The following is a 144,179-nucleotide window of genomic DNA, read 5'->3' as shown; positions in this document are numbered from 1 at the left end:
GAAATAGAAGGTTCAGAAGAGGATGAATAATTAGCCCACGAAGCACAGTATCTGGGGTCAGGATTGGAATCTGATGCTTTAGAATCACTCTGCCGTCAGGGAAGTCCTCTCAAAGCCTCAAAGCTGCTTGGGTTCTCTCATTGTCGTCATTGTGGAGACACCTACCACCCATGGCCTAAATTTCGAGAAGCACAAGCCCTCACCAAAAGACTATAATGGATAAAACCGTCTCCAGGCAGCTGTAAGCAGCTGCCTACTTGACATAAAGTAAGACATGTGGCAGCTGGGAAGACTGACTAGCCAAAATAATGCATTTGACTTTCATTGCAAGAGGTACCTCTCCATCAAGAGGGATTATGCAATAGGAGCCCGTATTGTGCCCAGAGCCAAGGCAAAGCCTAATATGGAAGTCCGTTTGGTCTATAAACTATTGCATAGGTTTCCCAGGTTCTTCTCAGAACACCCAGGGTGTCATGTAAATGAGATTCTGCAGTAATCTGTATTGACTGTCCTTGAAATCCCAGCTCGAAGCGTTACACACATTCTGGCAGAGGATGCAAAGGGAAGCAGGTGTGTTCTCAGTTCAAAAGCAGGCCACTGGCCTGGATGGTTATTACCCAGGATTAAAGTTAACTACATTACCTCTTTTTATTCAGACACACTTAAATATTTACTATCCTGTATTGATTCAACCAGGCTGTATTCCTATCTCCAACCCATATTTCTAAATGTCCAAGAAAATAACAAAGACACTCTCTGAAATTGCTTTAATACTCAGTACAGCTTAAATCCACTTCTAGAAATCGAATCATTAATTCCACATGACATTATCCTAGATCTTCATAGGGGCAGATTTCTGAGGTAATGAAATTGTGTCACTTAATTTTACACAGATATGAAACAGAAGACCAAGACCGATGCATGATTACAATAATTTGACTTCAATTTAATCCAAGTGATACTAATATTTGTCAATGTGATTTGTATCTTCTTTTATTCCCTAAGGAAATGACAAGGGAAAAAAATCAGGTATTTAACTGTTCCTTACAGAAAAATCATATTGGAAAAAAATTAAAGCTATTTTGTATGACTTTCCATTGAGGCTAGACATCCCCCCCAAATTTCTCTAATGTCTTTTAGGGGAAAGGAATGAGAATTTCTCAGTAACAAGGCATTTCGGGGAGAAGGAATACATAAAATTCCAGATAATTTTTATGAACACATTTCTTCTTATTTAATATAAGAAAAGATTTATAATATATACAATGAAACCTCCCCTCGAAATTGGATTTGCTAAAATATTTGAAGTCACTAATAACAGCATAAAAGTAGAAACAGTTGGAACAAAAACCACTGCTCACCAGCAACATTGACTGTGACTTTCACTGACATCTGACATTTCCAAATGGTGTTTTTCATGGTGTTGCCTCTGGTCAGCCCCTTTATCCCACGTCACAACAAAGCCTTTTTTCCTTCTGGTTAAGAAATAAGATGAGGTTAGTTACCTAGGCACCGAAAACACAATTTTGAGAATGTAGTTTGAAATCCAGAATTTGCATTCAACTTTAAAAATACTTGAAATACTGAGTGAGTGCTTTCCGGAAAGTCACACAGTTGCATTTGGGGGCCGATTTTACAAATCTATTTCAGAATGAAAAGTTCCGATTTGTACACTTGCCATATTCACGCAGATACATTATAATGGCATTTGGGAGCTCTGGGGTACCTGCTGCCAAAGCATAATGACACAGTCAAAGAAGGTAAATGTAAAAAACTTACACTTTCAGAATCATTCAAAGGTAAACGTAGAAGGCAACTTTTGAAAACGCTTAGGTAGGAAGAAAAGGAGAATATATGAAGACGGGATTTCTCAAGACTCAAAATGTACAAACCATAAAGAAAAAGATGGATGAGTTTGGGTAAGAAAATCTAACAATATTTTTTCATCAAAAGACACCACAAATAGAGTGGGAAAAGGAAAAATTTTAAAAAAGCAAATAACAAACTGGTCAAAGGTTTGCAACACATACAACAAAGCAGAAGAGAGAAGGATAGATCCTGAAAATATATTTTTTAAAAATAACTCACACAAGTGAGTAATCAACAGATAACTTATTTAAAAAATGAGCATAAGTCATAAACAAGCATTTGACAGGTGAGACAATCTAGATGTCTAATAAATACATAAAATATACTAAAATACATATTAAAAGGTAGTAAAAGATATTACTTTACTAGAAGTAAAGCCAAAATAGGGCACTATTTTACACCCACAGATCTAGCAAAACTTTAAAAGACTGAGTATATGTAGAGCAAGGAGGATGCGATTTCACTTCCGGTGGGAGAGAAGCAGGTGCAATCGCTTTGGAGAACAATTTGGCATCATCTCATAAAGCTGAATTTTACATACCCACCCAAAGTCACACAGTCAAAATCCCCGCTGAGTGATATGATGTAGTGTCTGGACCAGGCTTTTCAAATATCTCTTGAGAAGATGTTTTATCTGTTTTAGGTCATTCACCGCAACAACATCTGTTTGTGTTTGCAGCTTATCAGTACACGTATGTGAATGGATCTGGCCATCAGAGGAGCCTGAGTGTGCGTGTGGCCTCAGTCTCTTTCCACAGCTCTGCAGCTCCTCTCAGGGGCCTTCTGGCCACAGTTAAGGAACTCTGACTGTCCCAGCCTTTGTGAAAGCTGATGTCAAATAATGTCATTGTTTCCCTGCTCTCTCTGAAAGGAAGAGACGGAAGAAGAGTAAGAGATCATTCACTCACTAGAATAACTTAATTTACCTGATCAATTCACACACTATATGCAATTAAGTCAAATGAGAACGATGTCAAAAAAAAAAAAAAAAGTGTTTCTTTTCATGTTCCCTCTCTAGTTGATCTTGTAACTATGCACTTGATTTTCCAAATTGTACGAAGCTTTCAATAAGCTATACCTTCCTCTGAGCTCCATAAATGTCCTGGTCAGGACGATCACATCTACTTAATATTTATTTGTTCTACTCTGTGCCAGTTTCACTATGTGTAAGTAACACATAGTAAACATATATTGTGAACATATATTAGAGGTATTTTCTAAATTTTTTAGGAAAGTTAAAATTTACAATTTTAAATTTAGAAAAGTTGCAATTAACGTTCTTGCTCTAAAGCTTTCAGTGGGAAGTTAGATGAGTAGATAACTCCATGTATACCTAATATAAAGTGTAATGGGTTTCATAAAACAAGCTGTAGGTGCAGTGATGAAGGTACATTATGCTCAAGAACGGCCGTGTCCACATGGGTGAGGCAGTCTCTGAGGACAAGCCCTTTAAGCTGAGATCTAAAGAACAGTGAGGAGCCTGCTGGTTCAGGGGGGTGTCCAGAAAACCTGCAGTTCTGCTCCAGTTCTTGGTCTCCTAAATAAACTTAGCACGTTGTCACTCATGGTGCTTGCTGTGCAATTCAAACTTGGTGCTTCTCTCTGTAAGGGAAGCATTAGGTTTTTTAAAGCATAGTAAAATATAGAATTTTCCTTAAAAAATTAAAGACCAATTATTTTATTAACCAAAACTGAAATCCCTTTTCCCCACAGAATGCACCTCCCTTCCTAACCACCCTCAACTCCTTCGGAATGCTTCCTGCATTGGCACAGATGCCAAAGCTCATGGAACTCTCTTCCCAGATCTCTGACATCCACCCTCCCCATCATTCCTGCCACCAAGCCAGCTCTCTCCCTGACTCCTGACGTTGTCTTCTCACTGGCCTCCTGTCCCCTGTCTCTTGCCTCTCCATGAATCCATGTGGTTTCCACAGCTCTTATCCTGCCATTTCTCCAATGACCTTTACTGAATCTCTACGACATGCCAAAGAAAAGCAAACTCGGTACCGTTGTGTTCAAGGAGGTCGTTGGTGACCTGGCCCCAGCCTCTCACAGAGGCTGAGGTCACTTTGGCATAGTCTTCTTTCCCCAGATGGGTCCACGTTTACCTCCTCCATGATTGCTGGTTGGTTCTCTACTTATAACTTCCTCCACACTCACCATCTCTGCCTACTTGCTCTTCAAGACTAGGCTCAGATGCTTCATCTGTTCAGACGCTGAAACCAGAAGAAGTTCTCCTTGGTTGGAACCTCTAGGGCACTCAGTTTGTGCCTTTATTGTACCATTGATCACATTCTGCCTTGCAATTCACTTATCTATGTTGGGGTCCCGTTATCAAAGGAATGAGACTGAGACAAAGTGAAAGTTATGCAAAGCTTTATTTTATGCCAAGCATTAGAAGTTAGACTGACCTGCCAGGGCCGCTTCCAAAGAGAGCGACCCCTCCCAGCCTCACAGACTAACTTTTATAGAGCAAAGGCCATGTGGCCACACACATGTTCCATGAGATAGTAACATACACAGAAAGTTGCATAGTCATGTTAGGCCACATGCAGGTGGCCAATTGAATTATAATTTACCCTATAGTAGCTGTTTGAACTAGCCTGTTACTCAGGTCAGAACTGGTGCTCAAGTTTGGCGCCCAAAAGGCAGAGTTTACATCTTTTGGTGGTTAGGGAGATAGTATGTGTACTTTACTGATTGGATGTCTCCACCTGGCCTGACTCATCCTTGTATTCTGGGCTCTGTTGTCTCCACCTGACCTGACCTGTCCTTGTATTTGGGCTCTGTCTCCCAGACTTTCTTCTAAGTAAGTTCCTCGGGGTGGAGGCGGGGTGGTGGCAGGGTCAGTTTAAGTTTTACTGCACAAACAACGAAATGGCTTTTTAACCGAGATGGAGTCGCTCTGGCTAAGTAGGCCCTTACATCTATACATACAGCTCTGGTGCATGGTGATATCCAAGGGAGGAGCAATGATGCCTCCTCACCTCACCACCACAGCGCCATTTCTGTGACTTTCTTGTTGCTGGCATATAAATACCGGTTGACTGAATCAAGGTTATAGGTTTAAATTATCTAATTGTCTTTCTCAGTGTCAAGATTCCAATGAACTTTAAAAGGGACCAATTTCAAATATAAAATCTGTCTCAAGATTTTTATAATCAAATGTATCATTTGAATGTTAAAAAAGACTACCTTTTCTCTGAGAATTTTCCTCTGCGACTTTGAAGCTAAAACTCAGTAGCTACCCTTATCTATGAGAAATGTGCATATATCCTTCTGCATGGTAAATATTCAATAAATGTTGCTAACTTCTGGTGTCTATGCATTAAATATTGATGCTGTGTTCTTTTTCAATGCCATAAAAATGCAAGTCAGACAAAAGGTCAAACAAAAAATACAGGACAGAGAATGACTTAAGGGTGGGGTGATGGATTTCACTTTCACTTCTTACACATTCTTTTAAAAATGTGGTCAGTTATTTGTGGAGCATAACAAATAACATGGAGGACATGGGGAGATGGAGAGGAGAAGGGAGTTGAGGGAAATTGGAAGGGGAGATGAACCATGAGAGACTATGGACTCTGAAAAACAACCTGAGGGTTTTGAAAGGGCGGGGGGTGGGAGGTTTGGGGGAACCAGGTGGTGGGTATTACGGAGGCACGGAATGCATGGAGCACTGGGTGTGGTGCAAAAGCAATGAATTCTGTTACGCTGAAAAGAAATTAAAAAAAAAAAAAGTGTGGTCAGTACAGTGTCTTGATACATCTCCAGCATTCCCTACACTTATGACACACAAGCACCCTGGAAATAGTAGGTTACCATTCAATTACTCACGAATTTCAGTTTGTTAACAGACTGCCCCAAAAGTATATGAGTGAGATATTTGAAGGAGAACTAAGAAACAAAAGTGAGCAAAAACATATAGTGATAAAAATACAGACATTTGTGAGAAGGTGAGAACAGAAGTGAAAAGAGAATAAAATCTGAAGGGAAATAAGGGGTCTGTCAGCCTCTCATCCCCTCAGTAATCCTCTTTCATATCTTAGATTCAGGGGATAAGCTATTTTCATTTCCCTTCTCCCTTTCCTTCTATCACCACTGTGCCCAGAGCTCAGGATCATTGTCAGGTTTCTTTATTCTTTTCTAAACTGGTTTCAGACATTATCGGCAATGAGCAACCTCACCTTCCCCAAGAAGTTCCTTTCCGCAGGGTGTTTGCTCTGGGCTCCTGTTCATGCCAAAGGAGTTGCTGCTCAGCCTCTCCCCATCCCATCAGTCCTTCTCCACTGCAGTGTGCAATCAAGCTAACTCCCCTTTTCTGCCGCCCAATGCCTCCTCCTTGCAATGGAGCATGTTTTCACTGTTGATATTTCTGAAATGCTCAGAATGTATATGCCACGTTCCTATATATGAAAAGCATCTACTATGCATGGAGTCCTGCACTATATGTGTATCTCTCAAAAATTAGGTCTCTTTGGAGTAAGGATAGGTCTTCCGGGGTGAGAGATGTTACAGTATCAGTGACGTAGACAAGGTTACCATCAAAATACACTAACCCATGCTGGTCAGTGGCTACAATCCCTGAGATTATTTGACTGGTGTCTCTATTCATCACTAGATGACAAACAAAATGAGAACAGAGATAAAGTCCATTTTTCTCATCATGATGTGTTTCTAGCATCTAATATATTGATTGTCATGTAAAAACTACTTGATAAAAAATGTGTCAGATGGATGAATAAATGAAAGAATGACAGAAAGCTTGAAATGCACATTGTCCTGAGACATAGAAAGCATTGATTTACAGACCTGGATGATGGCTAACAGAGAACCTTATCACAGCTGACTTTGGTAGAGAGGGCAAGGAGATTGCAAAAAGCCTTTTGAAGGTTGATTAAAAGAAAGAAATAACACAGAAAGCTGACTCCAAGGAAACTGAAGTCAAACTCAATAGGGTTTTAACATGTAACTGGGAGTCAACTATGCACTATGAATACCCGTGTAATAAATATTATTTTGTGAGTAGACTATAAAGAAGGTGGTTTATGAAAGAAAAATAAGTCCTCCTCACTGAGAACCGCCTTGGCCTTGGTGTTAGAATATTTAACTGGGCTTATAACTTCCCCACATAGACTCTATATTGATTTTCCAAAAAGGTTATTAAAACTTTCTGCCTTTCCAAGACTTAGTTTAATTTTTCAGGTAACTGACTTCCTGCATTTCTCTCAAACTTTATTTGAGACTAAGTCAATATAGCTTAGTTATTTCACAGTTTCTTAAAGAATTCTATTAGATGTTTTTTCCCCATTCAGGAAAATATTACTAACAGTATTACTTCTATTTGTGGCAAGCTAATTTGCTGAGCCATTAATTTCTATTTTGCTACCTCTAGGCTTTTTCCCATTTCCAAGGAGGTGGTGAGATCTTTTGAGACCATTAGGGAGAGATGGTAGAACAGGCTATCCAGGGAGTAGCTAGAACAATTCAACTACTATATGGGTTCTCTCTGCAGCATAACAAATCGCCATCAACACAGTGGCTTAAAACAACACACACTTACCAACTCCAAGTTGCTGTCAGCAGGATTCCTGAGCACACTCATCTGGAGGTTCAACTTAGAAAGAAACCACCTTGAAGGTGATTCAGATTATTGGAGAATTCATTTCCTTGCGCTCTGGTGGAAGGCCTCAGCTTCTAATTAGTTTTTGACAAGAGGTGTCCCTCAGATCCTAAAGACCTGTCCCAGTTCCTGTCATGTGACCCTTTCACATCCCCTCACACAACAAGGCACCTTACTGCTGCAGGGCCAGCAGGAGAACATCTCTCTCTCCAGTCCACTGAGTTGGTGTTATACAACTAAACATACTCAGGGGAGTGACATACATGAATAACCTTTGCCTCTGGTTAGAAGTAAATAGCAAGTTCCCTTTGCATTCAGGGTGGTGATGGGGGATTATACAAGGGTATCACTCACTGGAGGCCAACTTACGGCATGTCTGCTACAACCACCTAGTTTCAACTGATGCCCAATTTTTAAGCTGAGCATACAGACTTCTCCGGGGCAAAATATTCCTGCAGTCATTGATGATCATTATGGTGAATTTAAACTCCAATCCTAAAATTCCCAAGTTATTATTAGAATTTTTGGCAAATTCCAGCATTTCTTTACATCTTCAGAATTAAGAAAATATCTAGGAAAAGGATGACAGCATAAAGACAATTTGGTAAATTGACTAGGAGCAGCAATGGTGACAGATGGGGATAATCAATGACAACCTTTTACAAAGTAGCGAAGATTATAGTCTGCTGCATTCTGTAAGTAGTTTATCATTAATAACAGTTTTTCATTTTCAGATTATTCATAACCTCTGTTTTAAATTTTTTTTTGTATGGATCCCTTCCATGAGGCTTCTTCTATAACTATTTTCTCTGAAGTTGAACAACAGGGAAAACCAATTACTATCTTCTCTTCCCATGGAATTTATCCAAATGAAAAATGTCCTTTGGCGTCCATGAAACAAAAAATGAAGCAGTGGCCTCAAACCCAAGAAACAGGCAAGCACTTCAAAATCCCACCCCATTATCTGACCACTACCACCAGCTTCTCTAATTTGTTCTTTCTCTTTTTAATGCCAAAAAAGCTTTTACAAATGTCTCACTAGTCTTATCCCATTGTTTGGATACCATTTTGCCCGTTCTTTCCTTTAAAATGTGAGCAACAGACAGGGAGGGTGAGAGAGGGCATACTGGGTAAAATCAAAAGTAGAAAAGGGATTACTAGTTCATCAAACATCTTGGACTTGCTTCCAGCTTTTTTAAAGTTGTTGAAATCTAGAATGCATTTTTTCAAATGTCCTTCTCTTAATTAGAATCAAGATCTGTCTTCTTAAAAATGAATTCCATATGTTTCCATTCACTTATACTTAGTTTCATAAAGACACTGTAAAGATTATTTGAGGTCAAGTCTTATTGGAGTCTTTTTTAAATTTGTTAAACTTTTAGGCCATGGGTTAAAAGGAGCACTAGAAAAGAAAACCTCTTTCCTCTTGAATACTGTTATCCATCTATTCTGCACAGAACTATTGGATTCTTCCAAAAACTAAACACATTGGTTTGCTGAATAATCATCAAGGCAGAAAGTATTTCAATAAAACTCATTGTCTTAATTTAATATTATAATTTTGAAACAGTACAGAAATAGACTTGGGAAACTGTTTTGTATAAGGCTTCTCCACAAATCCAGAGCAAAAAGCACATTGTTTCAATATGATGCTTTCCTGAAAGAGTTCCAGGTTTTGTCAGAATCTTCCAGAAACACACATTGCCTCCTCTTACTCCTCCTCTACACCAAGGTTCAGAGAAATGTGGCAATTGCTTGATAATTTTGATCACATATGCTTGAGACTTCAACTCCCCAAGAAGTACAGTGGTATCAGATCACCCTGCAGTGGGGAAACGTCAGTCTGTATGTCTGTGACACTCCTTTGCCTCCATTCAAAATGAGTGCTCTGGAAAGGAGGCCAACAGTGGGAGAGACATGATAGCAAGCCAGCTTCAGTTCTTAACCCACATCTTCTTGGAGAACCCCCTTCTTAGGTTCCTGAAGCCTTCACCATCACTGTAGACTTCCATGTGAAGCAGATGTATGCAAATCTCAGGGACATAAATCTCTCAGTAGTAAATAAGGTAAGTAAATAAGTAGTAAATAAGCAAAGGGAAGGTGATTCTTATAGGTACTAATCCACCATAAATTAATCCAGTTCTTATTCTGGTAATTAGAACTTTATAGCTTTACAATTTCTCAGATAGAAATATGCTCCAATGTGGGAAGAGATCCTATGAAACATTTTAACTCCCAGCTCTTTTCTGGTATTTACTATGGGTGTCACAAAGACAATTGTGGAAAACAAAGATCTGTTCTAGTTTTACCTCTGATCTCAGAAAGTGAAAACTATCACTCATTATTGCTTTTTTACTTAAGTCCTACTTGTGCTTGAAGGGGATTTGAGAGGTAAGTTTACAAAAGTGCAGGTTAAAATATTTAAATCAAGTCAGTCAATTTGACTCTTCATCTTCCTAGAAATCCAGTAAATAAGAAAAGCATGATTAATTATAAGATGGATAATATCTTTAAGTAAAAGCAAACTACCATGACTCTCAACAGAAGTATAGATCTTCAAGACCTTGGTAACACTTGGTTCTTAGATGTGGCTTCTAACAACCACAAAATGTAAAGGAGAAAGTTCAGCAAATTTGATTCTACATTTCTGCCAAATGTTCCAGATTTTTAAGGCTTGATTTGAGTTATTTATTCCTTCAGCAAATATTTTTATGACCACTTTTGCCAGGCACTGTGCTGGCCACTGGCAAATCAATGGTGGATGACATAGCTGCATTCTCTGTCCTCACGTAGAACATACCCATCTCTTACCCAGCCTGTAGGTGATCGGGAAGACAAAAAATTAAGTAAATGTTAATAGAAAATTAATACATCTTACGGTAAGCCCATGACACAAAGTACTGAGCCCTAAATTTAAAAGAGGCACTAACCTGTTGGTTAAGTCAAGGAAAGCTTTCCTGAAAAAGCGATGTTCGTGCTGAAACACAAAAGATGAACAAACAGTAACTAGTTTATGAAGGGATATGAGGAAAAGAGGGACAATGCAGGCAGGGGGAAGAGCACACATGAAGGCTTTGGGGGTCTTTAAAACTATTTTAAGGACATACACACACACACACACACTAAATTGTCATTATATTGTATTAGAATACGATATTATATGGGAACATTCCAGAGAGAAAAGGGACTATTGTTGTCAATGGTTGTTTTAGCCTTGCCCAACATTGTCTTTCCGGAACAGGACCTTACTTTTCCTTTGAGGTACCTCCCCTTCTTCAGACCATGTAGTCTGGGTGGGGTGGACTACACCACGATCTCCTACCCTGTCCAGACATAGCCCATCCTAGAGTTTCCTCCCTCTAGCAGCATTCAGGGATGGGCTTGTGACTCAAACAGGTGAATCCAAGTCACCTTAGGAATTTCCATCAGAGTCACCAAGAGGCTCTCTGGGTTAGCCTGGAGTTTCTGGGGTCCATCTTACCACCTTCTGAACAGAGCCTACCTAAGGGGAAAAAAACAATATGAAGACAAGAGTCTCAGATGGAGAGAGACTAAGTCATCTTAGTCCCTAAATCTACATACACCAAACTTTAGTTTAGTGAATAGATTATTTTCACTCCCTACTTTTTTTTTCTTAAGCCTCTTTGAGTTATCACTTGCAACTAAAATAATTTTATATTAAAACTGTACAAACTGTACGAACATTTATTTTTCTCTTAATGGACTCCACATGTAACTATAAAAGAACCATTGGCTTACCACGGCTCTGTTTTTTTCCTAGTTTGGTATTATTTATTCTAAGATATCCATATTCGGTATATGTTTTCTCATCTCCACCAGGTCCCAGAATAATAAAAACATGCGTGGCTCTGCCAATTTACAATTAATCCTTGCTTTAAATAGGCACCTCTGCCTCACCTTCTCCAGGAAATTCTTGATTCTATACTCACCCATGTCTTTTCTCCACTCTGCTGTGCATTCTTTGTCCTCTTTGCTCTTCCATACCACCGACCTGACTCTCTGCTCATCTCCTACCAGACTAGTAGCAACTTGGTGCTAATACTTCATTTCATCTTACCTTTTTACTCTTCAGGTACCATATACCCTGTGCCTGAAGGCTACATATGAATGTATATTAATTAACTCAAAATCTTTAAAAGGTCTATTTTTGCTTATTGTTTGTTCATTCTTTTTTGCTTGTTTGTTTTTGTTTTGCTTCCTAGATTCCCCATATAAGTGAAATCATATGGTATTTGTCTTTCTCTGACTTATTTCATTTAGCCTAATACCCTCTGGTCCCATTCCTATTGTTACAAATGGCAAGATTTCATTCCTTTTTAATGGCTGAGTAATATTCCATTGTGTATATGTACCACATCTTCAAATTGTTGCATTATGGGATAAAGAAAATAAAAGGAATTTTAAAATACCAGTGTTTTTTGTTTGCTTATTAAAGAGTTTGTGGGAGGAGGTAACATTTCAAGTAATTTTTCAAAATTTACCATTTGAATCAACAATCAAATCATTCAACTTTTCCTGCTTGTTATTTCAAATTTTATCCACTATTTTTAACCAACATCATAGGTATCATATAAATTATCTCAAGTAAGCATCTCCACTGAGGCCAAGCTTAGGTTTTATAGCTTGTGCTAAGAAAAGTCCTAAAAACAGCATTTCCTGCTTCCAGCAACAGTTTCTTACCTTAGCAAAAGCACTTAAAATGAATTCAACAAATCTCAGGGTAAGGCAGACTTCTGGGTTTGAACTCCAGCCCTGCCATTTACCACCATAAGTAAGTTACTTATCCCCTCTGGGCCACAGCTTCTGTCCCGTCAAATGGAGAAAAGAATGGCACCTATCTCAAGGGGGTTTATGGGTGCTCAGTGAATCCTCAACAAGGTGCCAAGCCCTATGCTCTCTGCCTTATGAAGGTATCCAGTACATGTTGGGTTTCTATGCCTGTCCTCGGGAACTTTACCCTCTAGCCAGCCCAGCATCAAACTCTCATAGAGTTGAGGAGAAGTAGAATGAGACTTTCCCACTACAAAATCCCAGAGCTTTGGAGAGCATCTAAAGATGTACCTGGGGTTTCTGACTAAATTCCCACTTCACGATAAAGCCTCAGGGGTTGGCCATAGAAATTAGAAGAACCCGGGAGGTCCTGTGATGCATGCCCTTGGCCCTGAAACAGGACACTGCCATAAGTTAGCAAGGAACTTCTACAACCAACCTAGAGCCCTGGAGAGGGTCCTTACATAAGAGTGCCCCTGAAGTGTTCTCAATACTTTGGAACTCACTCTTCTCCAGTCACTTCCCCTGTACCACAGACCCACCTCTGCCTGGCCTATGGATCTCAGTCTTGAGCAAGCAAACTGGGATCAAGCCCTTCTCTCTACGGAATACTTTATCTACCATTTGTTCCATCTGACCACCTTCCAAATATGAGGGAATTTGGAACTTACCTGGTTATTACTCAGTGCAAACCCTTTCCGCACACATCTCATTTGCTGATCCATGACTTAGTCATTTAAGCAAGTCACAAATCTCTCAGGAGATATCTTGTTAGTGCATGCTACCAAACACTCACAGCATTTCCTAGCTTTATAGACATAAATAAGTAAAAGAGGAAGATACATTTAGAGAGAATGGTGGAAAAAAATTCTAACTTACTAGATATTCCCCACAGCACTTTTTCTTCAACCACACCACTTAGTAATGACTATATCCCTGATAGATTCATTGTGGAAAATTTTTTATGAGTATGGATTGTTGAAGGTGGAGCTTATACAGAAAATATTATTTGTGAAATTAGATATATTCATATATATTTGTTCATATATATTCATATATATTTGTGGTGTGTGTATATATATATATGTATATATAAATATATATAAATTTTACCTCAATATACTACCTATAAGGATGATAAAAGTATTAACTAAAGATGTTAAATACAATTTAAAGATTAAAATAGTGCCCAGAAAAAAAAAATAGTGCCCAGAAAGAAAATCATCTATAGAGCTAAATTAAAAACTATCTGTAACACAAGAGACCTGGTTTTCTTAGGAAGATAGATGGTAGTCTCCCCAGTCACATGGGTTAGCAGAGCAGTGAGGGGATAGGAGACAACCTCTTAAAGAAGATTTTGGCTTTTTGTCCCTGAATGAGATTGAGGAAAACCCTATATGTTAAGAAGGAAAATACTAAGGGCTTTAACTCTGATTTGGAAATTCCACCCCAAGGAATCATTTAAGGGTGTTTCTTGTAAAGAAGTGTAAGACACAGCTTCCCAGAAAGTGAGAAATTGTGCCAGGTGCATAAGAAGAAACTATCAAATCTATAATCTAGGATGATAGTAAGAATGAATACATACGTAGCAGGGTATGTCTAGCAGGGTAGCTAAACTTTGGATTTCTTTCCTTAAAAAGAGAGCTATCCAGAGACAAAGATTACTTCAGAGAGTTTGAGCAAAACAGCTTTCCACTAAACTGCAAGTTTAAATTCTATCCAAGCAGCCAAATGAGAAATGGATCTGTTCATTTGAAAAATGAATTAATAGAACACGTCCAGATTCTCTAGCTGGGAACATACAGTAGCTTTTCTTTTGTTTTATTTTTTAGGCAAGAAATCATGGATTAACCAGTCTATAGTCAAGCAAAGCGCCACTGTAGAGACATAAGAGACACAACTTGTAACCCAGCTGGCCTGGGCAGAGAGAAGAAAGGTGCATGGACCATATAAACCTGGCAGTAGTGACAGAGCTGTAACTCTGTGTGATTCCACAGTGATTCCACAATCCTCTTCAGGACAGCAAGCCTCATCATTCCTATCATAAAGACATACTTGGACTGTTGAGTTTGCCCAACTGTCTTGTAAATTCCATTTTCAAAACCCAAGGCATGACATGGCATGGTGCCTTCACCACTACTCCAACCTGGGAAGTTACTGCCCATCTCTATAGATTACAAAATGAATCTAAAGCATGCTGGGAAGTGCTGTCTTCATTAACTTGTTCCCTTCTCATCTTCTCAAGCTTCTCTCTCCACTGGTAGCAGCCATGGCCTCGGGGCAGGATGCTTTCACAAGCATAGAAGTTTGTTGTAGAGATCCCAACTGAGCAACTGATCCCAGCTGATCCCCAAACATCGAATTATAGAGCAAAATGTGACAGGAATTGTTAATCACTATCCTTTCCTCCTTGCCATCTGCTCCAGCTCAGCCCTGACCACTTACCAGACTGAGCATATGCAATAACCATTGCATCTTTAACACCTCCGTCTTAATTCCAAGCACTGCTTATTCAAAAACCTTCTCTCTGCCAGCAAAAAAAAAAAAAAAAAAGTGGGGGAAGAAGAAAGAAGAAGAAGACTGCTCTCAACTTCTCTCAGCCAAGATCACACACTGCTGTACTGAGCTTTCAGGGTCTACATCCCATCTGCTACCTGGCAGAAAAAGACCCTTCAAAATGTGTGACATCATTTGGGGTGAATTCTCACTATTAGCCGGGACAAATTCAATGGTATTTGTAGATGATAGGTTTAACACCCAGTCTTCCCCGTTCTGTTGATGTTCTGGCACATTTGCCTTCACCTCCACTTTATTTTTGCTATATAAACTTATCTTGTACCTTATAATTAACATAACTGATGTAGAGCCAAAAATTTAAATACCGGCATTCCAAGGGCCAATCTCATCCTAGCCCTAGAACTTCCTGTTCTCTCATAGGCTTGCTTTCAGCCCGGCTGAAATCTTCAATTCTATGATGCCCCGTTGCCTCTCCATTTACCTTTCTCTTCCAGTCTTCATTTTCTTTGATATTTCAACTTTATTGACCCTTGTCTTTCTGCCACACTACCAGTAGTATTTCAACCATAGATCACCCCAAACATCTACTTTGTCTTCCAAACCCTAAGCTGATGAGTGAAAAATCTCTCTACCTCACACACACAGAGTATTGTTCAATTATAAATTCGCAATTTCTTAGCAAACACTTTAGCAATATTGAGTAACGCTGAAGAAGATATACAAACCATAAGCCCTAGAAATTTTACCAATACCCTTGAAGAACTCTTGAACATGTAGACAAAAAGACATGCACAAGAGAGTTCACTAGGGCTCTGTTTGCAAAGGCAGAAAGGTAGCAACAACCCAATGGTCATTCAGGGGTGTGGGTCAGTACTTCCTGGTATATTTAAACACTGTAATACTATATAACAGCTAAAATGAATAGTCTAGATGCATCAGCATGATATGCCTAAAAATTAAAAATCATGCTTAAAAGTTGTAAAATGATACATAGAGTATAACATTTATGAGAAATTCAAACACAATAGCCACATCCTATTTAGGCATACCTCATTTTATTGCACTTAATTGCTTTATTGTGGTCCCCAGATATTGCATTTGTTTGCAAAATGAAGGCTTGTGGCAACATTGAATTGAGCAAGTCTGTTGGTGCCATTTTTTCCAAAAGCATCTGCTCACTTTGGGTCTCGGTGGCCCATTTTCATAATTCCCACAACCTTTCAAACATTCTCATCATTATTACATATGTTATAGTTGTCTGCGATCAGCGATTATGACTCACTGAAAGCTCAGATGATGGCTAGTATTTTTTAGCAATAAAGCACTTTTAAGTTAAGGTATTTATACTGTTCTTTTAGACATAATATTATTGCACATTTAATAGACTATAGAACAGTGTAAACACAACTTTTGTATGTACTAGGAGACCAAAATATTCATTTGACTCACTTTATTGTGATGTTTGCTTTATTGTGATGGTTTGGAACCAAACCCAGAATATCTCTCAGGTATGCTGGTGGTTTTTATGAGTAAATACATTATGATAAAAATTCAAAATCTATATGGCAATGATGTACACTATCTTCAGGAACAAGAAGAGGGAAGAAAAGGAGAAAGATCATGGAAGGAGAATGTTAAATGGTGAGTATTTCAGTAAAATTTTATCTCATAAATCTTATACAAATATAGAAAGAATATTAGCAACTTATATTTAAATGATGTATATTTGGGCGTTTAGAGGATGTGTGTTACGGTAATTTACATTATTTCTATATCTCTGAAATAGGATTACAAATAGAAACCAGTTTAAATGAATTCATAGTCTCAACCTTAAATATCCTGTAAGCTGTCAGGTGTAGTCAGTTCTTTCGGATTCCAGCATCCTCTGTCACTCTTGTTTCCTTCTTCCTAGAGAAAATAAAATAAGAATTCCTCCAACTTCCTGACCCTGTTCACAAACCTACAAACTATGTGCACACTCTCCCTTCCTCATCTGCATCTTTCCTGGCTCAGTAGAAGGGTCTCCTCCATCTCTGCATTTTTCCCTCCCAAACTCCTATGTGATCTCCTTGCAGCCATATCCTGCCCTCAACCTTATCCTCAACAGCTTCATTTAAGTCTTTCAACAGATAAATTCTGAACCCCAAGCATGTTCCAGCATTCTGTTTCATGATGAGGATTCAGCTAATCACAATATCACAATACAGGTGTGACCCCTGCTTTCACAGAGTTTAGGCACTATCTCTTTGTTCTCTGATGGGACGTCTCTTTCAACCTACAAAATTGCTCAAGTCTTTTCTTTCTCTCTCTGTCTCCTCACAACAAAGCTTCTCAAAATACGTCCCTAGTCACTGTTTTTACTTGCTCTAATCGTTAACCTACCTGACTTCTAAAATCTCTTGAACTTCTGATTCTAAAATTCCTCTTGCCAAAGTCATGAATGGAATTCCCATATAATACAGTGGAACACTTTTAAGATTTCTTCACTTACCTTGACTTTTCTTGACACTCCAAATTTTCTTGAGATTCCTCCCTTACGTCAGTGACATTATTATTTCCTGGATTTCCTCCAACATCCATGGCTACTCCCTGTTGCCCTAATGATCCCAAAAATGTCATATTGGGCAAGATTATCACCTCAGAGTTTCTTGCACATTCCACATTCTTCTTGGGAGATTCATTCACTCTCATAATCTCTAGGAACTCCTGTCTTATGTTGACTCTTAGTCCATGGTCTCAATATAAATTTTAAATTTTAGTCCTAAATTCCTTCCTTATGCACCATACTGCCTACTAGACATCTCCATTCAGGCGGGTGCCTCAACTCAACATATCCAAGATAGGGCAATAGCTCTCCCATTGGTAATAATTATAACAACTAAGAAAATACCTTATAAAGTTACAACAGGGGCACCTGGGTGGCTCAGTCAGTTAAGCATCTGCCTTCAGCACAGGTCGTAATCCCAGGGTACTGGGATGGAGCCCCAAGTCTGGCTCCCTGCTCAGCAGGGAGTCTACTTCCCCCTAATTTCCTGCCCCTCTCCTTGCTGTGCTCTCTCACTCACTTTCTCTATCTCAAATGAATAAATGAAATCTCAAAAAACAATAAATTATTTTTAAAAGGTTACTATAAAATAACTAAGAGCAATGAAGGCAACCAGCATTTGAGATGATAAGATTATGAGGAAAAGGGAAGCACATTGAGGAAAGGTCTATGTTCACAACAGTTTTCTGCCTCAGGACATTTGTCAAATCACAAGGAAAGTTTAATAGGCCAAACAGAAACAGCAGTGTACAGTTGACATTCAATGTTACAAAAACAGCTAGGATTTGAGGGATCAAGATCCCAGAGAAACAGAGCTAAAGAAAAGCGTAACAAATAGTCTACATGAAATGTGAAAGTGCATGTCAAGGCAAATCTCTGAGAAACTAAGCAGAAAGCATCTAACAAGAGGTTAAAAGCTAGACAGAGATTTGAGACACTCTTACGGTGTTACAAAAGGTGGAGTACAGACCCTACTAAAGAAGAGGGTTCTGATCTTTTTTGAGATCCCTGGAAGGGCTATCCCATAGAAATAAAGGCAAACTGGAAATAGTTCAGCCTCATGAGTTTTAGTGACCTTCTCCTACTGTATGTATAACCCTGCCAGAAGAAATCTAAATTTTTTATGAAGGAAAATAACATCATTTTTTAAAAAAATTTATTTAAATTCCATTTAGTTAACATGCAGTGTAATATTAGTTTTAGGTGTAGAATTTAGTGATTCAATATTTAGGTACAACACCCAAGTTGTACCTAACAACAGGTGCACTCTTTAATCTCCATCACCTATTTAACCCATTCCCCCATTCACTTCCCTTCTGGTAACCATCACTTTGTCTTCTATAGTCATATAGATATACAATGGAACATTACTCAGCCATAAAAAAGAATGAAATCTTGCCATTTGCAGCAACATGGACGGAGCTAGAGTGTACTATTCTAAGCAAAATAAGTCAGTCAGAGAAGGACAAATACCATATAATTTCACTCATATGTGGAATTTAAAAAACAAAACAAATGATCATAAAAGAAAAAAGAGATAGGAAACCAAGTCCACATCATTTAACAAAACATTCCAAGTATGAAATAAAACACAGCCCAATGACTGAAAACTAAGAAAGCAAGTAATAAAAATACATTGAGAGGCAATACAAATATTGGAGTTGTGTAAAACAGACATCAAAATAATTGTGATTAGCAATTTTATTAAAAACTATGAGATAAACTATATAATTGGCAAATTGAAATCTATAAGCAAAGAATCAAATGGAACTTACAGAACTGAAAAATACAATGTATAAGTTAAAAATTGAATAGGTGGTTTCTACAAATAGAGATAACAAAAAAAGAGAAATAGCATATTGATTAATAAAAATTAAAAATCAGGATTGATACTCATAGAGAAAAAAAGAATAAAAGAATAGAGAAAAGGGCATCTATGACATCAACAGCACGCATGTAATTGGAGTCCCAAAGATGGAGAAAGAAGGAAGTAAAGGCAATATTTGTAGAGATAACTGAATATTAATTTACCCACAGATACAAGAAACTCCATGAAACTATGAAGAATAAATACAAATAGAACCAGAACTAGGCAACTAAAGACAGAAAAATCTTAGAAGTGTCCAAAGAGAAAAGACACATTTCCAGAGAAGCCACTATAAGACTGACAGCTAAGTTTTTAACAGAATCAGTGGAAGCCAATGATGGAAAAAAAAAAGACTGCCAAGCTAGAATTCTATGATCTATAAAAATAATCTTGTAAAATGAAGATAAAACTGATTCCAGACAAACAAAACCTGAAATAATTCATAGTCAGCAAGTCTGAACTAAAAGAAATAAGTCATTTCTTCAGGAAGAACAAAAATGATCTCAGATGAAAGTATGATAATACAAGAAGGAATGGGAAGCCTGGAAAAGCCTGGAGAGGGGCAATCATGTGGCTAATTCTAAATGAATTTCAATTGTTTACAACAGTAATACTGATGTATAGTGAGGCTTATAACAATGCAGAGGTAAAATATATAATAGTATCACAAAGGACAGGAATGTGGTAAATGAAAAATCAGAGCCTAATTAGACAGTAATTGAAGGTAGGCTCTAAGAAGACTTGGTGGAGGCTAGAGTATAGGATGCATGCTGTAGGCTAGAGCAATCCTTAATCTCAAACACGGAGGAAATGGCATAATAAAATTAATTAATAATTAAATATATGACCAAAAAAGGGAAGGAGAACAGAGGAGACAAAAATGTATATTAAAAAGGATTTAAACCAAAATATGCTAGTAATTATATTAAATACAAATAGAATAAATAACCCATGTTAAAAGGCAATGATTGTGGGCATCTGGGTGACTCAGTGGGTTAAGCCTCTGCCTTCAGCTCTGGTGATGGTCTCAGGGTCCTGGATCAAGCTCCACGTAGGGCTCCCTGCTCAGCGGAGAGCCTGCTTTTTCCCTATCTCTGCCTGCCTCTCTGCCTACTTGTGATCTCTCTCTCTCTCTCTGTCAAATAAATAAATAAAATATTTTATTTAAAAAGGCAATGATTATATGTCTACTGTATGTATATAACATTTTATATGAACAATGTGAGGGTTAGGGGAACTGACTCCCTGCACAGTCAAAAATCTGTGTATAATTTTTGATTCTCCAAAACTTAACTACTAATAGCCTACTGTTGACCAGACCCTTACTGATGACATAATCAGTTGACTAACACATATTTTATGTTATATGTATTATATACTGTATACTTACAATAAAGTAAGCTAGAGAAAAGAAAATGTTATTAAGAAAATCATAAGGAGGGACATCTGAGTGGCTCAGTCAGTTGAACCTCTGCCTTCAGCTCAGGTCATGATCCCAGGGTCCTGGGATAAAGTCCCATGTTGGGTTCTTTGTTCTTTGCTCAGCATGACGCGTGCTTCTCCCTCTGCCCCTCCCCCCACTCATGTTCATGCTCTCTCTCTCTAACAAATAATAAATAAATAAAATCTTTTAAAAAATCATAAGGAAGGGAAGATATATTTTACAGTCCTGTACTGATCCCCCACCAAAAAAACACCTTATATAGTAAACCTGCACAGTACAGTTCAAACCCATGTTGTTCAATGGTCAATTGTATTATACTTACAAGAGTTGTACTCCTTATACAATGACACAAAAAATTTCAAAGTATGTGGATTTAAAAAAGGTATACTATAAGTATCAATCAAGACAAAGTTAGTATAGCTATAATAACATCAGACAAAGTAAACTTTAGAGCAAAAAGTATTATTAGAGATTAAGAAAGATACTTTGTAATAACAGAAATATCAATTTAACAAGAAGATATAACAATCCAAAATTTATATATGCCTAATAACAAAACATGAAAAGCAAAAACTAACATTAAAAGGGAAAAAAATAAATAAACCCATGATTATCATGAGAGACTTTCATGCTTTTCAGTGATTTATAGAAAAAAGAGAAAAAAAAAATCACTGAAGCTGCAGAAGATTTGAACATGATTAACCAAATAGTCCTCTTTGACTACTAAGGTGCACAAGGTCTATTTATCAGAATATGCCATACACTAGGCTACAAAGTCCAACAAATTTCAAAGTATTGAAACACACAGAGTATGCTATCAGACTAGATTACACCATGCTAGAGAGCAATAACACATGTTTAGAATTTAAGTAATGTTCTAAATAACAACAGTTTTAAAAAAAAACAATAAAAATTGGAAAACACCTTAACCTAAGTATAATAAAAATTACAAGAAATGAAAAAAAAAACCATAAAAGTTATGTCTATATCAGGAGTTCTTAATCAAGGACTAAAATTCAAGAGATCCATGAAATTGGAAGAAAAAAAATGTATGACTTCATTCCTACTAATCTCAAATAGAAGAAGAACAGCTATTTCCATTATGAATAGGCAACAGACTATTTTAGTAATGGTAGGTTTGGGAAAATTTGCAAGATAATTATAAAATTTATAAGGAAATTCTAATACAGAAATAATGAACAAGAGGAAGAAAACTTAGGGTACTTGGGTGGCACAGTCGGTTAAGCGTCTGATTCTTGGTCAAGATCTCAGGGTCCTGGGGTTAAGCCCCACATTGAGCTCCACACTTAGCATGGAGTCTGCTTGAGATTCTCTCTCCTTCTCCCTCTGTCTCTCCTGCTTGTGCTCTCTCTCTTTCTCTCAAATAAATAAATAAATATTTTTTTAAAAAAGAAGAAGAAAATTTAGAGGAGACACACAACTAGTTATTAAGACATTATAAAACTACAATAATAAAATAGTGTGATATTGGAACAAAGATCCACAAATAGACTAGTGGAACAAATGTTTGAGAAGCAAACCTAACATATATGGTTATCTGATTTATGATAGAGGTGAACAACAGTGTGATAGTGAAAGGACAGCAGATCCATTGGAAAATCATACATGAGAGAAGAGAAGAGAAGGGAAGAGAGAAGAGACCAAGGAAAAGAAATTTGATCCCTACCTTACAATACAGAGAAAAATCAGTTCTAGATTATCAAAAATGACATTGATAGAAGGAAAGAAAGACAAAAGTCCTCTTACTTAACATAGACAAATGTTTAAAAACAGAACACAAAAAGTATTTACCACAAAGCAGAAGATTAATAAATCAGACTTCATTAAAATGTAGAACTTCTGTGACCCAAAAGACATTAGGAGCATGAAAGAGATGCCACAGATCAGGAAGAGATATTCCCAACATAGGTCCAGTAAAGTATTTGCCAACAAAGGACTTTTATCTAGAATATAAAATCATTTCCTAAAAATCAATAAGCAAAAGACAGACAACACAATTTTTTAAAACTGGGCAAGAGATTGAATAGGAACATTACAAGAAAGGATATCCAAATGGCCAGCCAGCATATGAAAAGGTGGTCAGCGTTATTAGTCATGAACAAAATGCAAAATAAAACTGTAAGATATCTTACAGTTTTATTTTGCACAGGTATGTACACCAAAAAACATGCACAAGAATATTCACGCACTATTAATTACATTAACACAAAAATAAAAACAACCCAACAGGCAATGAATAATAAATAGGCTAAATAAATTATGATATATACATAAGGGAATACAATTATGGCAATGAATAAAGAACAGTGTATTGCTACATGTGATAACATAAATGTCAAATAAAATTCAGACCAAAATAAAAGAGTACTGTATGATTTTATATAAAATTCAAAAACTGAAACTAACCTACGGTACAAAAATCAGAATGCTTTTTACCTTTGGGCTAGATCTAACTCATCATTCAGTCATCTCCTAAGTAAGTTTTAAATCCAGCCTCTCTTCTCCATTCCCATTTCCATTGCTTTAATACAAGTTCTAATTATAGCTCATCAAGGTTATTATGATCCTTTTCAACCATCTTTTAACTCTTATTGTCCCACTGCATCGAAAATAAAAATATAAATCTAACTACGTTTTCTTCCTCACTTAAATCCTTAACTGGTTCCCTAACACCTTCAAGATAAAACAGTATATGAGGTAGTTTATTTTATAGGCTCTGGCTATTTCTCTAGCTTCACTTCCTATGCTCCACATCTTATGCTGTGACCATGAAGTTTCAAAATCGCACCCTGTCGCACGTCCCTGTACCTTTGATTGTGATGTTCCTCCAGCCACAAGACCCTCCCTCCTACCCCTTCTCTGCCTGGAAAACTTTTACACATCCTTCAAAATGTCTGCAGCTCAAGGATCCCCTCCTCCAGGAAGCCTTTCCTCCAGCCCTCAAACTAAGGAAGGTAGGTGATCCTTTCTGCAAATTCACATTTGCCTCTGATCTAGTTGTGCCTGTACCCCATCCAGTTATCTGTTTACTCAACTGTTCCCCAACTGCACTACAAGGAATTGAGAGCAGGCAGTGTGCCCGTTTCTTAATTCTGGAATACTGAAAAGAAATAAAATAAATATATCAGAGGTTCACACAAAGCCAGCAACTAATAAATGAAAGAAGTATTCATCTCCACTTGTTCAATTTGCCCCAGTTAGTTACCTGCAGCTTCTTTCTTGAATCTAAAGAGGACATGCAATTTATTTTTTCCATAAATGTAAAGCCTATCTAAAGACAGGAAAAATAGTAAGCAACTGAAATCATTTTTCAGAATTTTACAATTTTTGCTCATAAAAGTGGTTATTGAATAAAACAAACAAAAAATGGAAATTCAAACTCCCAAATAGATTTGGATTCCGTGTCTATGGAAGGGAAAGCACGAGCTCTGGTTTCAGACGGCCTGAGTTCCAAATTCCAGGGCTGTCATTAGCTAGCTATTAGCTATTAGCTATGAAACTATTGTCACATTATTTAACCTCTCTGCGCCTTCACCTCTGCACCTGTAAAATGCGGTGTTTCTGTCTCATACAGTTGTCACAAGTATTAAATGGGATAATACATAAAACGCATCAAGCCAAGTGCCTGGAAAAATTAATTGTTTGATAATATCTACTGGTAGTAACAATAGCAACAGTAGTGTGGTAATTTAGAGAAATGTCTGTTTACAAAATGGAAGTATTCTAGAAATTTTTAGGACAGAAAGTTGTGGCTATGAGGAAGAAAAAAAATTATCCTGTTGACACATTACTCCCTGAGACATCTCCAACCAAACCACCATTGCTTTTAAGGCATAACTTGAGAGATATCTGTATAAAAATTGTTGAATTAGTGTTACAGGAATTATGAAAAACAAACTACAAGACATCTCAAAACTACCTATCTTTAAAAAAAGATGAAGGTAAATTGACACTGTAAGTTTTTGACTTTTGTGTTTGTTTCAAACACTTGAGTCAATTAGCTGCTTTCTCAGTACCAAAGTCTTGGAATATCGAAGTCTTGGCAACTATAAAACCCCTTATTGATTTAAAATCAAGATCAAGCTAACAATATCGCTTCAAGAGTTTGAGTCCTTTTAAGAATAAGAACCATCCTTTTTCTTTAGAAATTAATTCACAGGGAGTTTCATTAAAATGATCTGCAAATAAAACAACTTTCTAAACTCAGAATCATAAATGCCTTTTTCTTCCAGCACTCAATACTAATCTTTGTGTCCTTATATTGAATAAAATTTTCATAGACCATAGTCTTATAATCATTTCCACCAACTGAAGAACTAGACTTCATTTAGGATTAGGAATACATAATGGTAAAAAAATAATAATAATAATCTCGGTGATATAGTATTTTCTTAATGGTGAATGTCCTTCAATGTTTACTTTTGATAAGTCTTTTGAATCTCTGTCGTATTATCTGTTAGATGTATAAAGAACACAGTGACTTATGGTTCTGAAGGAAGCAGAAAGTATAATTTCCAACAAAAATGCGTAGCAAAATAAACCTGAACTTAAATATGATCTGTTTATTATTTCCTTTTAGGACAATACAAAAGTTGAGAGCAAAATATATATTTAACCTTAATCTTCGAAATCTGCATATCTATAAACTTAAAATCAAATATTCTGCCTTAAAATCCAAGTAACAGTTTTGCCACACTCTCATTATCTATATGATATGAAATTCTTCCACCGATTATTTTCCACATTCTGACTGAGACAAAAATAAACTAATAGTAATCTTATTTTGTAGACTAGATTTTGTATAAAAATATGTTTTATTATTTACTTGTTTTATTATTGTTTCAGTGCTATACCAGAAAAAATCCTTAAAAATTGAAATATTCAACTGGCTAGTTGTTTTGGCTGAAATTTTTCTGGCACTTGTTTCAAATGATTTTGTTCCCAAACTTATTGCTTTTTGGTCTGTCTTCTTTCGCCAGTAACAGATATATCTTGGAAGTAAATGATTACCTCACACATATGTAGTTCAAGCTACAGGGCTTGACGAGTATTATCTTTGAAAGTTGGCATTGTTTTTAATTTTAAAAATCCTATTTTAGCATGTGACAAAATTAAACAATATTCCTTCCAGATACTAAATGTATAGCGATGAAATGGAGAAAGCAAGAAACAATAGTAGACTTTATTTAATGACATCCAAATGGACGTTTAGACCCAAAAGATACTTTATAGTACCCACAGCAGACCTATCGTATTACATCCAAAGTCAGGCCAGAGTGATATGCTAAGCAAACCTAACATTCCAAAAGAAGTAAAGTTGATCGAGAAAATCCTATCTCTTTAAGGGACACCAAATACAGGCAATTCCTATAGACTTACACATGACCTTGCCACTTTTGCTTGGCAGTGGGTTCTCAAACCATGAGGGGCATCCAGGCAATGTCACTGAAAGATCTCAATATTAATTTTTTTTTCTAAAGAACGGCAATAGAAAAACAATTGTCTCTAAGTCAAGCAAAGCTCTGATCACCATAAATATCTAGATATGAAACTGTATAGCAAGAAAGAGCACAAAAGCAAGTGAAAAATTCAATTTAAAAGATATATTTTTAGTGGTGCCTGGGTGGCTCAGTGGGTTAAAGCCTCTGCCTTCGGTTCAGGTCCTGATCCCAGGGTGCTGGGATCAAGCCCCGCATCGGGCTCTCTGCTCAGCGGGAAGCCTGCTTCCTCCTCTCTCTCTGCCTGCCTCTCTGCCTACTTATGATCTCTATCTGTCAAATAAATAAATAAATAAATTTTTTTAAAAAGATATATTTGACTTTGTATAACAGCTCATTGGGCTGTTCATAAAAGCCAAGTAACAAGGCGGCCAGATTTCAAGCTATTTAAAAATATACTTAAATCTCCTGTATTTGGGAAATTGCTAGCTAAAAAAATTATAGCACAGGAAAATATAAAGAAAATAATATGTAATTCCATTCAGTATATTTATTTTAATCATTGACTTTAAAAAAATAAGAGCCGAACACATGTACTTTAAAAATTCCAACTATTCAGATGGGAAACAAAATAAGAAGTAAACGTTTCTCTCCTCCCTCACCCCCAGCTACCCCGGACTTTGCCTGAAATTGTTTAAAACGTTCTAATATATCCATCCAGAAATGCACGTTTATATTGTACTCACACTTACGAATACTCACCTACCATTGTACAAGCGTATGTATAACATTCTCGCATTTCATAACACAAATGCAACAACTATTCCACTCTGCGCATTAGAGTATACGGGTGTAGAAAAACATGAACATTTTCTTTATGATTACTTCACTACATTCTGTAGGAAGCATGATTCTGAAATAAATTCTTCAATTGTGGTTTGTTTCAGGGTGTCTCAAGTCCCTGTCACTAATCCTTAATGACTCATAACATGCAGCACATCCAAATCTCCACTAAAAGTGATAGGGAGAATTATCCACATAATTCTACATAGGTTCAAAGGAGAATGGAACAATAACAAAAACTTCAAATACTTTTTTTTTTTTTTTTAAATTAAAACCTTGGGGCGCCTAGGTGGCTCAGTCTCAGTCATTAAGCGACTTCCTAGGCTCCGTCATCACCGTCATCATCCAGGGTCCTGCATCAGACTCCCTGCTCCCAGGGGAGCCTGCTTCTCCCTCTCCCACTCCCTCTGCTTTCTCTATCAAATAAATAAATAAATTTTTTTAATTAAACAATAAATAAATAAAATAAAAATAAAAACCTTTTAAAAGAGAAACAAATCATAAGGAAGACCTATGCTAATTGTATGATTCTAAATTTCTTATTAACCACTACTTAAAGCAATATGAAAAACCTAACTTTACCACTGCTTAGATTGAACATAGAAAGATACAAAAATTAAGAAATGCAAATATTTTAAAAATTGATATTCTAAAATTCACGTTTATCTTATATCATATGTAAAAATAAATAAAAATCTCTTGCCAAAATTCCCATTTAGATTTTTTAAGAAGCAACTCAAATTTTTAAAAGCCTCAATACTTCAGTTTGTTATGAAATCTCATCAGGTTGAAACTTTAACAGTTGCCTACTACATTTAGATATACTCTTAATATTTTTAATTAAAATAATTAATGATCCTGTTCCCTTGTTCCTTACTTTTAAGTTCTTAAAAAAAAACCCCAATTCTGTTCATTTATATGAATAAGAAACAATTCCTTCATTTTAAAACATAATCTGACCCAAAATTGAATTTTTATCAAAACTTCATTTTTAATTAAGGATACAAATCATATAATTCTCATTTAATTCTTTGACAACACAATTTATCTCATGTAAGAAAAATATTCATCAAGTAAATCTGCAATTCTTTTTTATTATTTCAGAATTATTGATCAAGGTGTCTTCTAACCCTAGCAAATCCCGCCAATATTAGTAACATGACTCATGATAGAGTGAAAATCAAACTTCTCAATCAGCACTCAGATTAAGAAACACCTGGGGTGGAAGCTGTAATTCAAGTTGATCATCTAATAGATAAGGCAACTCTGTCAAGGGAAGATACAACTCTTCCAATGAAAGAGAACCTTGAGGTTTATAATCAACAGATAATAAAAATAAAAATACTGCATTGCAAGTATGTTTGGGAAGCAGATTGCGTCCATTTGGTCTGCAGAGTTCAGAAAGAGATTTTGAAATCTCCTTCATAATTAGTAATGGCTTGCCTTCCGTCAAAATGCCCTTACTGTTGGAATACAAGTGCACTTGAAAATCAGAACACTTGCTTTTAGAAGTGCTCACTTTTTCTCCCCGGCCTCGTCTCTTTGGTAGCCAGATCCAGCACGTCCTCCCGTCCCTCCTCCAACTGCCGCCACCAAGGGCCAAAATGAAAAGGAAACTACAATGGGCCAAATTATTTCACCAACTTGACTCCTCTAGACACATTCGTCGTGATGCGTCCTGACAACTTCTTAAGATTAATATTGTCATTTGTAGTAGTCATTTGTCGTCATTTGTAGACAATTGTACAGTTGCCAATTATAATATTGTCATTGTAGTATTGTCATTGTAGTCATTTGTAGATTAATACTGTCATTTGTCATTTGTAATATTGTCATTTGTAGTCATAGGGCAGACAGAATCACCGGGTGTTTACAAAAAGTCCCACACTAACTCTGCTCAGTTATGTGACAAAATGTTTCCAGTTTTCATCCGGTCTCGTACAGATTCCTTGCTGCACCTTGGGTGATCGCATTCCACAGCAAGTTAGAGACTATTTGCTCAGTATTCACAATGAGCCATGTGCTGTGGGTAATTTGTCATCATCGTTTCAAAACATCAATCTCCTTGGCTTCTTTCAAGAAGAATTGTGAATTGAGAGAAAAATCTCTAATGCCGTAAACCAACATTGTTGATAATCTGTAGTCTTTGCTAATCAAAACAATAATAATAAAACCCGGTGACCAAAAATGAACAACTTTCTCACTTGCACAGTGACTTTCCCCTCACCTGCGTTTCCTCTTTGGGGACATAAAAATCTTCTTTTGGGTTTAGAGTTGTCAAAAATTAGCCTTAGCTCCGTTCCTTTGCCTTTTCTCCTTTTTTGTCTTGAGTAAAAAATTCCTCTGGAAAACGACATTTTCTGCCTGAATTGATAGCCCAACCTTTTAATTCTAGCATTTCAATACATGGACTAAAGGAGATTATATATGTGTCTTGTGTTTCATGGACTTAGGGTTGTGATAATTTAGGTCTAGATTGCTGATAATATCGGGGCATTATACAATATATAGTCTGACAGTGGCCATAAAATGGACATTTGTTACTGCACTGTGCTTCGTGCTGCTTAATGGTGTCCACAAATATTTGCAAAACATAAAAAACACTGATATTTTAATGATGCGGTAGGATTACATCAAATAAAAAGCACTTTAGCTATAGCTGTGTGACAACAAAATTTACTGCACAACAATGGCAACAGAATTTAAATGAAAAGATCTCTGAAAAAAAAATAGCCTCCCTTTTGGAGGTTTATACGTGTGTGTGTTTTTATTGGTGTGCTAAATTGATTCTATACAGTAAATGGCATCATTGCCTTTACATAGCATTTTGATAATTTCCAGATGGTCTGTGTTTTCATTTTACATTGGGAATTATGAACATAGAATCATTTTCCAAAGTTTTAAAATGTGACATGGTTGCAAATCTCAAACCTAGGTAAATCCCATGATTGTGAAAACGATTTTTCCTTATAAGTGTAACATCTATAGGCATATTTTCTATGAACTGTACAAAATCCCTGTGTCCCTAAAACAAATAGAACTGTTGGCAATGACCGTACCGATGATAGTCCTTGGTAGGCAGATTATTTGCTATCCCACCCATTCACTCATCAAAGCTAAAACTTAAAAAAAAAAAAAAAATTATTTCATTCTTTATCCTCTTGCCCTTCCCCACAACAAGACTCTTGGCTTGAAAGGAATTTTTCCATTGCCTCTGATTTCCCAGCAGTCCACCTCCGTAGCCTATCATTTGATATTAAATCGCAGTGTTGCTTCTGCCCACCCTGCTCGTGACGATCCCGTTTCAGACCAGTGCACAGTCCATTCTCCACACACGTCCTCCCCCAAGACCTCGCGTTGCAGACAGCTTTGCCACAGGGTAGGCAGCCTGGCTGAGTTCCAGGAGCACGTTGTGGGTGATCCTGCTTTGTGTTTCATGTTAAGTAGGGCTGGTGGATGATGCTGGAGGAAGGAAGAAGCCAGATGTGACATCTAGTGAAGGTTAGGCACTACTGTCATACCAGAGAATTTCCATTTGGTGTGGAGCTGGATGCCATGTTGGTTTCTGGTAGTCTTCTGTTTCGCGAAGCACTTGGCTGCTAGTGTTGTTGATGTGATTATCTTTGTTGAGGAAACTGAATTAATGCAGGAAGTAAAATTCATACTGTGTCTCAAATATGCTAAATAATAGCATTCATTTCATATTTGCACTTTAAGTCAAAAAAATAATAGGCGTCGAACACATTGAAAACTTTTATTCAACTCGTATTTATTGAATCCCTGCTTAATGTTGGGACCTGTACTAGGCATGAGGGATAGAGTAGAGAGCAAGGAACCTACAGAGTTTACCACTCATCATTGGATTATGTCTGTATTTATTTCTTCAATGAATTGGCGCTGAAGAACTGATTCCGGAACAGTATTCCATTTTGCTCTTAATGAAAATGTTGGGGCACCTGGAGGCTCAGTTGGTTAAGCAACTGCCACTCCGGTCATGATCCCAGGGTGATCACTGGACTCCCTGCTCTGCTGGGGGCCTGCTTCTGCCACTCCCCCTGCTTGTACTCTCTCTCCCTCTACAAGTCAAATAAATAAATAAATACCGTCTTTTAAAATAATTTTTTAAAAGATTTTTTAAAAATTCATTTGAGAGAGATAGAGAGACAGAGACAGAGAGAGCACAAGCTGGGAGAGAGGCAGGGGGAGAGGGAGACTCCCCGCTGAGCAGAGACACACACATCCCACTTCCCAGCCCCCCGCTGACATGGGGTTCAATCCCAGGACCTGGAGATCATGACCTGAGCTGAAGGCAGATGCTTAACCATCTGAGCCACCCAGGCGCCCCAAATAAAATATTTTAAAAAAGAAAAAAGAAAATGTTCAAGATTTGGGTATATATACCAGTGTTATATGATAACCTTGAGTTCACTGAAGATATATCTAATTAAACCTTTTCTTTTCTGTTTGGGGGTAGTTGTCATCTACCTAAATACTGTCTTTCAAAATATTCAAACAAAAAGAATCAGATGGTATCAAACATGTTAGTTTTCGTTTCACTGCCTTGCCTGTCACCTGCCCAACACACACACACATCTGTACACACACGCACATGCTCACACACACAGTCTCCTCCCAGAAGTAACTTCTGTCCATGGTTTGATACGCATGCCATGCATTTATATACATGTGTGTGCATATCGCAATTATACTTCGTGTCTTTTTTGTATAAATGTTATTATACAATTTATACAATATTATTGTTCCATGCATTTTTTTTTTTACTTAAAAATATGTCTTAGAGATCTTGCCAAGCCAATATGTGTAAGTCTACCTCTTTCTTTTCAACCACTGAATAGTATTCTTTACTAAGGACGGACTATATTGGATCTAACCCAGTTCCCTATTAATGCTTCGCGGCACCATTTCTCAGCTTGAAGGAATAGCACTTTATTGCCAATTTTGTTTTCTATTTAAAGGAGTTTCTGCAGAAAAGCTACACCATACATATGATCTCCATTTTCAATATGCGATTCCTTTTCATTTGTAGTGTTTGAAATGTATCAAAGCTCCAGAAGAGAATTCTGGGTCTAATTCTCTCAGGAGTCTTCTCTGAAGTACTTCATTGCTTGGAGGCATAAGTTTCAAGTTACATATTTGGTGGCCAGGGTAACCTCCCAATTACTTCACACTTACTATATGTTTTTAGAGTATTAATTAGTTTATGGTATTATAAGCCCAGCACGGAAATTTAAAAACCAAAACTTGGAACAAAAATAAGTAAACAAATAAACAAAGTGATTTTTCCTGTATTTAGATGATTTGGAATAGGACATATCTCAGAAAACTGAGGATAAGAGTACCAGGCATTGTTCGTTTGATTGAATTTTGAAAATCTGGTCCCAATAAGAACAGATGATGAAATGATCTGATGAATCCTGATGAAAATCAGGATTAACTTTGTGTGCTTTCATTATGACACTCACATAGACCAAAACATATAATTTGTCCCTTCAAATTCCTTTTTGGTAAAGATATAAATAAATGTTAATTAAAAAGATACGACAGTGGGTAGTGAGGACGGAGTGGTTTCAAATAATTCCAAACAACAATTTCATCCACGCTGTCTGTTACTGGTTGACCTTTATCCCCCAACACAGATGATAAGCTGCTCAAAAATCACTATTCTTTGGCATTCTCTCTTAGGTTGTGAGCGTTCTGATATCCCATTAGGACACAATATGTCAGCACACCCATCAGCATCACTGATGTTTCAGAGAATCGAGTACAACTAGTTTTGTGAGAATTTTATGAGAATATTTTTAAAGCTTTTATTCATTTATTTGACAGAGATCACAAGTAGGCAGAAAAGCAGGCAGAGAGAGGGGGGGAAGCAGGCTCCCCACCGAGCAGAGAGCCGATGTGGGGCTCGATCCCAGGACCCTGGGATCATGACCTGAGCCAAAGGCAGAGGCTTAACCCACTGAGCCACCCAGGCACCCCTGTGAGAATTTCTAAATTGGATGTCATCATTTTTATTACCTTGTGCTTATCTTTAAAAGATCACCTGACTGAAATTACATCTCCCTCATGTCTCTACACATTTTACCCAAGTTCTGCATAAAGCAACAGGTTTAATTTTCATGGTATAGTGGATTAGCTGCATAAAGATTTTAGACTCAGAAATAAGCCTCTGACCATCTATGAAGCATATTGGAGACTGAGGCTTTGGGGCACGATTATCGCTGTTTCGGGAGTATTGTCTTTTCCTTGACCCCTGTTCAGGCTAGCCAATAGACTGGCATTGTCCTTTCTACTCCCACAGACCTAATCCAAATGTTATCCCAGCACACCAAAGCTGAGCAGAAATTGAAGGGGAGATCATTGTTCGACAATGGTAAATATTCAACTCCATCCCCTTTGTCCCTGGGTTTAGGAGGCGAAAAAGAAAGTCAACCTGGGAAGCGGCATTCTGTATTTAATAATGCAATCTCTATCAGCACAATGAGAAAAGCAATCATTCAGCCTCAGTGCCCTGCTTCAGGAATGTTTGCCAGCTTCTACAGGCTACCTGCAGGCTCCTTGCCTGTCTCAAGCTTTCCTAAGCAGCTCGCAGAGCTAACACAGCCTCTAAGGCCCCATCTCGTGATGTCTGGTGGTCTCTTCATTTCAAACACATCAAAATGGCCATACTTTGTGAAATCAGCTTACATGATAAAGTCTATTTAACGTATTTTCATTCCCTGTGCAAATATGGGTTTTCTTCAGCTTCTTTAATTTCCCCTAATTTTCATTACAAAAAGAGAAATTAAATTTCTAGTATTTCTTCATCCCTTTTACTCTTATTGTTGACAGAATGTTAGAAATTAATTATATAGACTGATTCTTACCCAAAAATGGTATGTAACAATCTTATCAAAATTCAATGACCAACCACAACAACATGCTAGAATAGTTAAAATTTAAAAAAAAAAAAACAGATTATACCAAGTGTTGATAAAGATACAGAGCAGTTAGAACTCCCATCCACTGCTAGTGAGAATGTAAACTGATAAAACCACTTGGGAAAATAGTTTGGCAATTTTCTAAAAAGTTAAGTGTTTACCTTTCATAGGACTCAACAATCTTACTCCTAGCTATTTACCCAAGAGAAACAAGAATGTATGTCCATATATGCAAATGTTTAGATGAGTTTTACTCATAACACCAAAAAATTAAAATTAAAACCAACCCACATGCTCAACAATAAGTAGGTCAATTAATTTAAAAAATTGTGGTATATCCATACAATGGAATCCTACTCCATAATTTAAAAAACCCAAACTACCAATATACACCTGTATAAATCTCAAATATATGACGCTGAACAAAACGAGGCAGACAAAAAATTTTTAGGCCATGTGATTCCATTTATATGAAATTCTAGTAAAACTAGAAAACTGATTTACTGAAAGCAGAGCAGTGGTTCATGGGTGCAGGATGGGAGGTAAACTGACTGCTAACAGGCACAAGGAAATTCTGAGGAGCAACGGAAATATTTTATAGCTCGATTGTGGTGGTGGCTAGATAGATGTCTGCAATCGCCAAGATCCACTGAGTTGTACATGGGTGCATTTTATTAGATATAATTATATTTCAGGGAAGCTTATTCTTAAGAAAATAAATGGTCAATATTTAAAAAGGGAATTTCTCAGGCTGGTGAGAGGACGCTGAAATGAGAAGATGAACACAACTCACACTGTTGGTCGGTGTGTGCATTGGCAAAATTTGGGGGAACCAATTAGGTCCAAAGAAATGTTTGTACCTTTAAGCCAAAAAACATTGTGTAGGGCGCCTGGGTGGCTCAGTTGGTTGGGCGACTGCCTTCGGCTCAGGTCTTGATCCCGGACTTCCAGGATCGAGTCCCGCATCAGGCTCCCAGCTCTTTGGAGAGTCTGACCTTCTCCTCTCTCATGCTCTCTCTTACTCATTCTCTCTCAAATAAATAAATAAAATCTTAAAAAAAAAAAAAACATTATGTAATCATTTTAAAAAATCCATATATAGGAAATTGTTAACTTTGCCTGGAAAAATCCATGTTATTTACAGTAGAAGCAGCAGAAATTTTAAAAAGGAATCATCTAAATTCTTAACAATGGGAAAATGATTATAGAAATTTTAGCACATTAATCCAATAAGATCTTCAACCATTAAAAATAACTGAAGATCTGGGAGCCTGGGTGGCTCAGTGGGTTAAGCCGCTGCCTTCGGCTCAGGTCATGATCTCAGGGTCCTGGGATCGAGTCCCGCATGGGCCTCTCTGCTCAGCAGGGAGCCTGCTTCCCTCTCTCTCTCTCTGCCTGCCTCTCCATCTACTTGTGATTTCTCTCTGTCAAGTAAATAAATAAAATCTTTAAAAAAAAAATAATAACTTGAAGATCATGAAAGAACATGAAAAGCATGTATCATGTAATGTTCAAGAATACAAAATTGTGTCTGTATGCATTACATATCTAAAATATTTTGTTTCATGGGTAGACAACCAATGAAGGGAACTGTGGGGAAATAAACAGTTATATTTGTAGAAGTAATGGTATCAGGGGAGGCTGTTTACTTATTTCTGTTTATGTTCCCCTGTTCATAGACAATGTAACGAGTAAATGCTAAAGGACCAGTAGTGCCTTCTAGGTGTCGTAAAAGCATCATAAGCTATTTTGTGGACCCCATGCTGCACATACAGCTGGGAAAGGGACAAATCAGTGTGTCCAGTGGCAGTTTAGGATACAGTTTGTGTACATGCATCCGTGAATGAGAATGTAAGCCAGCCTTCATGATCTGATGTCAATACTAGCTTATTTGTCACAAGCTTTTTCTTTCCTTCTCCCCTCTATCATTTATGATTTAATGGTAATTATATTAGTTTTCTTTTGCTGCATTACAAATTATCACAAATGTACCAATTTAAAACAAAACACACTTATGACCATCTGTCACGGTTCAACATAACTCCCACGTTTCTCATTAAGTCTTTTTGATTAACTAAGTTTGATGTTGACCACAAGTAACCCTCCTAGCTCCCATATGTTTTCGAAGCCATCTTTCAATTAAATATTTATAGGACACACTAAGTATCTGTGTTCTTTTCTGGAGCTTGGGTTCCTCTTCCAAGCTCATGTGACTATTGTCAGAATTCATTTCCTTGAAATTGTAAGATTGAGCTCCCTACTTCCTTGCTGACTTCATTTGAGGTCTCTTGTGGCTCCTAGACACTGCTTCAGTTCCATGCCACATGGCACTCTCACAACACAGTGGCTTACCTATGTCTTCAAGGCCAGCAAGAGAGTATTTCTTGGGTGCCTGGGTGGCTCAGTCAGTTAAGTGTCTGTCTTTGGCTCAGGACATGATCCCAGGGTCCTGGGATTGAGTCCCAAGTGGGACTCCCTGCTCAGTGAGAGTCTGCTTCTCCTTCTCCCTCTGTTCCTCCTCCCCCCTCATGCTTTCTCTGTCTCTCTCAAATAAATAAATAAAATCTTAAAAAGAAAAAGATAGAGATTATCTCTCTTTAGGAAGGGCCCAATATGTTTTTAAAATAAATTGGGCCCTCTCCCTTTGGATTAACTCAATCAATTGATTTGGGCCTTTAATTGCATCTGCAGAATCCCTTCACCCTTGTGAAAATGTGACATCATCATCAGAATGATATCCCTTCATATCAGGTCCTGCCCATGTTCACGTATACAGGTGCCCCAGTGTTAGGATCTTGAGAATTCTGCCTACTATTGTCTTTGATAAAGAGATGATTTCTACAGAGATTAAACCTAACTCTATAGGTGTCCACTATATTTCCTGTAAATACTGTCCAAACAACAACACCACACACACACACACAAAAGAAAGAAAATCAACAAATAACAAGAAATGTTTCCTTGTAAGCAGAGAGGCCACTCGCCTCCATATATAAACATAACTAGCCTCCAGGGAACTTAGAATTCCCTTCATCCAAGAGATATGTTCTTAGGTTAAGAAGAGGATGCTGAACACTAGCAGGAAATTCAGCAACCCCCAGTCCATGTCTGTGACAGACATTGCTGGTAGCCTCAGCATCTTCTCACACTGTCCAGTGGGTCTTGGATTCCTTCTCAGTGCAGATCTTCAGAAATCCACAATTATCAGTAAGAGATGACACCCCAGATTAAACCCATTTACTATCCCTGGGATAAAGTAATGTTTTCAGAAAGTGCCTAGTAAAATCAAACACATTTGAGTACCATATGTGGGCAAGGTACTTTAAAGAGCTTATGCTGCAGTTGGGGAAAAAATAAGATTATTTCATAATCCATGTGGCTTTTGTCTTTATTCATATTAACGTTTATTGAGTCTCTTGAAGAAAAATACCCATTTCCTACCACTTAGATCACAAACTTAATTTGACAGAAAAAAAAATAGACAGGAAAAGTGACATTATTTTTTAGCTACTAAGTGTTATCAGCAGATATAAGTTTCTTTTAGTGAAAACCACATTTACCGTCCACAAGAAAGGTGTGAGACAAGGACTCCGTCATGAGAAAGTGCTTTAATAGAATTATTCTTGCTATAAGTAATGCCAACTCAAACTGGCTTTAAATAATAACATACCTCACAAGGATGTTATATCAGCTATTTTGTCTATTATGTTCTCAAAGACTCAGGTTCTTTCCATCTGATATTCTGTCCTCAGTAACAGCCGCTCCTTAAATTGGTTTCCCTTTGTGGTCAAAGATGGCTGTGACAATGACAGAGCTATGCTTTCAGATTCACACGAGACAGTAAAGCTGTTCTCCATATGTAGAAAGGACTTTGCTTCCGTCCTATTGGGCTTCTAGGGTCATGTGCTTATTTCTGGACCAATAACAGCCATCAGGACATGCCATGTGCTGAAATGGCTTAGTAATCCATTCTCACTGGAACTTTCTGATGGAGCCATCTTCCCCAAGAGAACATGACTTGGTTGGGGAGAGGAAATTAGAAAAAAATAAGTTTTTGCTTGGGTGGGAGAAAAGGAAAACAGAAGTCAGGTTGGCAACTAAAGCTGTCTGCTGTGGATATCGCTCCTGATTGTGCCCAAACCTAAGCTCCTTCCCCAAGCTTCTAGGACCTCCTCTTTTCCAGGGCCTGGCTGGATGTTGATCCACCAAGCCCAAACATGGTGGATCACGCATTGTGGAATAGCAGCACCAGGCAGATTTGATACAGGGTCTAGACCCTCTGCCTGTTTTGCCTAACTTTTCAGCCCTGGCTCCTCCTGCAGCCTTAGAAACCATCTGCAACCAAGCCCCTTCCACCGGACACATCTTAGTTTCCTACTGTTGCCATGGCAAATTACCACAAACTTGGTGGTTTAAAACAACAGAAATTTATTAACTGATAATTCTGGAGCTCCTAAGTCTAAAATGTCTCGACGGGACTGAGCTTCTTCTAGAAGCTGCTGGGGGGAATCCACACCTTTGCCTTTACTACAGGCGCCCTCTATTCCTGGGCTTGTGCCCCCACCTCCATCTTCAAAGTGCACACCTGCAATTTCTGGTTCAGACTTTACATGGCCTGGTCTTTCGTCCTCCTGCCTGCCTCTTTGGAGGACTCTCATGACTCTATTGGACCTGCCCAGCTAATTCAGGATAATCTTTTCATTTCAAGATCCTTAATTTAATAACTTCAGGCGGAAAAAAAAAAAAAAAAAACCCTTTTGTCATGTAAGGTAACATATTCACAGGTTCCAGGGACTACAATATAGACATGTTTGGGGGACCATTATTAAGCCTGTGTTACTCAATTCCACTCACACCAAGGTGTTGCGAACTGGATTGCAAATGAGTCTCCTTGGGATGGGTGTGGCTCCACGCTGACGGTAAGCCACGTCCCCTCCATTGCGTCTATGGACAAGCCTGGGATTCCAAACGTTCGTGATGCGGACCAGGTTCAGGACAGGTACCAGGTACAGGAGAGGTACCAGAGGTACCCTCACCACCACCACCAGAGTGGAGACTGAGAAGCCAGAGGACGGGATCAGGGCTAGGATGGAAAACAAGAGGTATAACTAGCTCAGTTTACCACCAGCACTGCTGGGGACTTTGCTCTCTGGAAGGACCACAACCAGGGGAAAATAATTCATCAGATACATACTTTACACTCCATGGTTCACGGTGCTTTTTCCACAACTCAGAAGACCACATATCACAGATGTTGTTGTTTTTTTAATAATAGTATGAAACTCACTTTTTAAAACTTAAATACATTTAAAGAAAACTATGCATTTTCAAAGAAAATAGTTGTTTAAAAAAAACTCTATGTGGCATCATAAAAATGAAAAGTCGGTACTATAAACAGAAAGTGTCCATAAAAACAAACACAACCAAAAATGTTTAATGTCAGTAAATTCTAGCTAGATTCTGTAATCCATCAAGGATCTGAGCTGAAGGCCCAATCTCTGTTTTATTAAAAAGGATCATCAGCAAGGTTAGAGTCACTGTAAAGGTATGCTAGCACCAGGTTGAAACTTTCCTTTTACTATTACTTAACTGGAACAGATTGAAAAGGGAAAATTTTTCTCCTAATATGATTCAGGTTTAGGGGCGCCTGAGTGGCTTAGTGGGTTAAGCCTCTGCCTTCACTCGGGTCATGATCTCAGGGTCCTGGGATCAAGCCCTGCATCGGGCTCTCTGCTCGGCAGGGAGCCTGCTTCCTCCTCTCTCTCTCTCTCTCTCTCTCTCTCTCTCTCTGCCTGCCTCTCTACCTTCTTGTGATCTCTCTCTGTCAAATAAATAAATAAATTCTTTTAAAAATATATGATTCAGGTTTATTTAATGCCATTTGGGGACACAAACATTATTTCTGGTGCCACCAGCAGTAAGACACCCACACTTCAGGGGGCACCTGGGTGGCTCAGATGGTTAGGCATCTGCCTTTGGCTCAGGTCATGTTCTCCAGGTCCTGGGATCCAGCCCCACATCAGGCTTCTGGCTGGCTCAGTGGAGAGCCTGCTTCTTCCTCTCCCTCTGCCTGGCCCCTGCTTGTGTGCTCTCTCTGTCTCTCTCTCCCAAATGAACAAATAAAATCTTAAAAAAAAAAAAAAAAAAGTCGCCCACACTTTGGGAGAGGCTGGTTGCAGATAACAGCGGCCAAACCAATCTCTCTAGAGGAGCACGGTGAAGGAAGGGGGTCCTGCTATGCTTGGATCTTACGGACCATATCACATTCATCCCACATAAATAATAGAACCGGACTCATAAAGGAACTCCCCTTGGGTACGTAGCCTAAAAGGCACTTAACCCCAGAGGGGGTCAGACTCCAAAGCCTTGGCTTATTTCCTGTCTGGATCACTGGAGGGGACTCAAATAAGGAAATGACTGCTTTAGGCTTCCGGCTAGAGTAGATGCATTCAGCTAGTTCCCTTTCTATGAGCATGCGCTTGTGCACACAGAGCCTCTAGAACCCAAGGAACGTGAAAGCCCTATTTCATGCTTTTCTTATAACAGGGAGTGTCAACCTTAGCTGCCCATTGGAAACGCCTGGGAAGTTTTAAGAACTCCTGAGGTGTGGCCTGGTGCTTCCAATGATTCTACTGTGTGTATTATTACCTCAGTTGCATATGAGGCATTATTTGCTCTTACAGAGCCATGAGCATGAGAAGCAGAAGGTCAGATCAGACTCCTCTGCAAATGACAGCAACCTGTACTGAAAGCCTATGCGGCTCGGCACAATTAGGAGACTATATTCAAGAACACATATATTAGTAGAAGACGCACATTGCATAATCTGTAACAAGTAGGTATGTAGTACATAATACACCTGAAGAGACGGATACCTTAGGACCCTGCCACTAGACGGCCTCTCACCAACTGACTATGACCCCAGGAGTAGACTTGGGGAAGCAGGAAGGGAGAACAGATAGAAAAGTAAAGGGGAAAGGCCAAGCCCCCGAAAGTCAACACTCCACCTGATGGAGTTGCCATCTCCTTCTAGAAAATGTCCCTGTCCTCACTGAGGTCTGGCTCTTTAATTCAGTGGCAGTTTCTCAGACTTCTGCCTCTCCCCCTCCCCCCCGCAGACTCTCTGGGTCAGCTTCACCAGGGAAGGTCCCAGAACATGTTATTGTTCCTGACGACTTGAACAAGCCAACCTACTGATTTTATGACATGGTATTAAACTTCTTCTAGGTTCGCCAGAAAAATCCAATCTTTTATCATTGAGAAAGAGATAGTCACAATAATAAATATCAAAATCTTTCCTTATTGGGAGGAAATGGGGTTTTTTTCCTGAACAAAATTCTGTTTTCAACTCCTGACCGAGAGAAAAACCTTCAAACCAGGAAAGAAGAAGCGCTTCAGCTGCTCCTCTCTTCCCCTCTTCCCTTCTCTTCATTCAAACATCTGTGAAGCCAGTAATGGACCAAGTACATGATGTCTGTACCATGTAATTGACTGGGCAGTTCTATTTAGGCCACTTTGGGTTTTCATTTTAAACATATCACATTTTATTTATTTTTGTAATTATACTACAGTGCTGCTAAATGCACTGGGTCTAGATGGAGCCTGCAGCATGCCAGGATCTGGGGCGGGGTACTAAGTTCAAGTACCTGGTGAGTGGCTTACAGGGTGAGTGTTACGTTTCTAACGCAACCCACTCTCTGAAATTGTGGTGGGACGAGTGAGTCATCTCCTATTTTGTAAAACCAGGCTTTAAGTGAAAGTCACCCTCAATGCTTTGCTGCCCCTGCAGGGAAATACATAAATAAATATAAATAAACAAATAAGTAGGGACTAGACTGCCTTGTCGCTAAAATGCATGTGACCCATGTGTGTGTTTTTCTTCTGTTCCAGCTGGTTGCATGTATATTTGGAGTGTGTGAATAATGAATCAGGAAGCGATAGTTCTTGTTTCAAAGGGAGAAAAACATCACTCCTCATCGGCACAAGTTTCTAGCAGGCTGATAATCTGTGAATGTTGAATGTTGTTGCCACTTAGTGACCCCACCACGGCAGGCAGAGTATATCCTTCTCCCCCGCCCATACTCACACCTGCACATCAGTGCCATCAGGAGCAAACACAGTCTCTGTTTAAAAGATGATAACTCAGTTATTCCAAGATAGGAAGCTCTCCCCTATCCTCAAGACCTGCGTAAAAGTGCCAGGGGTATCTAAAACAAGTGGCCCGGTATTTCTTTCCAAATACTAACGGTATGACCGCTGCAGCTAGATAAATATCACATGACATGAAGGATAACAAACATTCTACCACAGTATTCGATAGATCTGAGTTTACAGAGATGAAGGCAGACAACATTGAGTAACTCAGGCAAGAAAAGAACTTAAGATGTGGCCTCTTCTTGACAGTGTGAAAAGCAGTGGGAAATTTGGGGGGAGGGGAGAAAAAGCAGATGTCAAAAGCTTTGTAAAAATAACTTGGGAGAAAATAATATAGCTATGAGTGTTTAAACACGTCTGGAAGTGGATTTTGACTCAGACAATGAGAAGTGGATTTTGGAACTGGGCCACTGAGACCAGTCTTTAAAAGAACGTGAAATTGGCCGTAGCAGGTAAGATCTCAGGGCATTGGTAGCTAAAAGGACCTCTCTTATTTGCTGCTAAGTAAAATTCCTCCATCACAGCCTTATTTCTGTGACTTATAACTTGTCTCAAATTAACAGGCCTACATCTCTGAGGAAAGCATTAATTACATTTTGGTGAAAATTATATTGTAATTTCCCCAGGATGATTTTCAATTGGAATACAGAAAGAAAGAAAGAAAGACTAAAGAAAGAAAGAATGAATGAATATAGAAAGAAGAGGAGACTTTGACAGCTATTAGTTAAGCAGAAACATGTCTATTTTAACGTGGGAATCCCCAAAATAATCATCATAGTGTAACCATGGAAACCCATTTTTACCAGAATTTCCATTCTTAATGATATACATCCACAATTTCTGTTACCACCAGGAATGTATAATACTTAATGGAATGCAAATGCATAATGAAATGGGAAAAAAAAAAAAAGTAAGAATACATTTTCTGGAGAGCTAAGCTTGTCAGAGTATGATACCACAAGTTAAGAGGGGAAAATCCAAAGTTGGGAGTCAGAGCCTTGGCTCCAGTTCCAGTTTTGCCTCAAAATGACCATAGGTAAGGTTTTTAATGTCTCTGGGGAAGAACCACCCTCCCTTCTGCTTAAAAAAATAAATAAATACATAAGACCCATATGTCATATCTACTCTACTTCTCTCACAGGATGTCAGAAGAATAAAAATTAATATGGAGTCACAAACCTTGAGAAGTGAAAAATACTATCGATATGCAAAATACTTTTTTAAAAATTTTTCACTTATTGAGAGAGAGAGAGAAAGAGAGAGGACATGAGTCAAGGGGAAATGCAGAGGGAGAGAATTCTCAGCCTGACTCCATGCCACGTGGAGCCCAACATGGGGCTCAACCCGACGACCCTGAGATCACAACCTGAGCTGAAACCAAGAGTCGGACACTTAGCCAAATGAGCCACCCACACGCCCCAACATGCAAAATGACTTTTATTAGAGTCCAAAAACCATAACTTGGAGCACACGCTGTTCTAGAGGCCAGTCTTCAGCTTTCATGTTCCCTGTTGCCAAGGGACAAAGATGACATAGCTGTACTCTTGCAAGAACAAGAGAACGAAGAGAAACCAACATTCTCAGACATTGGGAAATGGTTCTCTTTTTTAATCTGTTCGATTGGGAAATCTAAAGTATTAATTTGACTCAAAACCTTGCAATTTTGACATCAAAGCACGGCTTTCATTCTTCCAGGGAATGTTTTCTGAATGCATACCATGTGCCAGGCTTGAAGCTGGGCACTGGAAATTCAAAGGCGGTATAAGAGGCATTCAATAAGCATTTGTTGCCAATTATTTGAACCAAAATAGGAACAAAACAGGGTTAAGACATATTGTGAATCAGTAAAGGTCTTCACGAAAGACTACTTTAAAAAAAAAAAGCATTTATTATTTCAAATAGGATAGGAAATCAGATTGAGGTAACAAAAGTAACCATTACCTGCTAACAAAATGAAACGAGTATTACAATCAGGATCTCCATTTTTACATGTATACAAATCCTCTTAAAATATTCAAAAACCATTTTTTCTCAACTACTTTCCTCATCCACCATTTTGTTCACACTATTATCTTACATAGTCTTATAATCGACTGAATAAAAAAAAAATTTAACTGTTTCTACGTAAGTTGTCACTGTTTCTATATAGGTAGAGACCAAACCAACTCCACATGTTTTGCTGGGTTTCTGTGGCTCTTCTAGCCCCTGCTCACGTCACATTTAGAACTTTCTTCTTAGTTATGGTTATGATTAACTATGAAGCTCCCTGAACATAAGAGGTGCTCCCATAGGAAGATTTCCTTACGGTCCTAATTATAAACATTGATATTCTCACTTAGAAAATAGAAGCCGACGAGTGAGAAATGCAACTGAAAATAGCTTAGAGCCTCCAGGGCTTTTTAAGCATTTAGTAGTTCTAATCCTGGTATTCACAGAGATCTACAAATTGTGTTTATTAACACCAAAGAAGATCCTGTCCTATAACATCATCATCTTATGGTTAATAAACTTGTGTCTGTTGGAACTATTTACTGTAAAAGTGATAGAGACACCGGATGCTACTTGTGATTTTAGTAGAAATTATTTTTCTGGTGGAAGCTTCTGTCAGGATGTGACCTACACCGTAAGCACAAAGGTATTTTTTGGTTACCAGAAGCAGTGGAACAGATATGGTACTGGGATTCACCTTCTCATAGAGCCCAGAGGAGTAGGAAAGAGTTGTACTGACTCTGAAGTTTGAAAGCAAGTGAAACAAGCTTTTCACTTCGCAAAGCATGCCTCTTGTTTAGAACACGGAGCGATTCAAATTCACTTCCCAGAATATAAAATCAGATCATTGAAGAGGAGGGGGAAAACAACTCAAGGAAAAAAAAAAAAAAAAAGACTGAAGGAAGCCATGTGTCATTAATTCAGTTATAAATTATTAGCCGAAAGCAGCCTCTCAGCATTTGTATTTGATGAACAAAAATTGATTGCTTCAAGGGCATTTCAGTCCTTTTGATGTTCCCATCTTTTAGCCCACCACAAATCTGAATCCTTAACAGAATGATTATAGCATTATAGTAATCCTGAGAGCCAATACGAAAGGATTTGCAAGAGCAACGGAGATCAATAGTTTGAAAAAAGAATGTCTTTTTGAATTGACAGCGCTGTCTCGCCTGATCGTGAACCTGAACAAAATAAGTGGAGCCTGAGTACACAAGCCAGGGCGCGGGCCCAGCCCAGGGGCTGCGAGGAGCCGGCCCCGGCGTGCCTGAATAGGCCTGAGCACTGAATTTTTCTAAAGGATTAAACCCCAACTAATGGCAACCCAAAGATATTTTGCAAACAATCGGCCTCTCCCCAAAATAGTTAAGATAATACACGACCGCTCTCGGTTTGGCATTCAAAAGACCGGGTTCAGCTACAGGTTCAACATTTGCTTTTGCTCAGAGTTGGAGATGATGGGAAATTGGATTAGAGGTAACGTCGTCTTAATGGCTCTCTCCTCTGGGCCACTTTGAAATCGAGAATCCGCCACCCTGTTTCAGGGTGGGACCGGAGGGAACCTAGTCCTCAACACATCCCATGTTAGAAAACCCCATGGGCTCGAATTGTTTCAAGACACCATCGCCTGCGTCTATGGGATTTCCAAGTTGTAACATCATTTGATTCCTCAAAAGACAGAGAAAGGCAGCTGACCGTTCAAGGCTCCTGGAACAATCCGGGGATTAGCATAAAATTACCCAGACAGGAGCGCAAGGAAGGCGGCGGCCCTTGCTCCCCACAGTACGGGCATTGTTAGGGAGCGCAAATGGACTCGGAGCAAGTGTGAAGGCGTCTGGGCGTTGTCGGGACCCTGCATGCTTTCACGTTGATGTATATATTCCCCAGCTCTTTGTTGCCTCCGCAAGAGGCCGGCTGCGCCCGCCGGACAGAGGCGTCCGCAGACTTCAGATGGCACACATCTGGAGAACATCCCATGGAAAATTGTGAATGGCTAAGTAATCTCTTTCGGTACCAAGACAAGGAGTGGTAATTTATGGTTTCACAGACTAAGAAACCTGACATTAGTTCTGAGTAACAAACCTTAAGCCGAATGATGGGGCAGAATAGAATACACAGCGGCGGTTAATAGAAGGAAAGCGATTCTTCCAAGTGACATGGGTTCCACGTTGTCTCGAAGAGGAAGACAGACTCCCTCTCCTCGACAGAGCTCAGGTTTGCGGGCCCTCCGTATGGGACAGCCTCGCCGGCGAGGCCCCGCATGGCGGCGGCACCGGTCCCCGGGTCCCCGGTCCCCGCTCTGCTGCTGGCGTCCGGAAGGGTGGCTCCAATTAAAAGCATGTTAAAGCCACAGTCCCTGAGAGGTGTGCTGGAGCCGATCACACGTTTTATTTGGAGGCTATGCATCATAACATGTGATCCTTAAAGTTAACCTTTTTTTTTCTTTTTCTTTTTCTTTTTTTTTTTTTTTTTTTGAAGCTCTTTAAAATGTTTTGTAGCTGTTCTTGTCCAAACGAATCAAAAGAAGGATAAGCAGGAACTGGCATAAATAATAGCGGCCTTAAAAGGGGCGGCAAAATTGATAGCTCTACAAGTGGCAGCCACCTGTACCAGGAAAACTCAAAGAATGAGAATAAGTATTTGAAGAGAAAGAATAATTGGAGATGTGACAGCAAAGAATAGAAATCACTCCCCAGAAGGTGTTTAAAAAGCTCTTCTCTCTCCTACTTAATCACTGTTCCCTCAAGCCCATAAATTAAAATGCACGGCATATGTTATATGCATTATAAGTAGGAATACTTATGTTATCTAAAGCATCTTAACTTTGCCCAGCTTGTTTTTGTACAACCAGACTCCATTCCACTAATGTTGTATAAGGACCACAGGATCTTACAGGGAGCTGTTCTGCATCATATTCTCTTACAATTTTATTAAATTATCATATTGATGTTCTGCAAAGGCAGAACAGCTATTACACTACCTTTGAAAGAAATTTTCAGGGGGGGGGGGGGAAGTAAAGTCCTTGCTGGCAATCTCTCCCCAAGAATTAAAATGGTGCCCCTTGAGGTAGCCGGTTTAGTTCTATCTTTGTTACATCAAAGCTAATGTTTTAAAGGAGTCTGATGTTGGAAAAAGAAATGCAGTTTCTTCACTGTGAGAAAAACAAACTATTTAGTTCTAGAACTTTAGAAAATTAATAATTCAATTCAATTGGTAGACCAGGCATCCACAGGTCCTGTCATAGAGATCTGAGGATGAAGGAGACACTGCAAGGGTTTTGTAACTGATTAGGGCTCATCTATGTGTCCCCAGATGTGCTTTTAAGAGTACTGTCTCAGAGTACCTGGGTGGCTCAGGTGCCTTCGGCTCAGGTCATGATCCCAGAGTCCTGGGATCCAGCCCCGCATTGCGCTCCCTGCTCGGCAGAGAACCTGCTTCTCTCTCTCCCTCTGCCTGCCACTCTGCTTACTTGTGCTCTCTATCTCTCTGTCAATTAAATAAATAAAATCTTTACCAAAAAAAAAAAAAAAAAGCTTACTGTTTCATTACTGTGAGTGTCACAAAAAGTTGGTACCGATAAAAGTACCTGCGATTCCCAAGGGATTTTGGCAGCGTTCATAAATGAAAGACCCATGTGTAAGGAATAAAAGAGCGGGACAAGCCAAGCAATGCCAGGCAAGGCTAACCCTACCCGAGTACTTCCTGTATGACAATACACCCAGAATATGTCCCAGGGAAGCCTTGTCCTGAAAAACATCCTTTCCAGGAAAAGGATTCCATGGTCAATTTGTTCAGGAATGACTACAACTCTACACCAAATAGAGAATCACAATGTACATCATTGCATAAAGTCTTTAAAATGCTTCAATAAAGAAAAGAGCTGAACCACAGAATATTTGAACATGGATCTTTTTTACTTATTACATTCATGAACATCTGAAAACAAGAGTCCTAAGGAATAGACTTGGGGAAATTCGGCTATAGCAACCCTCCGGTCTGGGTTTCTGAGCTGCTCAAAGTGAGGGTTCCTCTGCTCTGAGATTCAACTTTAGTTGATTTCAGAAATGTTACATAGTTTCTTTCTTAAACATGAATTAGCACTATTACAAATATTCTTTACAGAATTTGAAGCACCTCTCAAACAATGGTTAGAAATAAATAAATGCAATCAATCATCATTTCTTAAACTTCCAGCTCAATTATGAAATTAGACTAATTCCAAATTTCTATAACTAAATCAGATAAATTATCCCAGTGTTCCAAGTGTTAAAAAAACAAACAAATAAACAAAACAACTGTTTGAAACACACATGGAGGTCGAGTAACGCTGCACCAAAAATAAATAAAAGCAATAGAATGACAGAGGTCACAGTTGAGTGGTAGAGGCCCGTGGGTTGATGGCAATGGACTCGTGAACTTGATTTGAAATCATCACCCATCAGAAACAGGAGTCTTTAAGGTATTTGGTTGCTGCTCAGCTACCTTAAATAAAAACAGAAAATTGATTATATAGACAGAGAAAGCTTCATAAAACTGGGGGGCAAGAATATAGCTGGAACTGCCAAGCCACCAGGAATTCTGTAGGTCAGTTCTCTTCAAATCTCTCTGAATCATGTCTTGGCTTCTTTCGTCTGCTCCATTCTTTTCTCTTTCTACAGACAAGCTTCCTCTACTTCTCTGCACCAGTGGCCCAATATGGCAGCCCTGTAGCTCCCAGGTTTACATATGTCAGTACCAGCCACAGGCGGTGGCCAAAAGTCTTCGTTCCAAAGACAAGTTGTTGGGAGAAAGAATGTGATTGGTCCATTTTAGCTCAGGTGCCCTGACAGCATTGGCTAAAGAGATAGGTGAGAGCATGTAAATATGTTTGCTAAGGGCCCATCCTGTGGAGCCTAGAGATAGTTCCTAAAGAGCCACAGGGAGCACATGGGTTAAGGACTTGATATTGTACCTTGAGAAAACAGACCATACAGTCACAGAGTTGAAGGAAGACTGTCAAATGACATTACAAATACTAATAGTGGAAAGGCCTAAGCTTCAAATTAATGGAGCAGAATTGCAGTGGTTTGTAGAATATCATAACCTCACTTCAGCGAAGAAGATGCAACGAAAGACTTCTTCCCCTCTGGTCTGACTACACGAACTAATTTTTTAATAAGAAAAAATGCTCTTAAGATATGGTCCCCCCCCCAACAATAATTGCTAACCTTTTCTGAGACACTGTTCTAGGATTTTTAGGTGTCATAACTCAATTAATAATCTTGACAACCTTACAATTAAGTCCTAGTTTCAACTCCACTTTGCAAACTATGAAGCTGAGGCTTAAAAAGGTTAAGTAAATTTTGAAAGGTCACACAGCTAGCTAGGTTTTCAACCTAAGGAGTCACCATGGAGCTCTGAGAGTAATCAGTCTGTCCAATCCAGAGTCCTGGAGAAAACCGATGCCGCCCTGAGCCACAGTCCCGTAGAGCCCTAAGTGCCTCCTCGACGTCATAATGATATCATCCACCGTTCCCATGAGATAAAGCAAATATCTTCAAACATAAAACTTCCCTCTAAATTAGTGCACTAACAGGGGCTAGGAAACATACAAAATTCATTAATAACACAAGACTTGAGAAATGATTGCTTCCGAAAGCAGTCAGGCACGCGCCCTGTACACCACATGTAGAGAGACACTCAACCCTCGAGTCCTGGGAATTAGATTTTTCCTTACTTGTGAGAGTTAGGGAAGAATTAAAAAAAAAAAGTTTGTGTTGGGGGTAAAAAGCTTCCCCACCAGGTTCGTTTGCTGGAGTTAAAGGACAGTTAATTTTAAAATATGTGCACTTAAGAACAGCGTTTGATCTGCCAACAAGTAAACCAAGAATTTTCAATAAAACGGGAAAAAGTTTGAAAGTCTGGAAGTGATATAAAATTGTCATGAAAAAGAAAATGTTTCAGTTGTGTGATAGCAGCTTGGTGCCAGGTCTGAGAGAGACCGCAGGATTCAGAGATTTTTCCTAAACCGGGGGCATCTGGCAGACAATGGTTTTGAACACCAGTCAGATCTGGTGCAGGACCAGCCTTTTAGCGTGATAGAGAGAAGCTACTCGAGTATCAGTTTCCATCCAGCTTCAGCTGGAAGGGGGACAAGTTCAAGTCGTCCGGCAGTGGTACCCAGAAGGCTCTCCTCCTCCGTGTTCTCATAGTCACGGCCGCAGCCCCTGAACCCGCTGCCAGGTGACTTGGGCACGCTCTCGCATGGATGGCCTCGTGTGGCTTTCGGACGGCACATATGCTGGCAATTAACACCCTGGTTTTCAAAGAGGTGACTCTGCTCTTAACTCCACAGCTCTGTTTATGCAACTGCCCAGGCAACCAAAGGTTCAACAGCTGGGATGGGGGAACAACAGTTGGAAGATGAGGAGATAGGAGGGCTGGGAACAAATTCAAGGAGGGTTCCTAGGACAACGCCGAGGCAGCATCGGGTGAGAGCAGAAGCCTGGGGATGATTATTATTAGCACAGGCCCCGTCGGAGGAGAGCCTGACCCGCGCAAGAGGGACAGGAACGAACCCGCGGCAAGTCCGAGCATTCACTTTTCCTTTCCGGTCCTCAGCGACGGAGCCTCGACATCAACCCCAGAGAACACAACGAAGAACCCCCGAAGGGCTCCCCTTCAAGACGAGAAGAAATACGAGTTGGAGAAACTCAGAGTTCCTCGAGCCTAAACTATCTGCGGTCTGGTTAAAAATCAAAGACTTGCTAAGGCCCTACCCTGGTTATTATAGGCATAGGCGATGTGTGGGTTATCAGTTTCCAAAGATGCGACTGCGAAACATTACACTCGCTGCATTACATGAGATAAACTTTTTTCCCTGAACAGTGTGGGAGGCCCTTGAGAATCTCATTCTGCTTCAGGCACAGCATTTAACACTATTTATCATTCAGCTGAAGATGTGTGAAATTGCTAGTTAACACGATTCCCTCTGAAGGTCTGTCAGATTAAAAAAATAAATAAATAAAACACCAGCTTTCTCTGTTTGCAATATGTGTTCTATATATAAATGAATATCCTATTACTGGAGTCGAACCCACGACTAACATTGACATTGCCATGGTCATGGCGAAGGTCCACGACATGCTCTCAGGAACCCTGTGCTTCAGCCTTGCACAGATAACATTGACGCTAACTGGCTCCACGGCTCCCTCCTTGTCTTGGCCCTGTCACCCTTTCTCTTCCCCCACGAACCTTTCTAGTACTTTCCCCCTGTTACCGCTTTTGAATTTGGCCTGCTTTCCTTATTTTGCCTTCCTTGTGTCCCTGTGGATCATGGCATATATTCTCCAAATATGAATGTAAAATCAGTTCAGAAAGAAACGTTTGATAGAATTTGATAGAACTACTACTGGAAAGACCTGGGTGGGGAGGGGGGTGAGGACGGGAGGGAAGGGCATGATTTAATGATTTGCAGAAAAATCATCCTTCTCTACAAGCAGAAAGTATAATCCATTAGCATTCCAAACAGGCTGTTCAAAGCTTTCAGACAGCAAGGCTGAGCGGGTCTTGTCCTCTCCCCAAGCACACACATCCCAAGGCTGCCTCGGACGTGGAGCCTCCAGACACGGCTGGCACAGCATCTGGGATTTTATCACCACCGCAGAGAGTGAGTCTGGACAGACCCACTGCTGGTTACTCCAAATTTTTTTTGTGACCGAATGGCTTGATATGCATTAACTCGCATGGTATTCTTTGTAGTTGTTTTTTGCAGATATTTGCTCTTTCGACACGTTTGTATTACAAAGAGGAACATATGGCCCCCAAAAAGCTATTTCTATATGTATAGACTCCAGAGTTTTCAGATCTTTTTGTTTCTAATTTAGCCTCACAAAAAAAAAAGAAAGAAAGAATGAAAAAAAAAAGCCACTTTTTTAACACTTTAAAAGTGTTGGTTTTTTTGGTTTTTTGGTTTTTGGTTTTTGTTTTTTTTGTCTGAAAGGACTGCATACAGTCATACTTAAAATTCCTTAAGGTCAGTGGAGTTTGGGTGTATCCATTTTACTTAGAAGATAAATAATGATCTTCAGGAGGCTTAACAGGCAAGTACAAAGAATGGATTCTCATGGAGCAAAAATGTACAGAGCTATACAGAGCCAGCTTGCCCCTCATTGGGCATTTCTCCTGGCCCCCACCCCCCCAAACTCACAGAGACTACCTGCATCATTGATAGGACTTGGCCATTGAGATTCAGAGGCTATTCTCCCTTGACAGCTGGGGTGCAGAGACAGCATGGGAATAAAAAGTAATCCCGCCAAATCAAAAACAGAAAAGTGGGTAGATTCTCTTGTGTAATGTTTCACTCAGTTGAGGCATCCTGGCCCAAGTGGGAGAAAAAAAAAAAAAAACTATAAAGATGATGCATACCTATTTACATTGTTGTAAGTTCTGAAATAGGCACCAATGACCCAAGCACTAAGATTTTCCAGCTATGAAAATTATAGTTGCTTGTAGCTTCTTATCACAATATTTTTTTATGATGACTAGGGCAAAAAATTATTTGAAGCTTACTCCACCTCATGATTTAATTCTATAGTGCACAGATAATGACAATAAATGATATATTTCATAGACAATACCAAAATAAAATGGTTCAGTGTATAAGCTTCAAGATCATTCTACTCAGCTTTTAATCCTGGTTCTATCACTCATTAGCTTATAAACCTTGGTCTAGTAACATCCTCTCTAAGCTTCGGTCCTTGCATTTAATTAACATCCAACAGATGTTAGCTACATTTATTATTTTGAGTCATTTCTATGTTAGTAAAGAAGCATCTATACCAGCTCTTTTAGTCAGGGAAAGCAATGTTAGCTGGTATAACAAACAACTCCGAAATTTCAGTGAGCTGAACACTACAGCAGTGTTTTCCATTTATGTCACAGGGTGGGATATAAGGGTAATTCTGCTCACCAGTGTGGGACCCAGACTGTTCCTATCTAGTAGCTTCTCCATAGTCTATGCCTTGGAGTCCATCACTGGATCCTCTGATCTAGCCTGCAGGTAGAGAGCTCGGGTAAGTGCAGGAGATTGGGGGGGGGGGCATAGGCCCAGAAGTAACCTGTATTCACTTTCATCACTTCTTAGTGACCAGCATTTAATCATACGGCCCCACCTAGATGTATATATTTAATATTCTCCCTTTATTGTACTCAGAGAAAAATAGAATTTCCTTCCCAGTAAGAAGACAAAATCAAAGTCCCAGAGCAATATTGAGTTCTGTATTTTCTAATAATCCTGCCACTTATTTCTCCTAGACTTCATATCAGCATTTCTCAGTTTTGTTGAGTGTATTGAAAATGGAAAAGAGTAATGGTGTAAGGGTCATTTATGTAACCTGATAACACCACTATGTTATCATATAAGAACACAGTCTTCTTCACAATTTATGTATATCATAGCTCTCATTTAAAAATGACCTAGAGGGCACCTGGGTGGCTCAGTGGGTTAAGCCTCTGCCTTCGGCTCAGGTCATGATCCCAGGGTGCTGGGATCGAGCCCCACATCGGGCTCTCTGCTCAGCGGAGAGCCTGCTTCCTCCTCTCTCTCTGCCTGCCTCTCTGCCTACATGTGATCTCTCTCTCTGTCCAATAAATTAAAAAACAATCAAACAAAAAAAAAAACTTTAAAAAAAAGATCTTGATTGCAAGAGTTTATAAAAATGACCTAGAATTTCATGTATTTTGCAGAAGTTCCTGAGAATCAATTGAATTGGGGTATCATTTTATTTATATTTTCAAAGATTTATTTATTTATTTTAGAGGGAGGGAGATTGAGCATGCCGTGGGCAGGGACAGAGGGAGAGAGACTCTTAAGCAGGTTCCACATCCAGCAAGGAGCTAGACGCAGGGCTCAATCTCATGATCCTGAGATCAGGACTTGAACCAAAATTAAGAGTCAGAGCCTCAACCAACTGAGCCACCCAGGCACTCCAGGAGTATGATTGAAAAGAGTAATAAGCTTATACCAACTAACCTTTATAAAACATAAACCCATAAAGAAGAAAATATTATGTGATTTAAATCTAAAGGTGACTTGTGTCTATCAGGCTATTGAAATACACTAGCAAATTATTTCTTCCATGGTGATACCCTATGAGAGTTAACTTAAAAATATGTCAGAAATCGTATTTATTTTATAGAAGCAATGGTTACCAATGGGAGACAATTTTTACACCAAAAAAGAGCATGGGTTGGTTTTTGTAGAAAATTTTACTTCTTGAGTCTAAGAGAACTTGTTTCAATCATTTTCCAGCGTGAAGAATAAGCTACCTATATAACAGTGACAACACGGAATAATGAAATAAAATTAAATGAAGCTTGCTAATATCTTGTGATAAGAAAATACCAGCTAACACATCCTGAGTCTTTACTACGTGCCAGATAGTCTTTGAGATCCTGTGAGGTAAGCTCTATTATTATCTTCTTTATACAGATGGGAAAATGGACCAAGAGAAGTTAAGCAAATTTCCTTAAGTTCCTGGTGCTGGTTTGAAATGAAGCTGGAATTTGAATGGGGAATGTTGGCCCAGGGTCCAAGTTGTTAACTGTTATCGGTCCTTAGCAATAGTCAATGCAATGTGTTAAATATTTCTCATGCCATTTCTGTGTTGAAAAATTACCAGTTGGTATTCCAAACCAATACTTGGTCTCTAGTCCTGAACAAAGGAAAAAGAATGATGTGACTAAGCTACCTGTTAACTAGTTATTTCCTGCCCCCTCTCCTCACCAGAAGCACCTCCCTCTAGAAGTGACTGTATGCTCAGAGCATCAGGCTAACCGAAGGGTGTGGCAAGTTGGCAAGGGCAAAGAGAAACTAATAACCCAATGGGGTCATCTCCCAGATTGGGACTGGGCAGGAAATGACAGTACCAAAGGCTCTTCAGAAGTTCATGTTCACATGCATCTTGAAAACAGCATCTCCTCTCCCAGATCCCTGATCCTAATTCCCATTGTAGGGGTGGTGGGGTTGGGGGGGGGTAATTGGCTTTGACATGGAGTTGCAAAGCAAGCACCCAGGAGCAAGAGCCCCATGTGGCCAGCCTCCTGGAGAGGGCTGTGGCGCAGGGGCTGCTTTACGGAGGATTCTGTCCCTCCTCACCACTCCCGACACCCTCACCCCCAAGAGTAAGCAAAGCTCAAGCTTATAGACTAGCCAGACGGAGGGTGCGCATTCTCCAGTTCTTGCAGTATTGGATAAATGGATAATGGATGGATTGTAGATGAGGATATTCAAACGTTCTTGGTCCTTATTGCTTTTCTCAGTTGGTGCTTGCCATGAAAAGAGTGGAAAGCTCGCTCCTTTTTATTTTTTGCACATTGAAGGGAATTAACCTTTTATGGAGAGGAGATGGATTGGTCTTTTTGAAGTGCTTGCTTTGCTATTCCAGCTCAAAGAAAGAAATCAGTTCCGCATTAAGCCGAGTCTCTAGTTTGGTAGTAGCCTGGGAGCCCAGAGGGACATCATGTTTCCACTTTCTGAATTTAAGACGCACAGCTCTGAGAAAGTCATGGGATATCTCAGGTCTGCTTAGAGCCACTTGCAAATTAGTAGCTATAATTGGATCAGAACTAAGCAGCTGTTGTTTGTTGCCAAACGGGTGCAGCAAGGAAAAGCCCCCTCTTGCCCCCAGTAGGAAAAAATGGCTCAGTCAGACACAGACGAAACACGAGTGAGACAATCTCTCAGGCCATAGAGAGTCTGCAGCTTTTGTTCAACTTTCCGAATTGTTGTACAACGAGAAAACTTAGAAAACTACTTCAGAAATGCACCCAGACTCTCAGAGCGAATGAGGAAAGTCCCCCATCGGTCTTGCCTCCATGGCTGAAAGCTGTGTGCACCCAAGTTCCACAATGAGACGCAAGCTCTTCCTGTTCTCTCTCCCATCCCTGTTTTTCTCCCTTTACAACTCTCGGGTCACCCACCTCACACCCCCCAATCTGATGTTCCCCTCAGGGCAGCTTCACAGCTGACATTTGCGCCTGTGCTCACAGCTGCTCCCAGTGGCCTCGGGAGGGCAGAGGCTCGCCACCCTGATCCATGGCCACAGCTCTATCCATAACCCAACTGAGGTATTTCATCTCTGATACAGAACGGGAAGTGATCTAGAGCAAGTCATTTAATGCTCTCCGGGCCTCAGCTTCCTCATCTGTCAAAGAAGAACAATCGGGTAGAAGGGGAAAGCAAACATGGAAAGCTCTGACCAGTTTCCAGGCTTGCTATAGTTCCTCTCCCTTTTGTCTCTCACTGTGGTGATTTACGTCGTGCTCCAGGCACAGTCAAGTTCTTACGTGCTAGGACAGTTACCCAACCCCAAGTGTCCAGAACCATGAAGGACGGCCCCCTCCCCCAAATCGCTCATATTTAAACAAACTTAAATGTTCACCTGCAGCTACATTTCTTACAGTTTTTGATTTCAGCAGTAGAGGAATAAATAACATGAAGGGGGGAAAGGGGTGGATGACATCATTACCCCAAACTTCACCCCCTCAAAGGGTTTTGTTTGTTGTTGACATCTTGGCCAAAGAGCAAATGCTCCTGAGAGCACTGAAGGGAGAACAGGAGGAGGCAGTGGGAAGTGACCCCCCGCTGTTTCCCCCCCTTTTCCTTCACGATGGCTCCTGGTCCGTCTTTGGTCCCAGGCTACCTCTGGGACCCCAAGCCAAATCGTATCATTAGAGGTAGAAGAAAACAGTCCATTTCTGTTTCCACTCTAGGTATCAGAGCGGCATATTTTATAGTGGGCTGCAGATGCTAAATTATTTGAATCTTCGTTCAGATGTTCCTAATTTACATTGTCTGTGGCAAATAAAAAGATAAGTACAATCCATATTGCAAATGCATCATACGATGATAAATCTGTAGGCTTCCTTCTCGGGGCCTTCTCCACCTCGTGGAATTTATATTACAGTCATAATAATGTCAGACCTACACTATGAATATCTTCCTGCTAATTATGCCTAGTTTTTAAAACAGTGCCCATTTATGAAGACAGTATTATGGCATTCTTGATTATACCCTAAATAATTCTGTAAACATAAAACATGCTGAATAATATTGGAATTCCACTAAAGAACTACAATAAAAATAGAACTATCACATACATTCCAACATTTTTTTTCTTTTTATGAAGAATGCTTTTGATGGGATGCAATGTCCTTTAAAACCCCTGAACTAAAAATATCCATCAATACTAATTTTAACGTCAGTGTAGCCCTAGAAATACAAATTGCAGAATTTAGCTCAAAGAACAGTATCAAAATAATGATTATAATAGTCATAGCACTAATCATAATAAATAATATCGATTGAGTTCTGAGCTAATTATGTCCTAAGTACTGAGTGTTTCCATGCTTTGAATATATTGCTTTTTAATCCTTTTTCAATTCTTCATAGTAAGGACTCTTCCCCATTTTATGGTTGAGAACACTGAGACTTGGAGATCAAGTACTTTGCTGGAGGTCACATTGCTGTGTGACAGAGTATAATTAGCAAGACTTGGCTTTGAGGTCATTAATTAAACTGCTTGCTTCTATGATTCCTCAGATTCCAAAAAACCTGGGAGCGGAGATGGTGGAGTATTTCTCTAGCTAGTCTATTAGCCCATCTCATCAACTTTTTTTTTTTTTTTTTTTTTTGCATGCATGTAAAAGACCGAGGAAGCAAACTTACACTCTTGGGTCTTGTAGGCAGAATCTCAGTGGCTACAGTAATCATGTCATATAAATGTTCAAGAATCGGGCTCCGAGTCAAGATCAGATGTATCGGTACACAGGACACAATTGGATGACCCGTAAGACTCGGCTGTTGTTTTCCTCCTAATGCCCCTGACAACCCAACCCTGTCTTACTTCTCATCCTGTCGCTATGTTCCCAGCTTCTCCACTGTAGGAGTTTCTCAGAACACTGGCAGCAACCACCGGGTCCCTCCCCATCGCCATCCCACCTTTTAAACATGACCTTATAAAACCAAGGTAATTGATGGAGATGTTCTTCTGACATTTTAAAATTTTGTTTCAATTTCCAAAGCTTGATTTTCATCCATCTTGGTCAAGTTTATCCTTCTGAAGAACATGTCCAGACCAGCAACATGAGACAGAGTCTGGGTGTGGGGGTGGGGATCGTTACTCCTGTTTTTGTGATGGTCACCTCTACCTATGACATGCATGTGAGTTTGGAACAGTGCCATTGTTTGATGGTAAAGTGGAGAGCCAAGTTCTCAGTATTTGAAATAAAAGTATTCAGTTCCATTCAAACGAACGGTCCTAAACATAATGAACAAAATTAATGATTAAAATACACATGTGCTAGGAGCACTAAAATGTAATTTACTCACTTAGACATTTAAAAAAAAAAGACAAAAAAAATTTCCCTATGATATAAATCTTAAAATCAAGTGCAGTAAAAAAAAAAAAAAAATCAAAAACACAAAAAAAACTGAAAGGTTAATACATTTATTCCCCTCCCCTCAAATTATCTCAAATCTTAGAACAATTAAGTGACCTGGCCCCTTCTATATAAGGCAATTCAAAGTTGGATAAATAGCCTCTGTGCTACCCCACTCCCCAGGACATCACCACCAATAAAATCTCACACTTAACAAAAAGAAAATGATTCCATGTGCCTTGCGGAAAATTGGAAACATTAGCAGAGATCTGTGCAAATGAATTTTTTCGGATCAATGATAACGTATTAAATAGGACTTGGTCTGAACCGAATATTGTAAAGTTTGGGGTACACTAATTTTTCTCAATACTACAAAGGTTTATATTCTTTGTATCCTTCACAGATTCTTTCTTCCAGGGGATAAATGAAAAAGAAAATCCAGTTCAATTCATTTCCTCCAATATAGCGCACTAGGACTTCCTCATTTAAACCACAGACAATGTCCTCTCCAGTCTCCTCCTCCTCCCCTGAGCCTGAATCGAGGGATACTCTCTCAATGTATGCTCAGCCACCAGCTACCACAAGTCACTTAAGTAAACACAGAGGCACCTTGGTGAAAGCAATTGCATGGTCTGAATACCATCAACTGACACTTCTATTCAGTGACCCTCTCAGGTCTCAGAAATGGTCTTTTCAAATTCCGGGTCTTGAGATATTGATTTCAATCAGCAGCTTTTCCTAAGAGCATCATTTCAAAAATAGCCCTGTCACAATTTCTACGATCTCATCTCAGTTTCATCTGGGCTTTGTATTCCTATTTGAAACCATTCAGTGAAATGACACCAGAGGGCTTTACCGAGGCATTGATTCAACTTCATGCATAGGCAATAGAATTTATCCTTCTGTATATGAGAAAACATTAATATTTAAGTTTGCAAAAGGAGATTTCAGGTTTAAACAGGCCAGCTTCTTTTTTTTCTCTTCTGGTAGAAATCAAAAGCTCAAATTAAACCATTCTCGTTATGAAATTCTCAAGCTTCCTGCTAAACTAGTGACTTAACAAATCAGCATCAATTCTACCCTCTTGGAACATATTAGAGATAAACTGGGGGGCGGGGTGGTGCGGGGTAGTTAAAAAAAAATGTGTGGCAGGTATACACACATGTAAGTAAAATAGAAAATGAAGTGATGAACTATAATTTCAACATAAATGTCTTCCAAATTGCCCTCTGACACCTATCCAATAGTAAGGTCTTCTCAAGTTGTAATTATAAGCTGCCTAACAAATATTTATTTAATGACAGTAATCAAAAGAAGGTTGACATGCAGCATTTCGCTTTGCAGTGAGAATGTGGAGGCTCAGGGTCACCCATAACCATGTCTATTAAAAACTCGTAGATTGTCCTGATAACTCTCCCATGACAGATAAATTCAGATTATTTTTCTATTTCAAAGGGAAGCGAAAAAGAACCAATCTTAATTACTTCCTATGCTCTAAACACTGTAATAAATAAATACTTTATATATGTTCTTTCATTTCATCTTTCCATAGGCCCTCAGAGGAAGTAACGTCACATTTAACAAATGAAGAAACAGGTTGATAATAAGTGACTCGCTTACAACATTAGAAGCAAACAGGATTGGAATTTGAATCCAGTTCTTCAAAACACAGATGGAGGCATAGTTTTAACATCTATTACATACCAAGTGTTCTGTGAGGTGAGGGGTAGTTCCAGCTGAACAGCATTCGGTTCCTGCCCTCAAAGAGCCCATATTCAAATAAAGACAAACACAAGAAATTAATGACAACTGAATACAGGGAAAAATTCTCTAGTTAAACATTAGCACACTGAATATAGAATATAGTAAAAGAATAACTTGATCAGGTTTTGGCCAGGCAGGCAGGATTTTTTGACATTAGGAAAGAATGTTTCAAGTTAGGAAATTAAGAAGGAAATGTATATCATCTTGAATGCCAAAATGGCATTTGATAAAACTGAATATCTGTTACTGAGATTTACAAACTTACTAATATAGAAATCAAAAAATAAATAATCCTGAATAAAGGAAAATAGAGATTCTTGTCTACCCAGAAGATCCAAAGGCATCAACTAAAAATTATCAGAAGTATCAAGGGTTAAATAAAATGTAATTAGTATAAGATATACAAAAATTAGGCAGTTTCCTTATACGCTATCAATACCAAACTAGAAAAAAAAAGTTATATAAAAAGATCCATGTGTTAGTAGATCACAGAATTACTGAGTACCTAAGAACAGAGTCAAGAAATACACAAAGACTATACGAAACTTTATTAAAGGACAAGAATATAGTCTCATATACAAGAGGGGTTAATCCACTTTTACAATGTCTTTGGAGGGCAATGGGTAGTATTTATCAAAATTGAAGATAACCTTTGAGTCAGCAATTTTACCTCTAAGAATCCATTCTACTGAGATTTGGTGACAGATGCAAAAGGATCTATTTGCAGAGATGTTTATTATATATATGTATATAATATAAAATAATAAATAAAAATTGGAAAGAAGTAGATCTCTATCAAAAAATGGAATAAATAAACCATGGCACATCAATACTATAAAATATTATATATCCATTAAGGAGAATAAAAGAGATATAAGGAAACTGAAATGAAGGATGCCCATAATACATTGCTGAATGAAAAAAAAAGTCACAAAGTTGTACGTATTCTCTTTATGACTGTACACACTTCGGTATTGTGTCAATTTTGTAACTGGCCTATTGTTTTCATAATTTAAGAAAGATCCTACAACTCCCAGTATGTTCTATAAATATTGTAACAGAAACATGAACCAGGTGCTGTGTGAGCCCAGAAAGGAAGTATAAAACTCTCCCAAAGGAGAGTCAGACTTCAGGCATCACATGAGAACTCTGTGCCTTGAAGGGCAAAGAGGAATTTTCCCAATAAAGAATGGCTGTAAAGAAGTCCAGAGAAGAGCCTGTGCCAAGGACGAGGGGAGCAAAAGACAGGACACAGTCCACGAAGTTGGGAAACCCGGTGCAGCAGAACCCTGGGGTGCCTGCCGGGTCAGATGGAGAAACCAAGGAGGTAATTGGTGGCTCCATTGTGAAGAACTCCTGTGACAAAGGGTTTAAATTTCATTCAGATGCAATCGGGACACAAAAGAGTCTTTTAAGCAGGTAAATGGCATAAAATCTGTGGAAAGAAGACCCTGGCAACAGTGAGGGAGATAAGTCCTGGAGAACAGGAGGAGGAAATTAGGTGGAGAAGAAAAGGATTTTGGAAAGAGAGTAAGGAAGTCAGATTATGGTGGTATTTCACGCAGGGACAGGGTAAGATCTGAGAAAAGTGTTTTTAAAAAAGGATCTGTGTTGGGGCACCTGGGTGGCTCAGTGGGTTAAGCCTCTGCCTTCACCTCCGGTCATGATCTCAGGGTCCTGGGATCGAGCTCCACATTGGGCTCTCTGCTCAGCAGGGAGCCTGCTTCCCCCTCTCTCTCTGCCTGCTTCTCTGCCTACTTGTGATCTCTGTCTGTCAAATAAATAAATAAAATTTAAAAACAAAAAAAAAGGATCTGTGTCATGTAATATGTAATATGCACCAGAAATACATAAAAGAGACTTAGGGGCAAATTAGGGGAAAAAGTAGATTTGATGGGAGGGGGTTGCAAAGGAAGAGGTGGAACACGGGGGCGCGCATACTCACAGTAAGCCAGGAACTGACAGAAAGTGTCACATAACGTATCCCCTCCTTCATTATACAAGTAATAGGAAAAAATCATGAACATGGAGGAGACTGTTCGGGTCTCAAAATCAGAATGTTGAAAGCGAGTTGCAAACCCCCTCTCTCAAAAAAAAAAAAGAAAGAAGTAAAAGAAAAAACATGAAGCCATGACCATGGTGTTGCTAAGATCCAGAGTATTATTTTGGGTAGCACAGGCCACAGGAAGTGTAATGATGCGGACTGTAGAACAAAATGCAGTGACCTGAACTACCTCACCATCATTTCTGAGGGAGCATTTATTCACTCTTCCGATGCATACTTACCACATTTCTGTGGTGCATTGAGCATCTAGGGGACTGGGGTGCGAGGTAAGGGGGTGTGGGGAGAGGGAGGGAACAGTTCGTGCGTCGAGGATCTTTGCTGCAAAGGAAGGAGCCCAGAGAAGCACACTGGAGAATCCGAGAGGGTCATTGCCAGGCTGGCTCAGGACAGCCACAAGAGGAGTTCAGAGACAAAGTGAGTCCTGAGGCGGGAGGGGGTTGTGGCCGTGGGGGAGGAGTTGGAGGGGGGGTCAGTCAAGGGAGGTCAGGAGCGCAGAGTTCGGAGGAGGGGAGCTGAGGGAAAAGCTGAGGGAAAATGGAGAGGGGGTGGAGGGCTGCTGGAGTTCTCCTTCCCCAACGCCCCAGCCGTGAACCTCTGGAGTCAGGGGCCCCATGTGTTTTATCTGCATTGCTGAACTTCGTACATGGAGGCACTTGGTAAGTGTTAATTGGATGCTGACTGGATGATGAATGAGGGGAAGTGGAAAATGGCAGGAGCCTATTCTCAGAGCCAACATCCGCCCAGCACTTGCTAGACGCCGAGGGCTCCCTGGGCATTGCTTCCTCAGATGCTCACGAAGGTTTTTTAGGGATGCGAAACCGTCCCATAACACCCTCGTTTGAGTCACCGGGTTCATGAGACAGGCAGGCAGGAAAGAAGGGCAAAGATACGGTGGCATTTTGAGATGTTGGAAAGAGAAATCAAGATATTTCAGGAAAGCAAGGATCCCAGAGCCCTCGGTCTTCAAGTCAGGATAGGATTCCGGTTGCTCTCAGGACTTGAAACAGAAGTTGGGAGAACGGAGCCACGATTAACTGAGCGGGAAGGAGGCCTGATACACAGAAGTCCGGGTTCATCTGGGAGCGTGGGTGCGCGCCCATGTGCGGGCGTGTATGTGTTTATAGGCCTAAGAACACTAGTATGTGCAAAAACCCAGGGGAGGAGCTGAGGAGAGCCAGAAAGGAGAGGAAGGAGAGAAGGGCCGGTGGGTGAAGAGAGCTGCCTGCCGGCGGGTGAAAGAACCGTCCGGAGAGGCATCCGGACCGTCAGACGCAAGGACAGAACTTCACGCCTGATCTCCATCGCCCCCTTTTAAACAGTGTCACGTCAGGAGTTATCATTCATTTTTGTAGGTGTGACCGTGACATAATGGCTATAGACGCCTCTGTTTAAAAGTCGTTCTCATTGAGAGATGGTCACTGAAGTAAAATAACATGTCTGCAAGATGAGAGGGACTGGAGAAAAAGGTGAACATTTTGGAGTAATACAGTATGACAGGAAGTCTCCAAAGAAGGAGACCTGGCCGAAAACCCACCAAAGGGAATATGAAAGACTGCTAGAATTTTCTAGTCGTCTTATTTCCTTTTGAGGCCATTAAGTGGAACAATAGCAATGCCCATGAAAGAAAAATGAATTTCAAAAATAAAACAGCCTATGTCTTACATTAAAAGACACTTTCTACAGAGGGACCTGTGTGGCTCAGTTGGTTAACTGTCTGCTTTTGGCTCAAGTCATGATCCTGGGATCCTAGGATCAAGTCCCACATTGGGCTCCCTGCTTGCCCCTCCCCCTGCTTTATTTTTTATTTAAAAAATGAACAAAAATTTTTAAAAAGACATCTTCTATATACTTTTTCAGAAAAAAAACACCAGGGTGGGGCGCCTGGGTGGTTCAGTGGGTTAAAGCCTCTTCCTTTGGCTCAGGTCATGATCCCAGGGTCCTGGGATAGAGCCCCCCCACCTCTGCTCAGCGGGGAGCCTGCTTCCCTTCCTCTCTCTCTGTCTGCCTCTCTGTCTAGTTGTGATCTCTGTCTGTCAAATAAATAAAATCTTTAACAAAAAAACAAACACAAAAACAAAAAAACCAAACACCAGGGTTAAGTATATAGCAGATGTAGGTATTTAAGCAAGGTACACAGGTGACTGAAAGTTTTTAAGGAATGTACTTGCTAGTTTTTCCACTTCTTCTCCTCACCACCCTGAAAAAATTTCTCAGCTATTGGTAACTTTCAGTTATATAACAGAATTGCAAATCTTTATTAAAAATGTGTCTCTTGGGGCGCCTGGCTGGCTCAATGGGTTAAGCAGCTGCCTTCGGCTCAGGTCATGATCCCAGGGTCCTGGGATCGAGCCCCGCATCCGGCTCTCTGCTCCGCAGGGAGCCTGCTTCCTCCTCTCTCTCTGCCTGCCTCTCTGCCTACTTGTGATCTCTCTCTGTCAAATAAATAAATAAAATCTTAAAAAAAAAAAAATGTGTCTCTGACCTTTTAAATGGAAAAAGGTTTAGCATCCCATGGTAGATAAACCTGCCTAGCCTAACTCATGGGGCATATGACTAACACAAGGCCTGAAATTAGGAATTAGAAATATAGAAGTAGGGACACCTGAGTGGCTCAGTTGGTTAAGCCTCTGCCTTGAGCTCAGGTCACAATCCCAGGGTCTTGAGATCAAGCCCCGCATTGGGCTCTCCGTTCTGCAGGGAGCCTGCTTCCTCCTCTCTTTCTCTGCCTGCCTCCCTACCTACTTGTGATCTCTGTCTGTCCAATAAAAAAAATAAATTAAAAAACTCTTAAATAAAAAAAATGAAATATAGAAATCCACTGAATAATGAACCCCAATTACTGCCTGGATGATTTTTTTTTTCCCATTAGATCCCAATTACACTTTCCCAAGTCAACTCCGGAGACTTTACCCATAAAAAGACTCCATGGGTTCAGCTTTTTAAAAAATATATATACTACACAAAGCTATTAGAAAATCCTCACCAGAAACTGAGAATGATTTCCTTATGGCTCAGGAGATACTGCCAAGATTTCCTTTAAGGTTTACTTAGATGGCACTCCAGTAAGATTCCCATATGGAATTACTCCCCACACAGGAGCCTGACCTGGGGGAAGCTGAACAAAGCAAAGATTATTTACAAACTCCCAAAGCAGGGGCTGTTTTACATTTCTCCCACCCTGGATCTAATTCCATCGGTAAATACAGCACATGTTAAGTTATAAAGCATAATTATGAAAAGGCTGAGAAGTGCTACAAAGGATCGGCCTTCCTGATACTGTGAGGCAGAGACCAAGGGCCAGGGATGGCTGAACAGGCTGCCCACGGTGGTGACACCCACGAGTTACCACAATCCCCAGGCCAGCGAGATCCCAGCGGGCTCCTGCTGTTGCTTGAAGACATCTTATAGGAATCATCTATGTTCTGGGGGGCAGATTGCCTGTCAGATAACTTTGGAGCAGTTTCCTTCACGTGAGGAAGACACATAATGTGGTAGAGTTTGCGACAGTCCAGTAAGCTCTACCCTCAAAGTAACCTTGAAACCAGGCCCTTGAATAATACAGGCAGTGCTGACACATCTGTTCTCGGTGGGGTGGGCTTTGATTGGGCTTTCTGCAAAGAGGAAAGGAAGTTTTCCATGAAATAAAGCAGAGTATTTAACGACAACAATGAAAGAGCAATAGCTGTTTTTGGTGCATATCCTGAAAACATTGGGTAAAAATCTATAGCTCTTCTTTTTTTTAAAGTGTAGTTTTCAATTACACTTTAGACCACTTGTATTTTATTGAGAAAGCCTCACTTTTTTTTTTTTTTCAAATAATAGGGATCCTGTTAAGATACTATTACCTGTACTTAATTGCGCCCTAGACGTTCCTTGGTATCATGTTCATAAAAGAAACATTAGAACATTCATTTGGCAGGAAGCAAAATATTATGCAAGGGGGTGGCAGACCTGGCCTCTGTCTCCCTCAGGTGGGTCATCATGTGTCAGTGGAATAATGGAGAAACAGCATCTCTAGCCCTGAGACCATACATGGGGCTGTTGGAGCGGCCCTAGACTAAACGAAGTGATCTGTTTTATGTAACCGCCATGCAGACACTCTTTTATTTTACTTTTTTAATTACATAAAGAAAACAGAATGAAGTAAGGTAAAGTTTTGGAGTAAACCTGCCTGGGTTCAAATTTCTTCTCCGCCATTGCTGGCTGCGTCACTAAGTCATGTACCAACTCTGAGTGTCCCTTTCCTCAGGGAAACGGAGCACATTGGTGTTCCCTTCAGTGATGGTCTATTCAGACTTCAGTGACAATCTAAGCTTGGTTCAGTGCCTGTGACATGCAACTCAATACACGCTTGTTGTTTTTAAGGGTTATCTGAAGAATTTACACTTTCAAACACAAAAGGGAAATCAAGAACCATCTCTATGTACTTTCTTAGAATGTCCTTCAATGAAGAAGATTCTTGGGCGCCTGGGTGGCTCAGTGGATTGGGCCTCTGCCTTCGCCTCGGGTCGTGATCTCGGGGTCCAGGGATCGAGCCCCGCATCGAGCTCTCCGCTCAGCGGGGAGCCTGCTTCCCCCTCTCTCTCTGCCTGCCTCTCTGCCTATTTGTGATCTCTGTCAAATAAATAAATAAAATCTTAAGGAAAAAAAAGATTCTTGGTTTCTATGCCTTTTGAGGCATAGGTATGTATTCCATAAATGCTATAGATCAAACTGAAAGCACAGTTCCTTTGCTGTATGAAGTGGTGAAAACAATTTTACTTTCAGAAACTAAAGCGCTAAAAAAATTATTTACAGAATCGTATTAAAAATATCTGATAAATGTTATAATATTAATGTGATGGTATTTGGGGCAGCTTTATCAAAAAAGCTTTATGAAATACGAACATTTCCATTGAATTAAAAATACATTGTGTAAGTTTGTCAAATCAGCTGATGGTTGACAATTTCCAGAACACATGAAGGTGTATCAAAAAACCCTGGAGAAGGAAAAAGAAGCATGCTTGGTGTTATGATCTACCTGAAAATCTATTTCTGTTTGACCTGAATTACTAATTCTAGATTTAAAAACTACTTTGGATTCCAAAATCTAAATTATTCAAGATGTGGGACACCTGGGTGGCTCAGTGGATTGTGGGTCTGCCTTCAGTTCAGGTTATGATCCTGGGGTCCTAGAATCTAACTTAGGGTCAGACTCCCTCCTCTGCTCCCCCTCTTTGCTCCTGCTCTCTCTCTCTCTCTCTGAAAAGAAATAAAAAATCTTTAAAAAATAAAAAAGTAATAATAATTCAAAATGTGATTTTTAACATGTTTTTGATTGACAGCAAATTTTAAAATATCATTATAGGTTTTCTTTTCCCTTGGGCATTATAAATATAATATGTACTTTTAAAATTCTTGCTTTATTTTAGCAAAGAGGCAATCACACAGGAGTCTTTCCTAAGATGTTCTAAATTGAGAAAACCATTTTCTAGTATCTAGTAACAATCAGACCCATTACTTGATAGCTATTGTGTATATGTGTAAGCTTCTATTGCTAGGTCCTGTAAAGTGTGTGTGTATGTGTGATGTGTTACCTATTCCAATTCCAATTCCAATTTCAATTCCAATTCCTAGATTTAGAATCCAGAACTAAAATTGTTCTTATTTCTTTACAATTCTAGTCTTCTAGTGGACAGTCTGTTTTGTCCTATAGAGACCTTTCATTCAATGAATAATTCAGACTCAAACTGCATATTGGTAACTATATTTTAAACCAAAAAAATTCCTCACATAATAAATACATTTTATGCACATTAACTTCAAATTTACTTCAGAAAGCTATTTACAATATAAATAATTATAAATGGGAACACTTTGCAAGATATCATTGACATAGCTAATATCTTCTACTTTACATTCCAAAGTAAAAGTTCAAATTACAGATTTATACTATGATACCACTAAAAACTATACATTGCAAGATGGTATTTGAAATATTGGCAATCAGTATCTTCTTTCACAAATATAATCCTTTTTATAGCATGTCAGTCAAAAAACAAACATAAAATATTTTTATCTTTTTTGAAGTGCCTACTCATAAGTTTTAGTTTTTGAAATATTTCCCTTTGGAAAAAAAAATGGAAAAAAGTTACAGTACTTCTAAAAATTTTTCCACGCCAATTTCATTTCTTTTGAAATGTAAACACACCAGGGCTGTTGGTGTAAATTCAGCTGTGATTAAATGTGTTCCAGATCAGCAAATTAGGACAAATTCTCCACTATATAGGTATATGAAAGCAAAGTCCCATGCAGCGAAATTTTTGCAATAAATTAAATTGTAAGTGTTTGGTTCTAAAGTTTTAGGATTTCTTGTGTGAACCATCAGTTTTTAAAGAGCACAGCAGAACAGAATCTTGTTACTTGCTTTACAACTGTGTGTGTGTGTGTGTGTGTATATATATATACACACATATATATACACACATATGTATATACACACATGTATATACACATAAATATGTGTGTATAGAGATACACACACACACACACACACACACACACACACACACGTGTAGCCTTTCTGCATACAGTCCTAGAGAAGGAACTCTGAACAAACCCCTATTTAATATGAGCACACTATCACATTTTGAGTTAAGCACTACCCGTACAACTCCTGTGCACAAGAAATGAGCGCCACATGGTCATTTCCCCCAAGAACATTTTCTTCGTAAGATACCCTTTGCATGTGCCCATAGTTGTCCTGTCATTCATTTAAAGTTTAGAATGATCTTTTATCCACAATGCATGTCCCAGTAAAAACTAACCAGTAGGTTCTGCTGTCTTAGAGACAAATCCCTATTCACAAAAACTGACATTTACATGAAAATTGAATCACTTATTTGGAGAGCCATAGGATTTACATTCTTTAAATCATTCAGAAAGTAAAATGTATATCTATGTTCTATGGTTTGAATGAACTGAGGAACCAAATTTGGGCATTCAAACTTGTTTAAAGCAAAGAAAGTGTATTAAGGTGTAAGCTAGTCCACTGGGCAAGGTAAGTTACCCCCAAATAACCAAATCGTCACTTTTCCAAGTATCAGCATTCACTCTGTCACTTCCAAACACTACTACTACTAATAGAATTGCACTGAATATCTTAGTCATGTCCTGCTCTTGAAAGGGAGAGTGAGCTATAAAATAACATAACTGTATTCAAAATGTCTCTTTAGCTGTAGTATCTTCTATCAAACTTGTCTAAACCAAGGTCTAGATCTTAGATGGTAAAAAGCGTTTCATTTTATTTTAAGATAACTATGCATATTTTCCAAATGACCTTTTATTGAATAGATCCTTATCCCTCGTTCAAAAAAGAAAAGAAAATGGAGCATATTATCCTTTTCTGGAAGATCCCATTAAAGCTTATTTTAAGTGGGATTCTCTGCCCAAAGGCAGCATGTGGCAGCAGGGTGTAGAGAGAATTAAGAATAGTACCCGATGGAAATATTCTAGCCCTATAAAATATAATCAAGAGAGAATGAGTGGATTTTCTGTATAAACACTGAAAGTTAATTACTTATTGCATCCTGTCTCATTTTGAATGTCACATCAGCACTCTATCATATTATCCTAGATCAGGCAATTATGGTTTAGAAAAGCTAGCCCATTATATTCAGCATAGTAGGTCAAAAGATTTGTGAAACTGAACAACACCTAAATGTCCATCTGTAGTGTTTATGACATTAATATTATGCATCCAAAAATAATACATCAAATCTGTATATTCTCAATAGTTTTAATAGAATTTTCTCAAGGAATATTGGGGAAGTATTTATTTCTTTGGTCATCCAAATTGTTAAATTCGGTCTGACAGGTAGGTAAAATGGGTGATAAGGATATTCTTACTGTTACTAGAAAGCATGAACTTTGTATCATCTAATGAATTGCTACCTATTACACTAGCAATTGGATATAGCACATTTTTATGAATCCAGGTGTGATAGAAGAATCATACTTCTCTATTTCTATCACGTATCATGATTCTCAACATTTAGCAAAGTTATGGAACTCAAGGATTAAAACTAAGGCCAATTTAACTTTAACTAAGTAAGTTATTGGGAACATATGCATTTTACATCCTGTATTTTAAAAAGACACAGTTGACATCTTCATTATGAGGAAATATGTTCCTGGACAGAACAAGATAATGTAGATTATAATACATTTTAACACATTGTGTATATTAAAAAGATACTTTGTCATAAACTATCTCATCTTATTTTGGGGCCATTTTGTAATAATCATGCCACATTGCAAAAATTGTAAGCTTATAATACTGTGGACCTGGAAGGCATTATATGTAATGTAATAAATCTGCCACTATAAAATTATTGACCTGTAAATTAAATAAATTGTTTGTATTTAAAACTGAGTCACCTAACAAAATTTTTAATTAGGATGTAACATAGATATTTCTGTCTTCACTTAAAAATATTGGTCATACCGTTTTAAAGAGCATTATTTCTTCTGATTATCCCCTATTGGTAGAGTGCATAATCTATTTTTCACCAATTAACTATCTGCCATTTTAGGATTTCACTGAAGTCTCTTCAATGGTGTTTTTTTCTTTCATATCAGTTCCTTTTCCTTGAGTCTGAGGACTCTATTTATTTTTGGTAGCGTGTATGTCCATCAGTAAAACCCATCTGTATAGATTTCCTTTCCAAAATACACCATATTCTTCCGATATCTGTACCTTTGAACCACTTACCTACCTACAGAATTCCCCCAAAACTTTAGCATTCCTAAAACCTTATTTCATGTTTCAAATTGATCAAAAATCTATTTTAAGTATTCCAGAGGTTTTTCATGAATATTCTTCTCAAAATCACTACGTACGCACTTTTTGCTTCCGTAGTTTAATGTGTAGTTTTACTTGTTCTTTGAACTTTTTTGAAAGTATATACGATAACCACTAACTTTCTCACTTAAACTTTTTCCCTTTATGACACAAATGTCGCTATGTCATACCCAAGAAATACTTATGTAATTTCATGTCACTTCTGTTGTCATATACAAATGACCCCCTCTTCATCCCTCAGATTATCATCATTCAGATTGTCGCCTACCTATAAACTGCCAAATAACTGTGTTAAATGAGGAATCTAGAGTACTAATCCCTGAGTGGTCAGTGTCATGTTCTGTCTTCAAAATCATGAGTCCATTTCTTCCAATACATTCCCCTCCTTGCAGATGGCAAGGGTTGCAGGCATGGGACGCCTAGGAAATACTGCCTAAGAAACTTCTCTAATCGCTTGCGTGATTTAACTTTGTTTTGATTACTAGAGACTAGTGCATGAAATAAATCGTCCTTGCTTTCCTATTCCCTCACCAGTTTTTACCATCCACATTCTGGCTGAACCAGAAAGTTGACTATAATTACACATGCCTAAAAGGACCCATGTACCCGCTGAAGTTACAAAGAACCCGGACCTCTGCAGGAGTGCCGACAAGTCAGAATGATGGTCTTGACAACGGACAGTGGAGAGCTAATGGGTCATCAACTCTAATTCTGCCGCACCGGTGATCCACAGAACCAGGGCACGTCAGAAGGGCCCAGGCACAGTGAGCGATACATCAATATTCCCAAACTAACTCACAGCCAGGGCCAGGACTGGAACCCAGAGATCTTGCATTCAAGTCTGCTGGGTTTTCTACCGTCTCGCACGAACTTAACACCAAGTTCATTGTTTCCACCGTTCACAGACAATAGGGAAACGAGCGCTTGGCGTGTTGCTTCATTTGAAGTGACTCTTACCCTTTTGGCCACCTGTCCATCAGCCCAAGCTTTTATCTTGGGCTCTCCCTGAGGCTTTCCACATGTTGTCGCATTTGCACATCTGTGCTCTGAAATGTTCTCGTGCACACTGCCACCATGTAGCCCTCCACTGGCTTTCCTTAGTTCTTTTTTGCACTTATCGGCCTTTTTTTTTTTTTTTTTTGCTTGATGAATTGGTTTGAGTCTTTTATTTGGTTGGTTTTATAGCCTCAAATATATTGATTACGTATTTAGAGGCTTAAATTTTTGTGTTGAGATATCATTTCATTTCTCTCTGTCTCTGTCCTGTCCATCTTCCCTAAACGATTTCCAATTGGACGCACCAGGTTTTTGATGTGTGTCCCAACATCTTAGTCCTTTTACTTAGAAAACCCTTACTGCTATGTCAGTGTGATCCTGTTCCTCGCCTAACTCAAAAGGTGAAAAATCACCACTTCCTGATTGCTTCTAATGGATACCAGGTGGAAACTCATTCTTCTACCATACCCGGAACCATTTCCCTAATTTATGCCTGAACCAAATGGGCTGACTGGTTGAAACCACAACCAAGAAACCAGTTTACAAGATGTAGCTCTCTCTCTTTCTCTCAGTTATTTTAGGAATGGAAATTTCTTTAATAAGCTTAATGTGCTAGGGTTAAGAAAACTTACCCATTTGGGTTGTATTTGAGGTCTACAGTCAACATTTCTGCATGTAAAGTGTACACAGCAGTGTGTGGACGGGGGTCTGCGTGTGTGAGGTTTACTGGCGCATCCCAGTGCAATGCTGTCTTCTACCGGTCCTTTAATGTGGTATATATGCTCATTTAATCTACATCAATATTCCCAAACTAACTCACAGCCAGGGCCAGGACTGGAACCCAGAGATCTTGCATTCAAGTCTGCTGGGTAGAAGTACTTCTCAAATCAAAATTTATCTATTCTGGTTCCCATATAATTAGAGGGGCAATTTATGTATTCATTTAACTCCATTATCTGCATGTAACCCTGAATGCTAGTGCTCTTTGATTTCACAGGAACACATGTCAAATATCCAGTAACTTAAATTATCCTCTCTAACCATCTGTGGCATAGTAAATGCTGGTAATGGGGCATTAAACTATAAATATGTTTCAGAGAGCCTTAAAGAACAAAATATTTTAGAAAAAAACATCAGCTTCCATTGGTTATTATAACAGATGTTCCCTTGTGTCCCTGTGCCGGGTCTGGCTGCATCCTTAGATGGGAAGTTACATCAAAGTGTGAGCCATTACAGCCCAAGGAATAGTTCCTAATGGTTTCACTGTCATATAAGTGCTCCAGGGCATATCCAGTTAATGTGTAAGCATGCTTATCAAAATACTGCCGGTGAGAACCAAAGCAGTTTGGAGAGACGGCAGGATGGTCTCCTGCTGTCTGATGTGGAGACATGTCCGAATGCAGATAGTCTTTAGCTAGGATCAAACTGGATTTTGAAATGCGATCCGAATTGGGACTACTTATTCGAGACAGTGCAGTGGGACTGTTGTCATAGTCATTTTCGTGAGGGCTCAGCATCTTTCCCTCTCTCTGCTGGATGTGGTCACACGGTGAAGTGTTGGCAAGAGCCGAGCTGTGGCAGACGTCCCCCGCTGGCGGGGGCTGTTGGTAGTTTGCAAAACAGAGGGAGTGTTTTTTCCCAGCTCCATTAATGGAAGCCAGTTGGTCTGGGGGGGCCTTCCTTAGCTGCAATCTGTTCTCTTCTTCTTTAATCATTTGCTGGGTGGCTCTTATCAGAGTTTCAATTTTGCTAGGTTCGTGTGGGCTACTTTGATACTGCTCAGTGCGGTATCGGTCACCTGATTCGCTGGCAGACCCAGGGTCTGGAGAACTGACCACACTATCTTCATCCCAATGACCTCGCCCTAGAAATTAGAAAAAGGAAAAAGTAAGTGGTCTCAAAATGGACCCCCAAAACTGTGTGTTTCTTTTTCCTATTAAAAGAAAACGTCATCTTTCATTTTAAATATATGCACCAATATTTGAAACAGACGTGGGCTCACACGACAAAGCGTCAATGTATTGTACTGGCGTTCATAGTTTTCAGTGGCTTTTAAGTGCAGATGAAGTTTATCACAAGTTTTTTAGAAAGTAAACCTTGCCCACGGGTCCTAGAGGCCAATTAACAAAATGATAAGAGTGTTTATACTTCTCCATGTATACATATCGTTGGACCTGTCTGACTGCAAATAATAAAAGAAAAATGCATAACATTTGGTTGATGAGACTTTCTAGAGAAATGTTATGCTTAGAAAATGCTTTCCATTGAGTTTGAGGAAGACAATGACAGAGACTAGACTACCTTCTCAATTCCAAATCATCTAAAATGTTAAAATCGTTAAGTGTATCCTAAGTAGAATTACAATAAAGCTCTAATGTTAGTTTTAAAACCATTCGAGGGTTAGATAAATGCATATATATTCATAAGTACATATATGTATACATGCATGCATGGATATAGATATCTTGTCCCAATCAAAAATATAAATATTGTCTCTTCAAATCTAGAGATAAAAATCAGTTTCACATATACTCATACAGTAACTCTGGTATCTTAGTTTCTGAAGTAAGGTAAAGAACAAATAAATATTTAAAATGTTAATAGCAATCTGTTCTGAACCCCAGAGAGAGATCTAATACAAAGGAACAATGCATCCAAAATATATTCCATAAGCTACATTATTCTTAAAGTAGTGTGAAGTCAATAGAAAAAGGGAAAAGAAAAGCAGGGAGGGACATATGAAAGCTGTAAACTGCTTAATGCAGAAGAGAAGCCCTGGATCACACTGTTCATTGCTTTCCTTTTCCTCTTTCTTCTTATTTTATTTCTAATATTTTCTTCCAGACCATGTAGGTTAAGCCAGGATTTTCGCTTCACTCCATTCTTTGGCAAGCAATTGCCCTTTGCCCTGGGTGTCCATTACCAGTCTACCATACTAGAGAAACTCAAAGCAAAAGCAGAAAAATAAAAAGCAAAAACAGAAACAAATGAAAATCCTTCGTGGAAGGACGTCAGTGCCTGGGTGGTGTCTGACGGAGCCTACGGGTGACTACGACATTGTTCAGCACGTTTCCCTAAGACCCTGAAGACCCAGCAAGAAGGGTAATAGTACCCTGTTAGAGCAACCTTAATGTCACTGACTTTTTTTTTTTTATTTTTTATAAACATATATTTTTATCCCCAGGGGTACAGGTCTGTGAACCACCAGGTTTACACACTTCACAGCACTCACCAAAGCACATACCCTCCCCAATGTCCATAATCCCACCCCCTTCTCCCAAACCCCCTCCCCCCAGCAACCCTCAGTTTGTTTTGTGAGATTAAGAGTCACTTATGGTTTGTCTCCCTCCCAATGCCATCTTGTTTCATTTATTCTTCTCGTACCCACTTAAGCCCCCATGTTGCATCACCACTTCCTCATATCAGGGAGATCATATGATAGTTGTCTTTCTCTGCTTGTAATGTCACTGACTTTTAATGAAACAGGGAGGTGTCAGAGACCTGTCCGGGCTCCAGTCTGGAATGGACTGGGCTCTCCCTCACCAGTTTACTTTGAAATGAACAAAGAAGAACGTCATTGACTCTCAAAGCTTCCACCACAGCGCCCGTTTCTATGTGGTCGTAAAACTGTACAATAACCCCACGGTGACAATCTCCATGGGTTCGGTATATCATTCCATCTTTCCCCCACAGAAGACATTATGGGTTTTCATAATAATGCAGGAGGGGGTGGTTACCAGTATTTAAGGCCCAGCGGAGGGATCAACCACCTGTGACATGAGCGACAGACCGTACAGCAAAGCCTGGACTCCCCAGGAGGTCAGTGGCGGCCTCACTGAGAAGCACTGCTGATGAGCCCCAAAACTACAGAGGTCTACTTTTGAAGCATCAGAATACAGAAGAAAATCATACGCAAGAAATGTAAACGCATACATATTCCATGTTCAACGGACTTACTCAATATTTGACTTCCACTTAATTTCTACAGTTTTTATGATGTTTACACTGGGAATCATTTTTACTCACATGTCAAAAATAAATGCACCTGGCAAGCATGAGCAAGATTAGTACACCTAAAAAGAGTGGCTGCCCTTTGTAAAACCCCACTGATGCCAGTTCCTGATTTATCAATTCAAAGGAGAAAACCACCGGGTCAGTCCCTGCGGCGTCAAACCTAGAATCTCAGAAACCTGCCCAGGGGCCCAATGCGGCCAGCTCAGGACTCATTTCAGCTGCCCTTACCGTGGATCCTGTGGATGGAAGCGATGTGAGGCATGCTGTTTTCATAGGCTTCTCTGCTTTCTGGGGAAGACTTGGTCAGGGGCAAGGCTGCACGAGAGCCCCACCAGGGCTCCCTCCCGGCCTGCGGCGTGCCCAGGAAGTACCTGCCTGCCTCACACCGGCCTCCCTCGCAGGCCTGCGTGTGGAAATGCCTCTCCTCCACCAGCCTGGAATGGTCCAGTGCAAAGCCGTAGCACAGAGAGCTGCGGTCAGAGAACTGTCTGTAGGCGCACGACGCGTCATGCTGAGAGCCGGGTCTCTCTGCGGGGTCCAGGAGCTGAGGCGAGGCTGTGTCGGTCAGGGGACTTCCACCCCACTGGCTGTCGTGGTCAGACTCAGATCTTTCCGTGTGAAATCCTGAGTACTGAAATCAAGAGAATGAAAAAAGTAGATGTCAAAAAAAAAAAAAAGGGGGGAAAGAAAGCCTTTTTACTCAGCCATACACCATGAAGGTCATGTAGACCTTAAAAGCACCAAAATAAACTCTACAAACTCTAGCCCCACACTGGGCACTGGGAATCACTTAATTAGTCACACAGGAGGTAAACGTGGTAATGACAGGGACGGAAGAACTAAACACCAGGCAGAGCAGAAGGGCTTCACGTGAGTGACCTCACCTCGTTCTTCTATCAACCCTTTAACGAAGATATCAGTGACCCATTGTATGACTAGAGAAACTAAGGCCTAAGAGAGAAAATGATTTGCTCAAGGCCACAGGTGAGCAGGTGGCAGAGTCAAAATTCAAACCCAAGTCCTCTATCCCGTCCCACAAGGTATTGCCAGAGAGAGCCCAAGAAAGCTCCATGTTTTATTCCCGTTCGCTGTTCAGATTTTTTTTTCTTAATTTAAAAACAAAAGAAAAAGGAGGCCCAAAGTGCTGTACCTTCACTCTTCACACTGGCCTGTGAACTCCCCAAGGCCCATGCTGGATACATGCTAGGACAGCTAATGAAGGCTTAACTAATTCCATGGCAATATAACTTTTAAAAAGACTGGCGCATATAGGCTGAACCCAATCACTAGGAGGCATTTATTCCTTTCCTAGGTAAAACTCCAAGTATGCTGGGATCCTCAGGATAAAACAGCCGCGCAATACTGTGCCTCGTTGGAGTCATACCGCTCCTCTGCTGTCAGTTAACTGATCTGGCATAGAAAGAAAATGCCAGAGGTTTGGCAGACCTCCCTAGGAGATATGCTCAGTTGGAAGTTCCTCATGAGCCACTCAAATTAATAATATAGTTTCTACCAGTTTTTGGTTACACAAAGCTAAACACAAGTCTGGGTCCCCTACAGAGGTTACCTGTTCTGATCATCATAGGTGCCATTTATTGAGACCTTACAATGCGTCTGGCGGTTGCTAATCATGGTACATACATTCTATCACTGAATCCTCACAACCTCCTGGGCAGTAACAGGGCTCTATTTTACAGATGGGAAAACTGAATCACTGAGTGTTCTAATAAGATGGAATGGCCACCTGCGGTCCACCCGGCTCAAAGCCTGCCCTCCAACCATGTTTTACAGAGAAAACGCTGTCAAGGAAAAGAGGAGGGAGGAAAGGATCCAGTGTTAGAGACATTTCCAGAAAAGAAGCAGGAACCAAAATATAGTCTCTAGAACCAAAATATGAGTCCATTACATGTTTTCTCTTATCCCAGGAGAAAGAGGGATGGATGTGTGGTGCTGTGGGGGGGCCCAGGAGAAATTCAGGCAGCTCTGGCTAGGGACTCTTGGAGCCAGAGAGATGTGGTACAGAGGTTCTGGGGGAACCCTGAAGTCTGCTAATAACACAGCATGATCAGGAAGGAGTTCTATACAAATTCCAAGCTCGAGATCTTTCTGTTACCATACCTCATTATTACTTTAATAATTTTCCAAGGGTACATATGGACTATCAGCATATGCCACCAAGAAAAAAAAAATAGTAAATGTAACTTCTTTAGAACCACAAGGCACCCAAAGTACCATTTCCCTACATCACACTTCCATAGGCCATCAGCCTTTTCTCCCTATGAACACTGGGCTTTCATTTTATGAGACACCACCTTCACTTCCACTGAGGGAATGTTGGTACCCCTTTCCTTATTGAGGGGGGATCAGAGTGCCATACATTTGCCCTTTGGTAACACCATTTGTGCACCTGCCTAGGAAAATTTCAGATCATCAGTGCTTTACCAAGCTAGGAATTGCCCAGACTCTTCTTGTTTTGATAAAAGTATAAACCAGGCCTATTTCTGAAGTACTCCAGTCAAGACTTTTGAGCCTTGTTGAGAGGGGAAAAAGCTTTCCCTGAGTGTGTATGGGAAAGTGCTATTGGCGCAGCACAGAAGAACATTCTGTCCTTCACTCACAAAGAAAATTCAACACAAGGCAACCCTGGCATACATGAGGTACATGTTTCAAGAGCACCCAAAGAAGAATTTGATGGATAAGCCTCTTGTCAATAGTCAGGAAACTATGACAGCAAGTACACTGTCCTTGAAGCAGGCGGAAGTTGGGTGGTTGAGTTAGACCAAGAAGATCGGTACAGAGCAAAAGACTAGAATCAAACCTTTGTTTTTCAAGACCTGTAAACCTGCACCTGCGTGTATCATCAATCCTCTGAGCCACATTCACCCCTTTAAAATGAATGGCACTGGATGTAAACTCTGTTGAGAACCCTAGAGACCCACACATTGATCTGAAAAAATTTCAGGTGTTTGTCAAGTCTTAGAGGGAAGAGAGAGAGCAGAAAGAAAGGCGGGCGGCCAGTACATGCGCAATGTGCCATTCACTCCGTGGAAGTGTGAGGAAGACCTCACACCTACCTTTGCTGCTTACTACATATACAATCTTGGGCAAGTAATTTAATTTCTTTTGTCTCAACAGGAAAAGGCTCACGAAGATACTTAATTTATCAAAGGCAACACCAGAATGGGGGCCATTTAACGGAAGAGGAAATAGGTACAGGGAACCAAGCGAACCGGATTCCAGGTCCACCCCTGCTAGTAGCTCTCAGGGTAACCTTGGGCAAATTACTTTAACTTTCTTAGGCTCCCCCATAAGTGATGTATTGGATTAGGTTAGATGCTCTCTAACTTTTCTTTCAGCTTTAGCATTCTACATGATAGAATCATTATTCGGTATCCTTTCTAGTGTTAAAACATAGGATTCCTGTGCCTGTCCTTATATTTTACTGATTTAAAGGAGATAAATTATTTAGAACTATAATCCAAGTCCAGGAATTTTTATTGTCATGGTTATAAAAAGAAAGTTGTTATGTAAGTTTTATTTTACTATTATGTAAATGTTCCCCCAAGTGTCCCCTTAAAGCACAAGTTTTATAGGAACTACATGATGCCTTTTGGTCAATAAATTATTATATTCTAGAGGCTTCTGACAGGATAATGGCAGCCATTTGAATGTGTACCTCTTCACAAATACTACCCCTAGAACAAAGAGCACAAATGGAATCACCCATGACCCATGCTATCGGCATTACTGAGAGGCAGAGAGTATGCTAAATCTCAATTTATAAAAAATAAAAATAAAAAGTCAAACAGCCAACACTATGAACCTGTGGGTCCAGAGAGCAGGATAAGGGCAGGTATAAGAAACTCCGAGAGTGAGATGTCAACCAGAGAAGAGAGAAAGAGAGAAGTTTGAGAGAAAGAGAGAGAGAGAGTGAGTTTAGGACAAAGGCGAAACAGACAAAATTGTCCACAGAAAGAAAAAATACATCACAAGTAAGTGCTAAAATAAGAACAGAAGTCAGTATCTGGTAGTTCACCATACTGGCCACAGGGAAAGGGCTCAAAATCAAACAAAATCTAGGGCAGCAGCCTGGGACAAGTATCGTTTTCATAAGAGAAAAATGTAAATTGAGAATGCGTTGTGTCCGAAAGGAGATAGCAGTGAAAGGAAAGGAGGAAAGGGGGAAACTAGGGATCCAGAAAATAGAAAAGAAAAGAAAAAAAAGACCGGTGAATCCCTTCTTTCCTCTCTACCACTGTCGTCATCCATTTACACAACTTATTTCACAATATTGATAAGATAGCGTGCTCTTTAAATAGTTAACTCAACCCATGAAATGCTAAGGAGTAGGGGGAAATATTAAACTCTCTATAAAACTTCTGTAGGAAAACAAAACATGAAATGGAAACACGATCATCTCAGCTGATAAAAATTCTCATCAGATAACCAACTATGTCACAAAGGAAAGTTGTAAGACAACGCACCAACCTAAAATAAGAACCTTTAACAAGCACACGTGATGTACTTGGGCACACATGCTCAGAACCAGAAGTGTTAAAACTAAGCGATGGACCCCAAAACCCCACCTAACAACAACAACAATAACAAAAGAGGAAAAAAGACAACGAAAACTGACCAAACACACAGAAATTGAATAAGTGAAGAATCAGTTGCAAGTTATGAAGAAAAGTATAGATTTGAATGGACATTCAATGAGGGAAATTGAAGATAAGTTGGAAAACATGTAAGGATACAAAAATTGGATAGAGAAAATTAAAAGGTCAAAGTAGTTGAAAGAAGATAGAAAAGGCTCAATACATACATAGTGTTTATGTAGAAGGCAAAGGAACTAGAACTGTCAGAACAATTTGAAAAAGAAGAATATAGTGAAAGAGAAAATCAGCTTCAAGACTTACCATCATAACTGTGTGGTATTGATGGAGAAATACATGTACAGATCAATAAAACAGAATACAGAACCCATAAAGGAAACCATACAAATACGCCCAACCAATTTTTTACAAAGGTGCAAAAACAATTCAACAGAGGAAAGACAGATTCTCAACAAATGGTTGCTGAAATAATTGGACATCCACAGGCAAAAATAAAATGAACCTCAACCCAGGTCTCATACCTTATATAAAAATTAACTCAGTGGATCACAGACTTAAATATAAAATATAAATATAATAAAAAACTTAAAAATAGAAATATAAAATTGTAAAACTTTTAGAAAATAACAAACAGAAGAAAATCTTTAAAATCTGGCACTAGGTAAAGATTTTTTAGATTTGATAACAAAACATGTGTATTAAAAAACTTTTTGGTAAATTGGACTTGATCAAAATTGAAAACTTATGCTTTGTAAAAGATTTTGTTAAGAGGATGAAAAGAAAAGCTGCAGACTAGGAGAAAACATTTCAAAACCACATACCCAACAAAAGGACTAGAATCTAGAATATAAAGAACTCTCAAAACTCAATAATAAAAAAAGGGGGCAAAAGACCTGAAGAGCCATTTCACCAAGTAGATAATAAGATGACAATCACATGAAAAGATGTTCAATATCATTAGCAATTAGGGAGATGCAAATTAAAACCACAATGAAATATCACTATAGACCTATTAGACTGGCTAAAATTAAAAATAGTGACAACAACTGGGCTCCTTGGTGGCTCAGTTGGTTAAGCGACTGCCTTCAGCTCAGGTCATGATCCTGGAGTCCTAGGATCGAGTCCCGCATCAGGCTCCCTGCTTGGCAGGGAATCTTCTTCTCCTTCCGACACTCCGCCTTCTCATATTCTCTCTCTCATTCTCTCTCTCAAATATATAAGCAAAATCTTTTTTAAAAAGTTAAAAAAAAATAAAAAATTTAAATTAAAAAAAATGGTGACAACATATGCTGACAAAAATGTAGGAAAATTGGATCATCCGTACATTGTTGATGGGAATGTTAAATTGTACATCTGCCCTGGAAAATAGTCTGGTAGTTTCTAAAAACAAACAAACAAACAAAAACTAAAACTAAACATACAACTACCATAAGCAATCCTGGACGTTTTTCAGATAAAGGAAAATTATATTCACACAAAAACCTATACACAAATGTCTAGAACAGTACCTTTTTTTCCACATCCTAGTTCTCTTTTCTCCCCTAAGATTTATTTATTTATTTGAGAGAGAGAGAGAGAAAGAAAGCGCAAGGAGGAGGGGCCGAGGGAAAGAGAGAGTCTCAAGCAGACTCAGAGCTGAGCTCAGGGCTGGATCCCACGACCCTGAGTTCATGACCTGCGCCAAAGCCAAGAGTTGGACGCTTAACAGACTGATCCTCCCAGAGGTCCCTCTGGTCCTCTTTGTTACTGTGCTCTTTCTTTTTAAAATTTTAACTGTGGTAAAATGCACATACCCATTTTTAAGCACACATTTCAGTGGCAGTTAACACATTCACATTCCTGTGCAACCATCAGCACCACCCATCTCCAGAACTCTGTGTCCTGCAAAACTAAAACTTTATACCCATCAAACAATTACCCCCATTCTCCCCTCCCTCAAGCCCCTGGAAACCACCACTCAACTTTCTGTCAAAGGAAAAATAAATGAATCCCAGGAACCCCTGGCTGCCATAACACTAGGTATTCCCAGAACCTAGCCACCTCACAGATCTTTCTGACACTCTTATCCAATCATGCCACTCTCCTGCTTAAAACCACTCTTTTTTTATGTCTTTCTGTCTATGACTCATAACACATCAATACCACCTACGCATAGAAAAAACTAGAGAAGATGCAAGGAGAAATAGGAGACCAAGAAACCACTCTCAGTATAAAATAAGTAAAGTCAATTAAAAAAAAAACACAGAAGACTTAAAAAAAAAAAACCAGTTAAATTTTAGGGCTATCAATCAAACTTCGAATATTGATAATAAAGGATGAACCTTAGTGTACATGACTAATCATCAAAATTAATCAAATAGTAGGTCACAAAGAGAGTCTCAGGTAATTTCACAAAGTATAAATATTACAACTGATACTCTGACAACAATGAATAAAAAACAGAAATTAAAAACAATTTTTATAAGACTCTTTCACTGAAAATAAACCCCCCAAACTATTAAATAATTCTTGGGGAAGATAAGTAAATGCAAACATAAACTATAGATTTTCTGGGAAAAAGATAATGAAAATATTACATGTCTGGATTTATAGGATACACAGCTTTAGACACTTAAATAATAAAAATGAAGAAATAAAAAGGTGCCCAGGTGCCCCTAATTTGGCAATTCTTAAGAAAAACTGCAAATGTCCATGTCATCACCTGGGTAGCTCAGGCAGTTGAGCGACCGACTCTTGATCGTGGCCTAGGTCATGATCTCAGGGTCCTGGTACTGAGTGGGTCTCCTCACTCAGTGGGGAATCTGCGTGACAATTCTCTCCCCCTCTCCTTCTGCCCCTCTCCTCCACTCACTCTCCTTGTCTAAAATAAATAAATAAATCTTAAATTTGTTTTTAAACCCTGCAAGCTCCTTATTCTAAAGAATCATTAGACCAAGCAATACACATTGCAGTATTAAGGCTTATGTAAAGAGACATCATATATGGAACCTATTACGAGATGATTTAGAAAAAAATAATGTGGAAGATGGCGAGGAATAGAGACGATGAAAATAAAGCAAATACAGCAAAATGTTAAGTCCTGGTGAACCTAGGTTTAGTATACAGGAATAATTTCCTATTCTTGCTTCCTTCCTTTATGTATGAAAACATTTCAAAATATTTTAAAATCAAAAAAGCCATTGAGTACACTGATACCTTATTTGTAGAATAGAGACAAAGCCATTAAATGAAAATATTTTTCTGAAGAAATGGGAACTTGACCCCAAAATACTGTAACTTATGGGGTGCCTGGGTGGCTCAGTGGGTTAAAGCCTCTGCCTTTGGCTCAGGTCATGGTTCCAGGGTCTTGGGATCCAGCCCCGCATTGGGCTCTCTGCTCAGCAGGGAGCCTGCTTCCTCCTCTCTCTCTGCCTGCCTCTCTGCCTACTTATGACCTCTGTCTGTCAAATAAATAAATAAATCTTTTTTAAAAATACTGTAACTTAGTTATATAAATATCTTTGTTTTATTCCTGATTATTCATATTTTGTACATAAAAATGTAATTTTAATTTATCCATTAGGGATTCCAGTAGAAACAACATTGGACTCAAATATGGGAGGACCCTGGTTTACTCTCATGTGATTATGCAGTAGTAACTAACCTCTGCACTACTTTGTGACTGGTACAAAAGACCACTTTCCTTGGGTCTTGATTTTCCCATCTGCAAAACGGGAACAGACTATCAACAGTGTGGTATTGCAACAAGGACCAATAAATAATATATAGCAAAGCACTCTTAAAAATGCAAACATGTTATAGATACATATGTATGAAGTAAATGCCCTTAATTAGTAACTTTCACTTGGGTAAGCAGGAATGCTTCATATCACCATCTTGTAAAAACTATTTTTCCCCAGACTGTATTATCTAGAGGTCCTATTTTTCAGTGCCACCCTACAGGTATGAAAGAGATAAAACATACATATTAAAGGATAAAGAAATTAGCCTTCTGACTGTAAAAAGAAATCAGGCCACTGGTCAATCATCTGAATACAAGGGCCTTTTCTTCCAAATACTCTGATTTTCTTTTTTTAGATTTTTTTATTTATTTATCAGAGAGAGAGAGGGGGAGAGAGCGAGCACAGGCAGACAGAATGGCAGGCAGAGACAGAGGGAGAAGCAGGCTCCCTGCTGAGCAAGGAGCCCGATGTGGGACTCGATCCCAGGACGCTGGGATCATGATCTGAGCCAAAGGCAGCTGCTTAACCAACTGAGCCACCCAGGCGTCTCAAAATACTCTGATTTTCAAAGCTGAAATGCACTTCGATACCACTGGTTCTTAATGCTTAAGCTTTAATCGATGAGCACTGGGTATTATACGGAACTAATGAATCATTGAACATTACATCAAAAACTAGTGATGTGGCGCGCCTGGGTGGCTCAGTGGGTTAAAGCCTCTGCTTTCGGCTCAGGTCATGGTCTCAGGGTCCTGGGATGGAGCCCCACATTGGACTCTCTGCTCAGCAGGGAGCCTGCTTCCCCCTCTCCCTCTGCCTGCCTCTCTGCCTTCTTGTGATCTTTGTCTGTCAAATACATAAATAAAATATTTTTTTAAAAAGTAGTGATGTACTATATATGCTGGCTAACTGAATATAATAATTTTTTTTAAAAGCCTCAAAGGTGTGTTTTGAGGGTGGAGAGAGAATGGGAATCATGATAGACTAGAATACATGTAAGCCCTCTAGGTGATTCTTCCAGCAACTGCTGACATCCACACTAATTTCAAGGAAAACAAAATAATATTTTAGGATCTATAGAACATCTGCTATTCTTTGAAAAGGTAAGGGTGCTTTCTCCTGTATTTAATGCTAAGAAACTGAACGATTTAATTCCCTATTTTAATTAGGTTACATCCATCAAAAAAAGTTCACTGAAGGGCGCCTGGGTGGCTCAGAGGGTTAAGCCTCTGTCTTCGGCTCAGGTCATGATCTCAGGGTCCTGGGATCGAGTCCCACATCGGGCTCTCTGCTCAGCAGGGAGCCTGCTTCCTCCTCTCTCTCTCTCTGCCTGCCTCTCTACCTGCTTGTGATCTCTGTCTGTCAAATAAATAAATAAAATCTAAAAAAAAAAAAAAAAAAAAAAGTTCACTGAAGATTAATTTTTGGTTTATTTTGCTGAAACCTCTGTTTCTCTTCCGTAGAAAATATGTTGTCATCCTAAATATTCTGCACCCTAATTCATCCCTATTTCTTATTTAAAATTTAATTTTCAAAACAGGTATTCATGTTGGCAAATTAAAAAATAAGTCAGGTGAAAGATGCCCTTGTTCTCACGAAATATGAAACCCAATGCCACCCACGAAAGGTGGGCTAAAGCGGGCAGGCAAAGAGCTTGGATGACTGCCAGAAATAGATGTCAGCAACATCCACATCCCCCGGCTTCCCTTCGGGATTCAGTTCACAAAAGCATCATCCCTTCCAGGAGGCCCTGCTGCCTCATCTGGTTACAGGTCTCAACCATCGGCAGGGGCCTAACATGCATCCAATGGGAACTTTTTGTAATAATTCATCCTGTGATTCAGTTTAATGTTTATTGAGTGGCTACTATTTGCAGAGCAGTATACCTGGTGATCTGAGAAACACAGCTTCACCTTCCCACCAGTGAACAGAACATAAACAGTGCACAGAGCATAACTTTAATAATACAAGCTAGAAAATGGCATTGGCCTGAATAGAGAGAAAACCCATATAGTTTAGGAGTTCAAAGAACGGGGCCATTTTTCCCTCTCTATAAACAGTGTAGTTGCTTGGGAAGGTAAACAGGACTTTATGACTGATTAAGAGGCAATGGACTATATGATTGGCATATGCTATCTAACACCCAGAACAACCACAATAGCTACCATTACCAAAGACTTGCTCAGCGCCAATCACTATGCTGAGAGCCCACAGACACCATCTTATTAAGTGTCAGCATCTTTAAAGTATTATTGGGGGCACCTGGGTGGCTCAGTCGTTAAGCTTCTGCCTTCAGCTCAGGTCATGATCCCAGGGTCCTGGAATCAAGCCCTGCCTCGGGCTCCCTGCTCAGGTGGGAGCCTGCTTCTCCCTCTCCCCACTCCCCCTGCTTGTGCTCCCTCTCTCGTTGCTTCTCTGTCAAATAAATAAAATCTTTTTTAAAAATTAAATTAGACTTTTAAAAATATTATTAATCCCTTTACAGATGCAGCAAGTGAAGCTCAACAAACAAACAAACAAATTACCTCGAGGTCACATGACTGAAGTTTCAGAGGAGAGATCCCAATTCCAGAGCCCTTGCTCCTTCCGGTTCCCCAGACTCACCTAGACGTGTGTACTGAGATACCAAGGACAACAGCATCCTACTCTCTAAGCAGTAATGGACACCAGGTCCCCAAGCGTGTTTTCACACAGAAGGCTTTCTCAAGCCCTACGCTACAGTAAACTATCAACCCACACGCTTGGGTGATGTTCTCCCATCACAGAAACATTCTTCCACCACGACTGCACTCACAGATAGTCTGCCTTTAGCAACAGTCACGAGGTTCATTCCTGCCTCAACAGAATGTTCTAGACAGGTGCTCCGCACTCCTCTGGAGGTGGCAACAACCACCCAGCTCAAGACAAATGCCAGATGTCCCAACAAAAGAAGTTACAGTTATCTATTTTTATTCTGGCAGCTCATTGAAGCTTTTATCATTTTTAGCTGTAAAACATAGAGACCCTCTTACGGCAAAGTCCTGTTTTCCATGAAAAACTTTCACTCTATCAGGCATGAGCAGCTTTCGTCTTGATTTGTGTCTGAACCATGAGAAAAAACATCACAGATGCGGACTGCATTGGACTAAGAACATATGCATGCTTTTAAATCACTTTTATCTTACTTTTTACTAATGTAACCCTGAAACATAAAATATGTTCTTTTTTTTTTTTTTTCATTCACTGTTACGGGAAGAACAGATGGTAAAAGGGTTAGATTAAAGTAATACAGCATGTCCATTAAAATAAACCCCCACTGCCGGAGATGCTCCCCTCAAACAGGAGTTGTGTTTACGATGAAGAATGACTTTGGCTCACACCAATTGGAGATTGCCAGGGGTTTTCTCAAGGATAACAGAAGGGTAAGAGAAAAACCAACATCAAAATCGAATGCCTTTTTAAAAAACAATTATGCAGGTTAATTTTGCTAATCTGAGAAGCTGAGTGAAAACACGTGCTTGTGACAATGTACCAGAACAGCAGGGAAATAACAGAGTCCATTTCTAACTTGAAAAATTGTGCTACCTAGAAGTCATCAGTAACTGAAACTGCAAACAGGGTATCAAGGAGACATTATTTTCTACATTCCTGAACTCCTGTTAATTGTAGGTAGTGATTTCTTGCATCACTTATTTCTAACTTATTAACTTATTAATCAACACTTATTAATCAATTCTGTACAGAACGCACATCAAGAGAAGCTAACTATAATATTGCTTATTTACGAGTAGCAAAATGTTTAGCGTTGGAAAAGAATCCTCATGAGTTTTGTTTTTGTTTTTGTTTTACGAAATCCAGTTGAATTACATATAGGTTTCAAGGAGTTAAGCTTTTAAAATAATTCCTCAAGAAAAATTAGAGAATGCATTTTAAAAGGAAAAAAAAAATTGAGTCACATCCCAGAGTCAAGGATGGTTTCACCAAAAAAACTGAGCAATAAATATGTCCATTTATACCATAAACAATTAGAAAGCAAATATAGACTCAAAATTCAACTCTTCGCAATTTTAAATATTTTGGTCATTTCCTCTTTCATCTAGAAAATGGTATTGTCAGCTTCTCATAATCACTGTTTAAAAATGTGTTCACAATGTGTTTTTATGGCTTGCTCTACCTACAACTATTATTTATTGTGACATTGTTTTTTCACATTAATCTACATTTAAGTCTACACTTTTCACTTTAATCTACATATTATTTTTAGCTCAAAGAATATTCTGGTGAGAAATCCTTCATACCTCTTAAGTTCCCTGCTATATTTTATGAAGGAGAAACATGGGAAGTTTTTTAACATGCCTTAAGTATAGCTTGAAATGTCATAGGCCTTCTCTTAATCCACCCCCCACAGTTAAAGAAATGTTCCTGGGATCTGTTTCACTCATTTTACTCACAGAAAGGTAACCATACTTGACATCTCATTAGCTGTCAGGGTGATATGCAGCTGGAAGGGAATCAGCACCCAGGGCCTGAGGCAAGCTTTCCTCCCGTGGAATTCTATAAGGAATCTCCTATAGGGTTCCAATCAGAGAGTGCTGTTCCCAAACCATGAAATCCATGATTCACATCCTTTCATAAATCCAAAGGTAAGATTCTAAAGGCTTGCAGGCATTTTCATTGCACCAAAGATTTTGGACAGGTAATGAACACAGAAGGAGCATTTAATTCAGCCCCTGATGTCATGGCATTGGCAACTGTAATGATCAGGAATTTCCCAACTTGTCTAGACAATCAGAAAGAGCTCTGGCCCATTGGGAAAATCATGGGTTTCTAGGATCAGTAACGTTCATTTTGATGGTGATGTTCTTCCATGATGGGCTTCAGGCATGAGCCAGAACCTTTTCCATCCTTTCCTCAATGCTCTAACTCACCCTCTGATTTTTCACATAGAAGTGGCTGATTAGATGGGTATGAATTACATGGATACAGGCAGTGCCACCTGCTCCAACTCCTTATTGCAGTGTTGTTGGGTCTTCTACTGGCTTCATCTGGTCTGGACAAGGGACTGGCTGTCCAGGCTACTCTTGGCAGTGTTCTAGAACTAGGTCTATAGATTGGCAGCTGTATTACCTGCTTTCTGCCTGCTGAAAGAGAAGATCTATCAGATTTGCAATTTTTTGAAAAGAAATTGGAGCTCAAAGGCCCTCTAAGAAGTTAATCAGTTTCAAAGTGGAATCTGTAAAGGGAAAAATGGTTCCATCTCTTCTTCAGCTAAGTCAAACTCGGGAAAATAATGAGAAAAATTAAAATAACATTAACTATTAAATACTCTATACCAGAACCTTGACTTCTCTGGAAAAATCATAGCAATCCAATGCAGAATAATATGCAACAGGAGTTTCCTAAAAATTGTGAAAGAAGGAAGCGTTAAATCTAAATTTCTTAAAGATATCCAATCTAACTCTTAACTCTAGAAGGTTCCCATTATGAGTGGGGCAAATCCCACCATGAACTGTCAAATAAGGCATTGCTGTCTTTAATTTCACTCTTTGGTTTTAATAAATTTTAATTAAACAAATTTTCGGTTCAGATAAATTCCCCTGGATACATTTTGATGGTAGATTCAGCCATTCCTTCTTTTTTTAAAAAATATTTTATTTATTTATTTGACAGACAGAGATCATAGATAGGCAGAGAGACAGGCATAGAGAGAAGGGAGAAGCAGGCTCCCTGCTGAGCAGAGAGCCTGACGTGGGGCTTGATCCCAGGACCCTGAGATCATGACCTGAGTGAAGGCAGAGGCTTAACCCACTGAGCCACCCAGGGACCCTCCATTCCCTCTTTCTGTTCAGCTGGGGAGCAGAACTGCTCATTCCAGCTATCACTTCCACTAAGCCAAAGGCAGAAGCTTTCCACTTGATTTAGCACCACTGCTTTACCTGGTGCCCTTTTTTTTTTTTTTTTTTTTGACACTAACTCTCCCCCAGATTCACACTATCCTGTTTTGGCACAGATGTGTGTAACATGAATTATGCCTTATAACCCGGAATCTATGGGGATGAGAGGCAGTCTGCAGCTGTGATTTTATGGGTAGACAGGATTTGAGGGGCTCCACAAGTGAGGCGTCTGCAAGGACACTGTGGGCTCCGGTGCAGGAAGGCAGGCAGGAGCGGAGATGTAGCCTAGATCAATTTACAGATAACAAGGAGCCTCTGTAGGTTTTTGGTTTTTTGAAGATTTTATTTATTTATTTGAGAGAGAGAGAGAGAGAGAGCATGAGTGGTGGGGAGGGGAGTGGTAGGAAGGTGCTGCTCCCTGAGCGGGGAGCATGACGTGGGACTCGATCCCAGGACCCAGGGATCATGACTTGAGCTGAAGGCAGATGCTTAACCAACTGAGCCACGCAGGCGCCCCTTGTAGGTTTTTAAGTAGGGCCAGGGGAAGAGGGTAATGAGGTGGATATATGCCAAAAATGATTTGGTCTGGCAGGAATGATCAGAAACTGAAAGAGTAATAAGGAGGCACGGGAGGTAGTCTAAATGTGATGTTTTATTCCAGAGAGCCTGGAACCACACAAAGACAGGAGGAATAGGGAGAAGGACCAAGGGACAAGAAAAACGAAGCAACAAGACCCTCACAAAACCCTTTATGTTCAAAGGATCAAAAACCAAACCAAACCAGCAAACCAAAAAAAAAAAAAAAAACTGTTTTAAGAGAATTTCCCCTTTCTTATAGAAGCAATCTACCCCACATAGAGCATAATATTACTAAAGGTATAACACAAAAAGTGCATATAGATTATTAAAAGAACAAGAAGAGTGCTCTGGAAAGTATCCACAGGTCAGGGGAACTGAGCCCTAGAACCAGGGCTGGATCTACAAACAAAGACGGGTCTCTGAGACGGAAGACATGCCAAACGACATTTCATGCACAGACACTCAAATGTCAATGCAATTATTTTGTAATCAACACACATAACACACACATACACGCACATGTGTGCACACAAATATCAGCTGTCACATCTCTCCATTGTTGCACTGAAGATGCAGTGGGGACACGGAGAACAGAAAGCCCACTTGAGATGTGGATGGTTTCCTGCCCCTAGAGTCGGAAACAGAGGCTTATTCTAAGTTTTACTCTTGCAACACGTCTAATTCCTCCTCAGCACCTGGGAGCCTGATTTGTGCTGCAGGATTCTGCCCCTGTGAAACCCATCCCCAGGTTGTTTTGGGTGTGTAGCTTCTGCCTCTCTACAAAGGTTATAAACTCTTTTGTAGAATGTTTTCCCTCCTTGGAGTTTTTATATTTCTAAAGGCAACCAACAAAGTATTCTCACACTTTTTAATGTAATCATTCATTCATTCATTCATTCCTTTAACATTTGGTGAATAAACATGTGGAAGACTCCATGCTAGATGCTGAGGTAGGGTTGGGATAGATATGACATAGACATGGTTACTATTTCTAAAGAGATTATAATCCAAGAGAGGAGACACAACACATCTAGGAGGCAGTAGAAGGTAGGTTATTCTAAATCGAGACCCGAAAGGGAAATATAATCCAGTTATATTTCATGAAACAAGTACCACTCAATCCAGACCTTGGAAGATAGGCAGAATTTTGAAAAATAAAGGCAATGCAGGCAGAAATAAATGCACAAGCACAAGCACGGAAACAGGGAAGAACAAGGGATTCAGCAAATGGTGAGCAGACTGATCTGCCTGCATCACAGGGTTTGGGCCATTTAGGACCCAATTAGAGGTGACCTTGAGTAGCAGCTAGGGCTCAGGCAGGTCTCTATGCACTGACTTGATTGGTGTTCTTTTAAGGTCAATCTGGGAAACAGGGCAAGCTGTAGAGGAAAATGTCCCAGAGTGGAGGGAAAATTAAGGTACCACTGCAATCCTCCAGAGGGAGAGAACTTCTAGGACATCAGCAATGGGAAAAAGGTAAGTGGGCGGGAAGATAAAAAAGCACAGCTGCTAGATCAAGCATGGGGTCTGGTCCTTGAGGGAGCACCCATGAGCTAAAGGGCTTTATTGACTGTCATTCCACAGCCCCCCAGCAACTTTGCACACAAGGACAAATTTGCACTTGCTGATAACTCCTCCCGACATGTGAGGTCTCTAGGCCTTGAGGCCATTGGATCTCTCACTGTCAGTCCCCAACTCTAACCTCTAATCCATTGCTGGAGGGCAGGTCAGCCCCCAGCACACGCCACTACACTCGCCACCACAGGCCTTTATCACACATATATTACACTGGGCTTCAATTTTCTTTTTACAGTTTTTTTAAATCCTTTTTAAAAATTATTTATTTTTTTTTAATTCTCTATTTAAATTGAAAGTAGTTAACATTTTCTATATCATTCGTTTCAGGGGTAGAATTTAGTGATTCATCAGTTATAATACCCAGTGCTCATTCCATCAAATGCCCTCCTTAATGCCCATCACCCAAATACCCTATCCCGCCTTCACCTCCCCTCCAGCAACCCTCAGTTTGCTTCCTAGAGCTCAGCATCTAAATGGTTTGCCTCCCTATCTATTTTTTTTTTTTAAGATTCTTTTTATTTATTTGACAGGCAGAGATCACAAGTAGGCAGAGAGAGAGAGAGAAGCAGGCTCCCTACTGAGCAGAGAGCCCGATGCGGGGCTTGATCCCAGGACCCTGGGATCATGACCTGAGCCGAAGGCAGAGGCTTTAACCCACTGAGCCACCCAGGCGCCCCTCCCTATCCATTTTCATCTTACTCTATTTTTCCTCCCCTTCCCCTATGTTCATCTCTTGCTTTGTTTCTTTTTTTTTTATTGTTATGTTAGTCAGCTTATAATACGTCATTGGTTTTTGATGTAGTATTCCATGACTCACTGTTTCTGTATAACACCCAGTGCTCCATGCAATCCCTGCCTTTCTTAATAGCCATCACAGGGCTAACCCATCCCCTACCCCCCTCCCTTCTAAAACTCTCACTTTGTTTTCCAGAGTCCATAGTCTCCCACTCTGATTTCTCCCCCTTCGTTTTTCCCTTCCTTGTCCTAATGTCCTCCATGCTATTCCTCATGTTTTGTTTTTTCTTTAAAAAAATTATCATTACGTTTTTATCTCCCCCCAATGAATCTGTAAGCCCTCTGGGGCAAAGAATATATCCCAGAACTTAATAGATCTCATCTTTGCCCTATTTCTTTCTCTACCTCCCCTACATGGCTCATCCGTGCACTAATCCTGGACACATGGTGCCCCTGACTCAACCATGTGCCAAAAGAACTAAAAGGCTGAAGCTGTGGCCTTGAGGTCCCACAACTGAACATGTCTTACAATTCCTCTCTAAAATGTTGCCTTGCCTCCCCAACAAGACCATGCGCATGGTTCCTTAAGGACCCACCTTTAGCATTGTAGTGTACATAATAGTTATTTACCTAAATTTAAAAGTTAGTAAAAACCAAAGAATAAACCCATAACACAGAGGTCTCTTCCTACTGAGCAGAATCTTTTCTAAAATAATACTCAGAGTTTCATTTATGAAGATGGTTTTAAAGGACCACTCTAATAATTCTTCTGATATTTCTGTAGGACAAAGAGACTAATCTCAAGTTTATACATGGCCAGAAAATATAAGCAAGTCTATATAGTACAAAAATTCCTGAAAAGATAACCTCATTTATTTGAAAGATGCATTAAAAACTTCTCTTGTGGTTAGTGATCAAGAATTACATGTTTTCATACTACATATAAACATGAAATGAGAATACGTCTATCCTGATAGTCATAAAACTACTATACTTGAAAAATCCTTGGCCCTTCTCTTTTCTGGAACTTAAGATGTTAGGCTCTTAGCATAGCAGTTACTGGTGTACTTTTGAGGCCAGAAAGAACCTTTGTCGAAAGAGAGATTTTACCTTTACCAAAAGGAAGCCAGATTGCTGGCAGTGAAAATTAAGAGGGTTCTATAGGATTATTTAAGGTAACAGATGTGGAGTAAAACCTGAAAGTGGTACAGTGTGTCTGCAGCAAGTGATTAAATACTTTCAGATTTCAGAAACACAAGCAGTCTTTTGCATGCGCTGTTATTACAGAATTACATGGTGTATTGGTTATTGCTGACTAGGGAAAAAGCCAGAGGAGGGCAGGAATATGCAATAAAGTAAGAGGGCACGCACTGTCTACAATAAACCTAACAACTATGAACATGCCATAATGAGAAGTTTAAAAGGAAACTGGAATAAGGAGGTAGAATGGGGGTTGGGGGCTATGGAATAGGAAGGCAAATTATTCATGATTGACATGATTAAACCATAGCAAAATAACATCCGACTATATTAAAGTAACCATGACTCCCTCCATAAAGACAGGTGAAAAATATTGCAGCAATCGTTAATAGGTAAGGTCTGAAAAATAGATTCTACAAGCTCAACATTTCTGATTCAACAGAACTATAAAAACAAGTTGCTATTTTCATGAACATAAATCCAGGAACAATAAAATACAACTGTCATAATGTATCCCCAGGCTTTAACAGTTTTGCCTTAATATAGAAAAGCACAATAACTCTGTGCAGAGTCTTCGGAAATCAACTATAATAGTGCCGATGACAATTTTTCCAAAACCATTCAAAAACAATTCTGTTTTAACCTTTCTTGTCCTGAGAAATGCATAGAGGTACAAAGGTGATTGAGTCATTCATTAAGTGGCTATAATATAATCAAGTCTAAAATCATTCCCAAGAGCATCTCATATCAGGAAGGGACCTGAAGGTTCACCTATTACTGCAAACTGGGTGTGACAGCAAATTACAATTTGTGCATGTCTCACATGTTCAAAGAAGGGTGCCTAAATAATTCCAAAAAGCAGTGTTACTATTTGCCATTCAGCAGACATCTTTGAGAGATTTCTAGATATGCCCAACGTATCATAGAGCAAAGAGCCTAATAAATAACACTGATAGAATCATTTAAATCACCATTTACATAACTAATAAGAGGAGCAAGATGTACCATGTGAGCTCAGCTTTGCTGTGGAAACTGCCTCTTGAAAATTCTAATGAGAAGAATTTGCACATTGAAGGCATTTAACCATGCAAATAACAGAAAAGTTTTTCTTTTTATTTTTGAGAAAAGGGGCAGATATATTCAAAACTAAACACAAAAGCTTGGGGCCCCTGAGTGGCTCAGTGGGTTAAAGCCTCTGCCTTTGGCTCCAGTCATGGTCTCAGGGTCCTGGGATTGAGGCTCACATCCAGCTCTCTGCTCAGCAGGGAGCCTGCTTCCTCCTCTCTTTCTCTCTCTCTCTCTGCCTACTTGTGATCTCTGTCAAATAAATAAATGAAATCTTTAAACACAAAAGCTTGGTCATTTAGGAACCAAAAATGCATTTATTATGGATCTATTAACCTATGAAGGAATAGACAGTACAAGTTTGTCATTGACTACAAAAAAATAAGCTTTAAAGTATAATTTCCAGGGGCGCCTGGGTGGCTCAGTGGGTTAAAACCTCTGCCTTTGACTCAGGTCATGATCCCAGGGTCCTGGGATCGAGCCCCACATCGGGCTCTCTCCTCAGCCAGGAGCGTGCTTCTCTCTCTCTATCTCTCCCTGCCTCTCTGTCTGTCAAATAATAAATAAAATCTTTAAAAGTATAATTTCAAGATAAAGCTTTAATGATCAAAATAACTCTATAAGGAGAATTGGTGCAAGCAGCCAAGGATAAAAAGGATTTCATCCATTCTTCTTCTCTAAGGTCTTTTACCTCTGTAGAGAACTTTAGTTCAGATCTTCACGATGCATGCCACGGCTCTTCACATGAGGAGTCTGCCTTGCTTCAACCACCTTAATGCCCTCATTTCCTGTTCAAAAACCTTTACTCGCTCTCCGCAAAACAAATTCGAAATTCCTTGGCCAGGCAGATACTTGGAACCAAACAACGTTTCCCAATGTATCATCCCTAGTCCTCAACCACAGGGACGAAAATCTTCCCCACTTGGCTCCAGTTCCAATCACAATGCGTCTCCGCCATTTCTTCATAATCTTGGTCTTCTGAAGTGTCCTCAGCCTTTCCTTACGGCTGTACACCTGAACCCAATTCTCAAAGCCAGGTCAGGCACAATGACTTCCCCAGTCACCCAGGCTACTGTCCCTGCAGCTGGTCCCACTCATAAAGCCCTTTGTGTTCACCATCTCTCTCCTATGCAGTACTGATTCTAAAGTGTAAATGATCATTTCAGCTGTCCTGTAAAGCTTAAGGACATTTCTTATACAACTTTTTTATATTCTAGCAACTTTCACCCAACCCCTACCCTCATTCACCACAATGGCCAGCAAAGCATCTTTCTAACGCAGGGGATCAGTGAGCATCTTCTGAGTCAAGGACACGTAATAGCAGTGATGCACGAAAATTAAAGGTTAAGTATAATATAAGGACAATTTGAAACAAATGGGACTTCTGAGTAGCTAATTTTTTTTCTTTAACATTTCTAAGGGTTTGGAATTCAAGATGATGCTACCCAATTGCTTTCTTCCAGAAGATACAGTGAGGAGTTTGCCCTAGATTTCATGCTTTGCCAATGTGCCCCCAGAGGGCCTTCTGCTCACCCCATGACAATTCCCTACAGATGCCTGTTCCCTCATCTGTCTATAGGAGTGGCTTCTTGAAAGCAAAGGCAGTGTGTTCCACTTCTGATCTCTACATATTAGTAGCCCATATAGTAGGAACTCAGTCAATGATTGACTTAGCACCACGATTGTCTAAAGTAAACACAATTAAAAAATAACCTTTACCACGCACATATATGTTAAGTAAACTTAATTCATGCCTGTGTGATTTCAAAGATTTTTTAATTATTATTTATTAATTTGACAGACAGATCACAAGTAAGCAGAGAGGCAGGCAGAGAGAGAGAGAGGAGGAGGAAGCAGGCTCCCCACTGAGCAGAGAGCCCAATGAGGGGCTTGATCCCAAGACCCTGGGATCACAACCTGAACCAAAGGCAGAGGCTTTAACCCACTGAGCCACCCAGGTGCCCCCTGTGTGATTTCAAATGAGACACAGAGCCAAGTTCTAAGGGCTACATATATATAAGTACTAGCCACAAAAATGGACATACAAACAGCAAGAGAAATCCTATATGGACACATGTGTGGGCATGTTCATGATCTTTATACACCCTAGAATATTTCCAGAAGAAATCGCAATTTCAGAGAGGGAAAATAAGGTAATAGAGGTGTTTTTTGTTTTTGTTTTTTTCTCCCTATGTTTCACTCTTCTGTATTATTATTTTTTTTTCTGGTACAAATGGTGTTTTTATTATAGCATGGGGACAGGACTCGTGGACGGAAAAGTCTGCACTGGGGTCATGAGGAGCAATTGATTATATAAGTTGGAGTTGAGGAAGGTAAAGAAAAAGGGAAGTTTCCGAAAGAATATTCATATGCTAAAGAAGATGCACAGGATCCTGGAGGCCTTACTATTGTCAAGCTAAGGCTGTTTTTCCCTTTTAGCAAAGCATGAACAGTGAGAGTGGAGCTTCCTAGAGCAATGTCTATTCTACCAGCCTCAAGTATTTGTCTGTGGGTTGCAGGTTATAAGGAAATACAATTTTATCTACATTTTTTTTCTTGCCTTTGTTCTCCACATCATTCCCCCTCTAAACAATTTTGACCCTTAAATCTTTAAGGTTCTTGAGAGCGGAAGGTCTTATCTTTTGTACCTTGTTCCTGCTAAATAGAGGCATAGAGATGTCCCTACCTATGGGTCAACCTTGGTAGGTTGGAGAATTTATATAGAGGAGTTACCAAAGGCAGAGGCAGCCAGTCCAAGGTAGACAATCTTCGGTATTTTTTTAAAACTAGGGAACATGTGGGGCATCTGGGTGGCTCAGTGGGTTAAAGCCTCTGCCTTCAGTTCAGATCATGATTCCAGGGTCCTGGGATTGAGCCCCTCCTCGGACTCCCTGCTCAGCAGGGAGCCTGTTTCTCCCATTCCCTCTGCTGCTTCCCTCTGCTCCTGCAAGCGTTTTCTCTCTCTCTCTCTCAAATAAATAAAATCTTCTAAAAAATTAAAATAAACTAGGAAACTTATATAACTTTCAAATTAACTCCTCCTCCACATATGACCACATGTACAAAGAGCAGTCTAATGGCAGTTACCACATTTTTTAAAAAATGAGTCATCTAGGGGTGCCTGGGGGGCTCAGTTGGTTAAATGTCCAACTTGTGATTTCAGCTCAGGTCATGATCTCAGTGTTGTGAGATTGAGCCCCACATTGGGGTCCATGCTGGGCATAGAGCACGCTTAAGATTCTCTCTCTCTCTGCCTTCCCCCCAACTCAAGCGTGTTCTCTCTCTTTTTCTCTGAAATCAATCAATCAATTAATCAATCTTTAAAAAATGAGCAGTCTACCATTAGAGCAAACTAATAGAAATTTTATATATTAGAGCTATGAATGAAAGAACAGAATTAGTGAGTTTGGGGAAGTCCAATTGGGAGATATTTTATGGCTTAATTTCTGTATAACAATAGATAAATGCCTTCTTAACATAGTATTTCCTAATTTAAATTCTTCTTTCATCTATGTGTTCAACATTCCTGTTTATTTAAGGATAAAATTACCCAAAGGCATAGTCGATACTTCCAAGTAATAAAAAGAGCAGTAAAATTTTTCCCCAAGGTACAAGATTGTAATAATAAAAGGTTCTCAGATGTTCAATAAAAAGAAGCAACTCCTCCTCCATGGTGACTTTAACTAAAATGTACTTTTTAAGTAAAGTGCTCAGTCCTCATAACAGAGGGTGTACACTGAAAACTGTCTAGGCATCACATATCAATTCCCTCCCTTTTGTCAGAGCAAAGAGATCTAACCTTCTGTGGGAGATTTTAAATTGTGTGACATAAATCTTTTGGGGCCATGATCTTCTCATCTTTATATACCAAGCTGCTAAAATAATCTAGCAAATAGTAGCTTCTTAGTAACCATGAGTTCAATGAATGACATTTCCTCACATAGTATACACATTTGTAGAAAACAGAGTAATATCGGTCTGATAAGTAAGGCCATAACAGTTTCTATAACCAGTAGATGGCCATGTTTAGTTTAAAAACTATATTTAAAACATAAATGCTAGAGACCACTTTGACAAAATAACTCCAAATCCAGTTTGGCTTTATATAAGCCTAGGAATCTTCTCCTGAGTTACTCGAGTGCTGTGGCACCTTAAGGAAAAGGATAGAGGTGAGATGGACCTAAGATTCGAGGAGTAGAGAATCCCCAATTCTATCCCACTTCTTCCAGGCCAGGAGACAGTTGTGCATGTATCTTGGTAGAGTCTAGTTTCTAAGATTGACTGATCAGAAAAATAATATTTTTCTTTCCAAGAGCACAGACTCATCCTTTGCCTTGCAGTATTACTAGAGTACCTCACCTGGGTCTCATCAGCTCACCACTTTGTCAAGATGAGAAGAGAGTTGCTTTTCCTACCATTCCTGCCATCTGGTAGATTCTACTTCCCTCCTTACCCAGATAGTCCTCACATGCACACATCTCATGACAAGACGCGGCCTTGATTCTTGGCCTCCATCTCTTCATTTTCCTCTACTTCGGTTCCTATCCTAAGAATCAATTTTACCATGTTAAGCTCTTGTTTTCCACATTTTGCTATGCCAGCTACATCTTTTCGGTCAGGATCAATCTCCTTGAAAAAACAGAGTTATGGTTCCAACTGCAACTGAGACTCTCACGATCTCCGTATAAAAGCAGCAAACCACAAGATCATTTCAAATTTTTACTAGCATAGTTATTTTAAAAGGAGAAGAGCGGAAGAAGGTAGTTTTAGAAAGCTTTACATGGAAGTTTTAAATTTATTACAACCAGATAATGAAATTCCAAGCTGTGTTAATACTTCCTCAACTTTGAGACCAAACCAAGGTACCCCCACACACAAACAAGAAAAGAAAGTTGCAAAATGGCAGTGCACCTACCTGAGGATATGGGGAAGTTCTGGATTTTGACTTTGAGCTGGAGAGCCTGGACTTGGCCCCCTTCCTGTTGTCAGTCATGGTAGGAGTGGAACTGCTGGTGTAGGAGAAGGCTGGTTTAGAGGCTGAGATCTGATCCAGGGAGAGCTGCAATCCTTTGTACTCTGTGTCCCTGTGGAGTGAGAGGACACAGCCCTGAATCTGCCACCACAGTAAATGGGTGCATGTGTTCTCTCCCCAGGAATGGCAGTAATCCATATTTGAAAAAAAAGCCAGCAAAAATGAGCCATATAACTGGTTGCCACAAACACCTTGATTATTTTAGAAATGCCTAACATTTAACTAATGTATACAGAGGTAGCTGCCCCATATACAACAGCCAAATTATATGATATACTCACGAAAAGGTCTTGATTTTAAAATACATTTTTGATTATAAGTAGAAAATAAATCCATAATTCAACTTCTCTGAGCTTTTGTGTCCTCATGGGTGAGGTATAGATTATAAAATCTACTCTAACAGATTTTCTGTGTAGGGTGAATTCAACAGACAACTGGCCATCTGATGCTATCTGATTATTGGCAAGAAGAATGTTAACTGTTCCAAGATCAATCATTGTGGTAAACATTCTTAGTATTTTTATAGCTAGCAAACCAGTGAAACTAGGCTTATAAGTAGTTAAAATTCCCTTTTAACAGGCTAACTAATTCAGTTACATTTGGGTACATTTTACCACCAGTTCTTTCCATTCCATCTTCAATAAATATTTATTAAGCTCCTAATATATACCAGGCTTTGTGCTATGTGGAGATGAAGAATGAGTAAGCAGCCTAGAGTCCTTGCCCTTCCACAGATTAGAATCTATTTCTAAGAAGACACGGTAAACAAATATGAAACCTAATAACTGCAGACTGCGATGTGAAGAGGATAAAGAGTATATCTTGGAGAGCTCATTACAAAGGTATGGCTTGAGGTATTTAGGGACTGAAGATGATAGGTTGCCCTGCCCACAGCTATCACCTCAGACCGCATCAGGAGAGAGAATCTTGACTGACTCCTCAGTTTCCACAAGAAGCTATCAACCCTTCCCACTGGCAGCCAAGATAAAATGTTTCATAGTCTTCTTTATGAGGACCCATGGGAGAACTCCCTTTCAGGTTCCAGAACTAGTTGGACTGCTCCTGGGAAACTGATTTGTCTCACAGACACCGTGAAGCATACAACCCATCATGTTTCCCCCATTCCACTGGAAGTCAAAAAGCTCTGAGCCCCAAATCTGATTTGTAACCTCTAATAAGTATACAAAAGACCTCAGGGCAGGCATTTTTGTGCAACACTGACTTCTTTTATTTTCCCTTTTATCTAATGGGTTCACTTTTCTAAAAAAAATTTACATGCATTTTTAATACTCTTTGGAATAAGGTAGGTATATTAAATGTAATAAACTAATAAAGTTCAAAATGTTAAAGTGATTGGTAGATTTCCAGAGATCAGCAAATATTCATTTACCTTCTCTTCCTTTTCCCTATTCTTCTACAGAGAGATCAGGCAAAGGCAAAGGAAAATTCAAGCAAGTGACGAGTGACAAGGAATAGAAATATATAGAATATACCTATATAGAAATATATATAGAGAGAAATATATATAAATATATAAATATATATATAGATAGAAATATCTATCTACCTATTATACCTGATAGAAATCAGCTAAAACAGGTTCAATAATAGCATGGCCACAAACTACAGTATAGTGGTATATGTCAGCAAATTACAATGACTTTATATCAAATAGTCCATTTACTCAGGGCAAGTTAAAAAAAAAATTATCCTACGCAAGCAAAAAAAATTAGAAGGTGGGCATGTGATATGTATTCCAGGCTTGGGAAGTTGAATCATACGACTGATGTGCTTTATTACTCTAATCATGTCTCTAAGGAAAACACACAACACAGACTCTTTGCACTTCTTGGTCAGAAATTCAGTTTCTAAATTGAAATTTAGAGATGTGGTTCCCACCTATTTTTCTGACAATATATGAAAATTTTCCTTCATCAGCTCTTCACTTCACCCAAAATTGTTCTCCCCAAACTAACCTTATACTTTCCTCTCTTCCTCCTCCAACACATACCTATAGAACTCCTCTAATAAAGAACTATCTTAAATCCTACTTGCCTCTGAAGGCCTTTCCAACTGCTAACCCCATTCATTCCTTCAATACACGTTTACTGAGTATCTCTGTGGAGGTCCTGGGGAGATATCAATGAACAGAAGGACTAAGTTGCTGTGCTCAGGAAGAAGACACCAAGGCCAGTTCCTGCAGCAAGTATGGAAGGGACCAGAAAATACCCTTTTCCTCCTCCAACCTTATTTTTCAAGCGATAATCTCTAATCATTCCTCGGGGTTCCAAGTTCCTAGAGGGCAAGAGTCAAGAGACGTTTTGCTATGTTCCAATGTCAACTGCATAATATTTCACACATCTGGAAGAGGAAGAAGATAAAGATGCAACTCAGACAGGACTCTTTTCCTCAGTGACTATTAATGACCAACAGCCCAACAATATATCTCTGTTAGAAAAGAACCTTCTGGGCTGTGAGTCTCTGACCATCTTCCCTGAGATCACATGCATGTGACAGTGAGCAAGGTGAGCTCTGACAGGAGGTACAGCTCCTATGCTTGGGCATCTCCTGTGTCAAGTGAGCGTTGGTCTATCCATTCAGTCTCTGCCTGAAAGGACCCAGACTGATAGCAAAAACCTTGCACCCCTGAAAATTTGGGGTATTACACAATAATTTAAAACACACTTTTAATGCAACATTTCAGCACAGAGACTTCATGGCAATAAGCAGAGAGCAAACAAGGATTCATTTCTCTCATATACACTATCAGGCACTGGAAGTATGCATCTCAACGACTGAAGAAGTCTTCCCTAAGTTTTTGCCTACAATGATAGAAATACTCCAGATAGGCTTAAATAAAAATTCAAAACAGATAAAGGATTTGAAATTCTACAGAGTCACATGAAAATGCTAAAAAATATAAGAAGAGTTATGCAAATACTTTTGATAAATAAAAATATCAATATTTTGCTGTTCATCTAAAAAGACCATAAAGAATCCACCAAAAATAACAAAAATATCATGAGGTCAGGTGGACCATGGTTTGAGCCACTTACTGTGTGACAACCCATCTAGACCTCAATTTCCTCTTTATAATTCATAGCAATGGATATGCTAAGGTTTAGAGAAATATTATATGGAAAGCTCATAGCACAGTGCCTAGGACATAGTAAATGCCCAACAAACAGTAAGTATTATTTCTTTACTTCCATACTTTGTGGTGCTTTTTGGCACCTGACTTCCCCAAAACAATAGTTCCGCTTTGGTAGTGATTATAATACACCTTATTACAAACATCTCCTCATGCCGTATTTCTTTCCTCTCTACCTCTAACTCACATTAATTTGTTCTGTTGCTTCTTAGTCTCTAAGCTCTATTGCAGTACGGCCAAAATACTCATGAAGGTAAGCTCTTTGCTGCTGAGTAAGCAAATGGGGTCTTGAGAGTAGCACAGACCTGATACACTGAGGAACTCAGCCTTCCTATTCCTCTAACAACTCAAAGATGTGTTAAGATGAAAAGCACAATAAAAAAATACCCACTTAAAGACATTTCAAGTACAGTTGATGTGCTGCCAAGAGCAGCTCTGAATGACAGATTCACTAAGAACAAAGCATTTGTTTTACTTTTAGAATTCTATTAAATTGGAGCATTTCATTTGTATAGATTAAAGGTCTAGATGCTGATGGGAATCACATTATGAGTTCCATGTCCCTCCTCCAAACCCAGACACTCCCCCCGCTCTCAGCAGTGAGGCACATTCTGGTATCTCTCCCTGTCTCTCTCTCTCTCTCACTCTCTTACACACACACACACACACACACACACACACACACACACACACACCATAGTTAGCAAAGCCGTTCAATGTTCTCCTGTGGAGCAAGACAAAATAAAATACTTGGGTGCACAACCCTGGGACTCTGGAATGAGTACAGTGAGGAATGAGACTTAGGTGACTTTAGTAAAGGAGGGACAGGACACAGCCCTACTCTACTTGTAAAGCTTTCCTGAAAAGTGCCACATAGACCATATTCAGGACTCCACAGGCTCCCCTCACGAGGGCAGCTCACGCTGTTCTCCAGGATACAATGGGCATATCAAAAGAGGAACTGTGGGCATATGCCCTTGGGCATATTTTTTCAAAATGGCTATTGATACCAATTTACATTTGTTTTTTGTTTTTTTTTTTTCTCCGTTGAGTGACTTGTACTAGATCTGCAGACATCCTCCGGTACCCTGGCTCCAAAAGCAATGTGAAATGGGTAATTTGCAATCACTAGGACTTGCAGCTTGTCAATCTCACTCATATTTGCACAGACCAAAGTAATCCTCTTATTCCATTATGGACAGTCAGAAATCATTCAATTTGAAGAATTAACCATCTGAGTCTACTCTAAACTTTATAATAGCCATGTACATATTTGGAATTACTCAAATTCCAATAGAATAAAAGGGGCCATTTTTGCATCATTGGCCTTCCTGGCCTTCAGCGATATGCCATGACCACTCACGAGGTAAGTGCCAACTTGCCATAGGGGACCTCAGTGTGATGCCCTTGCAAAGCAAACAAGAGGTCTCTCTTCACCATTAAGAGGTACTTTTAGCTTCAGAGAAATGCATTAATATAATTTCTATCATTTTGACTGGGAGACTGGTGTCCATGGCGCCAACAGCAGCATGACTATATTTGCCAACTTCAAGTGAGTTGCAGTGATTGTACAGATAAGGAATCAGCAGCATTTTCTCAGTTTGTGGTGAGTCAAGATTCTTCCCAAGAACCTTTCCTCTTCAACTCTGCCATCTCCTAGTGCATTTCCATTGTAGACAAGTGACTTTTTGCTGCTGTCATGTCACTTTTGAAGCTGGACATTCTGAAGTGTCTTTGCTGGCTTTATGTTATGTGGCTATTCTTAAAAGATGTTGCCAGATTTCCCAATTGAGCTATTTAAACAAAACAAAACAAAACAAAACAAAAAAAAAACCAGCTGAAGGTGATCAAATTACGGAGGAAAACGTGGAAACAGAGACATACAATTGATTTGGCTCCAAGGCGCTGACTACAATTAGCAGAGGATTGCATTAAAGTGTGATCAGATTAAGTTGGAACGACTGCGTCTTACACTAAACTTTTTAATTGGATTCTCGAATCACTGTCACACGAAGTGCATGACCTTCTTTATATTCTGGCAGAGTTACTGCCCGGCCACTGGGTAAACCTCTGCAGCAGAGAGACCTAGTTTATGTTTCATTTTCAGGCTCCCATGGAGCCCAGCAGAGAGAGCCGATAAGGAGGATTCCATACTGTGAGAGGCTCACAAATGAAGACATCTGCTGGGAAATTAGGCTAAGGCACCCTTGGAAATATAATAGTCTCATACTAATAAGTGGGTTTGTGTTTGCTCCTTGTGGTTTTCTCCATTTGCTCTGGTGATTTCAGTAGTTCCCCGAAAGTCTTTGGTTTTACATAGACTCTCTGCCTAGAAACATCTTTCTCCTCTATTTTGTAGGTCTCCTCCAACATGCTATGGACAGGATGGCACGACAAGAGGGAGGGATGGTTTAGGCACAAAATCTACCCTCACACTGTAATTTCAAGAAGGAAAGACAGGGGGTGTAAATAAGAGGCAAATAATAATTAAGAAGCAGTAAAAACCTGTAATAGTTTGGTGAGATGGAGCAAAGTCAACCATCCTCACAACAGAGATTATGGAAAACCTCTGCACAAACCCATGACAACAAGTTGAAATATAGCTAAGTCCAGACCCGCCACAACATGCATCTGTACCATTCCCTGTTCATGGACCGGAAGAATAAACATTGTTTCTTTACCTACAGAGGCCACAGTGATTTCCTGCTTCCTCCCTCAGCGCCTACGCCGGCCAAGGTCTCTAACGCTCACACGGTCTCTAACGCACATCTAGTTCCTGTCACACAGTGTGGCAAATAGTGTATCAGACAACAATCTCTTAAATTCTTTCTCTTATCATACTCTCCGTTTACTGTCTAGTGCCATATCTTACAGAGAGCAGATGCTCTCTCGCAACTGATTAACAAAATAATTCTCAATGCAATAAACTTTTATTTATCTTAAATCCAAATGACCAAAATTTTTAAAAACTGGCAAATCTTTCTACATAAGCAAGAAAAAAATACCTACTAAGTAAGTAAGTTTATGTGAGGGATTTTTAAACTCCAAGATTATAAATAATAATGATCATCCTGATATTCTGTGAGATCCTAAATTAAAGAAACAAATCATGCTATTGTTTTGGCATTATGCAGATTAAGAAAATGCACTGATTTTTTGGTCAAGTTGTGGTTCAGGCATGGCATATGTGATACTTAAACTAAAATGCTAAATTGGTTTTATCTTCAACCATTTATTTGGAACTATTACAACTGTACTGAAGGGGTGTGGAGGAATAGTACTTTAAACCCCCAGAGAAATAACGTCTACAAATTGATAATACAATATCTCTGAAATAGAAAAATATGAAAACGATGTAAACAATCTACAAATTGCTGAGGAACAATTTTTTTAAACTTTAGCTCACTTGTAAAAATCTATATGAATTAAGGCAGCTTTCAGATTTTTTGTCACTTCTCTCTCTCAAATCGACAAAGATTTTATTTTAATGACACTAAAATCTCAATGAAGACAAGGTGAAGTAAAGGAGCATTCTTATATACTAATGCTAAAAAGAGTAAACCATAAGTGTTTATCAAGAATCTTAAGAATAGGGCACCTGGGTGGCTCAGTTGTTAAACGTCTGCCTTTGGCTCAGGTCATGATCCCAGGGCTCTGGGATCCAGCCCTGTATTGGGTTCTCTGCTCCATGAGAAGCCTGCTTCACCAACTGCCACTCCCCCTGCTTGTGTTCCCCCTCTTACTGTGTCTCTGTCTCTCCATCAAATAAGTAAATAAAATCTTTAAAAAAAAAAAAAAAGAGTCTTAAGAATGTTCATTTCTTAAATCCAGTAATTCAACTTCTAGGAATATATCTTATGAAAATAGTCAGAGATAAGCATCAAAAGTCTATATACAAGGGTACTTAGCATAATTTCTTATATTTAATTGTAAATAAGTAAATAAAAAGCAACAATAGAACCATTACTTAATTATGGTCTACCCATGTGATAAGATATTATGCAGGCATCAATTTTTGTTATTCTAATGATGCGAAAAATACCAATGATAAAGTGAAAAATTATCTCTTTTTAAGTTAACATGTACCAATATGCATGTATTTACATACACATAGGGTGAAACAAAAAAATCAAAATGTTAACAGTGACTATCTGGAAAATAGGTTAAAGATGTTATTTACCTTCCCTTTATACCTCTCCGTATTATCTTCATTCTTTCTATAATAAATATGTATCATTTTCATAATCAAAAAAGAGTTCATGAAAAAGAAACTCTAATTGAGGCAAACCAGGCACTCCCACCTCGTATTGAAATGGTTCCCCAATTATTCTTCCTTGTATTTCCAGGATTTCTTCGTTGTGAGTAATATTAAATTATGGGAGGAACAACACCACAGGTTCTTCTCCCACAGGTTCAGCTTCTCATGAACACCATTTATAATTTTAAAATGTCCAAATGTCCATATGCTCTCTCAGTGCCTATACATTTCACTTACTTTCTGATCTATTTTCCACCCTTCCTACCTTACAGAATTATCTGTCTCTGAAGACCTTCATGTGAACTCTATGACTCTATGTTTCCTTCTTTGGAGAATATAACCTAAATTATTGCTTATAATTGAAAAAAAAAGAAAGTCTTGCCATGTAGTTTCTTAAAAAAGTTCAGCTTCCTGTGAGTTATAGATGGCATATTTATCATGGTTTAAATGAAGTAAACCCTACTTTGAGGACCACATTTTTTGTTCTGAAAAACTTAATTTTTTATGCTCAGAAATCTATTCTACATCTAGAGCTAGTGAAGTTTAGGTGTACTATATCCTACAGAACTAAGTTCCAAATTCTATTGATCTTACAGCTTTTTTGTTTCTTATTTTCTCCAAGTTGGGCCAGGGTTGAGGGGCAGGTAGGGAGGTATTGGTCCTTTAAAGTTAGATCCAAACAATTCAGTGCAAAATGTGCTGTCTCTTTTACCAAAGGCATAAATTTTAAAATGCCAGTCTCCTTTTCTATAATCAACACCACTAATTTTAGCCCTCTTCTGGGGAGGCGGGGGGCCAAATACAAAGAAAGAAAATACTAATACCAGCCGAGTTTTTCTTACTTTTAAAAATGTTCCCAAATAGAAAATAAGACGCATACAAGGTATTCTGGCCCCAGCTTTCCACGTCTTTCCATTCCTCCTTCCCACCCTCTGTGCCCATCCCCCTCACCTTCACTGTCCTTTTACTAAACTGACGCTTTTCAAGTGTGTGTTTCCTTTAGAATTTTGTCAATACCTAAGATAGAGAAGTAATAGGGGAACCCACCACCTAACAACTTATATTTCGTTGAGGTTCTATTCTCCACAGGAATAGCTTTCTCACCCACTTCTGACCCTTACAAAGGTCCTTCCTAAACCCTATAACTAACCCCCTGGCAGAAAGAGTAAAAAGAGCACACCTCCTATTTTCAACTTCACACAAACTCCTGGAACAGAAAAAGTCCTTGTGATCCCAAAGAAATAATCTTCCACAACACTGGGAAATTTGCATTCTATATTCAAGACCAGAGGGTCCCCAACTCCCCACACTTTATGGAGAGACCCCACAAGGCTAAATCTCATGGCACCATTGAGAGCTCTGCCCTTTTCTGCACAGCACAAAGGAACTGGCATGTCTGTAGATAAAAGAAAAGCAGAACCTTAGGCTTTGAACTCCTCAGGAAAAGACACAGCAAAAATGATGGCATGATGCGATGTTTTCAAATGCACAAATCTTCATTTGTTTAACTTAAATATTTTAAAATATGTCCTATAGCATTTATTCTTGATTAAACCTCTTCTAGGTAGTTAATCATTAATGGTTTCTTTACAGTTGCTGTGCAAACAGTTCATTCATACCTATGACATATCAAATCTCACAGACGTGTTCTTTAATTGGATTCATTTATTTCTAATCTCCCTAAGCCCTTACTACTGTAATGCTTGACTAAATATACATAAAACTCTATTATTTAAATTGCTAAAATAAATTTGAGGTGTATTTTATGAATAAAAATTCACAATTCAATGAATGTTCTGCCATTATTATTATTATTATTATTATTATTATTATATGTCTTGCTGATGAGGTATTATTTAAAATTGTCTGGTAGTGTTTAAACAACTTTAATCAGGGACGCCTGGGTGGCTCAGTTCGATGAGCAGTTGACTCTTGATTTCAATGCAGGTCATGATCTCAGGGTCCCAAGTCAAGCCCCAGGAACACCCTGCAAGGGGCTCCAGTCTCTGTGGGGACTCTGCTTGAGGATTCTGTCTCCCTCTCTCCTTACCCCTCCCCCCTTCTTGTACATTCTCTCTCTCTCTGTAAAATAAATAAATCTTACATTGGGGAAGGTATGTGCTATGGTGAGTGCTGTGAAATGTGTAAGCCTGATAATTCACAGACCTATACCCCTGGGACAGATAATGTTAATAAAAATAATTTAAATAAATAAGTCTTTAAAAAATAAACAACTTTAAACGAAATAAGTGTTCAAACAAAATAAGTTGTGAATTATCTCTAGAGATTTTGGATCGCCCACCAAAATGCCCAAATTTTCATTGCCTTCATATTTGGACTCAGAGAGCTTATATAATACTACACAGACTATATAGTTATCCATAGAGTTCGTTACCAGAGATACAATAGGCATCTGCCTTCATTTATGAATTGTAGGGCTTGAGAAGTTTCCCTGGCCCCCACAAAGAAGTCTCAAGAATGGCCCATTGTTTTATGCCTAAAATCTACTGTTAGATATTTACCTCTTTGCCTTTAGACAGAGAGCTCAGAAAAGGTTAAAAGAGTCAAGTCTCATCTATGATTTTTCATTGGTTCCATTTACCGACTACTTTCTTTACAGCAGTAGTTCTCAAACTTCATGCACCAGAAGCCCCTGAAGAGTTCCTTCAAACTCAGCTCGCTGAGCCCCACCCCTTAGAGTTTCTTATTTGTAGGTCTAGGGTGGAGCCCGCAATTTGCATGTTTAACAAGCTCCTGGGGGGTGCCCATGCTGCCAGTCAGGGGGTGCCCATGTGCCCATAAAACTGGGGCAGTTGTTATATGGGATAAGAAAAACAAAAGAAATCAGATAAAAGTCCCACAGAGAAGATGGAAAACCACTGTAAAGGGAGGGGACACTCGAAAGACAAACTTCACGCCTTCCCCAGGGCCCAGCCTTACTGCGCATCTCACCAGACTGTTCCCACCCCATCCCTGTTTGCTTCCTTTCAGCCTCCTCTGGGGACACTACCTGCTCCTGCAGATCCCACAACACTGGAGAGCTACAGGGCTTGGACTTCAGGCTGCGTCTCAGTTACAGCTCACTCTCCAGGGATCTCATGCTCTCTTGCTGGCTTTAAATCTTACACATTGATGACCAACCCCCTTCTCCAGCCAGACCTCCCCGCTCCACGGCACCCAGATCCAACTGCCTGCCTGACATCGCCACTCAAATGAATGACAGGCATCTCTAAATAGGCCCCCACACAACTCTTGCTTGTTGCCTCTGTCTGTGAATCTGCTCCTTCCCACCATTCACCCAAGCTGCTCAGGCTAAAAACATAGATGCTGTCCTTGACTCCTTATTTTTTTTCCCAACTTCTATATAGTTTATCTGTAAATCCCATTTGTCTACCTTCAACACATCCCAAATCTGACCCTCCATCACTACCTCCCTCTTTCAAGCCATCATCTTCCCTCACCAAGGCAATGGCAATCATTTCCCAACTAGTCTCCCTCTCTCTACCCTCCACTTTTCCCAAAGCTTATTTGCCACATCAGCCAGGTGACCTTTTCATAGTTTAAATTAGTTCATGCCATGCCATGCCTCTGCTCAAAACTCCAGTGACTTCCCAAAGCCTTTAAGACCCAGCATGGTCTGACCCTGCCTATTCTAACATCAACTTCTTATGCCCCTCCCCTCCCTTTCCCTGCTCCAGCTACAGTGACCTCATTCATTGACTTACTCACCTAGCTGGTTTCTACCCCAGGGCTTTTGCATTTGCTTCCCACGGCTGAGAATGCCCTTCTTACTGGTATCAGCATGGCTACCTCCTTCCCTTCTTTCAGGAGTCTTCAGAGAGGCCTTCTCTACCACCACCATCTCCTTGTCCTGCCTAATTCTTTCATTTCCTGACATTATAGGACATATTTATTTGTTTATTAGTACTATCTGTTTCTTCCTACTAAAATTTATCCTCCATGAGGGTAGGGACCGTGTCAGTCTTGGTCACACTACAACCCTCCTATAGACCTTAGCACCCATAGGGCACTGGGGAAAGACTTGCTGTGTGAATGCAAGAACTGTCCCATTTGCTAAAGGAAGGACTACACTCTACAACACTTCTTATCATCCTCTTAATCATAACAACAAAAATTCAGCTAATGCTAATGATAGAGATTTGTTCATAATGGAGGTCCTATTGAGTCAACTGGGAAGAGACACAAATAGAAAAGAGATGATAACATAGCATACCTAAATATTTCCCCCTGATTTTCAATTAGCCCTCACAATAAAATGTTACCCTGCATTTTGTTATTTCTTTAACTGCTGTAATTGGAGGGATGAAATTGACACTCACTCTGCCCTTTGCTTTGTGGGCTTCATCTTTCCAGCATTCCTGAGCTGGAATCCTGCAGGGTTCCATTACCCAAATCCAGCACAACAAATGCTTCACTTTGCCAGGACTACAGTAAAATTTCAACAGCTAATAGAAATGCTTTGTCTTTCAACAGTCTTAGCCTCTGAACAGCTTATAAAAATTAAAATGAAAAAACTTGTGTTTCATTTGGTTTGTGTCAAAAAAAAAAAAACAAAAACCCTGCTCTTTTCCTGTCATCTATTTGGACACCAATATCAATTAATGGGAGTGTCGAAAGAAGTAAATCTCATGGGTTCTTACCTTCAGCCACCGAAACACTTTATAGTCATCACGAGTGCAGACAGTAAAATGAATGACTGAGGAACAGCACCAAGCTACAAACCCCTAAAAATGCTCAGAACCAGGGATTCTATTTTTGTAATGGTTTTCAGTAGGAGGAGGCAAGAGACAGCACATTCTCAGATTGTATTACCAGAAAATGTTGCTATTCTCAGAGAGATGTAAAAAGTGGCAAGGGACTTGGGTTTAAAAGTACAAACATAGAGAGAATCCCACCTTAATGGGGACCATTATGACATCCAGTTCAATATAATGAGGCTATTTCCACGATCTGGCCAGCAGCCCATATTAGCACGGCTTTACTGATGTGGATACAACAAATTCTGTTTGAACAAGAAATCCCCAGGAAAAAGAGAAAGAGAGAGAGAGATCCTTTCACGGTCTCTATCCATTTAACAATCAATCAAAGGGAAAATATCATTCCAGTAAAGACAGCAAGGCCCATTTGAGTCCTGGTAAAATATTAGATGTTCCAAATAAAATAGTGTTCTCTGGGTATGTGTTGCTGTTCTGTGGAAAGGTCATAACTATTGATGCCTAAACTGGCGAAGGGGACGTAGGGTCCGACCCAGGGGTTAAGCACATGGCGTGGTAGCTGACTGGGTTCTGAGTACATCAAAACTTCTGTGAAGCTATTAGGTCACTTGGTGGAGACCCCATATTGGACTCTTTTAGTGAACTATCCACAGACTTTTGCAAAAGCTCTTCAAAGTGTCTTATTACTTCCCAAATATTAGGTGGAATCATACGAAACTGCCAATATTAGACCGCTTTAAATGTAAAGAAATAGCAATTACATATGGTCCACCTTTTTTTTTTTAAAGATTTATTTATTTATTTATTTGACAGACAGAGATCACAAATAGGCAGAGAGGCAGGCAGAGAGAGAGAGGGAAGCAGGCTCCATGCTGAGCAGAGAGCTCGATGCGGGGCTCTATCCCAGGACCCTGGGATCATGACCTGAGCTGAAGGGAGAGGCTTTAACCCACTGAGCCACCCAGGCGCCCCTCATATGGTCCACCTTAGTACAAGGTTACCAACTTAAACACATGCCAAAGAGGAAATCAGGTGGGCCCTGGAGTCCTGTCTCTGGGTTAGCATGTCGACTCAGTAGCTGTGTTGTGTTGGCTAAGTTACTTGGCTTCTCTGAGCCTCTGGCGTAAAGCAGCAGCCTCCTGAATGTAAGTCCTTCTTACCCCCTGATCTTTCTAAGTATGACAACAAACAGAGCATCTTCCCACCCCTCCTTCGCTTGCAGCTGACAATCACATAGTCTTTCCAGGGCAGGGCAGCAATGCTTGGGAATTACCCCTTACAAAAGGAAAGTTAAAAATATTACAAAGACCTAAGATTATTAGAAACTTTTTTTAATGTAATAAATCTGCAAAGACTATTTTGACTCTAATGTGATTCTTCCATTTAAAACTCAGTAAGATTCCTAATCCTATTAGGAGTCAACCCCACAAAATACTAAAAACTCCATTCAAAGCAGAACAAAAAACAGCTCAATATCATTGCAACAGGTTAAAAATCAGCTTGGCACACACACCTGCTCTCTCGGCCTGACAAAATGAGATACTCAGGATCCACCTTAGGCAACAGTGTTTTTGTCGGAGTTGAGATGGACTCCCTACCCTGCAACCAATCAAGATCTCCCTTGAAGGCACTCATGCACAGCCCTCCCCAGGGGCTCAGCCCCTCTCACTGCCTCCACTCCCTCCCCACCATCTAACCAAGGGGAGTCTGACCACTCCTCCAAGCTTATTCCCCAGGTGACCTTAACAGTGCCAAGGCATTTGGGGCTTTCTTCTAATTGTGAATGGAAGTGCTTCCCTCACTCCAGGAACGAATCCATCCTCAGCAAGCCTATAGGGAAATTAAGCTGGAATAGACCTTGTACTTGTGCTTATTTCTTTTAACAGCAGGTACTGTCTCATTCATTTTGATATCCCCAGAACTTGGCACAATGCCTGGCACATAATAGGTGCTCAAGAAAACATTTATGAATGCTTAAAAGCTTACTAGTCCTAATCATCTGAAGTAGGATCTAACAATCCATTCCAGATGGATCAGCACGATTGGGGATTTCTCATTCTTGGGCAACACTCTGCCTTCCTAAGACTCACGCTTTCCCTCCTTCAGCCCAAAGGATCACAGGCATTTATTTTGTGTTTACTGGCAAGCCAAAAATTATTTTATTTAATTTCGCTGAAGCAACCACCCTAATAATTCATATTTACTTGATGTTACTCTGTGTCAGGCGCAGAGCCAAGAACCTCACACTTTTTCTCATTTAATGTTCACAGTGACCCTATGAACTAGATATTATTATTATTACCCACATTTTACAGGTTAAAAAATTAACAAGACAAAAAAGTTAAGCAATTTGCTCACAGTCACAGAGATAGCCAATAGCAGCACTGGAATTTGAATAAGCAATAGACCCATAACCCAAGCTCTTAACTACTAAGCTATGTTGCATAATACAGTAGAGATAGCTCATTTCATAATATGTTTTGCAAGTACCTTGTAAAACATATTACAAGTACCTTGTAAAATATCCCTACGGTTATCAGGGTTAAAACGTTCTAAAAAGCCTAGGATTTAGACTGCATCATATTCTAATAACATTATGATTATGATGTCAAACACAGGACAGAGGAGGCCTTCTGGCCCTGCAAATCTGGGACGAAAGAATCAGGTTCTTTGCACCTCTCTCTCATCCATTCTGCGGATGTTCATTGTCCTAATGTATACCTCACATTTTGTTCTACAAATGATTTTTAAAATATGACCATTATACATGTGGCAATACTGTATATTTGTTTCAATATGATTCCACTTTCCATTCAGAATACTGACATCTCTTAAAATGTTAAAAGCTGTGTTATATGCCTGTATATATACAGGCATATATATACGTATGCTAGACATACACACACACACACACACACACACTAGACACTAGTGTATGTGTCTACACACACATACAGTATTACTAAGGCTGGGTGAACATGTTCAAAATATATGCTAGCACTAATTTGAGAAAAGTAAGAGGCTTAGAGAAAAGAGTTTCCAATCCAGATGAAACATATTCAGTTCCAACAAAAAAGTTGAGGGCAAAAAGGTAAGAGGAGGAAAGAAAACCCAGCACAGATAAGAACAGTGAGACAAGCACTGAAGCTAATTTGAAGAGTAATAATACTAATTGTGCTATAACATTCATGGAAAAAAGAACAGTGAGACAAAGATGCGTATGTCACCGTTCCATCTCAAAAGACCGCACCTCTCCTTCCGCCCCTACTTTCTACTCCTCCCCTGGTAGCTCCACCATTCAAGCTTCTCTGAATTCTGTGCTCTCAACAAATAGCCCAAGGGTATCCTTTCCAACTGTACTAATCTGAGTTCTTAAATACTTAAATGGAACTCTTCTACTTTTCCAACTAAACTGTAAACTCCTCAAGAGATGCTAAGACCTCTGCTTCGTATATTCATGCAACAAATCATTGCACTCTGGCATACTCTCTGAAACACTTGATTTATCCAAACCCAGGCCATACAGATTAAAGGAAACCATCAAAAAGGCCAGTACTGCATGTTTTAATCACTTTAAATTATAACTACTGACATTGGTAAAGTTGGCAAATATTGGTTCCAACTAAATTAACTTTAGAAATTTGATAAAAGCTAGGTTCCGAGAACCTTCTTTTTCCCTGTAATGCACCTTCCATTTTGCCTGGGACAAATAAGGTGCTCAATAAATATTGGCTTCCTTCCCTCCAAGCACAAAGCTCAGCTCCCTGTAGAATACATAACGACAGCAATGAAAAACAGGGTGAGTTTAACCAAACTATAGAAACCATCACCCACAAAGAGCGCAACACTTGGAGATGTGTGTCTTGAGGAACTGGGGAGGGGAAGGAAGATAAACACTTATATTTGTGAATTTGAAGATATAGCAATTCAAGTTAAAAAGGGAACCACTCTTCCCTTTTCAAACTTTTTCAGCTGACATCACATAATTGGCAAGAGCTGATAACAACAGTTATTTTGAGCATCTGCTTTCTGCCAGGTTCTGTGCTGTATATATACATTATTTTATTTAATTTTCCTCAGTCCTTAAAAGGTGAGTAAAAATATCCCCATTGCACGGATGTGGAAAATGAGGCTCAAAGAAGTAGAGCTGTGCTCAGAGTCTCGTAGCTATAACGCAGCAAAGCATATTCAAACCCAGATACATCTGAAACCAAAGCCCATGCCTTTCCCTTGCAGGTTGCTTCCAATGATACTGTGGGATTTTATAAAAACAAAATCACAATCCAACTGCAATATAACCTCCCAGAGTAAAAGTCACAGATGGTAAACAGATGGTCCAGCCTCGGCCAGACCCTAAGCATTGTCAATGCCCCATAAAAGTAAGTTCTCTTCTCACCACCCCCCTTGCCCTGCCATCACCATGGACCACCTTTCTCACCCCTGCCAGCTCCCTAGACCTCAGAATGCCTGAGGCAGGAGAAGGAAGTGGAGAAGTTACCCCCTCAAACAAGACAGAACGGAATTCCAGAATGAAATTCCTCTACCGATAAGCACTCAGACATTTCCAGGTTTCATCTAAACTCTAACCAATCCTTTCTGCAGGACTACTGAGGCATAGACACTGGCACTTCAACCCAGATGAATTTTCTATCACTACCTGCTCACCTGGAAAGATGCCACAAGCCCGTGAGAACAAACAGGAAAGCATTGGATACATGGAAATAAGTAACAACCTCTTACTAAATCATCAAGACATGCATAATCCACCCACACACACACACACACATACATACACACACCTTGAATCAACGTAACAGTGTTCACGAAACAAACTGTGAAGTCAGACAAATGAAGTCAGAAGATGAAAACATACTTCTCAGGAGTTCCAGGAAAGCTTCATTTGCATTTGTCCATTTGCAATCACATGTATATCCCTGCCTTCAGGAAGTTAATGACCATGTTGTTCCATGATAAGAAGCAACTGTCAGAACGCAACAGCCAGAGAAGAGTGGTCAGGCTGGTCATTTAGCACATACCAAGGGCCTCCCCATAGGAATCTTTTAAAGAAGAAGTCCTGTGACTCAGCGCCCTCCAGGTCAGGCAGGGCAAGAACAAAGAAAGGAATGGAGGCCAGAGAAGCCTGGGGAGACGGAAGCAGCCCAGTAGCAGCATTGCCAAAGGGCCAAGAATGACTCACTTATGCTGGGAGGCTCTGTCTGCATCCCAAGCCTCCCTCCACCAACAGAATCCCCAGGAGACACCATTTTCTGCCATTTTCCCTCAAAATTTTAAATATATATATATATATATATATACACACACTACTTTTTAAAAATATATATTTTATTTATTTATTTAACAGATCACAAGTAGGTGGGGGGGGGGCATGAGGGGGAGGCGGGGTGAGGAACAGGCTCCCTGCAGAGCAGAGAGTCTGATGTGGGGCTCAATCCCAGGATGGTGGGATCATGACCTGAGCTAAAGGCAGAGGCTTTAATCCACTGAGCCATCCAGGAACCTCAAAAGCAAAACACTATTTAGGAAATACCCCATTACCATGGGAGGTCATTTGTGTCTCCTCTGATGAAAAGGATGATTTAGCTTGCCAATCCACTGACGTTTGTTTTAACACATTTAACAAAAACATAAAATATTAAGTCTGGTTGCAGAAATGAAATACTTAGGAATAGCAAGAATGTATCTATGTAAACTAAAGGCAAGGAACTCAGGGAGAAATTGAAATTTTTGCAGGCCACATTTTTTTCTTATAAAATGAAAATGTCCTTAGTGAGACAGGGGGGAAAAGATATATTTTTAATTGAATGTGACTGAGAAAAGAGCATTGCTAAATTTAAACCACTATATTGTCAATATCTGTACATATTTATGAAGCAGCAACAGAGAAACAGCTTTTTAATTTTCTATCATGAGATCAGATGAAAGCTTATCTGGAAGGTGGGTGGGCTGAACACAGGCCTCACCCATTTAAATCCATCCCTCTCTACCAGATATTTTCTCCCCTGCAACTACCTCTGCCCACCACCTTCATACAGAGAAACCTGGCATACAGTAGGAGTCAATACCCCAGGCTTTAATCCTGGCTTCCCCACTTATTGGCATATCTGATGTCAGTTTCCTCACCTAGAAAATCCCTGCCCTCACCCTCATACAGAGCTATCAAAGGAGCAAACTAGGTAATGAATGTGACAGTTCTTTGAAAGAAATACTCAGCTTTTGTAATTATGCTATATTCAGCATTTGTAATAATAATAATAATACAAAATTCATACATAAATGATGAATTCAAAACTAAATACAGATCATTTTGATTAAAAAATTACAATAAGTAGAAAGGATATGACGGATAACATTATTTAAGTGAGTACTGGTGGTATGAACTATAAAACAGACTAAATCCCCGAGCACTTTCTTTTAATAAAGTGTTTTAGTAGTTATAAAATCACTATTAATTACTATTAATAGTTTTTACTGTTAAAAATTACCATTTATACAAATGTGTCTTCAATTCATTTCTGTAATCACTTACTTAAAAGATCATTTAAAAAGGACAACTGGGGCTTTGATGTTCAATATTATTATAATAAAGATTAAACACAATTAAGGATCAATCTAATTTACGGGTATACATTAGAGCATGATTATTATTTTTAATGATCAAAAAATTAAATCTAAGCAACAAGTGCTCCACAAATCCAAAGCATGAGAGTAAATTATTTTATATTTTGCTATGGCTTGTTAAGTCAAAAGGCACTTCATTTGACATTATTTATAATATAAAAAATGGTTTTGTTAACCAGAGAAATAAAATCTATTTCTATAACTTTATATATTATTGGTCAAGTTTTTAAAAAGCATTTTCTAAACTTTCCTAGTAGTAATAACAATTTAAATTAATAAAAAAATAATTTTTAATTTAAATGTCAAACTTCACTCAGCACTATTAATACACTTGAAAGAGCAAACTAACATGAACATATTTTAACATCTGCTGCCTTGTGATAAATTTATACATAAGGCTTTATAGTCACAGAATATGTTAATACTTAAAGACCCTTTTTAAATGTGGTAACTAAAAAGATAAAATATTTTTTAAATAAATGAATAAATAAATGTGGGAACTACAGATGTTTTATAAAAAGAAAAGCAAAATACACTAAAATACACTAGCATATTGGACCTGCAATAATTACAATGTAGAGACCCTTTTTTTTTTTTCTTTTACATGAAGGAAGTTATGTCTCCTTTGGCATTTTGCCCAAACTTTTCTATAAATGCAAAGGATTACTTAGCAGGTAGTGTTGCATAGACCACTAATTCAAATTGTCTATTTGTTCTGCTTTTTATAACACTGAAATAGAAATTTTAACATAGAAAATTCCTATGTGTTCGATGAATCACTCTAAAGCAGTTTGTGAGATTTTCCACTAAAACAACGTTCAATCCTAAACTTAGGATATAAGCAGAGAAGCCTCCCTCACCAACAAAAAATGGTTAAAGATATTAAGTCTGTGATTCCCAAGTTACCAAAATAACTCTCAAAATCTCTCTCTTTTACTTTCCAGAGAACAATGTCAGAATTGTATTAACTTATAATTCTCACTAGAAGTCTAATTTAAAATACACTAGCATTTATAACTATATCTCACGGAAGTCCCCTCACAAAACACCAACTATCAGTCAACCTACTGAGGTCATATATCAGTGAGTACTTGATGAATGTCAGTGACAGATTGTTTTTAATGGCATCAGTAAACTAGATCTCATGATCATTTTTGTAACCTTCTACACACATGTGCCGCTATAAATGGTACAGTGACTATGTAAGAGGATGTTATTTAAGATGAAGAATCATGATGTCTGTGGCTTACTTTGAAATAATTTAGTGGAAAAAAATGCACATACAGATAGACGTACATATAGATAGAAAAGGAGATAAAACAAAAATTGGCTTATATTATAGACGATGTGTGGGTATTCACTGTACTCATCTCTCAATTTTTCTGTATGTTTGAAAAATTGATGTCCTTAAACATTTTAAAATGCGATTTTTATACTTCTACGATTTATCCTTAAAAGTAGATTTTTAAAGTTTTATCTTTATAACATATGAAGTTTAATAACCTAAAAAGAATCAAGATTCTTCTTAATTTTTCTAGAAATTACTTTTCATAGTTTATTGGGTGTTCTACAATTTCAATTTTCTTCACATTGAGTACTAATGTTTTCCATCTGAACTGGCTATGAATATTTAGTACTACTAATTAAACAAACCCAAGGAAATATGAATTTAAGAAAATTACTCAGTTTTTACACAGAATTCCTTATACTCTTCATACTTGTCTGGACTTTCCCCAACATTCAGTGTTACTAGACAGTATCTCCATTCATCTACCCTCCTGAAAATAATCAGGGAGAGTGGCCTGTCCTACTGAACACTTATTTCAAAGCCTATGGGCACTCAAGACCTGTAAGAATGATTTTTTTTTTCCAATGTGGAACATAAAGCTAACAGGTATGTGTGTCTTACAGAAAATCACAAACTGGTCAGTCTTTTGGTTTGAGAGAAGACTTTTGTTTTTGTTTTTGTTTCTGAGTTTTAATGAAGAGCTGTATAAGCTTTAGGGACCCTCAAGCACCCAGAGAAAAACTAAGAGAGTTTTTAAAAATTTAATCATAGTGTCCTCTCCCTTTCCTCTGTAGATTTTCAGAACACCAACACGTGTGTGATGGTCATACAAAGACGGTTACCTCAGCCTCTAAAATGCCTGTATTCGCAGATGCGGCTGCTTATTAGAACAAGGTTACTGAATATTTCTATTCATCATCACTTTTGTCAGATAATAATGATGAGTATTTCTAGGCATGTTTTAACTTCAACAATAAATTGGCCATCAGGAAATTTGAAAAAATGAGTTTCTTATGAATTCAGCTTCCATCAGTGTCACTCCTTCATTTAACCAATGCTTATTTAAAATTCTCTCTACTTTCATGATACGACAATCCCTGAAAAATGTATGCTACTAACATGTCTAAATTGGGAAAACATCTGGCCTGCCCAATTGTGGTTTTAAGTACATTGTTTGAGGTAATATATTTGGAAAGAATTCACTTATCATTCTCAGGCTGCAAAGAGAACTAGCCTTGAGAACAAATGTATGTGGTAGTTCACTGCTACCATAGAGAATCAATAGCCATCTATTTAATTTGCTAAGACAATGTAAATTAGTAACTTCCAGCCAGATGTGTGATATACACATCAAACAAACTGCAACCTGTTCATTATGAAAATCCTGTCAACACACACAGAGCCACTTGATGACATTTCGTCTAAGGCAGTTTCCACATTTGCAGCTATAAAAATTGTCTTAAGAATTTTTATACAAAGGATTGGAGTTGAGGCTCATAAAAGGGTAATCAATTTCAGCTTTTCATCTTGCGTGCTTCTGTGTGTTTATTTCCATTTTCATTCCGAGGTATAAAACATTGAGAAAAATATGAGCCATGCTATTTTTCCTTCTGAAAATCATTTATCCTCATTACATCTTTTTAATCTGATATAAAGTTGGTAGCCTAATCCTGCAGCTCTGGAGAAGTGTGTGAACTGAAGAAGGACAGAGTCAACAGAGGAAAGGAAGTACACTTATCCACTGGGAAACAAAACAGAATATTTCAAAATGACTCCAAACATAAATTAAGCTTACCCTTTGGGAGGTCTAACTTGCATTCTGATCATTTATGTGGGTCTGTGTGACTATATACCCTGCTGTTTGATAAAAAATGATTACTAACCACGGGCACCCACCAGAGAACAGAGTGCATGTATAAGAATTGTGATGTCTCAGCCATACAAAGCACCTTCTTAAAGAATGTCCATTTCCTTTCCATGGTAAGCAGACATAATTTTTCACTCCTTAATACTTTTGCTTCACAGAGTGGCTTATTTTATGAATTATGCTTTGCCATTTTCCCTTATGTGTACTTTGATAATATAAAAAATGCATTCATAAAATAGACGGTTTTATTTCATGATACCCAAAATATTGGTATGTTTTCGGCTCTGTATTAAAATCCACAGCTTTCTTGCTACTACAAAAACCCAACAGTATTTATTTTAATGCCATTTATTAAATGAAAGGAATAAAAAGATTCCTCTTAATAACCAGTTATTATTCTTGAATACTGAATCCTCATTTAAACCAAAGTCATTTCTGAAGTCTATTGAATTAAAATTTCTTATTAAACAGGCCACAGAGTAAATAGTCTATTTCCAAGCACCATATTTTCAAGCACTACATTTTTAATTTGGTGATTTAAAACGAGGTAGAATGAGTGGAGAGTCCTCGTGGCCTATTAGTATAGTGTGATTCCAAACAGAAACCCTTAACTAACTTCCCAATGAGAAAATAGCATTTCTACTAAGCGCTGGGTGTGTCAATGCTTCCAGAGTAAATAACTCCTGAGGTCCCCTAAAATCACAAGAATTTCAGTGACTACCCAAAAAAACCCAGAAACTGTGCACACAAAAGGGCTCTTCATAAAGGCTTCAAACCTGAGCAATTCAACTTCACAAACATTATACAGAAGGCGCTTTCTTCACAAGCCGCACACCAGGCCACGTGATCAGCCTGCCGGGCCACACCGCGGACCAGAAATAATTATTGTTTCTAGAAAGAATAAGGTTCCATTGCCGCCACCAAGGCCGTCCAGCCCAGTCAACTGTGCCCGTTGCTGGCACTCCGAGGCCAGCTCCTCACCTCGTGAGACGGTCCCAGAACGTGTGGGGCCTGGGCACCCGCCAAGACTCGTGGCATTAGCCTGGGTCCCTTTGCTTTCTGGAGGTTAAATTCACACCCGCCTGGTCACTTAAACCCCCATTGCGTTTCAACGGAAGAATCGTTCTCTCAGAACTCTTAACTTTGGAGTCTCTGGTTAAAATTAAGAACTTCAAACCCAGATTTGAAAAAGTGAACCAGATGTCCTGTTTGTTAACCATAAATGGCTCCGTACGTCGGACCCTTTCCTCTCTCTCTCCCTCTTTTTTCTTTCTGCCGCATTAAGTTTTATTTAATGCAGAGTTCGCTTAAAAGGTTAAAAGAGAGAGAGGGAGCAGGAAGCAAATATAGACTGTAGATGGAAAAACTCCTAAATCTTTCCTTGGAATATAACTTTGTAAAGATAAACGTGCTCCAGCTGCCGCCTCCCAGCACAGCCTGCTGTGGGGTCAGAACCTGCCTGCGCCCCAGTGGACCCCAGTCTCCTCTAACCCGCAGTGCCCACCACCCTCTTGGAGACCAGGGTTGCCTGGAGTGGGCGAAGTGTTCCAGATTTGCACTCACGTGAGGACATAGTTGACGCTGACGATACAGTGTGGCCTGGAGGAGCGGCTGTTGTGGACGATGGTCGCATAGCTCTGCACCCATACCCAGCCACCGTGCTTCGCCAGGAACCTGTAGTACTTGGTGGTCACCTGCCCCTTCACGAGCACTGATGGGAGAGACAAAAGGCTGCTGGGAGTGAAGAATCAGCTGCTAATCCGGCCCAAATGCAACCCCTGGCGGTGGGAGTGCGGGTCCCTCTGGGCCCTAATCGTGCCCAGGCAGGAGGGAGAGACAACCCCTACATTCCCAAAGGAATAGATTGTTCTGTTACTTTGCATCACGTCCTCCAGTCCCTAACGATTGGCAAAGGGGTGGGGGACGCTTAAAATTGGGGGATTTCCCCTTTCAGCTTTCTAACTAAGGAAGGTGGGGTCTGGGCAGCTGAACTCAGAGACTCAGGGTCCCTGTTCCTCGAAATTAAGTTCAAAGCAAAGCTCTAACAAAAGCCGAAGCAGGTCGGTGCACTTGAGTCAAGTGGGCTAGCTTCAGTTTTTATTCCTGTCTTCAGTGAGGTGTGCAGCGGGCAGGAGGGGAAGCATAAAACCCCTCCTGGGGGAAATTTACCCAGAAACTCGGAAACTCTTCCCGCGGACATGAGAGAAACAAGGTTGGTCTCAGCTTTGGAGCAGCCGCTCCCTGGCAAGGGCCTCGCACCACCACCCCGCGAGCAGGGCTCCCACCCTTCTGCTCACTGCGGACTGAAATCACGCCCTCTCCCCTCCCCGCGACGCGCGGGGCTTAGACCCGTGCGGGCAACAGCGGTGCCTTACGCAGGTGATGGGCGCAGCGCAGGTGGAAGGTGTCGCAGCCGTGCACGTGGTGGTACAGAGTCTTCTCGATTAGGTCCTGAGGTTCGTACCCCGTCAGCTCCGCCACTCTGCCGAGAGCAGTCCTCGCGGATGAGCTCAGAGCGCCGGGATGCCCCCCCACCCCCGCCCCGGACAGCCATCTCAGACCTGGGCGCCCGCCCCCCTCCGCAGGGCCGCGTGAGTCTCCCCGTCTGCAAAATGGGCTCAGAAGGTCGAGGAAGAGCTCTCAGTCACTGAGCAAGACCCCTCTCCCGCTAGCGTGATCCTTTCCCGCCTCGGCCCCCCACCTGGAGTCCAGAAAGATGAGCTTCATGTCCAGGCTGGCGCGGAACATGAACATATTGCTGTGCAGCTTGATCTCCGTGACGGCGCTGGGAGGCAGCGAGTGGCCCACGGCCACCAGGCCCACGTTCTGGTAGCAGCCATCGAAGGGGGACATGTCCAGGCTGTACTGGCGGATCTTCAGGTAGCCGCTGCAGTGAATGACCTGCAGCGGAGGGTGAAAGGTGGGGGAGAGACTCAGCCCCAACCCGGAAACGTCTCCAAAAAGGTGGGTAAGGGATTGAAATACTTGGCGACCCCCCGGGGCCACAAAGGCCGGGTGGGCCTCGCCCCCGCACTGAGAGGTCCAAAGTTATTGGAGCTCCAGCGTCTCAAGGAAATGACTGTCCTGCCCCCACAGAATCCACCCGAGAGCCTGTAAAAATGCAGAGGCCTGGCAACACCTGCCGACCCGAACTCCTCAAAAGCGTATAGTGGGGCTCTGGAACCTGCATTCTAATCGTGCTTCATCTCACCGAACCGGAGAACCATGGATTCGAGCTAAAGCTCTGGTTCGTAACCCCTTGGGGTCGGAATCTGACGCTGTGCGTAAACTCTAGAATCCGCAAAAATGACCCACCATTTCAGACGCTTTGCACACCCCTAAAGCCCATTTTAAGCCCCAGATTAAGAGTCCCAGCGGCCCGGCCTTAACCGGACACAGTGAAACTAAGTCTTAAAACTTAGTAGCCCCCAAGTGTTCACAAATGACAACAACTCTCCAGGTGTTCCCGGGCAGGCAGCGCTGCGACGCGTGCGGGGGTGGGGATGCCGTCGGGGCAGTCGGGGACGCAGCAATGTCCCTCCCACGCCGCAAGCTCCTCTTGTCCTGCCCTTTTCCCCTACACGCGGGTCGGACCGTCCCTCTCAGCCACGCACTTTGTAGCCACCGCACGTGAGGCCCGCGTTCCTCTTGGCCAAGACGCACTTCATCCTCAGGAAGAAGGAGCGCTCGATCTCATACTCTGGGAGAGAGGAGCGGAGGGAGGGGCAGGCTGTGAGCCAGGGAGATGGGTGGTGCCGCGACCCAGTCCCTGCCCCCGCCCTTGCCTTGCCTAAGGGGGGAAAAGCCACAAGCCAAGGGAGATGGGCCCAAGTGTCAGAGGCTCGCGCCGCTTACCCTGGACGAAGTGAGAGTGGTAGGGCTGATGGGCCGTGAGCACCGCGGTCATCTCGTCGTGGTCCGCGGGGTGGATGTATTCGTAAATGCTGTTCCCAGTCAGCTCTACCTGTAAAGAGGGGGGTATCAGCTTCTCCGAGTTGGAGGAATGCCCATGCAGGGCTAGAAGATTGGACCAGGGTGTCTACAGGGCTGTGAGGACAGGAGGGAAAGCTTCAGGGACAGCCCTGAGTTTTAACCCAGTTGTGTGGTTGGCTACCTATTGCAGTCTATCTAAGTCTCAGCTTCCTCATTACTGTAATAGTAATTACAGTAATAGTAGTACTAGCAGTAGTAGTTCTCTGACAATGTTCAAGTGAACACATCTTTAGACTTTTTTAGACATTTTTAGACTTTAGTAAGCAACCGCCACCCATGGTGTTTGACTTATGGTAGGAACTCTAAAAGGTAACAGAATAAGGGGTGAGAATAGGGAAGTAGAGGAAAAAGGAGACGTAGATCTGCCAGCTGAGATGTTTCCAGTCCCAGAAATGCACATATAAGAGCTTTGGGAACGCACCCCGACCCTTACTGTGGGTCTCCAGCTCTCAGTATAAACATGGAAGGCTGGAGGTATGGACCACTCACCTACCTGAGAAAGACCCAGGTGGACTGAGGCTGTCTCTGAGATGTACATGATCTTCCCATCTGGGGCCACCACAAAGATGAAGCCATCCAGGGTCTAGGGAGATAGAAACAGAGTTGAATGGTCAGCCCCCTGGGCCATGGGGCTGAACACGAGAGATGTTCAGCCAGAAGAGTGGACAGAGAGGGTAGAGAAGCTGGTAGGACATAAGGCATAGAATACCTGCCGTAAGAGCCCCTCTCTTGTTCATCCAAATATGTAAGCATCTGGGATATGTGGCCCACTGGGAGACGCCCGGAGGAAGGAGCAGTCAAGACTACTGCCCTCCAAGACTCAGGATCCACCAAAATGGATATCTATATCTATATGGATATAATGGATATCTATCACACACACACACACACACACACACACACACATAGGGGACAGGGACCACAGCCTACAATAAGAGGTGGGTAGGTTCTTGGGGATGTTCTTGGATGATCACTGAAAGAATGAAAGGTTTCCTGTGTCAGCCTTGGAGGACTCCATAATGGCAGCATCCTATAATGGAAAGAGTACCAGCAGGGCTTGGGAAATGGGCACTGAGCCATATGGAAGGGCTGGTAGTCTGAAAAGTTTGTAGACAGAAAGAAGGCAGCTGCCTAGTAGCTCCAGAAAGAATCTGGGAAAAGGGGTTTAGGAAATGAGAGGCTTTCCAGGCAGCAAGTCTGTAAGAGTAGTGGTATAGTGTTCACATATGTGTGTGTTTACATTGATGCATCAAACTGACAGACTTTCCGTGAAAGAAACTCCTATGCTAGACTTTTCCTATCCCCCTATCTCTGTGAATGAGGCTTTAGTCCGGGCAATGGGGACATAAGGATGCGTCAGATTCTGCTCTCAAATTGCTGGAAGTCCAGCAGCAGTGACCCGCTAAGACAGACATGATGGCAGCACAGCTAAAGAGACAGGGCTATAGGGGCCCAGAGGCTGAGTGACCAGAGGCCTGGGGGAGAATCAGAGGGCCTCAGAGGAACTCTTTGACAGAGCCTTGAAGTGGACGTTTGAACTGGAGATGAGAGAAAGGGTATCCTAGGTAGAAGGAATGATTTGACAGGGATTGGGGGGCAGGAGGGAGTATCTGGTGTACTCAGGCATGAGGGACTTGGTGTGCCAGAGATGGGCTAAGAAAGTACACCAGTGCCGGGTTTTTGGAGAGTTTGAGATATCGATCAGAGGAATTCAGAGATGTTCCTGTAGGCATCAGGTTTCCAGCAGTTTCTAAGCAGGTAAGGAGGGGAAATAGCATGCTTAGGGGTGTGTGCGTGCACACACTAGTGTTTATATTTCATTTTGTTTTGATTTTTAATGGCAGAATGTGGACAGTGATCTATAGGAGGAAAAAGTGGGGATGAAGATTTCAGAGGTGGTTGACCCTAAAGTTGGGTGGTCACAGGCAGATGAGGAAGAGGGAGAGTTTAAGTCAAAGATGGTTCTAGTTGTGGAATTTAATAGTGGCAGAAAGAGAAGCTTAGAGTGACTTCAAGGTCATTGAATAGAGGCTAACACCATAAGCCCAGATTGAAAATTTAGGGAAGCATGGTGAGTTTTTCTATGAGTGGAAGACTGGAGGAGGGAAGAAATGAATCCTTGTCTTGGAGATGCTAAACTTCAGGTTGATGCAGATATCCAGTTGGCAGTAAGAGAGAACGGTCTGGAGCTCCAGAAGGGTGTCTAGCCTGAAAACCAGCTGGAGTCATGCAAATGTGGGAAAGAAGTTGAGGTGATGGTGTTGGCTGAGATTACCCTGAGGCCTTGAAGCTGTGAGAGGAGAAACAGAGGTGGAACTTTGGAGAAATGCCAGCATTTGTAGCCAGAGAGCAGTGGGGAAACCAGAGGAGCAAGCAGAGAGGGAGAAGAATCTAGGAAATTGTGCTACTTTAGAAGCCAAGGGAGAGAGTGAATGTTGAGTAAGCAGTGTCGCCTCTGTCAGGGATTTCCCCAGAGGTTCTCTTTTCAGTGAGGTCCTCTGCAATGCCCGCATTTTAAGTGGTACTACTCAAACCCAGCCCCTCCCTCCCCTTCTTACTTTTCTCCACAGCACCTGTTATACTACGTCATGTCCCTGTCTGGGTTGGCAAGGCTGCTGGCCTTGGAATGTAAACTCCATGTGGGCAGGACTTTCTGTCTGGCACATACTTGGCCCTCCTATATTTGTGGAATAAACAAAGTCAGGCAGGATAAGAGATGAGCATCCTTATGCTGATATCAAAAGGTGATAGAGCCTGGGAGAGCACAACAGTTAGGAGAGATGCCAGACTGCAGGGGTGTGGAAGTGAGGGGAGCAAGGTGAGTGAGGAAACTGAGAGGATAATTAAGTTCTTTCGGAAGTGTGGGATGGAGAGGGAAAAGACGGGGCAAGAACTGGAAGGAGTGGAAGATTGTTTGGGTTTTGTTCTTTCCTTTACTTTGATGAGGGACATTAGAGGGGAGCATGGAAAGATGGCGGGAGTGTGTTGTTGAGCAACAACTGATGAAGGTGTCTCTGAGAAAGGAGACTGACAAGGCCTTTCTATTTAATTCAGAGGTTTGGAGGCCACAGGCCAGGCCTGTGAGGGAATGCTTACACTGGCCTTTCTGTGCTCTGTGGCACTAGAATCTCTTTTGTCTCCAGGACTGGGGTGGGGGGTGAGGGGGACAAAGTAGCAGCAGCGGGACGGGGAAGACATGAGATGCGGGTCCTGCCCGGCCCACGGGGAAGAAGCCGCTCAGAGTCTCACGGTGCTATTTGGGTCTGAGGCTCCCACATGAGGAGCTGGCGGTGGACATGGATAATGATAAGGGGGTAGAGGGTGGGAGACAAGTGTCGAGCCTAAAAATGCCACAGGGAGTTTTGCTATTTTAAATATTTGCTATGCGACTTAAACGGGCAACGGGCAATTTAAAACGGTGTACACTGCAAACAACGCTGTAATGGGCGCCTCCACATTGGGTAAACTCATTACCTGGGGAGCTGTATGTCTGTAGGCTAGGGTCTGTACGCGGGCTGGGCTGGCCTGGGGTGAGATCTCATGGAGAGAGAGGAGGGAGCTCGCAAGCTACAGGGAGGAGACGAAAGAGTTGCAGACGCAGCTGGATCTGGAATGTGTGGACTGAAAGCACTGCTGGGCGTTTCTACCAGATTCCCGTTATTCCTGTGTAAATCCTTCATTTCTGGTGGTTTTGCAGCTTGGCCCAGCGTGCTCGGTTCTTTTGGCGGAATGGTGTCAAATGGCCACCTCCCTCAGTTCAGCCATCCTGGTTTGGGACCTTGAGGGACTCCCTTCTAAACCTAGCGTGCTCATTGTCACCTTGCCTCCCTCTCTGCCTGGAGAGGTGCCATCCTCACCCAATGAGGTTAAGAGCTCAACGTTTTAATTTTGGAAGGAGCTGTAGGGACTGCAAGAAGGCCACGTCTGGGACCCATCCCATTTCCCTAAAGATCAAGAAGCCCAGTGCGGGGCCAGGCACCTGAGCCCTCAAAACCTGTGTGCTGACACGCCACTACCTGGAGCAAATGGGAGCCCAGTTCTCTGCCCACGTTGTCCAAAGGGCTGGTGCGACTCGAGTGGCCCCACGCCTCGCCGAGTCCTGTAGAGACAAAGAGACAACCTTTAGCGATGGGACTCCGACCTGGCTAGCAATTTGAGTCTAATCTCTCCGTTATTGTCACACTCCCCCCAAGTTCGCACACACGACCCGATACCCTCGGAGATCAACCGCACCGGGACCTCCTAGGACGCAAGCGGGTAAATTTCGGCCCGCCCTCTCGACTTATAAAGGACCGCTTAGAGGTCAGACTCTAAGGCGTCGGTTTCTCCGGGAGGGCAGGGCCCTGGCTGAGAGCCCCTCCTGGCAGTACCCCAAGTGGCTGAATTTGAGGACCGCCTGTGTCCAGAAGGGGCGGACACCGAATCCCCGCGGTTAACTTTTGCATAGGTTCACTAGTGTGGTTAGAGGGGTGAGGGACACTGTTTCTCTCCCAAAGTGTCATCATCTTCCTTATCAGGAGGCCTAGTGTGTCCGAACATCCAGCAAGTGCCAGGAGCGAATACCTGAGGCTTAGAGCAGGGTCCAGCTGGTCCTTGGTGGGCTTTCTCATTGGCTGCCAGGCTCTCCAGCCATTTTCCTCCCCTAGCCCCCTGACTTCGATTCCCTCGGTAGAAATCCGTTTGCTTGCCGATGGTTCCCAGCACCAACATCCCTGAACAATCCTTCTTCCTCTGCTTCCCCTTCTTCCCACCCTGAGCCAGCCCTCGATTTACACATCCTAACCTTGCCTTTCAAAAAAAAAAAAAAAAAAAGTATACCCTTTTTTTGAAGTTGCTTTCAAGTGCTTATACCGTCTTAAGCAATATTTCCTGTTCCCTATTGGATATAGACAATCATTCAGTTTCTCTACTTCCCAGGCACCATCTATTAACAAAGACAGCCCCTTTCTCTCCTGGATGCTACCACGTTAAGATCTTTCCAGGCTTTGCCAGAAATCATTTCTCCGATGATGCCTAAAAAAATACAATTCTCTGCATACCCATGGCTGATGTTTTAAAAAATTAATACGGAATCTGCTATAGTACCTGTTTGCAGAAAGAAAATGAAAAAAAAAAAAAAAGAAGGCAGAGGAAACTTAAGACAGAGGTTATACTACCTGTAACTACTTACAGGTAATATTTTTTTTAACAGTGTTGCTGCTGAAATTAATTTTACTAGGTAGTTAAACTCTTTTATTCTTCCACCAATAAACAAGGTTTAACATGACAAAAAGAGGGGTGATTTACTGATTTGCTGCATTAAAGTACAAATCACCATGAAGTACACAGTGACAGACACACTCACATTGTAATATGGGGGTGAGGGCGGATCTTTCGGAATAAAACATGGAGTTGGACTCTTAAAATGTGTTGGCCAGGAGCTGCTTCCTAAGCAAGCGATCAAAACCCTGGTAACGAGTAACCAGGAGCGCCCCTTAAGCCCGAATCGGGTCTTTCTGGGTGTTTGCACATCTAAATAAATCTAACGATTTCCCCACCGCTCTGCAAACACTGATGCTCCCCGCCCGCCGCCGGACTCCTCTCCCTCCCTCGCCTCTCGTCAATCCCTCCTGCCTCTTTAGCCCGCCCCAGTTTCCCTCCCAGGAGTGACACCACGGCCCAGATGCTTTGGTCCTCCTGGACTGTTTAGGAGAGCCTCCGCCACAGCCACCTGTACCCACCCCTCCGCCGTGTCACCTTCCCTTCGCTGCTTGGGTCTCGGCCAAGCTATCCAGCCTGGTTTTCCGGCACGACGCGTTCATTTTTCTCATCGTTGCGCGCGCACACACACACACACACACACACACACAAAAGTGGCGGAAAGGGAGATGGGGGTTGTTGGCTGAGGAGGCCAAACTGGGGGAAAGGGAAAAGAACCTGCTGGGAGAGCCGCGGACGCGGGTGGCGCTGGCCGGTGGGCACCCGGGCCCGGCCGAGGCCTGGAAGCGCCAGGCTGCGCGGGGGCGAAGGGCCGGGGCGCTCCCGGCGCCCGGGGAGCAGGCAGAGGCCTCCTCGCGTCTGGAATCTGGTCTTCCGGAAGGGTGCGAAGCCTGCGCTTGGGGCCAGCAAACGTCTTTATTCTAAAATGGTGAAGTTCTCCCAAGTCGGCTGGAAACAGCCCGGGAACGGCCTCCCGACCCGAATCATTTGAAAATCCCCGAGCTGGGCTCAGGGTTAAGTACTGGTTCCGAACCGCAGCGCCAGCCTCTGCTGTTTGTTGTCTCGGGTTGCGGCCTCATTAGTATGCGCCTACGAGGGGAAAATAAGACTTCCCCGCAGGTTACTAAACAGCCCGCCTGGCGCAGGTTAACAGGGGCCTCCCTCGCCCTCCCCTGCCCCTACCCCCACACCTTTTAGGGAACCTTTTGCTTTCACGGAGCATTGCCTCCTCTATGTTTGCGGTTGAACTCGCCGCCACACGGTTTGGTCTGGGTTAATGTTTTATAAGGCACTGGCTGCCTTCCTCTACCTGCCAGGCTTTCCTGACCTAATCCTAGGGCTGAGCTCGCCCTTCAGCCCTCCCAGAACACCTTCGGAAGCCCCGGGTCAAGGGTTGGGCCTCCCGAAAATCCTGCAGTGGGCCAGGGACCCCTCTCCCCAGACCCCCTCACCTCCTGCCCGCGGTGACGCGCTCCCGCACCCAATTTCAGTTGGCGAGGGGGGTAAGCTGAGATTTCGTTTCTGCACTTGACCTACCGCAGAAAATTCACAAATCCTTTGATTGTCTGTTTAAAATGAGGAGGAAACCAGCTCCCTTTGCGGCAGGATTACAGTGGGAACAAGATCTAAAGATTCTCTTGTAATTCGGTGAGGCCGAGGGAACGGGGTTTTGCAAAGGAGAAAAGGAGCTCTGCGAGGGAGGCGATAACTAAATCGGGTTTTAGACAAAAGGATTTTCCCCAGCTAAAGTGGCCGAAGACAAAGGAAAACATAATCTATTTTGGAAGATTTCCAAGATATGCCACATTAACCTTAGCAGATAAATTTTGCTTCTCCCCTCCCCGCTCTTTCCTTAAAGTCTGGTTTATCATATTTACATAAGTAGTATTAGAAGGGATGTATCTATTATGGATCTAAAGGGCTAGCTCACATTTCATGTGAAAACCCCGGGCGAAGTTTCACTCTTACCCTCAGTGCTCGGTTGAGGCATTTCCATTTAAATACCCCCTGACCCAAGGATTACCTCAATGGACTGACTGCACGGGTTTTGTAATTTCCTGAAAATGAGATTTCGATTTATAAAACAAGAAACCAATTAGTAACCAAATGAGGCGAAGTAGATCCACTAAAATTGACCTAATCCCACAGGCACAATTTAGGCCCGTTCTTGGCGAATGAATGATGAGCCCCAGTCTAGCGTGAGCTCAAAGCATCATCCAGCTGTGTTATTACAAGCAGCAAAAATAAATTGATCGAGCTTTTCCTTCGGAATGAATTTCATGCCCTTGACAAAATATAGATTACAGACCTGGCATCAGTGCCTCCTTCACTCAGACAGGAAGAGGAGGAAGAGAAGAGCTTGGTCTACTGTTCTTTTCCCTTTTTCTTTAATAAATAAACTATATCTCAGTAGAAATGTGTCCTCCTTATAGTAGTTCCCAGAAAGCTTCATCTGACTGCAGATCCTGATATACCTTTTAGGCAGTATAGGAATTGGAAGGGGACTGGAAGAGCTGTCCCAGGATCTGACCACAACTTGGTGACTGAAGTGGGAAAAGCCCTTCCAAACTCTGCTCCTAACATAGGGTCCCGGGGGGGACTTGTCTCAGCCACCTGGGCTCCTTCCACCACCCCTGTCCAGCAACTTATGGGTCTTCCTGTTAGGGCTTCTGGGGCCTCAGAAGCTGTGCTCACTGAGGAAGAGAGGGACGGAGATTGGGGGCCTTTAGACAAGCCCTTAGACCGCCAGGAGTGGTCACTGGATAGAAGGTTGCTTCCTGTGTCTAGGCATACCCACCCTCAAGCCTCGGGCGCTGTGACCCTCCCCGCTTGAGGCCCCCTCCGGCCACCTGGAGGGTGTGGCCAACCTCCTGAGCGCGAGGATCCAGCGCCAGGTCGGGCTTTGTGCCGCGCAGCAGCCAGGACCCTACCGTGTGTGTGTCCCGAACTCCCCTGTGTGTTCTGCAATCCGCAATGGCAGTGAGTGCCGTGCTCTCCCATGCGCGCCTCTGAGACCCCTGGCCGCGCCCCGGGAATCCGCTAATGTTAGTTATAAATCTGGGGTGGAGACTGATGGTCACAGCATTGATTGTCTCTGCACCCTTGCTGAGCTCTGGCCCTGGAGCTAGGGCTTCCAAGTTGGAATGGAGCAGGCCAGCCAAGCTGGCCTTCGGCGTCATAGGCTGCAGCGAAGGAACAGGAGCTAAAGGGTTTCAGTAAACTGTGGGACGAAAATGCACTCGGGGTTGACAACAATGCCTGCGTGACACTGAAAAACGTCAAGTGGTGTCTCCCCAGGGCTCCAGGTCTTCAAAAGTGGCCGGGAGGGGCAATGCCATCGCCCCAAAGGCAGGCGCGGGTGGGCGGACGGGGTTGCCCCGCTGTTCAGGCGTGTCAGGCTTGTGTTCCATTTTGCGGCCAGACTCGACCGCCGCACTACGGTCCGCTCTGGCAGGATCTTGACTTCGGGTTTAAACAGACCGACCTTGGGGCAGTGGCACGGGCAGCACGAATAACAGAGGGAGCACGGCCGCACCGGCCCGGCCTCTGCTTGGGCAGGCGAGCTGGAACGTCCTCGAACCTTGGAGGGTAGAGACCTAGTCTGGACCGTGCGGAGATTCCAGCTGGCGCCCCCTCGGCTTCGGCCCCCCGCGGCCGGAACAGAATGGGCCTCACCGCGCCAACCTGGCCTGCAAGTAGCAGCATACAGGCTTCTCCCCGCTGCGTGCTTCGTTGCGTACCCGAGCGCGGCAGAGGTTTCTACAAGGTCTCTGTCTCCAGTCTGTCCCGAGCCACCAAGGAAGAGCGACTCCGCACCGGACCGCCTCCCGGATGGGGACTCCATGCAGAAAGTTTGCTCCGCGCTTCTCGAACAGTGTTTTAGTACTAAATAGCCAGCCCCCTTGCTAAATACTTGACGGTTGTCCTCCCCCCATGCAAAATTTAAAATTCCTTGAATCAGAGACCGGCAATGGGTGGACAGCTAACATCATAAGGTGTTAGTTGGCTCCAAACCTCATTCTCTTGAGAAATACCTGGGCCGACATAGAGAAATGCAGCCAGAATCCGTGGGCTCGAATTGTGTCCACTTATGTGTCTGCAAAAGCTCCAAGCTTCAGGTTTGAAAAATAACTCCCCTAGAAATCATATTTGTCCTCTGGAAATTTAGTGTGATTTTAGCTTCAGGTGTGTGATTGTACCCTGCTTAAAAGCAACTTGCTATAGCTTATAATGCCCTGTTTTGCTGTTGTGATTGTTTTTATTAGTGACTACTCCCTTTAAAGAAAAAAAAAAGTATATTTTTCATTGATCTGATCTACAATTTCTAGCACATAAATCTGCCTTGCAAATGCTCTGTATGGAGTTTAGTTCTGCACTCTACATTTTAAGTCAACATCAAAACTGGAATTAAACAGAGAAAACCAGCGTGGAGCGTAAACTGGGCTTAAAGGCTTTTAAATGAGAAAAACTTCTGTAAGAAAATAAACAGGGAAACCTAATGCTCAATCATTTCCCCGAGCAGCAAGAAAAACAGCCTTAAATCACCCATCCACGTGGGAAATGGGGCCTCTTTTTCTCTTTCAGTTCTGGGCCTCAAAAAAATATAAGGCGATTAAGGATTTCAATCTTGAGGTGAATATTATAGAAAGGGTCTGTGGAGGTTTGTTTAATCATTCTTGTCCTTCCAGCCTTTGTAGGGACTCCCTATCCTGCACAGTTACTAATTTCAATTCTGTGATTATTTTTATTTTCCCAAGACATCTTTACAATGAATTGGTAGTGTGATGTTACCAAGATTCCCACTGGCTATAGATCTGAAAACATGTCTGATCCTTTCAAAGATTGTTCAGCAAGCCACTACACCCCCAGCCAAAACTGTATTATATTTGGATAACAAATAGATATGTCTTTTTGGTTGAGTTTGTCTTATTTTGCACACAAAAGCACACCATCTCTCTTTTTTATCCTGCTTTTCTAGCTTTGGTAACACTAAAGACATACATTTCTCAAGTTTTTTCTTTGCAAAGTTATTTCAGAATGGAATATGCTGCCAATGGGAGATACGCAGTTTTAATGATTTCACAGTAATCTTTCCTGCGTTTTTTTTTTTAAAGTATGAAGCCGCCGATCTATTGCTTTATTCTTAGTTATTCCAGCCACCCATATACTGTTCCTATGTTCTCAATCTCTCATTTTCCTTTAAAGAGCTCAATTTTATCTACTCAGATAAGTGAAAGTTGAAGTTTGCCCCTAGACAAGGAATCTACAGGAACCTGGGGGGAGATAGGAACTATTGGGGGGTTAGCTATATTTTAAGAATTTGTTTATTTTTTCAGATATAAGTATGGAAAGATTTCTGTTTGTTGATTTAAGTCTTTTGATATTAATAAGTACTGTAGATGAAATGTAATCTGAACCAAAACGGTGGCGTTTTATAGTCATTGTTGTGCCTATAACTGAGATGTCATCAGATTTATGATTATTTTAGATTATATACCTTGCAAAATCCCCATGTTATATGTGACAGAATGCTTACCATGGTGAAATAGCTATATTTTACTCCATCCTTAGAACAAAATTTAAGACCTATATGTTCTGGAATGGGATCAAGATAGATGTAAACATGAACTACATCTTCAAATTCTTTCCATTACTCGTTCCTAAAAAGGGTTACTTCCACAGAAAGCACCCAGTTTCCCCCACTGCCACACAGACCCAGTCTTGTCTACTCGCTGTCTTCACTACACAGCTGAACCCAAATCTAGCACCCTCTGCAGGTTGTGCCTGGTTTTGTCGCTTATGATGATTCCACTCCTTTGAAAGATGTTGGGATTTTGGCGGGGGGTGAGGGGTTGTTGTTATCGTTTAAAATTTTAAAGGGCGGTGTCTGGGTTTTGGATTTTTGAAGCTGCTCTATCCTCAAAATTAAAACCTCATCCCTAGGAGCCAGCTGTTCGGATGACCCTGTCCAACTCACCGGTGGAGACGGCCAGTGAGTTATGAGCTCAACAGTAGCTGGAGAAATAAATGATGTGCCCAGAGTTCACACATCGTCCATCCCTTCCTCCCCATAAACTCACACGAGTCCACAGCAGAGGGGAGAGGGGAGAGGGGAGGGGCCCGGGCTCTGGAAGACGGTGAGGGGGCTGCAGAAAGCACAGTCGCCTTAAAGTAGCCACAGGGGATCCGCCGGCCACCAAGGGGACCCCAGAGGGAGTCTTCGCCAGTGCTCTCTTTAAAAAGAAGAAGTTGGCTAAGAGCTTACTTTCTGTTCTTCCTACTTATCACGCGATTTATAATTTGTGGAGTTAGCACTTAAGACAGCTTGCTCTCTTAGAAAACAAAACCAAAACAACAAAAACCAGCCGGAAACCCTCCCGGCCGAGCCAGCAGGGGATCTGCGCGACAAAGACGAGCGCCCCCAGCCCGGCAACTCCCTGGGCGCCCCCAGCCCTCTTTCTGTGCCTGCCCGGGAACGCCGATCCCCTATTCTTTTCCTCCCGCGATTACCCGGAGCCCCACAAGCAGCACCATATGCTTCTTCTGATCAAACAGCGAGCGACATCGGCACTGATAATTGACGAGACCCGCTAGAAATCACGCAGAAAGGGGGCCCACTGAGACCACAGGGGCTGACAAATCACTGCTAATAATCCTGTTAGGAACAGCGCGGCCAGCCGAGTTCGCAATAGCTTTATTTTTATAAAGTGGGCGCTGACAGTATAAAAGACAACGAGATCTCTTAAAAAAAAAAAAGAAGAAGAAGAAGACAGTGTAGCATAATAGTACTTTTCCCACCAGCAGTTCTCAGCACAGTTTGAATGGGAAATATGGTTTTTACTATATAAGTGCCCCCTTTCTTTCTTTTTTTTTTTTTTTTAACTTTTCAGTAACTTTAGGTTTTGATTCCTCTCTTCCTGTGGTTTCCACGGTCAAGTGAGACTGTTCAAGGAACTGCTTTAGGACAAAACAACTATAACACTACTTGTAGTTCTCTGGTAAAACTGAACTAAAATTTGAAAGTCTTCTTTTAGTGCCCCTGGCTAATTTGTCCACATGTTTTGTGAGATTTTGATTCAGATAATAACTTCTAGTCAAGATCAAACAAAGTGAAACTCCAAGCCTGATAATGGCTATTTCCTTCCCATTTCCTTAAAAGAAAACAGTAGACCCCAAACACCCAAAATCAACAATAACATAAACCTCTGTGGGTCAAATAAGACATTCTGGTTTGTAAATAAACAGGGTTCTTTCTCTTGGAATTTTTTGTTTGTTTTGTATTCTCTCCTTTATATTTCCCAATCTTTCTCCTCTAGCAAAGACACATATAAAATACTTTTTAAAAATCTGTACATATTATTTGAATGTGGGTAAAGGAAAGGATGGGGAGAAGGAAGAGAGAAGTATTCTTCTCCTAGTGAGTATATATGGTTTTATACAGGGCAGTGTTCTTTGAAGGCTGCTCTGTCGTCACACAGTGAATCTTGATCATCTATATACATGTTTTAAATCATGACCAGCTCAGCTGTTCTTCCTTCTAGGCCTTAAAAGACAATTTTCCCAGGACCCATTTGCCAACCTGCCTCCTAGAAGATAGTTTCCAAGCAGGCTAGTCTTCTTGATTCAACCTTAAGTATTTGGATCCTAGCCTATAATCTCAGAGATAATACCAAACTCAGAGTAGCAAATCATGAAGCCCCAGAGTTAGTTTCAGAATCTGTGAGTGTCTCAAAAACTCAGAATAAATTTGCTATAAGCAATCAAGAGACTGGGTAAATCCAGGACAAATTTGTTCCTAAATATGCCTGCCTCTCTTCTGTAGAATTATAAACTTAGAAATTATTATTTAGCTTAGCTAGTTCCATGTCCATGGGTCTATCTATAATGGAGCAAAAATACAAGAATTTGGCAATGTTCCTGCCTCCTGCTAGATACAATTCTAACAAGAGGAATTAAAGAAAGAAAGGGAAAAAGAAAGAAAGGAAGAAAGCAAGTCAGTCAGTCATGTTTGGATTACTTGTACTTTCAGTTGAGCTCAGTATCTGAAGTGTTGACAAAAGCACTGTTGGGCTGCATCCCAACCAAACATATCCGATGCATGGGAGAGAAAGTATTAATGGGGAAGTAGAAAGGGCCACAAAAAGGCAACAGCAATCTAAGTTCAGAGAGGTCCTGAGTCAAGCAGCCACGCTAAACTTCCCTTTGCAGAGAGTGTGTACGTACGTGTGAATGCACTCTTCTGTTCAGTGGTGTAGGCTCACTCACTGGCAAACCTCTACCCCTTCTGCCTTTGAAATTCCATCTGGGCAGAGTCACTTACCTTCTGGGAACACAACTCTCATTTTGAGATAGCTGGTGGTGAGCCTGATTATGGATGCTTTGTCCAGCTGCGAGGTGATAGCTGAGGGCAAAGGCAGTAATTTAGCCAGTTCATAAAATTCACTGTTTTCCTTCTCCCTCCTAGTCCGGGCAGCATTTTTGGACTTCTCTTTCATTGTGTCTCGTTCTCCCTTTCTTCTTACAACATAAGCTCCACAGATTCATCCAAAAGCAAAATTAAACTCTCAATTGGAGATCATATTGGCAAACACATAAAGCCTACTTTGAATGAAGAGACGGAAGTCTTTGCTTCAGTGTACTGATGTCAGTGAAAGACCAACGCAGCGAAGAGAAAATTATTTTCTTTAAAAATACGGGACGCGAACGTAGGAAAGTTGTTGATCCACGGCAATCAGGACAATCCTAGGAGTCTCTGGGTATCAAATGCCGGCGGGACCCCTGAGAAGCCAGCCTTTTCTTCTGTTCCGCGCGGCCAAACCCGGTCCCCAAAAAATCGACATAATAATCCCCGACGTTTGCTCTTCAGTCCCGAGGCATTTGAGGCGGCTCCGAGCTCCTTTGGGAAGAACTTGGGAAGCACAGGAACGCCGGACAACTCTTTCAGGCCACTGTGAAGACAACAGCATCAGAGCATAAGGGATCTACAGCTCCGCAATCACCCATACACTCCCTGAATTCTGAAAAACGGCCGGAAAGGGCCTCAGCGCGCCCCTCCAGGCTCCGTGTTTGTTTGTGCGTATGTTTGTTTGTTTGTTTGTTTGTTTAAGATATGGAGGAATCAGGGGCGAGACTGAGCCCCCTGCAAATAATGCTCGCATTCCCTCTTCCATGCCAACCACATTCTCCAGCCCCCTGGGAAGTTGCCCAAATAACAAAATGCATATTTTTGAAGACACTTAGCAGACCCTCAGTCGCCGGTCCCCGTGCCCGCGCCCAGGCCAGTCGCACGTCCCAGAAAGCAGGGTTCCACAAATCAGAATTCCTCCACAGTGCTCAGGCCGCCTTTCAGGCCCCCCAGTTGGGCAGATCTGGAATTCGGCTATCTCTCTAAATTGGGTCTCAACTCTCAGGGATTCCACAAAAAGTGGCACTTACGCATCAAGTCCCTCGGGACTCCCAAGGCGACCCAGGGCTCTCCCTGCCCAGCAGGAGCGGCAGCACGCCGGGCACGGCAGCGCCAGGTTAACAGGTGGCACATTCATGACAGCCCCTCGCAGGCACGGGGAGGGGGGCGGTGGGAGCGTACCGGCCTCTCCCGGTCCGCCGCAGAGCTGCGGGTGCCTCTGGGCGGGCGCAAGGTGTCTTCGCTTCACCTACCTTCGGTCCCCGCCGGCGGCAAAGGGTGCAGAGGCGCCCACCTCTTAATTGTACTCATGCCTACCATCCAACTCCGCCGGCCTCTCGGCTTCCCACCGGCAGAGAGGAGCGGAGCGCGTCCTGGCTCCCTTTTCTTTTCTCGGTCATGAATTGGGGGAGGGGTGCGGGGGGGGGTGCAGGCTTTGGGACGGGTGAGGTGGTTTTAGAATCCTCCTCCTCGGTAGTTGCTACGAAGCCAGTATTATTCCTAATTGGAAGCCGAAAACGCCCCCCTGTAACTTCTTTATAGCTCACCGGGTTTAGCTTCAACTTCACTCCCGGGCTCCCTCTCTCCCGCCCTCCCTTAATGCCACTCACAAACTTCCGCGCGTCCCATTGGCTCCGCCTGCCGCGGGAAGAGGCGCTCATTGGCCCGCCGGTCTGAGTGACGCGAGCACGACCCGAACCACCCCTGCGCGCCCCGGCTCCTGGCTCGCCTCTCGGCTACCCGCGTGGCTGCAGCGGTCCTGACGAGCCCTGGGCACGGGTGTCGGCAATGCCCGGCAGCGGCCGCTGCTCCCGGCCTCCAGGGGCCTCGAGGGTGATGTGCAGGACCCTCGCTTCTCCGCTCTCCCTGGGGTCGAGTGGCTACGCACCCCGTCCCGAGGGCTGGCCCCGCTGAGCCCCGCGCTTTCGAAAGCGGCTGGCTGCGGCCTGAGGTCGCGGAGGTCGAGCCAGGGGCCTGGGGCTCCCCGCGACGAGGCTGGAGTCGCCCCGACTGCGGGCGCGAGTGACCCAAAGGCCGAGTTCGCGGCCGCGCCATTCCCATTGGCAAGTGGTGGGGCCCACTGCTTGCACCGGCCGGTGTTGCGCTTTCTCTTTCACGTTTTTCTGAAATCCCAGCTACACTGAATTCATCGCCGGAGAAGATTATACACACACACACACAAACACACACACACACACACACACACACACACACACACACACCTGTCTTTAAATTAATCCCAAAGAGGAGAGTCTTTCGAAATGGCTCGAGCTTGGGGTCTGATTTGTTCACCGTGGAAAGCTCAGCCGCGGGGTTGTCTTATTGGGGGGGGGGGGTGCGCAGATAGGGGACTCTAGAGGAAAAGACGTTAACATTTCAGCAGAAAATAGAGTTAGAGTGATTGATACATAGATACCTCGCAACAATCTGTCAGCTTAAAGGTGAGTGAAGACTTTTTTGTTGAGTTTTGTTTCCGGAAACCCAAGTCCAACATAATATCCTTACGAAAGGATACATTCTGCATCAATAAATTTACAACATTCACAGTTCCCCCAACAGGACCCACTTAAACAAATGCTTGTAAGTACTCTCGCTATCAAATTAAGACACCCTCTGATTTGAATTGCTTTTTTTTTTCTGTCATCTGAAGAAAGACAACAGCTAGCAACGGGGGAAAGCTGACTTGCCCCCAAAATAATTACTACTACTTGGAATCACTCCCTACAAAGGCGATTTCCCCCTTATTTTTGGTGCCGCTGGTGACCAGGATTCTTCTGGACGTACACTCGGAGGCAGTTGTTTCTGCGGCGGTAAAAGACAGGAAGAACGGCAGTGATGTTGCACTCATCCTCTCCTTTGTGGCGATAACTGCCACCGAGAAAACGTACGCTCTGAAGAGGGGTTGTGCCATTTTTCTGATATTCCCAGCAACTTTAAGAGTGTTTGTTCAAAAATGCAGACATCTGCCATCTCCTTGCCGCCCGATGGCAGTAAGCTCACAGAACGACAACGGGAGCTTTCTGGGGGATATTTACACATCTGGGAAGCACCTGGCAAGAAGAGGTGAATGGTCTGGATAGAAAGAATAAGACACAACGGAACATATAGATTTTATAGGTGTTTCAAAACTGGAATCTGGCTAATGGGCTCTAATCTAGAAGGAGTCATTTCCCCAGAGTCTGTGGCCGCTGAGAGACCTGGCTCTGGAAGGTTCCAACCTCCAAGTGCTACACCCCAAAGGAGTAAGGATACTAAGAGAGATGTGGTGCCACTCTCTTATACGCGACACACCAGGAAGAACAGATAAGATCAAGTTAACTACTGCACTTAAAGACAGAGGGTGTGTGTTTGGGGAAGGTGAAAAAAATCTTCCCTGACCCTTCTCCCCCACTCTCCCACCACCCCCAATCGGGACAGATCCTATGGGTAAATGGAGCGGCCGGGCACAGCAACGGCACCTTAGAGTTAAGCAGTTTTCTATTCCGACTTTGCTCTGGAAAGAATTTCGGTTAAGTCAGTGGTTACTTAAACCCTACCTCTCCTTCAACGACGTGCAGGTGTGTTAGTGCTTCATGAGGGTCCGAAACCCTTGCCCGTGGCAGAGACACCCTGGGGCGTCAGGAGGTGCCCTGCTCCCCATACAACAGAGCGTTTCACCGGAAGAAAGGCAGTATTTTCCTTTCAGAAGGAAAATGGGCAAAATGAGTGGGTGGGTCTTCACACCCAACAGGACATCCTGGGGGGCCCAGCGTGCTGTTCCAGCGTCCCAGTGAAGCTCAGTAGTCGATGAACCGAGTAGCTGTTTAATAAACAAAGTGAATGCACGGCCTTGTGGGGACGGCCCCCTCGCTAAGTCCTCCGCACACAACTGTCTGAGCCGCGTTTACCGAGTGAGTGAATTAGCATGGCGACGTAACACCTGTTTTTCTAATCTTTGAACCTAGGCTGAAGCCGGAATGCGGCTCCCGCATGCCCTCCCCCGCCCGGGTGCAGGGACCCGGCCTCGCAGCCTTCCGGCGACCCCGCCCGCGGGCCCCGCCAGAGCATCAGGCCAGCGAGGGGCGTGAACCACAACCTCAGGTGCCTCCCACGTGTTCTGAGAATTGGCG

At 40.9% G+C, this 144,179-nt stretch overlaps 1 protein-coding gene across 3 annotated transcripts; it reads right to left on the bottom strand.

Moving 5' to 3' along the window:
• Positions 1–73,006: 73,006 nt before the first annotated feature.
• Positions 73,007–143,668, bottom strand: SIM1 (SIM bHLH transcription factor 1). 3 transcript variants are annotated; one of them, XM_082731871.1, is made up of 12 exons: positions 143,607–143,668; positions 139,987–140,614; positions 130,484–130,566; positions 126,961–127,050; positions 126,330–126,438; positions 126,089–126,174; positions 125,176–125,375; positions 124,850–124,956; positions 124,038–124,185; positions 100,419–100,587; positions 76,370–76,772; positions 73,007–73,991 (listed from the first exon to the last, which is right to left on the bottom strand). In XM_082731871.1, the coding sequence occupies exons 2-12, from the start codon at positions 140,159–140,161 to the stop codon at positions 73,261–73,263; spliced, it is 2,301 nt and encodes a 766-aa protein (XP_082587997.1). In that variant the 5' UTR covers positions 140,162–140,614; positions 143,607–143,668; the 3' UTR covers positions 73,007–73,260. The 3 variants fall into 3 exon arrangements, with proteins under 3 accessions (XP_082587997.1, XP_082587996.1, XP_082587998.1); XM_082731870.1 differs by lacking the exon at positions 143,607–143,668 and adding an exon at positions 141,324–141,592; XM_082731872.1 differs by lacking the exons at positions 139,987–140,614; positions 143,607–143,668 and adding an exon at positions 131,031–131,264.
• Between the last annotated feature and the right edge of the window lie 511 nt (positions 143,669–144,179).

The sequence above is a fragment of the Mustela nivalis genome (genome assembly GCF_964662115.1).
Source record: "Mustela nivalis genome assembly, chromosome: 5".
NCBI classification, from domain to species: domain Eukaryota; kingdom Metazoa; phylum Chordata; class Mammalia; order Carnivora; family Mustelidae; genus Mustela; species Mustela nivalis.
Note: the sequence above shows the minus strand (reverse complement) of the source record. Positions and strands in the feature narration are given on the sequence as shown.

What these genes read in the sequence shown, in the direction of transcription:
- SIM1 (XM_082731871.1), bottom strand. Translation starts at nt 140,161, where the DNA reads ATGAAAGAGAAGTCCAAAAATGCTGCCCGGACTAGGAGGGAGAAGGAA. An exon ending in CCACTCTCACTTCGTCCAGG is followed by an intron (nt 126,175 to 126,329) that starts GTAAGCGGCGCG and finishes CCTCTCTCCCAG; the next exon opens with AGTATGAGATCGAGCGCTCC. An exon ending in TCACGTGCGGTGGCTACAAA is followed by an intron (nt 125,376 to 126,088) that starts GTGCGTGGCTGA and finishes CCTCCGCTGCAG; the next exon opens with GTCATTCACTGCAGCGGCTA.